The sequence below is a fragment of the Orcinus orca genome, chromosome 1 (assembly GCF_937001465.1).
Source record: "Orcinus orca chromosome 1, mOrcOrc1.1, whole genome shotgun sequence".
In the NCBI taxonomy this organism is placed as follows: domain Eukaryota; kingdom Metazoa; phylum Chordata; class Mammalia; order Artiodactyla; family Delphinidae; genus Orcinus; species Orcinus orca.
This window is the reverse complement of record NC_064559.1, coordinates 157,828,953-157,973,131: the sequence shown is the minus strand read 5'-3', so window position 1 is coordinate 157,973,131 and position 144,179 is coordinate 157,828,953. Positions and strand designations below refer to the sequence as shown.

At 42.5% G+C, this 144,179-nt stretch overlaps 1 protein-coding gene across 1 annotated transcript; it reads left to right on the top strand.

Annotated features, from left to right (window-relative positions):
- Positions 1-50,929: 50,929 nt before the first annotated feature.
- Positions 50,930-143,263, top strand: LOC101274376 (inactive tyrosine-protein kinase transmembrane receptor ROR1). The gene is made up of 5 exons (XM_004281614.4): positions 50,930-51,217; positions 51,874-51,904; positions 138,480-138,607; positions 140,708-141,025; positions 142,286-143,263. Exons 1-5 carry the CDS (start codon positions 50,956-50,958, stop codon positions 142,552-142,554), a joined length of 1,008 nt encoding a protein of 335 aa, XP_004281662.2. The 5' UTR covers positions 50,930-50,955; the 3' UTR covers positions 142,555-143,263.
- Positions 143,264-144,179: the final 916 nt, after the last annotated feature.

Sequence of the window (144,179 nt, the reverse complement as noted above, 5' to 3'; positions counted from 1 at the left end):
ATGGGTAAATGAGTGAGTGAATCTCCAGAGTTCCATGGTAAGGAGCCCAACTATGGTGGCTTTTAAGTAAGATAGTTTTCAAGAATATTTCTATTCATTTTAAAGAAGATATGTGTCATTATATGCTTAAAGAAGATATGTGTCATTAGGTGCCTTGTGTAACATAATTCCTTTAAATACAAGAACTGTGTGTGATCCATAATATTAATTCAACAGATTTAAAGAAGGAAATAATATTTCCAAAGGAAAAAAGACATTTAAGTGTGTTTCAAGAAGTATTTCCTCTCCTCCCTTTGTGTCTCTCACCATCTTTTGGGGGTTTTAGAATTAGGGAACCAAGCATTGATGGGAGAGGAGTGTGGCCTCTGGTACTGGTTCTCGAGCGATGTTTTGCTGAACTTAGGGTTCACTGGGGTCCTCTGGGGCTGAAGGGGGCTTAAGCTGGAGAGCAGTGGGTACGTCTTTTGGCATTGCCTCCCTTCCACTCCCATTTTGGCACAATTGGAGACGCTGGCTCTGCTGTCAGATCTCCTGGGTTTGACCATAATTCCCATCCCCCCCTAACAAGCTGAGTAGGCAAGTGCCTTAATATCTCTGCCTCAGGCTGTCCAATCTTAGAATGGAGTTAATAATGGTACCTACCTTATGGAATTGTTGAGAAGATCTCTGAGTGTTATCCTCTCAGACATTGGGAAAACCTGGACAGATTTTGTTTTTTGTTTTTGTTTTTTTTGCAATTCTCTATAAAAATATGAATAATACCACAAATTTTGGTATATTTTAAATTTCTCTTCAACAAATTAGTGGCTTTGTCACATGAACAGTAATGGTGCTACTTACAAAGTCATTATAGGTTTTATAAAAAGATATCATTTCATAGTGCGGTGTAGGTGGTGTGATTGGGTATTTGAACAGTTTAAGGTTGCAGGACTGTGCTGTCTTCTTTCTTGGTGATTGTACTGAAAACTTATTTTGAAGATTACATCAGACATCCAAATCTGAGGTCACTGAGGATTAGGTCGTTGTAGACACTGAGCATAGTAATTCTCCACTCCTGATTTTCCCACAGAGGGTAAGGGAGGCTCTCACTTCCCTCTCCTCAGTAAATAAACTGAGTCCCAGAGTGGAGGGGCCCCCTCATTCAGGACCCTAGATGTGGGGTGATTGTGAACCCAGGGCCAGAGCAATGCCCAGGCTGACTAACCCCTGGCGCTGTTGGGGAATGTGGCCTGCCTGCCCTTTTAAGGAGAGCAGGCTCTGACTTTCCCAAACAGGTGCTTTTGGTGAAGGTGTCGTACCTGGCTATGGGCTTCTCCTCCACCGAGGCGCTGGGGAGAGGAAGGAACCAAGTCTGAGATCCTTGTGTCTAAAGTAACGCTGCCTACCAGAGAACTTGAAGCCATTGCACCCTCGCCTCCTTCCCACCCTCTTTCCCCAGATGATCACGAGCAGAGACCTTCTTTTACCACAGAAGAAAGTGTGCCCCTTTTGTGTGACCGACGCCAGCTGTTTAGATATTCCCTGTGCGTCTCTCTGAACTCAGCTTCTAAGGAGACATATCATCTCTTACGGGCACAGACAGAGGAAGATTAAAGGCAATGAGAAGGCAGCATGCATTTATTTCTTTTCTTTTAAATTTATTTTATTGGAGCATGCATTTATTTCTAAGCCGTCTCTAAGGCCTGGCTCTGTCTTAGGACTGTGATTTTGGCCAAGTCACTTGACTGCTGTGGGCCTCACTTTCTTCATCTGTCAGATGAGGAGACTGTACCAGATAAGAGGCTTAAAATTTTTTTGTTTAAAGCGTCGGCGCATTTTTCCACGACACCTGAATATGTAACACAGAGGAATGTAGAGTTGTTCCTGTTGAAGGAGGAGCTATAGCCTGGGCCCCTTGTCCTCTGTACCCCCAGATCCTCCAAGGTCCCCTATAAGGACACCTCCAGAAATCCTTAGGCTTGAGTCATGAGCTACTTGAACTTGTAAGAAATTAAAATACTGCATATAACATCACATGACACTTCTACTTTATATCTAAGGAGAGAAGGATCCACATACGATTGCCACATTAAAACATGCACCCCTTTTTAAAAAGTTATAAATTTGTTAACTCTGTGGGGAAAACGCCCCACAGTGGTTATTAAAATTTGACTCACAAGCAGCAAAAAAAACCCACTAACAAACAACATAGTTTGCTAAATAAGTCCTGGGCCTCTACGGCCCACTCAGATATAACACTGCAGTACTCAGTGTCACTGGTCATGAAGGGCATTGGGGCAGCCACTTGTCCCTCACCCTTGGCCTTTGTGACCACTGGGCTGGCCACCAGTCTCGTGAGAATGCTGGTTTGTGCCTATGTAACCTCAGCTTGTTACTGGATGAGAATACGGGACGTGGCATGGCCAGGGGCTTCTTGGAAGAGCCTCTGCATCCTGTGAACATGGGGTTGTTCCCTGCCAACTGCTGAGACAAACCAGTGATCCTCGTGGAGAGCACAGGCTTTTATCAATGAGGAGGATTCAAGGCTTATTATTTTTTCCCCTCCCTCCAAGTGACACTCCCACTGTTCAGGCTTAAATACCAAAACCTTATATTTGCAGAATCAGTGCCAAAAAGTCACTCATCAGTGAAACTGCAAAGATAATAGCTCCTATTGATCAACTTGGGAGAAGAATGTCTTGCCCTCCTGCGGAGGTCAGGAAAGATAAGAGCTGGAGTTTTCTCAAACATGCTGGATTTGCTTAAATTGGATAAAACCACATAAAAACACTGATGTTCTGAGAGAACTGGTGACCGATTCAGGAAAACCTCACAAAATGAAAAGATTGGCTTGGATTAGTAAGGCATGCAAAATAGGGTCTTTCTAAAAGCACAGCAAATGCGTCATTTCAAACCTAGACAGTGACATAGCTGCTAACTGGAGTATGTCCACACGGCATATGCCCATTTGCCTTGCTAGACAGAAGGGGAGGCATGAAAGATCTTGAGTATCCACTCTATGCTGGGCACCCTTTTGGTGCAGGACCCTTTTGGTCCATAATGTGATTTAGTCCTTACCACATTCCTGTGAGATGGCTTTTATTGTCCCCATTTTACAGATGAGAAAATAGTGGTCAAAGGATGTTAAGTAACTTGGTCCTGATCACAAAATTAGTAAGTGGCAGAAATTAATATCTTAATGTAGGTGTGTATTTCCATTAAATATTCTACTGTCTCCCAGTTGGCACATACAAATTTGCCATTACCACAATAAATTTTACACACAGAGAGGCTGCTAGTCTGGTATTAAATATCTCATCCTTTTGCCACGGTGAAGAAAATAAGAGAGGAGCTGAATCCATTAGTGGAGATCCTGCAGGGTCAAGACTGGCAGTCGCATCTCTCTAAAGCTGCTGCTGACCCTGGAATCGAGGGCTCTCAAATTGAGATGTGCTCAATTTTTCTTGCTTAAAATTCAGCCTGCTTTTCGGGAGGTGAGGGGGGAACCTTATTAAACATCATTTTTGTGAGGGGCTACATTAAACTACTAACATTAAACTTTTCACATTAAATAATCAGCCTTTCTTTCAAAAAAAAGTGGCCTCAGAAGACAATATTTTTCAGGGAGATTATTCATATTTTAAGATATTTTATCTATTTTATCTGTTTTTATTATCATTTTATCTGAAAAGTTGAACATGTGGTTATCTCGAGGAATAGATCTGGAGTCTGAGAACAAAATTCCTCAGAAGCATCACAATCACTTAATGAGCTTGTGAATTGAAATTATCTTTGCTGTAGCCTAAGAACCCAGTGGTAATTAGTGTCCAGGGACACATGGGGAACAATTTCAACTGTTAACAGTGCCAAGAATCCATTCATTTGTCATCAGTCTCAAATTATATTCAATCAGCAATTCAAATTCAGGCTAGAAAAACCAAGTGACATGTAGCTAACTTTCTATAAAATTAACACTGTAAAGTGAAACCTATGTTTCTGGCAATTTAGCTGTGAGCAGCAGTAAGACGAAGCTATGAAAATATTGAATGTAAATGCTGTCAAAATCTGTCTTAATCCCACCACTTCCCCACTCTTTGCTTCCTTGCCTGAATTGCTGCCGTGGCTGCCATGCTTCTATTCCCAAGCTCCCCGAAGTTCTGAGTATTGGAGTGCTTGATGAGCCTTTTTATAAGGGGAACCACAGCAATCCAAAATACTGCCGACAAGGGGCCTTTATTCAAAGAGCCAAAGTGGGTGGCAGCAGGATGGGGGTCAGCGTGGAGCTGCAGTTGGAATCACACATGGAAGGCTCCAAAACGTAGACAATTAGCACTTCCTGGTGAAATCACCTGCATGAAATACCCGTTCCGAGGACAAGTGGTTGATGACAGAAGCACTGTCTTCCACTGTGGTTTTGCGCTAAGCATTTTTCTTACCTGGGCAGATTTTCCTTTTTGGCTTCATAGTTTGGAATTCTCTGTGCTGTAAGGTCCCTGCCATACTGCCCATCTGACTTCAGTTCCCCTTAAAAGAGTCTATGCTGTTGTCGGCTCAGGATGGAGCAGGTGACTGGGGCTGTTTGGGGTGGGAAGGGTACGTGTGGCTTGTGTACTTTCTTTCCCACCTGCTTTCTTTTCCCACCTGAACAGGGGAAGCGACAAGCCAAGGAGGCCTGCACAGACCAAACAACCTTTTGTCTCTGCTGTACGTGGCAGGTTGATTGGAGACCCAGTAGACAAGCTAGAAGTGGCCTCTGCAGGGTTTCAGTGGGTAAACATCCTGTCCTCGGCAAAGCTCACTGCTGATGGGTTGTGGCTTCTATGGCCACGTGGCAGACGGTCCCCATCAGTAAATAAGGAAATGTAGAGAGTGTGCTTATCTAGGTGAAAAGGTGAAGCCAGAGAGAGGTAAGGTGAAAAACAAGTCAGGTTTCACAGACTTGAGGACTGGGCAGCATGGGCTGCCAGGAGGTATGTGCCTGGTGGAGTCAAGCGGACCTGGATGTGAATCCAGTTCTTCCACTTACTAAAGTTTATCTTGCATTCTGACACAGATCCATTTTCAGTGGCTACCTAGAGTACTGTGTTGAAAAGGCTGTAAGGCAGACCCCAGGTTTAATAAGCAAAAAGGGCCATAATTGACTAATGATGTCTGAAGGAAGGGGAAGTGATGGCATGGGTGCCACAGATCTAACGACCCAGGCTCTGGGCTCTCTGAGATCCTGCCTAGCACTAAAGTTCTGTAATGCAGTGAGTGTGTGTGTGCGCGCGTGTGTGTGTGTGCGCGCGTGTGTGTATGTGTGTAACCTAACAATTGGTTAGTGCAGTCCTATTTGAATGTGCTAGTAGGATGGTGTCATGGGTTAAATTTTCAAAAACAAAGACATCATTTGTATATTACAGTATATCACTGAAGAGTTTTAAAATTTTAATAGTGTATCATGTCCCTTAGACTATTGATTTGCACGTTTGCTTTAATTTATAGTGGTTTTGAAAATTATCTTTGAATTTAGGTTACCATGAATGACTCTCCATATTCAAATACTTAGCTTTCATTTGTCTTGACTTAAGGTTTCAATATAGAGAAATCGATTTCTCTATTAATAGAAATGCTATCAATTCACAAACACAAATGAAGCCAGCAGCAGGAACAATGCTGTTCTCATGTTTCATGGGAAGACTATTGACTGTATTAATCTAAGACTTGTCTTCTAACAAGAAAAGGAAGAGTTTGTGTTGGATGGTATTTGGTCATTTCTGTAGGTTTGGTTTTTCATCAATGAAATATTTGTATTTTAATTTTCAAGCCTGTGCTTTAAAGAAAAACAACTTGGAATCTGGCCTCCAGTGTGTTTGTCTGGATGGCCTCTATGGTGCAGGCACCCCTGCCAGGCAAGTAGAGCAGACATTCAAGTTTACTAAGCTGTGGGACCGCGTGGTTTCTCTTGGAAGGCAGGGCCTTTGGAAATCTCCTGTGATGCTTCTAACAGCCCATACGTTACTATATTTAATATTGCCCTCGTCTTTTTCCCCTCCCTTCTTTGTCTTTTCAGAAACAGAGTTGTCAGTCACTGCTGACTTAGTGCCTACCTCATCGTGGAACATTTCAAGTGAGCTCGACAGAGGTACACAGTGGGGACACGTAGGGGTGGAGGTGGAAGAGGGGAGGCATGAAATGCCAGGTTTACTCCTGGCATGGCTGTCTTTGAAATCAACTGCTTTTTAGATCACTAGAAGGAGGCGGGGGCCAAAATAAATTCCCTGCTTACTGTGATCATTTAACATTTAATTACTTGGAATTCTATTATTTCTGGAAAGGTTTGTTGTTGTTGTTTTTTCCTCTCTCTCTCTCTCTCTCTCTCTCTGTCTCTCTCTCTCTCTTTCCTTTCCCTTCTTCCCCTAAAATGTTCCACATGCTAAAAATGCTTCAAGATGTGGAAAAGGGTAGTTTCTGACCTTCCTGACACTGCATCTAGTGGATCTTATTTAGAGGATTTGATTCTGCCTGAGCCAGGACTGATCAGAGCTGTTTGCTGGGTGACCTTTTACAGTGAGTATTTGATGTGCTTGCAGGGTTCAGGGCAGAGTATTTGGAATGTTTGTAATTGCCTGTGTGTACAGATGGCAGCTTCCTGTGTGCACGTGGAGGACAGGTTCCTGCTATGAGTCTGTTGTAGTATTAATTAAGTCCTGCCGTATGCTAAGCACTGGCTACTCTGTAGAGATCCTATGTCCTGGAAGATAAATCAGGACACATTCAGAATCCCTGAAATTGGCTCATCCTACCCTTCAGGCTTATTTCTCTTTAGTCCCTTTATGCCCTTTTATGCATCTCCAGCCCGATTTCTAGTTCATCTTATATGTCCTGTGCTTTTTTGCTTCTCTACTTTTGTCTTAGCTGTTCTTTCCATCTGAACTGCCCTTCCTTCCTTGCCAGTCTCCATTCTCTCCCCTCTACAGGGCAACAAATTACTTCTCCTTTAAGTCTGAGCATATAGTCTATATTAGCCACAGTCTTATCTAATCCCTCAGCAGGAAGTGGCCTTTCTGTATTTGGAACCCCCATAGTCTTTTTCTCTGTTCTTCCCTTAGCATTTTCTATGTTATATAATGGTGATTTACATACTTGTCTATCTCGCCCTTAAACCTGGAAGTTCCTTGTAGGTAGGATATCTATTTTGTTCTTTTTTTTTTTTTTTTTTTCCTGTCTCTATTAAAAAATCTAGTAGAGACTCTCATTCATAGGAAATCCTCAATAAATATGTATGGAATGACAGGTGAGTCACACTGTAGTCATATAGATGGATGGGCCACATCCATATATATATATATATATATATATATATATATACAGATACCTTCAACAATCTTACTGAGTTTCTACTTTAGTTCAGGCATGATTTTAGGTTCTGGGATTATAGTGATAAAAGGAGCTCAAAAATCATTGTCAAAAATTGCCTTTTATGATCCGCTGTCTTTTGTCTGCTCATGTATTCACTGGGAGTTAGATTTCCTCTCAGAGGAATGAGAATGTTACTTTATAAAACAGGAATGGGAAGATTTACTTTGTTGGTTATGCTCTTCAGGCATTTTAGGGTGGCGGGATGAGGTGAGATGTCTTTTCACCTTAAATCAAAGGACATTTAGGATCATTTGTTATCGTCAAATTTGATCTGGACATTCTTTTTCTAATTAAGGATTAAAACAGGGACTGCACGTTATGCCTCTGCATCTCCAGCACCAAGCACAATGCTGCGGAGGCAGTAGTTTCTCAACAAATATTCGTGGATTTTTTTTTTAACGGAAAAGAAGAAATAAAGCATACTAAATGTTAAAGCAGTGCCTACTCTGTGCCATGCAGTGTGCCAGGGGCTTTCAAGTATGTGAACTTACTTGGCAAGCTCCTTATAGCACCAACAGAAAAAAATATATCATTGCACACTACCTGTTACTGATCAAGTTCCAGTTACGGCTCTAGAAGGACATCAGTATGTGCTGAAAAGGCAGCAGAGCCACCAGTCAACTACCTCGCCTGCCAGACTTTGAATTTCTAGCAGACCAGCACTGTAATTAGCAGCTGTTGCCCTTCAAGAAAGTAGTGTCAAGTAGTAGAACCTACTGGCCAAAGGGTAGAACCTACTGGCCAAAGGGTGGAACTAAGGCAGTCCCCAAACTCCTTTGATTGTTTAGCATGGCCTTCCAGAGAGCATGGATGGCTTTCCAGGGGTTCTTGGTGTCTTCTTTCTCTAGAAGGTAATTAGTATGTGGTCTTTACTTACCAATTAGAATGAAAGCGAAAGCTGATTGATTCATTTATTCACTCATTTTGATCAATTCTTTATTGCTTCCGACTCTGATCTGGGCACAGTCTGAAGACTCAGAATCAAAAGATGAATCAGGGACTTCCCTGGTGGCGCAGTGGTAATCCACCTGTCAATGCAGGGGACACGGGTTCAAGCCCTGGTCCGGGAAGATCCCACATGCCGCAGAGCAACTAAGCCCATAAGCTACAACTACTGAGCCCACATGCCACAACTATTGAAGCCCACACGCCTAGAGCCCATGCTCCGCAACAAGAAAAGCCACCACAACGAGAAGCCCACGCACCGCAACCAAGCGTAACCGCTGCTCGCCGCAACTAGAGAGAAAGCCCGCGTGCAGTAATGAAGACCCAACGCAGCCAAGAAAACAAAACAAAAAAAGATGAGTCAGACCAGGGTCTCTGTCCTCCTTGAACTCAGAGCCAAGAGAGAAGGACTGATATCTAAAGGCATAAGAAAAACTTTCTGGTCAGATTGAGTTGTCAAGGGACATTCCTCCCAATCACAGAGAGATGCTAGTGTAAATACACAAGGGAAAAAAAAATCCATCACCAGTCTGGTATGCAGAAAGGAGAAATCTCCAGGTGCCCGAATTGAAGAACAAGCAGTGTTCAGTGGGAAGGAATGAAACAAAAGGTCCTATGAAAACATGGGAAGTATGTATGGTTCTTAGGGGCTGGAGTTTCAGAATCCTATAGGGATGAGAGCTGAGGCCATAGGAAACAAACTCCTTTCCAAGGCTGTCAATGAGGAATGACAGACCTGAGCATGAAATAAGGAAAATTCTGCCAAGGATCTGGTATGGAAGTCTATCAACCACCCTGGGCCACTGGGATCACCCACAAGAAATCAAAACCCCAACCTGTGTTCTCCATGGGTATGGGGTTGGTATACTTCTCTTATAGTGCACAAGCCACAAACCAAGAAGATAATGTAAAAACTTGGTCTGGAATTGATTAAACTATGAGATCCTGACAGGGGACAGCCTAAAGCCAAAAATCATCGTCAAAAAACGTCTCAACAGCCCAGCACGTATGGGTCTCCCACCAAAAACAAAATTTAAAAACTCAAAACCACAAAACAACAGAACTCCTGATGTTAAGTAATTTTAAATATTATAGGGTGTTCAAGAGAGGGAAAAAAAGCCACCATTAGTGAGAGTCAGACAAAACACATGGAGAAGTTCATATCTTAGGAACTAAAAGCAATAGACCAATTTGAGAGAGTAGATATGTTTAAAATGTTTCCTGGTGAAAGAGGAAATAGAAACCATAGGCCAAGTACAGGATAATATGACCAAAAAGTAGACATTTTACAAGAACTAAATAGAAATTCTATAATTGAAAAATAGAATTATAGAAATTAAAAATTCATCAAGTGGGTTAAACGGTGGCTGCACTCAGCTGAAGAGAGAAATGGCAAACTAGAAGACAGATTGAAGATAATATGGTAGTTCAGAGAATGGACCCTGGAGCCAAGGTGATTAAGTTTGAATCCTGACTCTGCTACCTGCATGCTGTGTGACTTTGGGCAAGCCACTCCACCTCTCAGTGCTTTGGTCTTCTCATTTGTAAGATGAGATAATAACAGTACCTACCTCACATGGTGGTTGTGAACATTGATCTGGCTAACAAATCTGATAAACTCATTAGTTAAGAAGTAACAGCTGTTTTTGGTTAATACAGTTATTACTTTGGGCTTGGTAGTTAAAAAAAAAAAATCATTGGTATTTTGGCAGGCTTGTAAGGAAAGCGTATATTAGGGTTGGAGTGAATGTTTCAGATCCTGTTAAATCAGCCCATGTCAGCAGCCACCCACTCTGGCCTCCCCCACATGGCTGTTCACCCACACCAGCACCATATTTAGTTTGGTAAACAAGGTTCTCTATGGTCTTACCCTTGCCAGGTCCTCTCACCTCACCCCTACACTTCATACTTTGTACTCTTTGTTTCAACAACCTGCCTCTCTAATTCCCTAAGTATATCCTTCTATACTTCCAGTCTCTCTGCCTTTGTTCCTACAGTTCCTTTTGATTGTATTGTCCTTAACCTTATTCTTCACTTGGCTGACTCCTTTATTTAAGCATCACCTTAACCATTGCCTCACCCCCTTCTCCCCGCAGTGCTTCTAATGAGCATAGTGCTGAATAAGACCACCAGGGTTCCCGTTTTGGTGGACCTTGCATTCTGGAGGGAGAGGCAGATAATTACGAATCCTTTCATCAACCCCATTGACCATGCCATCCACAGTGCCCCGAAACATTTAATATGTGGGGTACCATATGACCCCATGTCTGTCTTGCTCAGAATCCTTACCAGACTGTATTGACATCATCGATTCTGTGCCCGTCTCTTTAAAGTCAGGTCTCTCTTATCCATTGGCAGCTCTTATTGCCCAACCGAGTGCCTGGTGTGTAGTGGAAAACGTGTTAAATGGTAGGGGTTCCAATGCCATCTGTGCCAACTAGTGTGAATTCCTGCTAGGTGTGAGGCACCTGCTGAGCATGTGAAGGCATCATTTGAATTCGCACCACCGTGGGCAGCAGAACAGATAGGCAGCTGAGGCTCATGAGGGTTAAAGGAAGGGCATAGCTGGTGAGTGGCGGTGCCAGGATTCCCACCAAGGCCTCCACACCAAGTCCAGGGATCCATGTCCAACATGGCAGTTGACTGCACTGTCTCCCCTGCATTCACATCCCTCCTCCGGTGGGACCATTCCCCTCACATGGAGAAACAGTAAAATAAAAGTCCGTCACTTGGTATTCTTTAATGCCTTTCTCTTCACCGACCTGCTCTGTTCCACCCATCAATCCCATTCTGGCTCCCCAGCCTCACGCTGGTGCTGGTTTTCTGTTAAATGAGTCCAGTCAGTGGCATTAAACAGTTACCTGTTTATCCTTTCCAACAGGAAATGAAATTTAAAAGAGACAAGGCCACCCGGGAAGAGCCGTTGAAAGCTACTATTGACAGGGCATGGGGGTAATTTCTGAAACAAATGCTTCAGAAGCAAGAGCCTCCTAAAATAAATCGATCTACAGGGGCCCAACCTCAGCTTCCCTGTGGAGGTTTCGGGGTGGGGCATGATGAGGGCCTCTTTCCCCCTCTTCCATTTTCAGTCACATGAGGTCTCAGAGGTTCTCTATAGAAAGCCAAATGTTTCTTTTGGAGAAAGCACTGGAAATTGCACCCGTAGGTAGCAGAAAGGGAGGGAGCCTACAACTTAAAAAAATACTGAGGCCTCATTCCAACTGCAAACAGTTCTCTGTGCTGACAGGCTAGATTTGGGGGTATTTTCGTCCTGCTCTGCTTTTCTAAGAGCTGGCTTTCTCTACCAGCTCAGAGCTTTACACATGGTAGGGAAGCGTGTAGCAAGGTTCTTATGAGCATAAACTCTGGAGTTACTATAACTCTGAGCTTCCTTTCGCTCACCTGTGGAGCAGAGGCCTTCATCTCTATCACTAAGATTGTTTCCCTGGCCAACAAACACATCTGTGGGTTCCATTTGTGCTGTGCCCTAGGACAGCTGCTTGCGTGGTCGCAATAGACAGATACGTGCTGGCCTCTACCCCTTAGCTCACCATCAAGGGTTGTGACCAGGTTTTCTAGTTCAGGAGTGGTTGCTTCCTCTTGTCCCCCCTCTCTGTTACTTGATTTGTCTTTGGTACATAAAGAGGCTATTTAAATAGCATTGACTGGTCTATACCTTGGAGCTTGGGTCACAGCTAGTCCTCATGGGACAGCTGAGTCCTTTCTTTGTACTCCTAATAGTATGTATCAGGAGCAGGGACAGTGGGTGTAGGGGTAAGAGGGGGATGGACTAGATCAGGAGACTTGGTACTTGGCAAGCTAAAGAGTAGTCCTCCTGGGACTGGTAGCTGGTTGGAGGAATTTCTGGGGGGAATTGCTGGGGGTAGTTTTGTGGTGTTTGAAACAGCCCAAGTTCAGCAGCCTTTGGCCTTTTGCAATGTCTTCTTAATATTGATAGCATCATTTTCTTTAAAGGACTGATATCATACTGCCACTATTAATTGCAAAAGCACTTGGAGCCTCTGTAACCTTATATGGAAAATGGGAGAAGTGGTATCACTCCAAAGCATAAAATAGAGTCTAAAGTCCCACCACAGTCTCTAGAACAGATAGTTGCTCATTTCAGGTAATTCTCTTACCCCCACCCCTTCTTATTCCCAAGGGGAGGGTAGTATGGTCCAGTGAATGAGCACTTGACAAAGAACCTAGATTCTAGTCCCAGCTCAAGTGCACAACCAGGTCAGTGACCTGTCATTTAAGCTCTGGGCCTCAGTGTTCTCATCTGTAAAAAGGGAGTTATCGATTCTTGTTCTGTGAGGCTTCAGTGCTGCAGGTCCGTTATGGTAGCCACCTGTAGCTGTTGAGTACTTAAAATGTGGCCAGTCCAAAATGAGATTAGTGTGACTGTAAAACCCAAACCAGATTTCAATGGCTTATTCCATTGAAAAAGGACTTAAAATATCTTATTAGTAATTTTTATATGGATTATATGTTAAAAGATAATTTTTCATATATTGAATTAAGTGAAATATATTATTAAAATTAATTTTACTTGATCCTTTTAATGTGGCTACTAAACAATTAAAAATTACACATGTCACTTGCATTATAATTCTATTCAAAGGTACTTCTCTAATGAAATAACAGCTAGAACTTCAGGTAAACCTAACCTGTGTTTCCTACTTGCAACATGAGGCCATGTTCTCATATCTATGCGAGGTTTAACATTCTAGGAACTGCTTTTTATTGAAAGAAATTTTTTGAAAACTGATTTTTTGTGTGTGTGTGATGCTCAAAAATATATCAATACTTGATGTGTAAGGGATAAACATTATTGATTCTAAGCTGATCATTAACTCTCAGAGAAAGGCAATATCTCAAGTAATCTCCCTCCTTTGGAGAAAAACTTTGTAGGTTAGAAGTCCAAAGCACAGAAGGTTTATACTTCGATAATGGTTACATAAATGACAGCAATGGGACCCCAGAACAAGTCAGGAAACCCCAGCTTCGGGGCCGTAGTTGGGTATATTCAAACAGGGCCCTGATGATCCAGTGTTGCCTCTGTCTCTCAGACTTCACCTTGCACTATTCTTTCCTGCTGGCTATGCGCCACCAGCCACACTGGCTTCCTTTATGTTCCTCTAGCAAGCCAAGTGCTTTCCTGACCAAGGGCACTACCCAGAATCCCCTTCTCTTGCTTTTCCCCTCCTTCAGATCTTGATGTAATGGTCATCTCCTCAGAGAAGCTTTTCCTGATCATCCAAAGTTAGTTTCCTTTTCCTTTCTAGTGATTTTAAAAAGAAAGAAAAAAATCTGGTCTAGGCCTGGAAGCAGTGAGAAAAATCCCTTCTTGATAAGAAAGCGGGGAAGCTTCTTGCCAGCTCTGCTGTGTCCACTTTATCCCTCACTAACTCACAAGTTTTCAGTCCCTTTGCCTGGAACCCAGCGTGGAAGCACGTGACATGGAAATCATTTTCTCTTCAACCAAGCTGCTCTCTCCAGGACTCCTGTTAATCCTCTTTACCTGACAAGTCCATTCACTTTAGGGAAGGGAACCGCCAAGATGAGAACTACGCAATTTTGTCATAAAATGGAGGGGAAACGAACCTTTATGGTCAATCTTGATCCTTCAAAGCCTGCTCCAAGGGGAGGAGTTGGCCATTGCGCACCACCACTGGGGCAGAGAGGGTCAGCCTCCCCACTCAGTACTCCATCCAGCCCATCATTCCAGCTCTAGCTCCAGCTCTTGGTACCACCAGTCCCTCCCAGCAGCCCTCCCTCCCCTCCCCTGTGTGCTGCTGTCAGTGGGGCCTTCAGCGTAGAGGCCTGGGGCCCAAGGGTGTTCTGCAAATGGCCAAGCTTAGCTGAGTGGGGAGCACAGAGCTCCCCCTTCCCGACAAGCACCACCCAGTTGAGACAGAGGGGCAATTGAACAAGCTTGGAAATGTTTACGCTCCTGTTTTTACCATTTAGAATCAGGATAGAGATTTATCTACCTCCCATCATGGGTCTCAGATTCCTTACTCCCTTGGTACCATCTTCACTAATTCCTGGCAAGACAAGGCACAATCTTGGACTCATAAATAATCAGGAAGCAGCAGAAAGGGCATTTCTTGATGCTCCCAGGCAAGCTTTGTCCTTGCCTGGTATCTTAGTTTCGATTTAAACCTGCCTGCCGAGAGAACCTCCCTGAGTACCCACTTCAGAAATAGCTTTGGAGTTTGGCCTCAAGGTGCTTCTAGAAACTTGTGGAGTGAAGTCCTGCTCACAGGGATTATAGGAGGTCTTTGTAGTCCTGGGCCTATGGCTCTGGTCAACCCTTGCTCAAAGACTCACAGGGACTTTTGGACATAGAGGCCTCTTGACAAGGGAGGGAGAAGAGATTATACCAAGTGCCCTCTGGCTCCTGCCTTACGTCCACCACTCTGCCCCCTCCACTCTTGCTTGCCGTGCACGAGAACCAGCTGCTCATTGTTCCCCATCCTATTTCAGGCCGCTCTGCAAACTCTGCTGTTTGCTATGATGAGAGTACCCTCCCCACCCTTTTGTCATCCTTAAAGGCCCTGTACAGATTGATCACTTGGAGGAAACCTTTCCTGACCCCACCTGCCCCTATAGGAAATCACATCTTACTCTGTGGAGGAAGTGGTTCTGCCCACCACACTGCTAGGGGATGCTGATTTCTGTGTATATTTTCTTTCTCTCTCCCCTTCTTCTTCTCTCTTGCAAGAAATATGCATTAAGCATCTTCTTCATGTCAAGCAAAGCCCTCACGGCTCACCCACTCTAGCAGGAGCGTCAACCTGGAAGGGCACTGTGGAGAGTGCTTTGAGAGCCACGAGAACAGCTTGCCAGGCTGTGAACGTCTTGAGATCAGGAATTAGGTCTTTTTTCTGCATCCCTGTAGCTCTAGTAACAGGTATTTGAATAAATAAATAAATGAGTGAGTGGTAAAAATCAGAACATCAGAGTTGAAAGGTACTTTAGAGTCACAGTCCTCTAACACTGCTGGTCTCAGAATCACCTGAAGAGACCCAGGCTCGTTGAAGCAGACTAGACTCTAAGCCTCTGTATTTTTACTGACTTCCCAGATGATTCCGATTCTCACCAAAGTTTGAGACCCACTGATAGAGCAGTAGGTCTTAACCTCAGCTGTGATTGGAATCACCTGTGGAGTTTTAAAAATTACTAATGCCTGGGTCTATTCCCCATTCCGCGCCCCCCCCAACCCCCCGCCCATTCTCATGTCACTGTTCTTCTATACAATCTGGGATTTGAGGGCTTTAAAAGCTCTCCAGGTGATTCTAATGTGCAGCAAAGTTTGAGAGCCACTATTACAGAGTTCTAGGCTAATCTACCCTGTAGTCTTACCATGGTGTTCTAACAAGTGATTTATCCAGGTACAGATGGTTGGAACTTTCTCCATTTCTGTCCTTAATTTTCTGAGGTAATATAGAAAAAAGAATGGGGGTTGGAGTCCTTGGTTTATATTTGAGCGCTGTGGCTAACTCCGGTTCTTAAAAATTGAGCTTTACTTTTTTGGGGTTTTTTTTTGTTTTTTTTTCATCTGCCCGGGTTGTCATGAATATGAATGTAATGACATAGGTAAGAGGGCTGAGCTAGGTCCCATTCTGAAAATGTCTGAATGAGTTGGTGTAACTCCATCATTTTTTTTATGCGGCCATGAGGAGTAATACTTTCCTGCCTTATGAAGTGATATCAGCTATTACCAGTTGCCAACTATTGAGAGTTTTTTAATGTGCCATGAACACATAAAGTGATTTACATGCGTTGTCGTATTTAATCCTCATAACAATTCTAAGAGGTAGTACATCTATTTTATGGATGAAAAGACCAAGCCTTAGACAAATGTAATGGGCTGTCCGTGTCCTAATCCCCAGATGCTGTGAACTTTATCTTATTTAGAAAAAGGTTGTTTGCACGTGTAATTAAATGACGGTAAGGATCTTGAGATGAGATCACCCTACATATCCGGGTGGACCCTAACTGTCTACAGGTATCCTTAGAAGATAGTGGCAGAGGGAGATTTCATACAGACCCACAGAGGAGCCAGTGATGTGAAGATGGAGACAGAGATGGGAGTGATGGAGCCACAAGCCCAGCAATGCCAGGGCAGCCCCCAGAAAGTGGAAGAGGCAGGGAATGGATTCTTGCCTAGAGTCCCCAGAGGGAGCAGGGTTCTGCCTGCTCTTGGACTGTAGCCTCCAGAATTGGGTCAAAATAAATTTCTGTTGTTTTAAGCCACCAAGTTTGTAGTAATTTGCTACAGCAACACCAGGAAACTAATAAAAGCAGTTTCAACAATTTGCCCAAAGTCACGAAGCTGTGAAACCAGAATTCAAACACATGTCCTTACCCAACATGGTCTATGGCCTCCAAACGGAATTGAAATTCGTAATAAAATATCTCAGATTCATTTACTCAACAAATGTATATTGCATCCTACCATGGACAAGGCCTCTTCTAGGATCTGAAGATGTAATAGTGAACAAAACAGAAACAGTCCTGCCTTCAGATACCCTAAATTCAGTGGAAGAGAGAGACTTTAACAATTAATTTTACACAGGCACATATACTAAAAATCATTTAATTGCAGCAGTGATAGGTGCTTTAAAGGAGAAGTATGACAACATAGCTGTATAAAAACAGACAGTTACCCTAGAACAACAGGTTCTCACACCCTCCCTCACTAGGCCCAGCTAATAGCCACCTGAAGTAGGGGTCAGCACTGCAGTTTTTTCTGGCCAGTTTCTTGGGAGGTTACATGTCTACAACTCCATTTGAGCCCTCCTGCACTTTAGGAGAAGTCAGTCTAGAAACAGGGCAAATCCCTTGCTTGGGATAAGGACCCACAATAGGAGGAGGGCAATAAGGCCTTCAGCAGGCAGTGAGCTCTGCAACCTATTACGAACATCATTCTGAGGCAGTGGCGTGTGGGGAAACTGCTCTTAGACAAGGTTGGAAATTTGTGCATTCCTGTGCCAGACAAGATTTCCTGTAGGGCCCTGAGAAGCTCACTAATCATCTCCTTAGTTCCAAGCGATATTACTTCAGGGCAGTTCCTGTCAGGGCCCCATGCTTAAATATCTCTTTGCTTGGGTTTATTCCATCAAATGCTTCATTTGCTTTGAAAAACTGCTCTGACCCTTAGCTGGGTCCAGCCGCTTAGGAAGTTCAACTCACCACACGCCTCAGAGGGCTCCTAGCTTTGACCCCAGTTGCTGCAACTAAGACTAACTTATTTTCTGCAAATGATTTCATTTTGGGGGCCCTAAGTCAGTCCTGATCCACTCCAGTCATTGGAATATGGTTGTGTAGAATTCCAGCTGAGTCGCAAGAATTCTCTCTATCCATGGCCTTTACTTGTCTTCTGAACTCAGAAAGCTGTGTTTTCCTGGAGATCCTTCCCAGGTCTCTAATCCTTTTCCCATCACCTATATACACTGATTCATTCAACAGGTTCTTATAGAGTACCAACTGTGCACCAGGCACTGTGCTAAAGACGGAGTGGTGAAAACACGAAGCTCCTCTCTCACGAGCCTCGCTTCCTGGTGGTATTAGCAGATCCCTGTGTGGGAAGTACTATTCCGGCCAATCCTTCCTGATGCCTGTTCTGTTCTAGGCATTGTAGGAGACATTTTGCTCACAATGCCATCCCATTTAATGTACCATCAAAACCCTGTGAGGTAGGTACTATTATGCCCATTTTCCAGCCATGAAAACAAGCTGAGAGACGTAAAGTGACTCAGCTAGTAAATGGCAGAACTAGGATTCAGATCCAGATTTTTCTGACTACAAAGTCCATATTCTCAAAGTCCATATTCACTGCCTGCTGAAGGCCTTATTGCCTAGCTCTAAACTAATAATCCATGTTTATCGGGAGGAAAGAAAAAATTGGGTTATAAGTTTATAGAATATCCTTTCTGGAGGAGGAGATTTTTAATTACCCTTAGGCGATTTTTCTTATTTGTGTTTTTCCTTTAATTTCCACATTTTCTTCAATAAATATCCTGTACTCTTGTAGTTAGATATAAGTAAAATATGTAAGAAAATAAGGAAATTCATGTATACCCCCAAAGAATTGAAAACAGGTACTCAAACAAATATTTATATGTACTTGCATGTTCTTTATTTTTTTATTTTTTTTTTATTTTTGGCTGTGTTGGGTCTTCGTTTCTGTGCGAGGGCTTTCTCTAGTTGCGGCAAGCGGGGGCCACTCTTCATCGCGGTGCGCGGGCCTCTCACTGTCGCGGCCTCTCTTGTTGCGGAGCACAAGCTCCAGACGCGCAGGCTCCGTAGTTGTGGCTCACGGGCCCAGTTGCTCTGTGGCATGTGGGATCTTCCCGGACCAGGGCTCCGTGTCCCCTGCATTGGCAGGCGGATTCTCAACCACTGCGCCACCAGGGAAGCCCTACTTGCATGTTCTTAGTAGCAGTATTTATGATAGCCAGAAGGTGGAAACAGCCCAAATGTCCATTAGTGGATGACTACACTGACATATTGTGGTGTACACATACAGTGGAATATTATTCAGCCGTAAGAAGGAATGGAATACGGATACATGCGACAACGTGGATGAACCTCGAAAATGTTATACTAAGTGAAAGAAGTTAGATACAAAAAGTCCCATGTTGCATTCATGTAAAAAAATCCAGCATAGTTCAGTGCCTAGAGATAGAAAGCGAATAGGTGATTGCCAGGGGCTGGCATGAGGGGGAATAAGGAGCAACTGCTTAGCGAGTCTGGGGTTCTCTTTGGGATGGGGTGCATATTTTGAAACTAGATAGAAGTGGTGGTTGTGTAACATTGTGAATGTACTAAATGACACTGAATTTTGTAATTCACTTTAAAATGGTTCATTTCACATTATGTGAATTTCACCTAAATAAAAGTAAGAAGACTCAAAATAAATAAAATAGGCACATTGATAAGCTTTTATCCTGCTACTCTTCTTTACTGCTAGTGATGTGAGGACTATAAAAATGGATTTGACATCTCCACGCCAGGACTATTTTTACTTAGTGCCTCAGCCCCTAACCCAAGTAAGAGCCCTGGCCTGGCCACTAACTAAAATAACCTTGGGCCGGTCACTTAATGTCTTAGAACTTCAGTGCTCTCAGCTGTCACACAGAATTAATAATGTCCACTGAGGTCATTATCAGATCCTAATATGATAATGTGGTGCTCTGTAAACTATAAAGTGACTTGCATATATTTTTCCAGTCTTTATTTTTATATCAAGAACCACTAAGTAATCAGAAGTCATCTCCAGCTGCTTACCAAGTGTGTGTGTTAAAAGAACCATTAAAAGTAAGTGGTGAAATCTTGATAATGTGTGTATTCAAAGACCATGCTTTTTGTTGTTGCTGACGTTGTTTTTTTTATTTGCGGGTGTTTTGTTTTTGCCTTTATGACAAAGTCTATTCCGATAACAAAGGATGTTTGGGCTGGGGATGGGGAGGAGAATAGGTTGGGATAATGAGATACATGGACCCCAGTGTTCATAGCAGCACTATTTACAATAACCAAGACATGGAAGCAACCTAAACGTCCACCAACAGAGGATGTGGTACATATATACCATGGAATATTACTCAGCCATAAAAAAGAATGAAATAATGCCATTTACAGCAACAAGGATGGACCTAGAAATTATCATACTAAGTGAAGTAAGTCAGAGAAAGGCAAATATATGATATCACTTATATGTGGAATCTAAAAAACTGATACAAATGAACTTACGTACAAAACAGAAACAGACTCACAGACATAGAAAACAAATTTATGGTTACCAAAGGGGAAAGGGGTGGGGGAGATATAAATTAGGAGTTTGGGATTAACATATACATACTGCTATGTATAAAATAGATAATGAACAAGGACCTACTGTATATCACAAGGCACTATACTCAATACTTTGTAATAGCCTATAAGGGAAAAGAATCTGAAAAAGAATGTGTGTGTGTGTGTGTGTGTGTGTGTGTGTGTGTGTGTAGCTGAATCACTTTGCTCTACACCTGAAACTAACTCAACATTGTAAATCAACTATACTTCAATTTAAAGAAATCCATCTGCATGTTTACGGTCCCTAGCAACAGTGTAGGAGAAGGCGCCATTCTACTTATTTTCACTAGTACTAAGTATTATCATTTTCTTAGTCATTGTCAATTTTAAAAGCAAAAATGGTATGTCATTTTTATTTTAACTTTCATTTCTTTGATAACTAAGTAAGGCTGAATTTTTTTCTATGTTCAGTGGCCATTTTTTTCTCTGATGAATATTCATTCTTTATTCTCATTCAATTAGTGTATATATCTTTTTTTACTGCTTTGAAATCCGCATTTTTAAAACTAGCTTAGCTTTTAACTTTGCTTATGGAATGTGTATGTTTTCATATAGATAACTTTTAATTTTACGAAATCAAATCTATCAATCATTTTCTTTTATGATTTTGTACTTTGGTGTCATGGTTAGGAAAGCCTTCCCTTCCCCAGGATGATAGAAGCACTTATATTTTCTTGAAGATATTATTAAGTAAAGACTTCCTTTTCAAAATCTGGATCAAGTTGAGCAGTATTTCCAGCCCTAGAGAGGGCAGCAAATTAATCTGATGCCAGAGTCAGCTATATCTCCACAACCTATACGCAGAGTATCTCCCAGATGAATGACCCTTAGAAGGTAATATAATCCAACCTTCTAGCTGATTCGTGACTCTCTCCTTCTAAAAGCCTCATATGTCATTCTACACTAACCTTTTATATGAACGGTTTCTCTCTGATTAGAAAGCTTTTACATGAACACTTTCTTTAGTGACATTATAGAAGTCTACCCTACTCTTCCTTTTGAGAATCCTAAGGTTAGGATGGTCTTTCTTATGCTGAGCCAATTGGTCTTTGTTTTCACTCTTTCTGCCATGTCTACTCCTTCTCAGAAAGTGGATGAAAGCTGTTCTTGGGACTTCGTAGTCATATTGGCCTGGTTCCTGACCTGGTGTTCAGGAGCTGTATGGTCTTCAGTAAATTACTTAACCTCTTTGAGCCCCAGTTTCATCATCTATAAAATGAGGATTCAAAAATTCGTATTATTACACATTCTAACTTTGAGACAGAGTTAAATGCTGGAGCACTTAACAAGCTTAGCAGCTGTGTACCGTCATTTCAGACTTGATTATGACTCAAGGTTTTCTTTAGTTCTAAGCTTCTAAGATGTGTATGCAGTGTTTGAAGCAGTGTTTTATAGCCTATGATTAATAAAGAAAGCCAAAATACATCTCCAGGTAAATTTGTAAGTACATTGAAAAGAGGCAAGAGTCAGAATCAATGTCATAATATATTAATGCCAGTAATCTGTTATGAAACTTATTGTTACATAGATGTCTTCATTACTTTCAGTATTGCTTTGAACTTTGGAATAAAATGACAGATAGCCTCTGGGAGTCTTTTCTGTTCTTAGATAGAGGACCTGGCATATGGACACCTGGACCTCATGAGATGATCTTAAGGATTAGGGGAGTTCATACATGACTGTGGTAGTACATTATCATTATCATATTATTGACCACAGAATCTTCCCTTTCTTGGGATAAACAGTTACCATTCTTTTCATTATTTTTCCTCCTAACTTGTTTTCTAGATCCTTCCCCCATAAGAGGTAGCCTTCTGGAGTGAGCACACAATACTCCAGGTAGACCTGGACCACATAAGATGCAGCAGGACCATCTCCTGCTTCTTTTGCATTTTTATTCTTGCAACCAAAATTCTAAGTCTCTGGGTAGCATCATCTTGTTGTTAACTTTTGAAAAACTTGCAGTTAGCTAAATCTCCTATGAGTTTCTCATAATTTTTGCCATTTACCTGCATCTCTCCTTTCTCGTACTTGTATGGTCAGTATTTTACATCCCAGTACTTGCTATAAGCTATTCCTATTATATTTCAACATGTTTAATTTATCATATTATTTGATGCTATCACTTAGCATACTTAAAACCTTCCAACTTTGTATCTTATTAATTTGGTCCTCATCTAAGACATTGATATGACTGTTGGCTGGGAAAGGATATAGACAGAGTCCCCATTATGATTATATCTTGTCTTGTTGCCAGTATAGAGAACCGTCTCTCTTACAAGTGTATATAATTCAGGTCTTGTTTTTGAGAGTCTACAGACTTATTTTAGCATCTTTCTGTTTCTCTGAACTTTTTAAAGTCAGCATTCCTATTTTGTCCCATTAATGCCTTTCAAAAGCATTTGTTGAACTATGTACCAGACACTGTGGCAAGTAGTATGTGCCTGTCTTCAAGATGCTCACAGTCTCATGGGGGAAACAGACTGAAAGGAGAGGGTGTATAATAGAAGAAATGGGGGAGTTGTAGATAAAGATTTATGGAGGCAGTGACATTTGAGCTGGGTATTACACAATATATAGAAGTTTGCATAGCAGAAAGTAGATCAAGGACACATCTGGCCGTGCCCCAAATCCCCTTTCCTTAGACCACATGAATGCCAAAATTGCATGTTCATTTTCTCTCATGGTTCCTGCTGTTCTTCTGCAAACAGTATTTCCTTGTTCAGAATTAGATTTCTATTACTGGCATTCTAGGAGATGCAACTGCTCTCCAGGATTGCTAAGAATAGAGAATATGTACCATCTTTTAGCTGGTGGATACTTTTAAGAAGTATTCAGATCATTGAACATCCTATATCTCTCTAATGTCTTACCTCAGTACCAGTGTTGTGATCAGCAATTATTACAATAATGTAATGATAATTGCTAACATTTATAAAGTACCTGCCATATGCCAGGCATGTTCAGTGGTACTTACATATATTATCTCTTTCTGCCTTTAACAAAGAAGAGTTTTAAGCTCAGAGAGGTTGAGTAACTAGCCTAAGGTCACACAACTAATAAAGCAGCAAAACTGAGACTTGAACATTGGTCTCTCTGTCTCCAAAGCCTGACCATTTACATTTCCTCATTCTGGTCATTTGGCCAATATACCCATCCACTCTCCCCTTAGGTCTTTACTCATTGATTTTTCTTCTCTCCTGCCCTTTGTTTAAGTCTACTATAGGGCTGCTATAACAAATTCCATAGACTGTGTGCTTGAACAAAAGAAAGTTATTTCCTCACAGTTCTAGAGGCTGGAAAGTCTAAGAGCAAGGTCCGAGAGGGATCAGCTCCCGGTGACAGTGCTCCTCTTGGTTTGCAGATGGTAGCCTTCTCACCCTGCCATCAAATGTCAGAGAGAGGGAAAGAGAATGAGAGAGAGGGAGAGGGAGAAGGAGGGAGACAGAGGACAGAGGTTCCTCTTCTTATAAGTTCGCCAGTCCTTTTTGATGAAGGCCCCATCCTTAAGACTTCATTTAACCTTAATTACTTCCTAAAAGCCCTATCTCTAAATACAGTCACACTGGGAGTTAAAGCTTCAACATATGAATTTTAGGAGGACCCAAGTCATTCCATAGCACCCTTCTTTAAACATTTTATACATTTTTAATTCTCCATGCTTTTGTTTATGCTATTCCCCAGCATAAGCTTTCTGCCTTTCAAAATCCTTCTAGTTTTTGAGTATCCAACTCAAATATCACTTCCCATGAAGGCTTCTCTGGTTTCCCCATTAAATTTAGTTGCTTCTTCTTCTACACAATAATAGTAATACATTGATTTAGCCCCTGTTTTACCCAGATTATGTTATATATTCAGGCTCCTTAAAAGCAGTGACCCTGCCTTAATATGCTCCCAATTGACCTGACATGCTCCCAATTGACCTGCCCCTAATTCTATTGGTACTCCCTAAAGGTATGACTTACGTTATTCATCAGTTCTACGGAATGGCAGAGACCATCAGGTAGGTTTAGGCTGGAGAAGAGAAGACTGCAGGAAGCCTCATGACTGTCTTCAGATGTTGGAGTGATGTCTTACAGTGGAGAGAGGAAATGGTTTTATGTTCCCTGAGAGGTTTGAATTGAGGCTACCAGGTGAAAGTTACAAAGAAACAGATTTCAGCCTAATACATGGAAGACCTTTTTAGTAATAAATGGAAAGGGGAAGAAAGCTAACATTAACTGATAACCAAGAGCTAAACTGTTGCTCTACACACATTATTCCTCCTCCCCCACAGCCTTATAAAATAGTTCCCTTCTTTTATACATGATAAAACCAAAGTTCCAATAGGCTAAAGTCCTAGTGTAATTTCATGTAATTAGTCTATCTCCTTTACCGATTCTTCATGAAGAATCGGTCTCCCTCCACCTAAAGGTATTGAAGCAGACTGTGACCATTTTTTTCAGGAATGTTGTATCAGAAATGCTCTGGGGGAATTGATATAATTAATATTTCAGTTTTCTTCCATCCCTGAAATCCTATGACTCAGGAATTCTCAGTCTCTGACATTGGTTTAATGGGAATAGACCCATAAAACCTATCTTGTTTCATACTTTTTTGGAAAAGGTACATTATAAAACTCTCATTAAGATTATTACAAATTATCATTTCAGTATTGCATGTGTCTTTGGTCCCATTAGTTCATATTTATGAAGCTGTTTGGAGGACACAGATTTGGAAATATCCATGCTAATAAAATTGACTTGATCCAAGCCATTAGTGGCTACAGTTTCAAACAAGGTCTGTTCCATCGAGGAAAGAATGATACTATACATAAGTTGTCACCTGACTCTAGAAGTCAGATGCATGAGGTACTTAGTTTTGCTCTCGTGATTACATTCCATGCTGAAGGTGGGTTCCTGTAGGCTGAACCCCTCCATAGTCAGCTTCTGGGGCAGGCAGCCAATGTTCTGAAGCAGCTGCCACTTTTGCAGGGTGATTCATGTGTGAAAGTGTCTCCTCCATAAGTATTTGGGTCATCTTGTTCTTCCCAGAACCAGGCTCTTATCAGACCAGAAGTGTCTCCTCATACAAACACATCCAAGTTGGGAAGTTTACAAATGATAAGGATAGTCGTTCACTCCAAATATGTAGCTCTTTTGGTCTATGACATCTTATATTTGGCTACACTGTTTCTGTAGTCAACAATATTAGGTCTTAGAATCCTGGTGATGGTGTACATTTTGTTGTGACGTTAGAGATAATTTTTAAATGATCATATATCTCTACCTTCTCAATTCAGATGGTTTAACTCAGTGTTTCTCTTTCCTGTATGAAGTCATCGTCTTGAATTTGAGCAAAGGCTTTGCTCCTGTGTGTGTATGTGTATGTATGCATGTTTTAAATAATATTTTGGCATGTGCTATGAAAATCCTCTCTACTCTGTTTTTTTTCCCCAACCCCTCCATCTCACCCTGGTCAGAGGAGGAATGACAACACTGAATGAACTGCCAGGAACATCTAAAAGCAGTTCAATTTTTTGTTGTTGTTTATTTAGTTTTTCTTTGCCCCTGCTTTATTTTCCCAGGAAAAATATCACAGGTATCCTCCTCTTCTTCCACTTTATTATACAAAATATGGTGTTCCTTGATGGAGGTGGAGAGAGAGAATGATATTTTGTAGTAACTGGCAAGGCAAGAATGTCATCAAAACATTTAAATATGAGGTTTACACTACTTTGGAATCATTTAACCCAGTCAGCCTCAAGTTAAACAGATATGACTCAGAGAGGAGTATGATTCAATCAATATCAAACAGTACTTTTGTGGTGGAAGTGGGACCAGACCCCATTCCCTGGTCCTCATTGCGTAGCCTTAAAATATCATAGCTTCCAAGAAGTCTCCCAAAATTGCAGTTGAGACCAGACTGAGTCATCAGCCCCATCAGGCTTGAAGGATGCTATCTGGGCAGTGTGTCTTTGTTCCTAAATCACAGTTGGGTTGCAAATCTCAAGGATTTGGAACCCACAAAATGAAATCCTCAATTAACTGCCATTGTTCTCTGCATGCAACGTTTAAAGACAAAGATGGAAAAGGTAAGAAAATAGATAAGGGATTTATTGAAAAGGCAATATCCTGTTATGTCTCCACTTATATGAGGGACCTTGAGTAGTCAAATTGATAGCAACAGAAAGTAGAATGGGGGTTGCCAGAGACTGGGAGGAAGGGAGAATGGGGAACTGTTGTATAATGGGTACTAACTCTTAGTTGGGGAATATGAAAAAAGTTCTGTGGGTGGATGGGAGTGATGGCTGCACATACTATGAATGTACTTAATGTCACTGAAATGTACACTTAAAATGGTCAATTTTATGTTACATATATTTTACCACAATTAAAACAACAGCAACATCCTTGGTACAATCTAGAATCTTTTTTTTTTAATTTATTTTTATTTATTTTTGGCCGTGTTGGGCCTATGTTTCTGTGCGAGGGCTTTCTCTAGTTGCAGCAAGAGGGGGCCACTCTTCATCGCGGTGTGCGGCCCTTTCACTATCGCGGCCTCTCTTGTTGCGGAGCACAGGCTCCAGACGGGCAGGCTCAGTAGTTGTGGCTCATGGGCCTAGTTGCTCCACGGCATGTGGGATCTTCCCGGACCAGGGCTCGAACCCGTGTCCCCTGCATTGGCAGGCAGATTCTCAACCACTGCGCCACCAGGGAAGCCCCAATCTAGAATCTTTATACGCTGTGTGTATGCATCCCCAGAAACAGGCTATGGTGTCCTAAAGAACAGTAATAACAAATTTATACTATCTTTATTGGCCTTGCATTTTTTGTTTTCAAAGTAATTTTACTTAATTAAATTTTATAGTCACCAAAACTATCATGGGAAAAGCATGACAGGTATCCTCATCCTTATTTACAGATGAGTAAACTGAGGCCCAAAGTTACACAGCTGACAGACATAAGAGTTGGTATTAGAATCCAGGGCTTCTGATGTGTGTTCCTGGAGTCATGCAAGGTCCAGTGTAAAAAGTTTTAAATTGATACTTTACCTATTATACTCACTAACCCTGGAAAGTAGCTTAATATATTTTAAAAGGATTTTCAACAACTTGGAACACTGAAGAGGTTTGGAGGAGGGTTTTAAGATGAGAATAAATTAACTTCGTCACCCCATTGTCTAAACATTCTGATTAACTGAAGTTTTACTGTATACTAATAATATTGACACTTACATAGATTTTACTATGTACCAGGTACTATTCTAAGTGCTTTAACTATACAAATGCATGGAACAAAGTGTATTATTTATAATTTATAACAGAATTTATTGAGACTAACTTGTGCTGAACACCCTTCCAAGTGCTTTATATACTTTATATCATTTAATCCACAGAGCAATCTGAGGCAGCAGGTATTACTAGAGCCTGGAGGTGTTAAATAATTTGCCCGAGGGCACCTGATAGCAATTGACACAGGCAGGACTCAAACCCAGGTCTGCCTACCTCTTTACTGCCACTCAAACCCATGGTGTGGTGTGCATCTTTCCAATCACTGTCATCTCCAAATATTAATTATGTCACTCAGGCATGCTGGGGCAATGTCTGAGTGGGGATGCTGGCTGGCTCATCATTTGCTTCTTGAGGGACTTCTAAGTTTAACCCTGAAATTCTGGCTGGAAATTTGATTCCGTTCCTGAAAGTGTAAGAAATACAGCTTTCATGTTCATGCACAATTTGCTTTTTCATTTTCCATTATTATCCTGAGACTTACTGTAAATCACACTTTCCCATCAGTCCTGGAGGTTCTGATTATATTCATGGGGTCCAGCTAAGAGCAAGGGCAGTAAATTACTGCCACTTTGTTTGAAAATTTTTTTAGCCACAGTACATTAGCTGCTTTTGTTTGCTTTTCCACTGGTGGTGTGTACGTTTTTATTTCAGAATTGGTGTCTCTTGAATGTCTCATTTGTGAATAATGTAGCTTGCAAAGTGGAAGGATTGGAGAAAAACTATGCAAGAGGGCGTCCTGTTGGCATCTGTAAGATTTTAAAGCATTTATAGCTAAAATGTGTTATCGAGTTCTCTTTTTCTCTCTTTCACACACACACACACACGTGCGCGCGTGTGCGCGCGCACACATACATACACTCATAGACACTCATTCTCTGCCTTCTCCTGTTCTCTCCACTCTACATTTCACCCAAAGCAATTGTGAGGTTATGACCAATATAGTGACTAATATCAGGTAACTACCAAGAAATGCCTTCTTCCAGGCTTCTCTAAATATTTTTGTTTATATAAAAGATCGATAGATCAGAGGGCCAGTAGACATGTTTTATTGTCAGTTTCTGTTCTAAATTTCCTGATATTTTCAGTAAGGAAAAAAAAAAAGAAAGAAAAAAGAGAAGAAAACCTTTTAAAGGCAAAAATGGGGCTAATAAGAACCAGACCTGAAAGTGATTGTCAAAAATAACTGCTTTTCCTTTTTGCAATAGCATTAATCTTCAGGTACCTACCTTTCCGTAGACTCTCGCTAATGGTTTGACTTAATTCTCTTGCTGGGCCATCCACAAATAGAGTGGTTTCTAAAGTGATACTCTAGGTATTTTTAAATTTCTTCTTTGATTTCTTGGTTATTTAGCAGCACACTGTTTAGCCTCCATGTATTTGTGTTTTTTGTGGGTTTTTTCCTGTAACTGATTTCTAATCTCATAGCATTGTGGTCGGAAAAGATGCTTGATACGATTTCAATTTTCTTAAATTTTCCAAGGCTTGATTTGTGACACAAGATGTTATCTATTCTGGAGAATGTTCCATGTGCACTTGAGAAGAAAGTGTATTCTTCACTTTTGGGTGGAATGTCCTAAAAATATCAATTAAGTCTATCTGGTCTATTGTGTCATTTAAAGCTTGTGTTTCCTTATTTATTTTCTGTCTAGATGATCTGTCTATTGGTATAAGTGGGGTGTTACAGTCCCCCACTATTATTGTATTACTGTCGATTTCTCCTTTCATGGCTGTTAGCATTTGCCTATGTATTGAGGTGCTCCTATGTTGGGTGCATAAATATTTATAATTGCTATGTTTTCTTCTTTGACTGATCCCTTGATCATTATGTAGTGTCCTTCCTTATCTCTTGTAACATTCTTTATTTTAAAGTGTATTTTATCTGATACGAGTACTGCTACTCCAGCATTTTTGTGATTTCCATTTGCATGGAATATCTTTTTCCATCCCCTCACTTTCAGTCTGTATGTGTCCCTAGGTCTGAAGTGGGTTTCTTGTAGATGGCATATATATGGGTCTTCTTTTTGTATCCATTCAGCCAGTCTGTGTCTTTTGGTTGGAGCATTTAATCCATTTACATTCAAGGTGATTATCAATATGTATATTCCTATTACCATTTTCTTAATTGATTTGGGTTTGTTTTTGTGGGTCTTTTTCTTCTCTTGTGTTTCCTGCTTAGAGAAGTTCCTTTAGCATTTGTTGTAAAGCTGGTTTGGTGGTGCTGAATTCTCTTAGCTTTTGCTTGTCTGTAAAGCTTTTGATTTCTCTGGGAATCTGAATGAGATCCTTGTTGGGTAGAGTAATCTTGGTTGTAGGTTTTTCCCTTTCATCACTTTAAATATATCCTGCCACTCCCTTCTGACCTGTAGAGTTTCTGCTGAGAAATCAGCTGATAACCTTATGGGGATTCCCTTGCTTGTTATTTTTTGCTTTTCCCTTGCTGCTTTTAATATTTTTTCTTTGAATTTAATTTTTGATAGTTTGATTAATGTGTGTCTTGGAGTGTTTCTCCTAGGGTTTATCCTGTATGGGACTCTCTGTGCTTCCTGGACTTGAGTGGCTATTTCCTTTCCCATGTTAGGGAAGCTTTCAACTATAATCTCTTCAAATATTTTCTCAGAACTTTTCTCTTTCTCTTCTTCTTCTGGGGCCCCTATAAGTTGAATGTTGGTGCATTTAATGTTGTTCCAGAGGTCTCTGAGACTGTCCTGTCCTCAATTCTTTTCATTCTTTTTTCTTTATTCTGCTCTGTGGTAGTTATTTCCACTATTTTATCTTCCAGGTCAATTATCCATTCTTCTGCCTCAGTTATTCTGATATTGATTCCTTCTAGAGAATTCTTAATTTCATTTATTGTGTTGTTCATCATTGTTTGTTTGCTCTTTAGTTCTTCTAGGTCCTTGTTAAATGTTTTTTGTATTTTCTCCATTCTATTTCCAAGATTTTGGTTCATCTTTACTAACATTACTCTGAATTCTTTTTCAGGTAGGTTGCCTAGTTCATCTTCATTTATTTGGTCTTATAGGTTTTTACCTTGCTCCTTCATCTGTAACATATTTTTTTGTCGTTTCTTTTTTTTTTTGATGGTTGGGGCGGTATTTGTATTCCTGTCTTACTGGTTGTTTGGACTGAGACTACTGGAATTTGCATGTGGTTGGGTTGATCTGGGTCTTGGTGCTGAGATGAGGACCTCCAGGGGGCCTCACCAGGGGTCTGAGGTTCTCTGTTAGTCCAGCAGTTTGGACTCGGCGCTCCCACTACAGGAGCTTAGTCCTGACCTCCAGCCTGGGAATCAAAATCTTGCAAGCTGTGCAGTGTGGTAAAAACAAGAAAAAAAGGATCAGTACAATAACAAAGAATAAAAAATAAAATAAAGTAAAATTAGAAAGATAAAAAATATATTAGGAAAAATAAAAATATAATTGAAACAATTGCAACAAGGTAAAACAAAACCACAACAGAAAAAAGAAAAAAAAGGGGGGGGGGAACAAGTCAAAAGGAGCAGAACAATAACAAAGTATAAAGAATAAAATGAAATTAGAAAAATAAAAGATTTATTAGAAAAATATATATAAATGAATCAACAAGGTAAAACAGAGCCCCAACCTAAAAGAAGAAAAAAAAGAAAAAGAAAAAAAAGGCCAGAAAAGGCCTTGGCTATGGGGCGCAGAGCTTGGGGGGCGTGAGACTTAGGCAGGGGCGGGGTTTAGTGTGGGGCAGGGTCTAGGGGTGACATTTAAGCATGGGGCGGGGCCTAGGCACAGGACCCAGGCAACCAGAAGAGTCCTTGGGGGTGGGATCTAGGCGGGGTGAGGTTCAAGTGTGGGGCATAGCCTGGGCTTAGGACCTGCAAGGGGAGAGGCAGTACGTCCAGAGGGGGGCCTCTGAGGGTGTGGAGTTCCAGGAGTTTGGAGGTAGGGCCCTGGGTGAGGGTGTGTGGGTGGGGTTTAGGCCCATCGCGGTTGCAGGGGGTCTCAGAGGGGGTCTCCGAGTGTAGAGGTGGGGCCCTGGGTTGGGGTTTAGGGGTGGGGCTTGAGCTCTGCACAGCAGGAGGGAGGCTCTGAGGGCAGAGGATTAGGCCTGGGAGCCCAACAGGCTCCCTGGTGCCCAAGTGGGCAGGGAAAGCGCTGGCTGCGTTCCCTTCTGTTCCTCCGCAACCCCCCCGGGGGTCTCCCCCCCTTGCCACTGGACCCTTAACCGTGGGTGGGTCCTGCTGGGTGTAGGAACTCCTCCCCTCCCCCAACCGCCCCTCAGGGGTGCTAGTTCCATAAGTCCGGCCTTTACTTTTGCTCCCCCATCCCACCCTCCCACTCCCTGAGGCCCCACGCAGCTAGAGGGGCCTCAGTGGGCAGAGGATCAGGCCCAGGATGTCAGCAGGTTCCTGGGGGCCCAAGTGGGCACGGGAAACCTGGCCACACTCCCTTTTGATCCTCTGCCCTCCCAGTGGTCCCCCCCTTTCCGCCTCGGGGCGCAGGATCCCTTCCCCTCCCCCAGCCGCCCCTCAGGGGCGCCGGTCCTTTCCTGCCTCCACTTCTCCTCCCCCCTCACTCCCCCCACACCCCATGTCCTACCAGTCACTGGGGGTTACTCCCATCCCCTTAGGTGTCCGTGGTACCCCACTGGTGCCTGGTAGGTGCACTAGTTGTGCGGAGGTGCGAATTCCGTGTCCTCCTAGTCCGCCATCTTGACTCCACCCCTAAAGTGATACTCAGATCCTCAGTAGCTTGCAGTAATTGGCGTGGAAGTTCAGAGGAGATATTTGTTTATGTTGTTCAAATCACATCTTTTGATAAAATGGTGAGAAAGGAGGCCCTGGCAACCCCGAGTCTGAAGGTCTCATGAGCTGGCATTGCCATAATGTTCACAGGATCATCCTAAAGGCGCTAGAAAATAATGATAATTATGCAGGGCCTAGGTGAGGGTGAAAAGTAACTGTTTATTCATGAAATTTGTCAGAGTTTCTGAAGTGGCTTTGGAAAGGATTTCAGTGCATATGATGAGGGAGCTTAAGTTAGAGAATTTTCATCCTTATTGATAATCTATACAATGGTTCTTTCATTTTTTTGGACTTTGTAATAGACACCTCTGAAGGAGGCTGCCTGCTTTACAATAACTCCCCCATTGTGTGAAAACTGCCCCCTGGACCCACTGTGATGGGCCTTTGGCAGCCATGTTTATATTATGTAACCCACCTCTCTGGGGAGAGTTGATTGGATCAGGGAGAAGACACTTGACCCAGGTTAGGCCAACAGAGTCTCTTTCCAGAGAGTTTGGAATTGGGATTCAGAGACAACCAGTCAACGTTTATGAGTTGCTGGTAGTAGGGCCATGAGATTAACTTGGGGGCCGTGAAATGACCTTCTGCTCTGTGTGTAGAGAAGCCAAGAAAGCCAGTTTGCAAAAGAGAGGAGATTTAAGCAGGTTCATAGAGAAAACCAGAGACTGGTGGTGGGAGGGAGAGTGTTCACCTGGTTCCCAGCAGCTTTCCAGTCCTGGTTCCTGTTCCTCTGGACTCCTTGTCATAATTCCACAAAAAACCCTTGCATCCTATGTTAAATTCCCTGTCCACCTCACCAGTCCCTCCTCACCCTCTTAAACTAGCTTGAGCTAGCTTCTGCTACATGCAGAGTCTTAACAAAGATGGTTTGACTCTCTCAAGCATGTGTTTGTTTGATTACAGAGATGGCCAAGTGAACAACTAGGTGAATGTTCATACTTTCTCTTTCATGACCTTGAAGGTTTGAATTGGAAATGAATCTCAGAGATCTCTCAGTCCTATCCTCTCATTAGACAGATGGGGAAGCTGAAGACTATAGATGGGAAGTGATTTACCCAGGATCACACAGCCAAGACTGGAGCCTGGACCTCCAGTTCTCAGATAGGCCAGTGCTCTTTCTAGGCTGGTCCCCCGGTGCCATCCGTCTATCCATCCAACAAATACATAATGCACAAGCTCCTACTATATGGCAGGTCATGGGATCATGCTTTCTGTGTTCAACGAACTGACTGTGTGGTAGGATCAAAATTCTATACACTTATTTTCACTTCATTCCATGGGGTTTCCCATCTGAAGGGCACCTGGCTACCTTTGCTAGCCTATCATCAGAGCAAATTCATCCAGGACTCTCTCAGAGTATACTCCTGCCATGTATTCTCTGCCTCTCTTTTTAAATATCTGTAATAATCTGTGTTCATCTCCTGTCTCCCTTGGAAGCCCCTTGAAAGCAGGAGCTGTGTATGAATCATTACCTTCACTTCCTAGCACAGACTCTGTCACAAGGCATGTCTACAACAGACATCTGCTATCCTGGAGAATTTATTTCACTCCTTAGAATCTCAAGTGGGGACTGTGTATCAGTTATCTATTGCTGGGTAAAAAAACGATCTAAAATTGATGCCTTCCACAGCCATCACTTATTTTTAATATCTCTCATGGTTCTGGGAGTTGACTGGGCTCCGTAGCTGGTTCTTGTTCAGGGTCTCTCTAGTGGTCACAGTCAGATGGTACCTGGGGCTGGGGTTACCTTGAAGGCTTTGTCATTCTCATATCTGGTGTCTGGACTGAGAGGATTTAAACAGCTGGTGGTTGGAACAGCTGGGGCTCCAAGGGGCTCTTTCTCTCTCTCCACGGACTCTCCACATGGTGGCCTCAGAGTAACTGGACTTCTTAAATGGCAGCTGAAGGCTCCCAGAGGAACTACCCCAAGAGAGACTAGCAGAAACTAAGTAGCCTTTTCTAACCTGGCCTCAGAAGTCACTCACACGTGTCACGTCTACAACATTCTATTCATCAAAACAGCCACAGAGGCCCCACCAGGGACAAGGAATGGAGACACAGACTCTACCTTTTGATGAGAGGAGTGTCAGTGGATTTGCAGACGTTTCTGCATCTCTGCTTCTACTTCTTCACATATTGGAGATGTGAAAGGATGCTTTATCCCTGGCCTCAAGGAGCTTGCATTTGAGTCTGGAGCCATGGTTTTCTGGCAACTGCTAGTTTCTGACCCCACTGACAGCTACATCCTTTCCAACTATTTTCCCACTCCTAGCCACAGTCACTCACAAGGTTTGCTAATCATGGACTGGTGGCCTAGGAGTTAGTCTAAGTCGGCAGGGAGGGTCAGGGTGTCATTTTGTCATGACATTTTTATGTGCTGGGAAATATGTTAGGCACTCTGGAAGAATAGACAAAAGGCTCACATTTGGGCCCTGCCAAGAAAGAGTGTACATTTATAGAAGTGTAACTTATGGAAATCGTACAAAGGGGGAAAAGATTTAAACATAAAGGTGTACACTGAAGCATTATTTTTTAAAAGCAAAGAAATAGAAGGGGGAGCTAAATACTCATCTTTTGGGGTAATCCTTTCATTGTGATTTCTACAGCTGGATGTGCTCACCTCCCTCCGGAGCAGATCACAGCATTTTTTCTGGCATCTTCCCTTGTTCCACTTATTTTTATCAGTCTCTTTGCCATCAATACTCTGTGAAGTCCAGGAGAGGTGGGACGGGTACCTCCCTAGTACCTACACAGGTGTTTCATAAGTATTTGCTTATTTTTCTTCTGTTTTCCCCTTCTCTGGACTCCTTCCCTCCCCCAAATGCTTGCAGATTCCCAGCAAGAGGACAGGAAATCTGGGGTTTCTCTCCCCATCCACTGTGCTCTGGCTCTTGCCCATTCTGCCTGACAAAACACAGGGGACCATCGTGCCCCTCTGCCACAGTCACACAGTTCCCACAGCCAGCCCATTTTAAACTCACCTCCCTTCTCCCGAACGCCTTCAACGCCACTGTCTTGACCACACACTTAGCTTTTTTTTTTTTTTTTTTGCGGTACGCGGGCCCCCGACTGCTGTGGGCTCTCCCGCTGCGGAGCACAGGCTCCGGACGCGCAGGCTCAGCGGCCATGGCTCACGGGCCCAGCCGCTCCGCGGCACGCGGGATCCTCCCAGACCGGGGCACGAACCCGCGTCCCCTGCACCGGCAGGCGGACTCCCAACCACTGCGCCACCAGGGAAGCCCCACACACTTAGCTTTTACGCTCACTCTGACTTGTACTTTCAAATTAGATCCCTCTTCCTTCCTTCAGGATCTTAGGGGCTCCTGAAGGACAGGGACCATATCTCTTCCTTTTAAAAAATCTTACCTATTACTAAGCATCACCTCCTTTGGAAACTCTTCTCTGACACCTCTGTCCCAGAAAGCAGGTTAAGTTTCCCTCTCTTGTGGTCCTCTGTCACGCTAAATGTACTCGGATCACACTGGATCATGATTGTTACTTTCACTGTTTGATTCTATAGCCGGGCGGAGACATATTTGAGCATAGGCGCTTAAATCCATTGGTTCATTTAGTCATCAAACATTTTCTACATCTCTCCAGAGCAAACCTGTGCTTGATTTAAGGTGCTTATAACAATGAAAAAAGCCTGATCTGATCCCCAGTGTTCAGTCTTGTGTGTTTGATTGTTGCCACTTGCTACTAAGAAAATATTACCCACTTCAGTTTTCATTCCAGATGGCTTAGTACTTTTCTGGTTTCTGGAAAAAGCCAGAGAGCCAATAATCTCTAATGTTTGAGGAATTTGGTTCCAAATTTGAGGGCGAAACCACTCCATTCAGAATAGAGGACATTCGGGTGACAAGAACTTCTCTGAGGCACTGCCCTACTAACAGGAGATCTGAGATGTGGTTAGGTCAGCAGATGCTTTCAAAATTTGAAACATAAATCCTGGACAGTGAATGGAGATGAGAGGAAAGAGTGGTTTGTGTGCCCTTTCATGTTCCCCGAAGTTTATTTTCTGGGGAAACCTGAGACTGGGATATTGGCCTTTGTGGAATGGAGTTGGAAGGCTGACTGGCACACAAAGGGACTCGGGTCCTGTTCCGTCAAGATGTGACTTTAGGAACCTGAGAGGGTATAGCTGTGTGGTCCCCATAGGAAGAGAAATTCCTTGGCCAGAATGGCAACCTTTTTTTTGGAAAACCACTCAGGCTCTACTTAGAGCCATTGAATGCTTGAGCATTTGTTCTGACTGGCCAAGCTGCTCTTCACAGCACGACAGTGGACATACACAGTGACTCGGTCTCGGAAGGCCCTGAATGTGGCTTGGTTCTTCCTCACACAGGGCTCCCTAGCAGGGCTGAAAGTGCATCTGTTGCCTTTGCAACGGGCCCGAGCCCAAGAGTCAAAAGTTTTTCTTTTTGTTGTTTTTAAGTTAGAGCCTTACTAAGTTATAGTGAAATGAGGTAATAGCTGGTGGTTTTGCTGGTATTATTTGGTTTGGTTTTGGAGGGCTGGGAGAAGCTGCTAGGGATGCCTTGGGATGTAGATCTATCCTGTACCTGAAGAATTCTTAGGCCTGTGAATTACTTACCGTTGTAGCATTCAGCTGAAAATGGGTGGTGGGGGAGGAAGGACAGGAGAGGCGGGTGAGTTAAAAAAAAATGGCCATGTTACAGTTGAAATGGATGAAGACCTAGGGAGTCAGAAACAAGATTGGGACTATTTCTCTAAGATGCAGGGACCAGTTCTCAAGCCAGAAACCTTGTATCCTTGTGAATTTCAGTTAGAAGAGGATAATCATATCAAAATCAAGTCATTGTTCTTATGGTTAAGTGTGTTTCTGCTCATCATTTCTAAGTATTCGTATTATTTCCAAATTTAAATGAAATATGCACACAGGATCAACATGAAGTAATAAAGTGATACCCCCAAATAATAAAAATGGTTCAAACATCACGGTCAAGAAGAATGGATACTCAAATGAACCACCAAAGTCCACAAAAGTTTATAACCAAAAAAAAAAGTCACTAGAGTAACTTCGTTGGCAGTTGCCAATGATCCCATCAGATAACCTGCTCCAGGAGTAAAAATGAGGGAAGGTAATGATCACAGCATCTTTGCATGACAAGGAGGTATCATCCAGATGGATTCTGGTGAGTTGATGGTGGAAGAAGTTCTTACTGATACTAGGGTATAAAACAGTAAATTGAGATGGGACAAGTTGGGAGTGGGAACAGAAGGAGGATGTTGGGGAGAACGGGGTCCAATCCCAGCCCTGACCTAGTTATGTTAAAACCTCTATAAGCCTTGGTATCTTCCTTAGGCGAGGCTAGAAAAACCTACAGACATGACAGGGTTTTGGAAAGGATAAAATACAGTAATATATGTAAAGTGCCTGATAGAATCAGTGTTCAGCACATGTTTATTCCCCTCTCCTCCTACCTTTATTAATTATAGCTGAGACACAAAGTAATCTAAAGCCTGGAGGCCAGCCACTCTCATTCTTTGTAAATCTTAACTACTTAAGAGGAAAATGTAGTTTCCCTGAGCTTTTAAGGATCTATTTACATACAATTGACCTACTTGTAAAAATGACCTATTCTTTAAAACAAGCCTCTAAATAGTAGGTGTAGTTTCTGTGCTTCCTAAGGAAGAACCTATAAAGGTGGCTCTCTTTTCCGTTAGTCCAGATTTACAGGTTTGCTCTAAGTGCACATTTGCAGAACCATTTCTGATGTATGTGAGTTTCCTCCCCCAGAAGGAGCTGCTTCATTGACCATTTGTTGTCTTTGGTGCTATGGACATGCTTTTTGTTTGTCATAAGCTTAATTTATTCCCCTTAGAGTCCTCTTCTTTATTCTGAGATAATGCCCCCACCTACTGCTTTTGCTTTTTAAAGGTACCTGGTTCACTGTAGCTGTGGACACTCTTTAAACCTGCCCTTGTTACTCAGAGGTCACAAGGCTGAGCTCAGCTTGATGCTTTAGTACTTGAACTTTTAAGAAAATGTGAGTGTTGGCTTTGCTGGGTTTTATTTTATTTTATTTTTTTTGACTTTTAACCATCATGCCCCCTGGTCTACAGCAGCTTTGTTCAGCCAGAAAATGTTTATCTTCATCGAGCCATCTCTTTCCCTGACTGAAGACGTAGGCTTGAAGACTGGCCAGTTCAAGGCAAAAGTCTCGGTTGGAGATGTGGTTTCACTCTTGATCAGTCATGTGACCTTAGGCAACGTGCTTAATGTCTCAGCGCTGGTTTCTTCTTCTGGACAATGAGGAATGTAGTAGAGAATCTTCCTGGAGGTTTTGAGCAGTAAAAACAGGGCTTAGCAGGAAGCCAGGTAAGAATCAGTGGTCAGAAAGTGGTAGCTATAATTGCTCTAGCCAAGTGTTCTACATTGACATTGCCTGCTGAGGAGAATCATTTGGGGAGCATCTAAGAAAATGCTAATACCTGAACTCCACCCAGGATCAATTAAATGTGAATTTCTAGGGGTCAGACCCAGGTGTCAGTGGAGTTTTTTTTATTATTATTCCTTAGGTGATAGCGATGTTCCATGAGGGTTGAGAATCTCTGGCTCTAGCTCCCTGTAGTGAATGTTTTTGATGTTTCGGAGAAGGATGATCTCATTTAACCTCCACAGCAACACTTTAGGGTAACTAGAGAGTTATTAGCCCCATTTTACAGTTGAGGAAACTGAGGCTAAGGGAGGTTAAAAAAACAGCAAGTGAGAGGTGGTACTCAGATGTGGGGCCAAGCAGTCCAACTCCAGAGCCATGTTCTTAATTACCATGCCGCATTTCATTGTCACGAATAGCGCCTCGAGTGAAGCTCATCAGTGGAAATTAAGATCCACCAAGTGGGGTCATCCGGTGGTCTCTGGCTCTCTCCATACCTTCAGCTTACCGACCTCCTGCTCTCCGTGTGTTCAGAACTTCCCGGCAGCCTCATGTCAGATAACGAACTGCGGTTATTCAGAAGTCCCCTGCTATTTCCACTGATTTTTATTAAATGCAGCTTGTGGCTGTGAGTCAAGAATGTGCAAGCCGATTTAGATTATGTTTTGCATTGAGTTTATTAAGATAAAAAATATTTCCTGAGATAGTGAGTCAGAAATATTTATGGTGAAGTGTGCTGAAAGTGAATGCAGGTTGATAGCATGAACAGAATGTTCTCTCAAAGTCAAATGCGATGACCTAACCATGTTTGGCAGCCTTCCTTTATGTTTAGCTAAGCATTTTATTTCATGTCGGGAACCCCCTCCCTCTTCTGAATAGGATCGGTCCTGAAGGGGACTAGAATTTGGCATGTGCCTCTTTGATACTGAGATGCAGGCCCTGAGCCTAATTGTGACTGGCTCCCTGGCTGACTGGCTGGGTTGCCATGGCAAAGGACTGTTAAACTTTTTATATCTGGGTCTCTCTCACCTGTCAGAATGGCAATATAACTCTTGGCCCCGCCTCCCTCCCGGGGAGTGGGGGGGAAGGGGAGGGCACTTTGAAAATTAAGTAATAAATGGTGGGAGGGATTTGTGAATGTGACGTCTTGTCAGATGGGTGAGTAATAAATGGGGTGTCTCCAAAGCTCATTTGCCTGAAATACACTTGAGCCTTCCATTTACTTAATCAACCAGCATTTATTAAATGCCTACGAAGTTCACCATCTAACACGTGGAGTGCTGGGGGGACTACGAAAAGGAGGAAATAGAGTCTCAATTCCCAGAGAGCTCATAAACTAACTTCTTTTTTCTCGCAGTTCACTTCTTAAGTTGATTAAGCGTCAGGATGAACAATGCCTGTGGTGTATGTAAAAAGCTCCTTCTCCGTGATGGCTTCCACTTACAACATAAGAAACTGGTAGTGATTAGTTGTTCTCAGTACCAGTGGGTATTGTCTCCTGCTGGATGGACTCATTAAAAAGGGCAAGACTATTCCATAGTCCTGGTCAGGGGTAATAGGAAACAATGAAAGACTAAAGTGTGGGTTTACTGGGAAACGGTGCATTGGCTAATATTACGGTCTCTTGTGTCCAAAGGTCTGGGTTTGGGTCCTGGCTCTGCCACTTTCTAACTGCATGACTTTGGGCAATTACTTAACCTCTCTGTGTCTCATTTCCTTATCTCTGAAAAAAGGGTAAGAATAGTGTCTACCTCAGGATTGTTTTCAAGATTAAATAAGTTAATGTGTACAAGGTGCTTAAAATGGTGCCTGGAACCTTGTAAGTGCTCAGAAAAATGTTAGCTATGATCATCACTTTCTGTGGGTAATGGAGGAAATGGTGGTACTGAAAGAATCCTGGCATTTTCTTTTGATACATTTTAAAAAGCATAAATATCTTTTTTTTTAATTCAGAGTCCCAAACTTTTGCCCAGACCTACAAAAATCACTTAGGATTGCCCCCAAATCCCAAGTTGCTTATTCAGAAATAGAAAACAGACCATGCAAGCCTAGCTTATGGTATTCAGGACTTGAGCTAAATCATTTTGTTCTGAGAACCTCACACTGGTCCAGTACCCATAGGGGTGGCAGAGGGCAGCTGTGGAGTGTGAAGGAAAGAGCACTGAGCTTGGAGTCCAAATCCTGGATTTAGCTTTGATTAGTTGGGACAGGTCTAGGATAGGTCTTTAAGTTCTCTGAACTGCAGTTTACCCATCCTGATTGTGTAAAAGCAATGATAGGTAAAAATTCTGGGGCCTAAGCATGAGTCAAAACAGTGGTAACAAACTGTACTAAACTGTACTAGAAATTACTGTATTCTCCACCACCACACACTTATAGTTTAGAAAAAAAAAGCCAAAATTGTGAATCACTGTATTGTACATCTGTAACCTATATAATGTTGTACATCAACTATACTTCAATTTAAAAAAAAGAAAAGCCAATTGCACTTAAGAATATCTTTGATGAAGCAGCAAAAATTATTAACTAAATCTTGACCCATGAGGTACCTGTCTTTTTTAATATTTTGTATGGCAAAATGGGAAGTATACATAAGCAGTCGTGCTGATTGGTGAAACACTATGGTTGTCACAAAGAAAAGCATTTTATTACTTGAAAGAATGATTGACAATCAAACTATGGTTAATTATTCTTGAAAATAAACAAAACGAGCCTGACACTTGAAGGAAACAGGAGATAGTATTAGTTGCCAATAATAAAATTTGAGCTTTCCAGCAAAAATTTAAAATTTGGAAAACTTTCAGCCACCACCAAGAGCTTGACAGTTTCCCAATCTTTACTAATGAGATAGATGGTGATACTAATGAATGTGATTTTTCTATATTACATGATTAAATGTGTTCATATCTGGAAGATCTATGTAACTCTGAACCAATGTTTTCTAAATGAACAGGGCATGGTGTTAAAAAATCATACATGGATAAAAGATCTGTTCAATGTGCAAGATAAATCAATCCATTTTAATATAACAGATTATGAAAAATTCACTAGTATGGTTTCAGATTTCACATCACAACTATTCTTTAAGAAACTACCATTTGTCTGCTGGAGAGGGTGTGGAGAAAAGGGAACCCTCCTGCACTGTTGTTGGGAATGTATTGGTTGGTGCAGCCGCTATGGAAAACAGTGTGGAAGTTCCTTAAAAAACAAAAAATAGAGTTACCATATGATCCAGCAATCCCACTCCTGGGCCTATATCCGGAAAAGATACATGCACCTCAGTGTTCATAGCAGCACTGTTTACAATAACCAAGACATGGAAGCAACCTAAATATACACTGACAGATGATGGATAAAGATGTGGAATATATGTACAATGGAATATTACTCAGCCATTAAAAAAGAAAGAAATAATGCCATCTGCAACAACATGGATGAATCTAGAGATTATCATACTAAGTGACGTAAACCAAACAGAGAAAGATAAATATCATATGATGTCACTTATATGTGGAATCTAAAAAAATGATACAAATGAACTTATTTACAAAACAGAAATAGACTCACAAACATAGAAAACAAACTTATGGTTACCAAAAGGGAAGGGGGGGAGGGATAAATTAGGAGTTTGGGATTAACATATACACACTACTGTATATAAAATAAACAACAAGGACTTACTGTATAACACAGCATACTATATTCAATATTTTGTAATAACCTATAATGGAAAAAACTGAAAAAGAATATATATATATAACTGAATCACTTTGCTGTACACCTGAAACATTGTAAATCAACTATACTTCAATTTAAAAATGTCAAAAAAAAAAAAAGAAACTACCATTTGTCAAATTTTGGTTTAGTATCAAAGAATACTATCCTAAATTATCTGAGAAGGCTATAAAAATACCCCTCTCTTTTCCAACTGTATGAAGCCAGATTTTCTTCGTATACTTCAACCAAAACAACATATCTCAAAAGATTGAATGCAGAAAGAGGAGAGTCCAGCTGTCTAGTCTTAAGCCAAATGATAGATCAATGACAATAGAAAACAGTGCCACTCTTCTCACTATTTGCATGTGTATCAGGAGGTGCAGGGGGGAATATAGTTATTTTTCATGACAATATTTGTTAACAAGTAATGAGATTATTTTCAAATAAATTAGTAAACAAATATTTTAAAATTTTCTCTTGGGGGTCCTCAATATTTTAAAGAGTGTATAGGGGGTTCTGAAACCAAGGGGTTTGAGAACTTCTGTCCTGGAACAAGGACTCTGGAGCCAAAATAATTTTTTAAAGATTTTTTTTTTTAAAGAATTACTGTTTTTTAAATTAATTAAGTAATTAAAATTTATTTTGGGCTGCATTAGGTTTTCATTACTGCACGTGGGCTTTCTTTTAGCTGCATTGAGCGGGGGCTGCTCTTCGTTGCGGTGCACGGGCTTCTCATTGCGGTGGCTTCTCTTGTTGCGGAGCACGGGCTCTAGGCGTGTGGGCTTCAGTATTTGTGGCATGTGGACTCCGTAGTTGTGGCACACGGGATCTAGAGCGCAGGCTCAGTAGTTGTGGAAACCGTGTCCCCTGCGTTGGCAGATGGATTCTTAACCACTGCGCCACCAGGGAAGCCCTAAAGATTTTCTTTTAGAGAAGTTTTAGGTTCACAGCAAAATTGAAGGGAAGATACAGAGATTTTTTTGTATACACCCTGCCCCTTTACATGCATAATCTCTCCCGTTATCAACATTCCCCACCAGAGTCGTACATCGTTAAAACTGGTGAAATTACATTGACACATCATAATCACCCAAAGTTCATAGTTTACATTATAGCTCACTCTTGTGTTGTACGTTCCATGGATTTATACAAATGTATAATGACATGTATCCACCATTATAGAATCAGAGAGAGTATTTTCACTGCCCTAAAAATCCTCTGTGCTCTGCCCATTCATTCCCCCCACCCCAGTCTCTGGTAACCACTGATATTTCTACTGTCTAAAGTTTTACCTTTTCCAGAATGTCCTATAATTGGAATCATGCCATATGTAGCCTTTTAAGATTGGCTTCTTTCACTTAGTAATATGTATTTATGCTTCCTTTATGTGTTTTCATGGCTTGATAGCTCATTTCCTTTTAGCACTGAATAATATTCCATAGTCTAGATGTACTACAGTTTATCCATTTACCTACTGAAGGACAGCTTGTTTGCTTCCAGCTTTTGGCAGTTGTGAATAAAGCTACAAACATCCATGTGCAGGGTTTTGTGTGGACATGTTTTCAACTACTTTGGGTAAATACCAAGGAGTGAGATTGCTGGATCATACGGTAAGAGTATTTTTATTTTTGTAAGAAACTGCCAAACTATCTTCCAAAGTAGCTGTAACATTTTGCATTCCCACCAGCAATGAGAGAGAGTTCCTGTTGCTCCATGTCTTCATCAGCATTTGGTAATGTCAATGTTCTGGATTTTGATCATTCTAATGGGTGTTTAGTGTAACTCATTGTTTTAATTTGCGTTTCCCTGATGACATGTGATGTGGAACATCTTTTCATATGTCTCTTTGCCATTTTTCTTCTTTGGTGAGGTATCTGTTAAAGTATTGGCCCATTTTTTATTGGGGTTGCTTTCTTATGGTTGAGTTTTAAGAGTTCTTTGTATATTTTGGTACTTTATCAGATGTGTCTTTTGCAAATGTTTTCTCCCAGTCTGTGGCTTGTCTTCTCATTCTGTTGATATTGTCTTTTGCAGAACAGACATTTTAAATTTTAATAAAGTCCAGTTTATCATTTATTTATTTCATAGATCATGTCTTTGTTGTCATATCTAAAAAGTCATTTCCATACTCAAGATCATCTGGGTTTTCTCCTATGTTGTCTTCCAGGAATTTTGTAATTTTGCATCTTATGTTTAGGTCCGTGATCCATTTTGAGTTAATTTTTGTGAAGGGTGTAAGGGCTGTGTCTAGATTCGTTTTTGCATGTGGATGTACAGTTGTTTCAGCACTATTTGTTGAAAAGACTGTCTTTGCTCCTTTGTGGTGACTTTGCTTCTTTGTCAAAGATCAGTTGATTATATATAGGTAGTCCACTGGACTCTATTTCTGGGCTGTCTATTCTCTTTCATCGGTCTATTTGTCTATTCTTTCACCAGTATCACACTGTCTTGATTACTGTAGCTTTATAGCAAGTCTTGAAGTTGGGTAGTGTCAGTCCTCCAGCTTTGTTCTTCTCCTTCAGTATTATGTTGGCTATTCTGGGTCTTTTGCCTCTCATATAAACTTTAGAATCGGTTTGTCAATATTCACAAAATAATTTGCTGGGATTTAGACTGAAATCTAAATCAATCTAAATCTGAATCAATAATTGTTTTGTCTCACTTCTACTTACTATGTGATCTTGGATGGCTTTTTTACCATCTCATGTATTTTTTTATCTCATGTATAAAATGAGGACAATAATAATGGTTTGTAACAACAACCTGCCGTGGTAATAAGTACCCTTTAGATGTTAACTATAATCATCATTATATTGTATCATCATCATTGTCATTGTCACCATCATCATTATTACTAGTACCCCCACTGGGAGACATAGTTCATTCAGAGACACAGAGCTAGAGGTGGAGTCAGCAGAATTGGAATTTTTTCTCTCTCCAGCCAGATTATATCCCACCTCCCACTCACCAGTCTGCCATCTCAACATTTGTGGTCCACAAAAGCAGGGAAAGAAGGATGAGAAAGCTTCCACAGCTCAAGCACACATTGTCAGAGGTATTGAATAAAGCCACTGAAAAAAATATTGTTAAAAAACAAAATTCAAGGGAACAAATTTTTTAAATCTTATTGGTTTTATTCAACAATTCATGAATCAGGCAGCATCCCATCTAGCAGATAGAAAGGAGTTCTGAAGAGCTGTACAAAATGAAAGACTTGTATAGGCAGAAAGGGGCAGAACAGGGTTGTTCCTAGCAAAGAGTAGATTGTTTGTGGCAAGGTCACTTTTAGGGCACAGCAGGGGTCTGTCAGGCAGATCACCTCACTAGTGCTGACTAGGTAATTCCAGATTGATTGGTTTAAGAGTCCATTCCTGGGAGAGGTTGAAAGTGTAATTAAGTTAGGTATTAAGTCCCGGTTTGGTGATGTGGACTTAGCACAAGTGACTCCACTTTGGGCCTTTTTTTTTTTTTTTTTTTCCTTGCTGTACGCGGGCCTCTCACTGTTGTGGCCTCTCCCGTTGCAGAGCACAGGCTGTGGATGCGCAGGCTCAGCGGCATGTGGGATCTTCCCAGACCGGGGCATGAACCCGTGTCCCCTGCATCGGCAGGCGGACTCTCAACCACTGCACCACCAGGGGAGCCCTGGGCCTTTTTTAACAGTATGAATAGCCAGGCTTAAACGTACAGGCCAAAATGCTTTTTCTGGCATTCAGACTCAGTCAGTACCTGCTGTCTGCTGTCGACTGAAAAAACTGCACAACCTAAAAGCTGACAATTGTTTTATTTGGCAGACTTACTGAAGACTTAAGCCCGGGATACAGCCTCTTAGGTAGCTCTCAGGGACAGTTTCAGAGGTATGGGAGGAGCCAGGACATATAGGAACTTTCCCAAAAAAAAAAAAAAAAAAAAAAAAGCCCCCCAAAGCCAAATGAACAACAACAACAAAACCAGGTAGTCAGAACATCGAAAGATTACTGCTAATTAAAGAAAAACCAGATATCTCAAGTTAATGAATGAATTTAGTGCTTTTCTATAGGGGAAGATGCAAGAGCCTGGACTTAATGAAATTATTCCTTTGCTATGCAGCTTAACTATCTAGGGCCAGTAATCTCTTTTTTTCTCCATCCTGAGTCCTTTCAGGATGTACCATTGGGGTTGCGGGGGTGGTAGAGGAATTCAGCTGTAGTGGCTGATGGCTCAATGGCCGCCACATCTTGTTTACTGATATGGCAGGCGGCATTCTTAGTCCACACTGCCATCCAGTGCTTCTGTAGCTGAGGCCCATATGGAAATTTACACTATTTCAGGAGGTGCAGACCGCACAGGCCCATGTAATAGATCATGACTCCAAAGCCCAGTTGCAGCTAGGTGGTGGCAAACTGGTATCAGGTCCAGTTTACAGATTTCCTCTGCCCTGGGCTGCTTCGCTGGAATGCCCAGGTGTTCTCTGAAAGAAATGACTAGTCCATAACCTGCAATGGTCACGCCAATGCTGGGTGTAGAACAGAGAGTGGGTCCCCTAGTGTGGCCCATGAGGCTGCTCCAGGAGGATCCAGATAGTTCTGGGAAGAGAATGGATCACGGCCAGAGGCTTGTTAACAGCAAGGCTGATAGCAATGATTCAGACATGCGTTTTTATTTTATTTTATTCCAGTCACAAAATGCTTTCGTGTTGTTTAGGCCAAATGTGTTTCTGATGCTTCCAGTCTTTGCCAAACTGAGGACCAGATCATTTGCTTGTTTTACTTATTAAGTGAGCAGCTACAGATGGCAAATAAATTGAACATTATTCTTTATCACTAAAAAGTTAGAACCAAATTCCCTGTGTTTATGGCAAGGCTCCTTTGTTCAGTAGACACAAAGATTTGTTTACATTTCCTTTGTTCTCCCTGGAAACATACTGCCTGAGCCAGCTATTACACTGATTTCAAGATGCCCTGTAACCCTTGTTTTTTTTTTGTTTTTTTTTTTTGCGGTATGCGGGCCTCTCACTGTTGTGGCCTCTCCCGTTGCAGAGCACAGGCTCCGGATGTGCAGGTTCAGTGGCCATGGCTCACGGGCCTAGCCGCTCTGCAGCATGTGGGATCTTCCCGGACCGGGGCATGAAGCCATGTCCCCTGCATCGGCAGACGGACTCGCAACCACTGCGCCACCAGGGAAGCCTCCTTGTTTTTGTTTTAGGTAGATATGATATAGAACTTCACGGACAAATTAACCACTCTGTCCTGCAGTGTGTTAGTTATGTGATCTTGGGCAGGTGGCCTCATCCCTCGGATCTGTTCTGTAAAGTCAGGACTGGACATGGCCAGGAAACCAATCAGTTCGATGGATAATCATTCCCTATTTTTAGGCATAAGTTATTTGTGAGGAAAAAGAAAAGAAAAAAATAGCTAATATAATAGCAGAAACTTTCACATGCTGTTTGCTCCGTGCCAGACCCTATTCAAAGTACTTTCCATGTATTAATTAATATAATCCTCACAGTAGCCCTATGAGGGAGATATAATTATTGTACTAATTTCACAGGTAACAAAATTTGAGACACAGAGAGGTTGAATAACTTGCCCAAGGTCACACAGCTGATAAGTAGCAGAACCAGGATGCGAATTCAGACATTCTAGCTTCAGAGTTTGTGAGGGTTGATTTCATCTGGTGGATCAACCCGTACTAATTTGTTTTCAAGAAATTTGAGTACACCTTCAGAGAATACTTGAAATACTCCACCCAGTTATAGAGCTCTCTGTCTCTGGGCTAATTTATGTTCCTAGAAGAAAAAATTTGAAGAACTGTGTGTCTGTGATTGTAGTATCATGCAAAGTAACTGGGGTTTGGAGGCAAAAGAAACAGTTTAAAGTTCCAGCTCATCCTTTTATATTTTACGCTATGAGGGCTTGGCCAAAAAGCTTGCTGGGATTTCAGTAGCAACTTCCTATGGGGGAAGAACCAAAGAAATAAAGTAGAATTGACTTTTGTTTTCTTGACGAAAACTCAACAGTCATGTCAACCCCTGAGATGCACAGGTAGACACTGTCATCCTGGCCTCTGGGGAGTGTGGTTGATGTTGGCTGGCTTTGATATTTAAAGGAGGTAGAAATCTGGGAGAGGGAGCCAGGCTGTGGGAGTACCTGAGTGACGGCACCTCTTGCCACTGTGGAGACCTCTCTGAAACCGTGCAACTCAAATTGGGACTCGAACCCACACACCAGGACTCGAACCCTGCCAAACCCAGGTTAGGACTTGAAACACAGTCTTTTAATTGAGATCACACACCTGGTCCCAGGACTTAATGACGCTCAGGTTCTTGATGTCTTGTCGCAGAAAGACTTCAGTGAGAGACAAAGTGATAGGTGAGAAGTGGATTTATTTAGAGAGAAACAGACTTCACAGACAGAGTGTGGGCCATCTCAGAAGGTGAGAGGACCCGATACATGGGGTGGTTAGTTTTTATGGGCTGGGTAATTTTATATGCTAATGAGCGGGAGGATTAGTCCAACTATTTTCGGAGAAGGGGCAGGGATTTCCAGGAATTGGGCCACCGCCCATTTTTTGGCCTTTTACGGTTAGCCTCAGAACTGTCATGGCACTGGTGGGTGTGTCATTTAGATGGTAATATATTACAACGAGCGTATAATGAGGCTCTAGGTCCACTGGAAGTCGAATCTTCTGCCATCTTGGACCTAGTTGTTTCTAACCAGTTTTTGTCATGTCCTATGGCTATGTCATTCTTTTAAAGGCTGTGCCCTGCCCCCTTCCCTCCTGTTTCACCTCCAACTCAAAGCTGGACCCATGCTACAGAAAGGACAGGAAACAGGAGGTAGCCTCAAGGAGAAGGGCCTATCAGAGGATATCAGGTCAGTGAGGTACCTGGCTTCTGGAGGGAAACCATAACACCAGCCAGAACACATAGCTAAAGGTTAGACCCATGAACCAGACAATCCTGGCTGGAGTTAGGGGAAGATCACAGCCCTGTGGGTGTGTGGATATGTGTAAACCCCAGCTCTTCTTTAAGGAAGAAGTTTGAATTCTGTCTCCCCTCCTCAGTGTGACTCAGGCTACCAAAGCAATCGGATGGGGTGGAAAGAGCTAGGTTTTTGAGCCAGAGAGAGCTGAACCAGCCCTTGGCTCAGCTGTGTGGCCTTGGGCAAGTCACTTAACCTCTCTGATCCTAGGTCTCCTCATTGTTGAGCAGCGATGACAATTCCTCTTCCCTTGTGGGGTTATAGGGCAGGTAAATACTAAAGTAAAGCCCCTGGCATATGGCAGGACTTAGAGTCTATCTGTTCTTACTACTGTACTAACCAGCTTGGCTCAGTTGAACTTTGTTTAGGTGCTAGGCTGAGCCTGAGGACACAAAGTCGTTAGTGCTAGAAGCTTTGGGCACAATGTACATCTTACTGTGTGACCACAGGGCAAGTCAGCTAATCTCTGAGACATCTCCCCTGCAGCTGGGCATCATGATACTTCCTGTGCCTTTCCTACCTCACGGGGTTATTAGAGGATAACAGGAGACAGAGTAAAAGGCATTGCACAGAAGTTGTTATTATTATAAAAATAATAGAACACTGATTAATATATATGAGTGCTTACTTTTCGCCATATACTAGTTTAAATGCTTCCCATGCCTTGCCTGATTTAATTTTAATTTTTTTTTTTTTTTTTGCTTTTCATCTGATTTAATTTTAATCCTCTCACAGTTTTGCCAGGTAGAGGGGGTGGAGCAGGGATTCACTACTAAGGATCTTGGGGGTACTTTCTGGGATACTGATGATGTTCTGTTGTTCTATATCTTGATAGGGGCATCGGTTACATGGGTACATGCATTTGTCAAGGCTCGTGCGGCTGTGCAATTAAGACTGATACATTTCATAGAATATAAATTATATCTCAATTAAAAATTGAATGCATAGAATAATATATTGTAATGTGTTGCGGTTGACATGAGTAACATTATGGAAATAATTTCATTGCCTCTCACCACTTTGTCTGCCAGCAGCCTGGCCTTCATAACCCTTATTATATCATCACTGACAGGAAGATTTTCAGCATCCTTCCCAGTCTTGGGCCATGTGGATATAAATATATTGCTCCTACCTTTCCAGTTTTTCATACTTTCTCTCTTATCAAAAGTGGACAAACTGGTAGGATCTTTGCCAGAATGTTAAGAGGGATGTCATTTCGGGATGATGTAAATTTTACTTCTTTTTCTTTTTCACTGTATTGTTTGAGTTTGTAACAAGAAGCATGTATTTTTTTTTTTTATACTCCGAAACACAAAAGTTCATCTTGTCTTGGCCGAGAAATTTATCCATGGGACCACATTGTCATTTGAAAACTTTGGGTTTTATACCATGGTTAGTAACAAATTTCCTTCCAAGCAGCAGACTCTGTGGGTGATTGTTTAGTAGTCACAGGGTCTCGGTAAAGGGATGATTTCAACCATCCCTTGTCTGTCTCCACCATGCCGCTCCTGTTCAGTCTCTCTGTGGTCTGGGGCACACAGAGTGAGTTTGGGTTGCTTGGAGGTACTCTCCAGCAGTCTGCCCCTCTCACCTGCCTGCTTCTCCCTGTGCACAGAGTCTTACCTGGCCCTCGATGAACCGATGAATAACATCACCACGTCCCTGGGGCAGACGGCAGAACTGCACTGCAAAGTCTCTGGGAATCCGCCTCCCACTATCCGCTGGTTCAAAAATGATGCACCTGTGGTCCAGGAGCCCCGGAGGATCTCCTTTCGGGCAACCAACTACGGCTCTCGGCTACGGATTAGAAACCTCGACACCACAGACACGGGCTACTTCCAGTGCGTGGCGACGAATGGCAAGAAGGTGGTTTCTACCACTGGAGTCTTGTTTGTCAAGTTCGGTAAGCGGCTTCCTACTGGGGATGGCCTTTGGCCCTCAGCCTCCGCGGGGGTGAGGAGGTCCTGGGTGTGCCCAGCAACACAGAAGCTGGTCCTCTTGTACCCATTTTAGAAATAAGTAAACCAAGGCCCAGCAGTTAAGTACTATGATCACGGTCACCCAGCCAGTAAACTGCAGAGCAGCAGGGTCCAGATAGGTCTGACCTCAGCCCCAATTCTAAGTCACCGCATCAGTGAATTCTTCTCAACGAGAATGTTCCCTGTCCAGAGAAGTTGGGAAGATTTCCAGCACGCAGGCCCCTTTTCTGTCCAGCTGCCATCACAGACCCCCGCCTGCTGTTGCAATGAACGTCCGCATGCTCATTCAGCCTCCCACTGAAACTCACTGCATCTCGTGAGGATGCCTACTCTGACTCATTTTTTAGCCCTTGTCTTAGCATTTTTCAGGCTCTGAACTGTGGGATATAGACACAGTCTCACTGGTATGTTTTTTCATAGAGGTGGTTGGGGGAGCTGGAGCAAAATAATAAATTCCAGAAAAATAAATATCACCTCGGGGTGGCTGAGAACTTTAGTCCGTAATGGTTTGACTGTCCTGATGTTCACCCTCCTATAACCCAGACTGACTGTTTCTTTTGTTTTTCTTTCATTTCTTCAGGCCCCCCTCCCACTGCAAGTCCAGGGTCCTCGTAAGTACTTAGATCTTCTTTCTTGTCTTTTTTAAGCGCTTCTCCAGAGTTGCTAGGGCAAAGGCAATGTTGTCCTCTGCTTGGGTCAAAACACTGTGTTTCCAGATTTCATTCCATTTTGCCCTGCCCTCATTCCATTTTGCTTTTTCTTTGATATGAAGATTCATAGGAGACCAGCACTGGCAGTAATCTCAAGCATGGTAATGTTGATTCTGAGCAATCAAAGCAAAAAGTCTACTTACATGTACTATTTTAAAATTAAGCTAACATTTAGTTACAATGGGTTTGGTAAAATCAAACAAAAAAAATGAAACACTGCTGGCTTAGGAACCTATACTCTAGTCTTTGCTTAAAAGGCTCTGTTCTCCGTTTCTGCAAATATTTCTGATGCTTTAGTTATTGAACAGGTCATCTGTTGGGTGATCACTTTATTTTTATTCCCTTTAAAAAACTCAGGCAGAAGTTCTGACTCACCTAGGAGAAGAAAGCCCTGTGTCTGGATGAGAGTTACATGGAAGTTTGATTCATTTTGAGTCCCTTATTAATAGAGTCTCAAGATTCAGTTTCTTTAACTGACACTATTGTTGATACATTTTTCCTTTTCTGGCTAAGGGAATCTCTTCTTTCATTGTAGGAGCATTCACTTGGGATATTTTTATTTATGTATAATTTTTATTTGGGGGGGAGACCCATTTATTAAAACCCTTGCTCTGCAAGAAAATATATTCCATATTTTGTAGATTTCTGAAGTAAAACTTGCCGGGTTCTGCCATGAGAGCATCAAAATGCCTGGCCTTGACTAAACCAATGGCAAGTACAACAGCCGCTTAATTTGCTCTAATCCTCTCTGCACCTCTTAATTACAGTGTGGGATATTTAAATATATTTGTGTGTTCCTGGAGGCCCAGTGGCCCACAATCCCATTAATAAAACAGGTAACGGGTAAAAATAAACATTGGCTTTCAGCCACACTGTTCTGCTATTTCATCAGCCAATTAAAGGCAACTGTTAAAGAGTCTTTAAAATCACCCAAGTGCTAACTGCATTCTACTTGCTCAGGTAGAAAATGCTGAGTCATCTTAAAACAGATCAGAAGTGTGGTCACTGTGCCTTGCATTTCTTTCTCCTTTTTTTAAAATAAATTTATTTATTTATTTTTGGCTGCGTTGGGTCTTCGTTGCTGTGCGCGGGCTTTCTTTTTAGTCGCGGCGAGCGGGGGCTACTCTTCGTTGCGGTGCACAGTCCTCTCATTACGGTGGCTTCTCTTGTTGCGGAGCACAGGCTCTAGTTTCGCGGGCTTCAGTAGTTGTGGCACGTGGGCTCAGTAGTTGTGGCTCGTGGGCTCTAGAGCGCAAGCTCAGTAGTCGTGGCACAAGGGCCCAGTTGCTCCGCGGCATGTGGGATCTTCCCGGACCAGGGCTCGAAACCGTGTCCCCTGCCTTGGCAGGCAGACTCCTAACCACTGTTCCACCAGGGAAGCCCTGCCTTGCATTTCTTAAAGTTAATCTTTTTTTTTTTTTTTTTTGGTGAACTCACTTATTGGTTGATATGTGGAATCCTTTTGAAGTCTTATTTAAGCAAAGATGAAAACTTTTGTTACTGGCTGTAAAAATGCTTCCCACTCCGGTACCTTATTTGTTCCTGTTAATCTGAGTTTCAAATGTTGTTGATAATCTGTGTCCTAGGTTGATTAATGTGGTTCACTAGTCTGCCTTTGCTATTAAGCACTGGGCTGTTGACTTTCCACCTGTTGTATTTGTATCAGAGTTCCTTTTTTTAGTATCAGAATTATTTTTAAACCCTTTTATGTCCTTACTTGAAGTTTTCATTCTTTCTTTGCTGCTACCTTTCTGATGAACCCAGTCTATCTTCCATGGTTTTTAATTTCATACAAAGATAGCATTCTGCTTTTCTGAGCTGCTATCTATGGAAAGGGTATTGAAGTTCCTTAAGGATGCTCAACCGTAGCTAAAAGTATCCTTTGATGTCAGGAACTCTGTTTTATGTTAGCTGTCCATTTATCCATCATGTTAATCGGCAATAGCATGAAATGTACAGTTGCCATGTTTTCTTGGAGGGAGCTGCAAAAAAAATACAATCAAAGTTGGAAATCCTGCAGGGCCTTCTGCAGCTCAATCTTTATCCTCAGTTTGGCATTTTGATACCCTTTTCTCTCATTCCCTTAGAAACTGGCGATGTATCCTGCTTTTTTCTCCTTTCTCAGCTGCCACCACTTACCCTATCTCTAAGAGTTCCTTTCTTCCTAAGGCTTACTCCCAGATGGAATGCTAGTTCCCTTCTGTATCCTCATAGCCCTCAACCAGCAGCCAAACCTCCCTACAAGGGGACAGGCAGGACGTAACAACATAATAGCCATGGGGAGTATCACCGCATTGAGGAGTGCTCTGAAAGCCTTTCGTCAAACTGCACAGTCCTTTCCCAATGCAGGAGTGAAGTGCAGTTATAAGATTGCTCTGTTTACTTAAAGGCGGCACCGCAAGAGTTACTGCAAGGAAACCAAATGCAAGTTCATGACGCACCCTGACATTTGGAACAGTGAACTATATTAGGTGTATGAAACCTGGTGAGAGCTGAGTGCCCACTGAGGCCACAGGGCTATATACCCCTGGACTGGGATGGGCTTGTAGGGCCCTGGGGACTATGGCCCAGGAAGGCAAAGTATGTGAGGCACTCACCACTCCCTCTAGGGACTGCATCAGGTCCTCACATGAAGCTTCCAGGATGGCATTTTAGTTTGTAGTAGGAGCAAGTTAGAGCTGTTGGTTTGGCTTCTGTTCATAGCTGCAGGCTAACTTTCTTCTGTCATTGCTGGGTCCTGCCCACCTCTAACAATGATCGGACCTGGGGCATGAGCACAAGTGGAGGCCCACATACCACACATGTACATATTTAAATGTTGTAAATCAAGCTAGCAAACTGCTCAGTGAAATATGTTCTGTCCTCCCACATTGACACATATGCCTTCATAATGACAAAAGTTAAAAATACATGCAAAATTATGGTTTGTATATGACTGGAAGCCAGGTGCTATCAAAAATGACTACGTAAATCATTCTTCTTCATGCCTGGATATTCTGTAAAGGGGGCCAGAGATATTATATGTAATTCATAGATTGTTATATATTCGTTCCATTAAAACATTTTTATTGCCTTCATTTCAGCAGAATGAATACCTAATGTTGTTCTAAACGAGATTTTCACACAGTGTGTATTCTTTTGACATTCTGTGGCTTGTAGGTGCATCACCGCATTTTCTGCTTTGATACTCGCGTGGCATTCTCCCTGTGTGTGTCTCCAAATTTCCTCTTTCCATAAGGACACCAGTCATATTGTATTCGGACCCATCCCAATGACCCCTTTTAAGCATGATTACGGGGGTAACAGATTACCTCTGTAATCAAGTTACCCTGTTTCCAAATAAGATCACATTCTGAGCTGTTGGGGATTATGACTTCAACATGTGAATTTAAGGGCACACAATTTGACTCATAACATGTAATATTACAAAATTTTTCTTAGCCATGTGAAACTGTTGCAAATATACTCTCATGTGTGAGAACTTTCAGAAGCGCTGATTGGAGTACAAAGCAAAACAGGCAAATGGATGCTCGGTTATACTGGGAATGATAGTTTGTTGTACAAGAATCTATTGCATTCAGACTGGGAAGAAGAATTTGACAAGTTGATTAATTTATCTTTTTTCTTACTGAAGTGCTTTTTTTTTTCGTTTAAGCTACTATTTTTTTTAACATCTTTATTGGAGTATAATTGCTTTACAATGGTGTGTTAGTTTCTGCTTTATAACAAAGTGTATCAGTTATACATATACATATGTCCCCATATCCCCCCCCTCTTGCATGCCCCTCCCTCCCACCCTCCCTATCCCACCCCTCTAGGTGGTCACAAAGCACCGAGCTGATCTCCCTGTGCTATGCGGCTGCTTCCCACTAGCTATCTATTTTATGTTTGGTAGTGTATACATGTCCATGCCACTCTCTCACTTTGTCCCAGCTTACCCTTCCCCCTTCCCCCTCCCCATATCCTCAAGTCCATTCTCTAGTAGATCTGTGTCTTTATTCCCGTCTTGCCCCTAGTTTCTTCATGACCTTTTTTTTTTCTTAGATTCCATATATATGTGTTAGCATATGGTATTTGTTTTTCTCTTTCTGACTTACTTCACTCTGTATGACAGATTCTAGGTCCATCCACCTCACTACAAATAACTCAATTTCGTTTCTTTTAATGGTTGAATAATATTCCATTGTATATATGTGCCACATCGTCTTTATCCATTCATCCGATGATGGACACTTAGGTTGCTTCCATGTCCTGGCTATTGTAAATAGTGCTGCAATGAACATTGTGATACATGACTCTTTTTGAATTATGGTTTTCTCAGGGTATATGCCCAGTAGTGGGATTGCTGGATCATATGGTAGTTCTATTTGTAGTTTGTTAAGGAACCTCCATACTGTTCTCCACAGTGGCTGTATCAATTTACATTCCCACCAACAGTGCAAGAGGGTTCCCTTTTCTCCACACCCTCTCCAGAATTTATTGTTTCTAGATTTTTTGATGATGGCCATTCTGACCGGTGTGAGATGATATCTCATTGTAGTTTTGATTTGCATTTCTCTAATGAGTAGTGATGTTGAGCATCCTTTCATGTGTTTGTTGGCAATCTGCATATCTGCTGTGGAGAAATGTCTATTTAGGTCTTCAGCCCATTTTTGGATTGGGTTGTTTGTTTTTTTGTTATTGAGCTGCATGAGCTGCTTGTAAATTTTGGATATTAATCCTTTGTCAGTTGCTTCATTTGCAAATATTTTCTCCCATTCTGAGGGTTGTCTTTTGGTCTTGTTTATGGTTTCCTTTGCTGTGCAAAAGCTTTTAAGTTTCATTAGGTCCCATTTGTTTATTTTTGGGTTTATTTCCATTTCTCTAGGAGGTGGGTCAAAAAGGATCTTGCTGTGATTTATGTCATAGAGCATTCTGCCTATGTTTTCCTCTAAGAGTTTGATAGTGTCTGGCCTTACATTTAGGTCTTTAATCCATTTTGAGTTCATTTTTGTGTATGGTGTTAGGGAGTGTTCTAATTTCATACTTTTATATGTACCTGTCCAGTTTTCCCAGCACCACTTATTGAAGAGGCTGTCTTTTCTCCACTGTATATTCTTGCCTCCTTTATCAAAGATAAGGTGACCTGAAGTGCTTTTGCCACCGCAACCCTTCCTGCTCTCCAAGCAGTGTCCATCACTTCCACTGGCAGTGGCACAACTCACAAACCTTCACAGTATACAATCATGGTTGTCTTCTGTTTCGAGGACATAGGGTAAGAGATGTTAGAGAAGGGATCCCTAGGACCAGAACAGTGTTAGTCGGTCACGGGAGTGGATGTTTAAGGCTTGGATCACTGTGCCAGCACTTAGTGCCAGATCCCAGAGAGTCCCATGTGTACTCTACACTTATTCAGTTTATTTTCTATGTACTTCTGGTATGTGGGCCCGGGACAGGGGCCTTCTTCTTCTTTTTCTGTTTTTTTTAATAACAATTTTACTGAGATATAGTTCACATGCTATAAAATTCACAATTTTAAACTATAAAATTCAGTGTTTCTAATATATTCACAGTGTGGTGTAACCTTCACTACTATCTTATTTTAGGATATTTTCACCATCTCATAAAGAATCTCCTCCCAGTCCCTGGTAACCTCTAGTCTGCTTTCTGTCTCTATGAATTTACCTGGTCTAGAAAGTTCATATAAGTAGAATCATACAATATTTGTCCCTTTGTGTCTGGCTTCTTTTATCTAGCATACTGGTTCCAGAGTTCATCCACATTATAGCATGTGTCGGTACTCCATCCTTTTTTATGGCTGAATAATGTTCCATTGTATTCCACGTTTTGTTTATCCATTCATCTCTTGCTGGACTTTGGGGTTACTGCCACTTTTTGCCTATTCTGAGTAATGCTGCAATGTTTATGTACAAGTTTTTGTGGGGTGTGTGTTTTCTGTTCTCTTGAATGTATATCTAGGAATGGAATTCCAGGGGCATATGGTATTTCTATGTTTAACTTTCTGAAGAACTACAAAACTCTTTTTTAAAGGGCTGTACCATTTTATGTACCCTTTTATACTCCTACAAAGAATGTATGAAGGTTCCAATTTCTCCTATGTTCCTTCTATTTATTTTAATTATTATAACCATCCTAGTGGATGTGCAGCTGTTATTTTTTTCATTGTGATTTTGATTTGCATTTTTGTAATGCCTAATGATGTTGATCATCTTTTTATATGCTCATTAGCCATTTGTATGACTTCTTTCGAGAAATGGCTGTTCAGAGTCTTTGCCCATTTTTAAATTGGGTTTTTTGCCTTTTTATTCTTGAGTTGTAAGAGTTCTTCACATATTGTGGATACTGTACCCTTATCAGATATATGACTTGCCAGTATTTTCTCCCACTCTGTGGGTGTCTTTTCATTTTCTTAATAGTGTTCTTTGAAACAGAAAAGTTTTAAATTTTGATGAAGTTCAATTTATTATTATTTTTATTTGGTTGCTTGTGCTTTTGAGAAACCATTGCCTGATACAAGAGCACAAAGATTTATTCCTATCTTTTCTTCTTACTTTTATAGTTTTATTCTTATATTTAGGCTTTTGGTTCACTTTGAGTTAAATTTTGTCTATGGTATGAGGTAGGAATCCAGATTCATTCTTTTGCACATGGAAATCCAGTCTTCTCAACACCATTTGTGGAAAAGACAATTCTTTACCTATTGAGTTGTCTTGGCACCCTGTTAAGAACCAACTGACCATAAATGTATGTGTTTACTTCTGGACTCTCAATTCTACTCCATTGATCAATGTCAATATTCTTTATGCCAGTTCCACACAGTCTTGATTACTGCAGTTTTGTAGTAGGTTTTGAAATCAGGAAATGTGAGTCCTCTCTTTCAGTCAGTGTTCTACTGGAAAAACAGAGCCAGAGATTTATTGCAAGGAGTTGGCTTGTGATTGTGTGGGCTTGCTAGCCAGGTCTGAAATCCATAGGGTAGGGTAGGGTGTCAGGAGGAGCAGGCTAGACTCTCCTCGCCAGGTACTCATGCTGCAATCTATAGATATAATTTCCTCTTCATCAAGGAAGCCTTACTTCTGTGCTAAAGGCCTTTCAACTGATTGGCTCGAGCTCACTCATTTATGGAGGATGATTTCCTACAGTTAGTCAGCTGTCTGTAGATGTTAATCACATCTACCAAGTACCTTCACAGCAACACCTAGACTAGTGTTTGAATAACTGGGAACTGTACCTTGCCAAGTTGACACATAAAACTGACCATCACATCCTCCAAAATTGTTCTTCTTTTTGAAGATTTTTTTCCCCTATTCTGAGTTCCTTTGCATTTCCATATGAATTTTAGGGACAGCTTGTTAATTTCTGCCAAGAGGCCAGCTGGGTTTTTGATACAGATAGCATTGACTCTATAGATCAATTCGGAGAGTATTGTCATCTAAAGAATATTGAATCTTCCAGTGCATGAACATGAGGTGTCTTTCTACTTAATTTCTTTCAATAATGTTTTGTAGATTTCAGTGTACAAGTTTTACTCTTTTATGTTAAATTTATTCCTAAATATTTTATTATTTTTCTTGCTATTGTATATGGAATTGTTTTCTTAATTTAGTTTTCAGATTATTCATTGCTACTCTGTAAAGATACAACTGATTTTTGTAAGTCGATTTTATATCTTATACCCTTACTAAACTCATTTATTAGCTCTCTGTGTATATGTGTGTGTGTGTGTGTGTGTGTGTGTGTGTGTGTGTAGCTTCCTTAGTATTTTCTATCATACGATCATGTCATCTGCAAATAGAAACTGTTTTAGTTCTTTCTTTTCAATCTAGATGCCTTTTATTTCTTTTTCTTGTCTAATTGCTGTGACTAGAGCCTCCTGTACGATGTTAAATAGAATTCGTGAGAACAGATATTGTCTTTTCCCTGATCTTAAGGGAAAATCTTTCATGATGCTAGCAGTGGGTTTTTTGTAGATACCTTTTATGAGGCTGAGGAAGTTCTGTCCTTTTCCTATTTTGTTGACTATTTTTTATTATGAAAGGGTGTTGGATTTTGTCAAATGCTTTTTCTGTGTCTATTGAGATGATCACAATTTTTTTGTCCTTTATTATATATTAGTGTGGTGTACTACATCGATTAATTTTTAATGTTAAACCAAGCTTACATTCCTGGAATAATTTCCAGTTAGTCATGATGTATAATTCCTTTTTATATGTTGCTGGATTGAGTTTGCTAGTAATGTTTTTGAGAATATTTGCATCTATGTTTATAAAAGGTATTGGTCTGTAGTTTTCTTTTTGTATGATGTCTTTGTCTAATTCTGATGTCAGGATAATACTGACCTCTTAGAATGAGAAGTATTCTCTTCTATTTTTGAGGAAGAGTTTGTGAAAATTCTTCCTTAAGTGTTTGGTTAAAATTTACCAGTAAAACCATTTGGGCCTGAACTTTTCTTTGTGGGAAGTTTCAAAATTACTGATTCGACTTCTTTACTTGTTATAGGTCTATTCAGGTTTTCTATTTCTTTATGAGTCAGTTTTAGTGGTTTGTGTCTTTCTAGGAATTTGTCCATTTCATCTAGATTATCTAAGTTGTTGGCATATAGTTGTTTATAGTTTCTCTTATGTTTTTTAAAATTTCTGTTGTGATTTTTGCTCCTTTCATACCTAATTTTAGTAACTTGTATTTTCTTTTTCTTTATTTTCTTGGTGAAACTAGCTAGTCTAGCTAAAGGTTTGTCAATGTTATCAATCTTTTCAAAGAACTGCCTTTTGTTGAAAGCTGGGCATTTAAATAATGTAATGTGGCAACTCTAGAAATCAGATCACCTCCCTTCTGATGTTGCTGTGTGTTGTTGTTGTTCCTGTTTGTTTAGTGACTTTCCTGGAATAATTCTGAATAGTCTATATTACCCCATCATGTGTGGCTACTGAAGTCTCTGCTCAGTTAGCTCAGTGATCAGCTAACAATTGGACAGAGATTTCTTTAAACCCATGTCTCCCATCCTTTGCCGAGGGGTCCCATATGTGTTTGGGGGGATTACCCTTAGCACTCCAGCAGTTTATAATTCTGCCTTTGCTTTCATTTCCTTCTTGAGCATGGCCTCAAAGTTAGCCAGGGCTTTCTCAGGTCTTTCCTGGGCATGCACACAACCCCTCACATGAGTGCATCCTTCTACATCCCCAGGAGTATGTCAGAGGTTTTCAAAGCCTGCCTATAAACATCTCATTCCTTAGATCCTCCCTTTGAGCTTTTGAGCTTTTTGGCCAGGCTCTTCTTTTCCCCAACTGGTATTGTTACCCCAGACAACTATGAGTTTTTTTCAGCAAATGTCCTGGAGCTAGGGCTTTTCCACCGAGAAGCTCTGAGTCCAGTCAAAAGAAATAATCAAGCCCTGTGAATGGGGCTTTTCCACAATGCTGCTGGACAAGGCAAGTCATGCCGGTTCTCTGGAGATGTGGCTTTTGAGGCGCTCCAACCCGTCTGCCTCCTCCAGTGATCGCTAGGCTGCTGGCATTCACAGCTGCTGTTGGGGGGAAGCTGCTGCTTTTCAAGGCTACTGCAGAACTCAGAAGAGGGAGATGAGAATAGGGCAAGTTAAAATTCCATAGGGCTCTGATCTTACCAAATTTAAGTGTTTTTTCTTGAATAAATGCTCCTCAGAGTATTACAAGCCTTTGGCTAATTTCCAGAGTTATGAAAATGTTGATTTTCACAATTTTTTTTGCCACTATTGATGCTTTTATGGAGGAACAGAGTTTTGGAGGTCCTTACTCTGTCATTCCATATTTCTGCCTTCACCTGGGCATCTTATTGATGTCACAGACAGTACAGGGTGGGTGCTGTCTCAGGAGGCCAGTGAGGCCCCAGGGTATGTTCCATTTGATGACAGCTTCCCTTTGTTGAATTTCTTCCCCCAGTAAGGCAACGGATGGGATTTTTTTACATGCATCACCTCTCTGCCCCAAAACAGCTCTCCAGGGAACATGTTTTGAGCCCCGTATTATTGAAAAGACTCAAAAAAGTAAAATGACTTTATTTCGACTTAGTTCATATTCGACTTCTTCAGTTTTAATCTTTTGGGATCATTATATTTATTAGTTGACCCCAGTGAGGCCTGGGGAGCACCAATCCTGTATCACTCATGTTTGCCTGAGGTCTCCTGGTATATATCTTGAGCCTTCTAACAGGCAAACAGATCCAATACAGCAAACACTAAGCATCAGTTCAGTCCAACAAATAGTTATCAGTCACCCACAAAATGCCAGGCTCTTGTCCAAGCTCTGTGGAAACTACAAAGACCAAGCTTTTCCCTGCAACTGCTTAGCCAGTGTGCTGGGGCCTTCCGCTGCCTCAGCAAGTGCTTCTGACCCCTCCAACCCCTCTTCCCCATCTCCCCTGCCACCCTCCTCTCCGCCACTCTCATATCCCATTTGAATTTCGTACTAAGGCCGCTTAACCTTCTTCCGCCCTTGTCTCCTACAGGCGATTTCTCATCACAGAAACCAGAGTAGCTTTTAAAAATAACTTCTGCCCTGTTAGGCCCCTCACCCCCCAGGACTCCCCATTTGGATTGATTCCCAACTTCTTGCCCTGATGTGTAAGGCTCCCTGCCTCCCTCTGTGGCCTCCCACCTCTGACATTCAACTCCAGCCACGCTGGCTGTGGTTCTGTTCCTTGGACTCTCCAGGTGTGTTCTGCAGGCCTTAGGATTTCTGTGTTACCCCTTCTCTCTACCTGGAAGGCTTTGTTCCAAGATCTTGGCGTGACTCGCTCCTTCTCGTCATTCAGTGCTCATCTAAAATGTCACCTCCTCAGAAATGACCCCTGAATCTGAAGTAGCCCCCGGCATTTTCTATCATATAACCCTGCTTCATTTATATCAGAGTTTTTATCACTACCTAACATTTTCCTTTTTTATTTATTTGTTTGTCTACAGACTAAGCTTCATGAGGTCAGGGCACTGGCTGCTTCATGTACCAGTCTATCCCAGTCCTAGAACATAGCCAGCATTCAGTAAATAGTCACTAAAAAAAAAAAGGGGGGGGTGGGGAGAAAAACAGGATGTAAGCATCCTTTTCTACAAGGTGGCGATAACAGTACCTATCCTATAGGATTATCATTGGCAGTAATGAGACTATGACTATGGAGTACTTAACACCTAGTAGAACTCAGTAAGTATTCCTCCAATGAGTGAGATAATATTTGTTGACTGACTGACTATACTGTTCCACTATCTTCTGACACATGAAAAATCCCAGCATGGGGCCTGGTAGATAATTAAAGTGCAATGAATTTAAGTTGTATTTCTTTTCTTTAATCCTGTCAGGTCTCCTGCAGAATAAGTCTGTAGAAAGATCATGATTTTAAAAAAAGTATCTCATAGAGTTGTTGTAAAGGTTAAATAATAAGATGATGTGTGTAACGTAGGTAGCACTGTACCTGGCGCATATTAGAAGCTTCATAATATTGACTGATGTCACCATCATCATCACTGCTGTTTTAGCAAAGAGGCTATGCCTTCTTTCCAGCTAGAGTCCCTCTGGACGGTATATCTTGCTGTGAACACCAGCCAGGTACCTTGAAACCTTTATCCCCTTTCCTCTCGCTGGCCTTTGGCTTAAGTCCCTTTCTGCAGAAAGACAAAGTGACCAGCTTTTGATGAATTTTTTCCTTCTCTTATCTCAGCCACAGTGAAGAAGTGTAGCTGGGTGCCGGCCCAGCCCAGGAAGTGTTAATGTAATTTTCAATTCAAGATAAACTTAAGGCTAACTTTCAACACAGTTACTCAGGCAGTTCAAAGGTGGAGGTGCCCTGCAGAGGGGAGACAGGGAAGTCCCTCAGCAGCTGGCCCAGGACACAGGGGGCCATGGCTCCAAGTGAAGTAGCTAACCTCCATCTCTTCATCAAACCGCTTGAGACACAGTGCTCTGCAGAGAAGGGCCAGAGGGAGGGAATGTGGAGAGATTAGATAAGAAGGATTTACCGATCCCACTGGGGGATGGATCCAAAAGTACAGGAGGTTGAGAAGCCAAGCTCTTACATCCCAATCCACCCCCATCACTCAACAATTCCACTGTATGACTAAGGTGTGGAAAGCTTCCAATTAGAACGATACTTGTGAACATTGGCAAAGTGTATCTGTGTGTGCAGGGCACATTTAAAGGGAGAAGAGGGAAGATAAGTCCTTGCTTTCTAGGAGCACATGCTCTGAAATGAGCTTCTCAGTCTATGTGTTAGTCATAAGTGTATCCCCACACCTAACACAGCACCTAGCACATAGTAGGTGCTCAACAAATGTGTATTAAATTGAATATCTAAGAGTCTCTGTTCTGAAATACTTTCTCCACATATGGCAAGGTTTTATTAATTTGCTTGACACATTTTTATCTAGTTCCTTCTATGTTCCAGTCTTCTGATTCTTAGAAGCTGTTTTTAAGTCATACAAGTGGATGCCAGGCAACAAAACCAATCTAAAAGTCCTCATTCAACATGATTTATACTTTCCTTTCCTGTATTTATGAGCTCTAATATCAGCTTCTGCTATAAGTTACAGAGCAAGTACTTTTCTCAAGAAATAGTAAACATTTCTACCCCAATTCTGGCTGTGGGTGAACAGGAAGCCCCAGAGGAATCAGAGTGTGGTTTCGAGCACTACTTCTTAAATTAATGTACTTTAATTTAATGTAAATTCTTAAATTAATTTACTTCTTAAATTAATGTAATGTAGATGTAAGTCACCTGGGGTCTTGTTAAAATGTAGATTCAAAAGGTGTAGGTCCAGGGGCTTCCCTGGTGGCGCAGTGGTTGAGAGTCCGCCTGCTGATGCAGGGGACAAGGGTTCGTGCCCCGGTCTGGGAAGATCCCACATGCCGTGGAGCGGCTGGGCCTGTGAGCCATGGCTGCTGAGCCTGCGCGTCCGGAGCCTGTGCTCCGCAACGGTAGAGGCCACAACAGTGAGAGGCCCGCGTACTGCAAAAAATAAAAAAGGTGTAGGTCTGGGGTGGGGCCTGAGGTTCTGCATTGCTAGCAGGCTCCTAGCAGGTACAGGTTCTGGTGCTGCTGGTCCACAAACTTTGAGAAGCAAGGGTCTAGAGAAAAGGCCGCTGTCTGGATTCTAGTCCTTTCTGTGTCATTCACTAACCAGTGACCCTAGAAAGAATGCTTACCTCCTTTGGGCCTCAGTTTCTTTATTTGCAAACTGAAGAACCTGAGTTCAATGTGATCCAAGAGTTCTTCTAACTCTTAATTTTATGGCTCATTGGCTCTATTTGCTGTTTCCTTTATTATAGTAAGATCTCTTCGAGTTCTGAATGTCATGCAGTTTGCTCTTGCGTTCTCTTTCTCTGCTCTGAGGTGTTAATTGTCCTCTTTTTATCTGACATGTACATCCATCCTGCCCATTCCAAGCATGATGGTGTATAGTTAGATCAATCGGTGAGAATGATTTTGCAGAGAACTTCCACACAGGAACCCTCACCATCACCACCACCAGATTCTGCAGTGGTGTGATATTGTGCCCTTCTGGGTGAAGAGGAAATAACTATTCGTTCTGCTGGTCAGTAGCAGGCTCTGCTCGCCTCGGTTAAATAGAGCAGCATTTTCCTGCCATATTTCTTCACTAGGCTCCTGCCTTGAGGGCTGAGTTCCTCTGCTTAAAGTTAAGCAAGGGGATCACAGCAGGAAACAGTGTGATGTAGTATTGGAGACAGCCCTCTGGTGTCTTCACTTGGGCATTTTTTTTTTTTTTTTTTTTTTGCGGTACGCGGGCCTCTCACTGTTGAGACCTCTCCCGTTGCGGAGCACAGGCTCCGGACGCGCAGGCTCAGCGGCCATGGCTCACGGGCCCAGCCGCTCCGTGGCATGTGGGATCTTCCCGGACCGGGGCACGAATCCGTGTCCTCTGCATCGGCAGGCGGATTCTCAACCACTGCGTCACCAGGGAAGCCCCACGTGGGCATTTTTAAAGCACTGATCAGATGACCTTGTTGCCTGACTGGCAGGCCCTGAAGGCTCATAGGAAAATAAGGACACTGGTTTGCATGTGTGACTTGTGAATACAGGGTCATTACTGATTCATATACTCATAGAGCTTTACAAGAGAAACAACCAAATCTTACAACAAACACAATAAATGAAATGTGATGAATAATCTTGACTCTGCTAAAGGTTGATGATGCTACTCAAAGATCAGCAACAGATAGAAGCTGCAGCCGTGCCTAGACTGGCAGGACAAAGGGTAGAGGCAGTTTTACCGGAGCCCGGGAATAGCGTCATCTGTGAAGGTCGGGATATTGGCAAGCCTGTCCCGTGGGCACTGGGGCTCCCCCTGATCTCCCAGGGCAGAAAGAAGGGGGAAGGCAACTTGGCTTCTCCCTTCCTCCCCACTTCCAAATGCCAGCCAGTGCCTCCCATTAGGGGAACTCTACAAGAAGCCAGCTGACACAGAAAGCCTGAGAATTGCAGCCTGCAGAGGTTGCCTCCCTTGTGCATGCTGAGCTGAGCAGGGGAAGGGCGAGGAATGAATCTGAGGGCACATAGCACCAACATTAATACCCCAGATTGATTTCTATGCCACTGGAAAGCTGGGGTGGAGGCAGGCTAGGAGGCAACTCTGAGTCAAAGATAGCATATTCAAAGTTGCTGTCCCTGCCTGATCTTTGGGTGGAACCATCCAGTGGACAGTTTGGGTTGTGGAACTGGGACCTGGGATAGAAATCAGTACTGAAGGGGTAGGCATGGTAGTCATTTTGCCTATGCTGATGGGCAAAGCTTTGCAGGAGGTGAAATTCCCAAGAGAGATTGTAAAAACGAGCAAGAATAAGAAGACACCTTACATTTGTATGACTGTAATTTTCAGAACCTTTTTTCCTATGTCTTTTGACCTTACAGCCATCCAATAGCTTTGACAGCATAGCCTGGTGCTCTACTTTCCTGCCTAGAAATATAGACAAATTGAAAAATGATCATGTCTGTGCTTTTTCTTATCATAGTAAGTTCTTTTAAATTGTGTAGAGAGGTGCTCAGAGTCTAGACCTCAATGTTTATGAACTCTTGGAGGCTAAAAACAGAGAAAGAAAACTTCTAGAAATTTGCTTCTTGGGACTCTACAGACAGAATTTGCTAATAACTGGGGTAAACATGTAGTGAGTGCTATTCTGTTGAAGAAAATATTGCTCTGACTGAACTTTCTCTGAACTTACAACATCCTTCTCATGATTTACTGACTTCTGAACATTGACACTTAGGTCTCTGAAGAGGGTATAAAGAATTGTTTTCAGTTAAACAAAAACAAAACAAAACTAACCACAGCAAAAAAAAAAAGAGTGCTATTCTGTGCCAGGCATCTTTCTAAAACCTTGCATGAGGATGCGCTCATCAAATCCTTTGGTGTAGGCATTATTAGTTCCCCATTATACAGATTAAGTAATTCACTGTGTCTTAGTCAGTCCAGGCTGATGTAACAAAGTACCATAGACTGGGTGGTCTTTAAGCAACAGAAGTCTATTTCTTACAGCTCTGGAGGCTGGAAGTCCGAGATCTATTGATAGTTGCTAACATGGTCGGGTTCCGGTGAGAGCTCTTTTGCAGGTTGAAGACTGCTGTCTTCTGTTGTATCCTCCTATGGTGGAAAGAGAGCAAGAGAGCTCTCTGGAGTCCCTTTTGTAAGGGCACTAATTCTATTCATGAGGGCTTCACTCTCATGGCTTAATTACCTCCCCAAAGCCTTACCTTCTAATAACATCCCTTTGGAGGTTAGATTCCAACACATGAATTTTGCCAGGACGCAAACATTTAGGCAATGCACTCACTCAAGGAGACACAGCTAGCACAGGATGAAGCCTCACTCTGAGCCCAGGCAAGTGGACCCCAGGGCTCAGGCTTTAGCCAGTCAACTATATGCCTCCTCTGTGGGGAGACAATCCGTTGATGAACTCTTACATGAATCACACATTAGCTACCTGACGTGTCTGACTGCTAAAAGGACTCCCGGCACTCAGTTTACCCTCATGAAACAGTCTTATTACAGGCAAGGGATACAGCACAACAACAGCAGGACGTGGATGTGCAATGCAGGGGGTCCAGAGATCTCAGGCGTAAGTTTTGTCTTACAACTGGTTGCACAGGACACCCTTTGTCTCAAGGTCTCAAACCTCTACTGGCCTGCATGTGAAGCACCTGGGTACCAAGAAGCCCAAAGTCAGCTCATCGTAGAGGTCCTTTCTTAGTGAGCTGGCCACATAGGCACATTCCAGCCACGTGACACAACTCAACCGATGAAACCCCAAGACTCCACTGAAACCAGGTGCAAATCATAAATCCAATTATTTATACTAAATGATGCTGACAGGGCAATATACCCTGCCCTAAGTTGAACTCATGGTTACAGACCATCATTTATCTTTAGTAAATACATTCCATAGTGATTGCCAGTGGTTGGTAGCTTTAGAAGATTAGCCGAGATCAATTCAGACCAGCTGAGATTAACCCATGCTCTTCAACCCTCTTGGCTTTGCTTAGTGCATAAGTCAGGAACCTACTGCTACAACTTGGACAATGGTGAAGTAACCTAAATGTGAATGCTTGCCATTGGGATGGGAATTATTCTATAGAGAATGGAAAAGCCATCATTGGTCAGTTCTTACAAACATCTGTTACTTCAGCAGATGGCCTAGTATTTCTGTAGCCAACTTCTAATGTCCCTACCCTTTGCTGAGTATTCCAAGACTGTACCAGGTAGCCGTTCTGTGTGCTTGCATGAAACCCTAGCTTTGTCTCAAGGCCATTAGAATATAATATGATGAGTGCTGTGATACTTATCTGTGTCTCTAGAGCAATGCTGCCCATCAGAAACGTAATGCAAGTTATATATGTAATTTTAAACTTACTAGTAGCCACATTTTAAAAAATGTTTAAAAGAAACAAATGAAATTAAATTGAATAAGTAAGTTATTCATCCAACATGTCCAAAATATTGTAATTTCAACATGAAATCAGTATAAAAATCATTAATGAAACATTTTGCATTCTTTTTTCTAAATTTTCAAAATCTAGTGTGTAACTTATATTTGCAACCCATCTTAATTTGGATACTAAATTTTCATCAGAAATACTTGATCTGGGGAATTCCCTGCCGTCCAGTGGTTAGGACTCCACGCTTTCACTGCCAGGGGCACGGGTTCAATCCCTGGTTGAGGAACTAAGATCCTGCAAGTTTATGCTTTATAAAATTAACAATTAAAACCATAGATTCACATTCCGAAGTTGTTCCAAATATGCTTAGTTTTCCAATAACCAATAACCAAATCAAATCCAATAACCAAAAAAATCATTTTTCCTTAATATTCACATCCACATTAAAAAACTGGTTTATCATTTTTAGAAGAAATGATTTGACTTTGAACCATAAGGATATCAGTTTCTAAACTATGTCTATCCACATTAAGTAAATTCACTAAATCTTATATCAGCTCAGTATTAATAATATTGAATTCAAAGGTGTAGTTATGCAACTCTAAATTTATCAATACCAACAAAGCATTCTTCAAATTTTTCTTGTAGTCTTTGCAGTAAATTTATAAAACTCTCTCAATTACAATTAAAATCTTCTGCATATCAATTCATGTTAAATATATAAAAATCATGACTGTTGACTTGTATTATGAAAAGTCTCGTTTATAACATGCATTCTCATACTTGACTACTTAGGTTGCAATAAGCTTTTCCTTTCCTTGGAGATGCAAGTTTAGCTTGTTCACATCCAATGGGGCATCGGCAAAAAATGTAAATCATTCTGCCATTTTCTTGTCTTTGATTATTGAGTATTTGGCAAGCATCCCTTAAATTTCAAGAAAGTCTTGAATTGGAGTTAACAGCAAAGTAAATCTTTGTAAAACTCTTCCAAAATTCAATCAACAAGCACTGGCAATGAACACAAGATCATTACATTGATTGCCTTTAACTTCTTTCACCATTTCTGTAAACTGGCAATGATTCCATTTGCATGTATATATGAAACAATTTTAACAATTGTATGATTATGCTTTTCATAGAGTCTGCTTAACAAAACTGAGCACAGATATTTTCAGTATGTTTCAAACAGAACTAAGCAATAAGGAAACCATCAGTCATTTTAAGATTCCACTAAGTCTAAATTTTTGACCTAACAGCTGGAATACCATCCATCGTGGGAGAAACTAATTTCTTCATACATAGCTAAAATTCTTTGACAAATGTAAAGGATTAAAAACTACCTGCTCCAGGAGTTCCATTTTATGGGCTACAAATTGACATTTCTTTGTGAATATGGAAGTCATTTAAAGTAAAATGCACCCGAAGTATTAATTGGCCAGTTTTATAACTTTCGACTCATCTAAAGCAAAAGAAAAGTTCCTACCATTTTCCAAGTTATGAGTCAATTTGTCTTTGACTTTGTTAGAAAAGTTTTACATTCTACAGCCTACCCATAACTAAAGCAAAGTGGTTTTATACTCTCGCCACCTCAAAGTGGTTTCATAATTTGGCCAAAGTCACAACTCAGATTCTGTTAAAACTGTGTAAAAGGGCTTCCCTGGTGGCGTAGTGGTTGAGAGTCTGCCTGCCGATGCAGGGGACACGGGTTCGTGCCCCGGTCCGCGAAGATCCACATGCCGCGGAGCGGCTGGGCCCGTGAGCCCTGGCTGCTGAGCCTGCGCGTCCGGAGCCTGTGCTCCGCAACGGGAGAGGCCACAACAGTGAGAGGCCCGCGTACCGCAAAAAAAAAAAAAAAAAAAAAAAAGTGTAAAAAAAACTTTTGTACAACATTTAATTCTGACTTCAGGTGACCAGTTTCATTGATTCTTTTTTGACGGTTGAGAGGGACCTATTTTAAAATCAAAATCACTGTGTAATTGCTGAAAATGCCTCATAATATTGTCTACTTTATTATCTTTAATTTTTTAACACAATAAACAACTTTTTTTATTTGGCTTTGCACAGTTGGCATGCATCATGAAATTTGCAACATACTTTATTCCAGTCTCTTTTCCCCATTACTGTTCTGGTCTTAGTCCTATCTTCCAAATCACTACTCAATTCTGCATCAGTAGTATGCCTTCATTTTAAACTTCAAAATTTGTCTGTAGTTATTTTTTAACTAGAAAAAGAAATTAACTATATTATAATGAAAATAATAGTATTTGAAATTAGTCACCAACTATGATTTACATAGGTTTCACCATAATTCATGCTCTCTGCATAAAATACTCAAAACAAGCAAATTACATTGTTACATAGTGTACAGAAAAAAATCATCTGAAATTACTCTGTTTTTAGCTTATAGATTGGTGATGTGTTAATATGGAATGTTGGAAGCAATGTACTTGCTTGACACATGAAACATAGTAAAAGAATAAAATCTTAGGGGATACAGCAGTTAAAGTAAAATGTAGTCCTACCAGAACAAATAAAGTTGTGTTTAACAGAAAAATATTTTACACTGCTTCAGTTTTTAATTAAAATTAATTAAAATTGAATGCAATTAAAATTCCATTTTCTCAACTGCATTAGCCATATTTTAACTGTTCAATGGCCACATGTGTTTTGTGGCCACCATCTTGGACAGGGCAGCTCTAGAGTCTACACAGATCATCACCTCTGGCAGCAGCGAACTTGTTTACCTTGTTCACTCTTTATTCCCAGTGCACAGTAGGAGTTGAGTAATAACTTGTTCCATTAAAATGAAATAATGGGTTTAGCACAGTGACTGGCACTTAGTAGGCATTTGTTGAAGTGCTGATTGAATAAATGATGTGCCCTTTACTCATTCATTTACCAGTGACCTGGACCCAGGCAGTCTCTCTAAGCCTACTCTGCCCAGGTGACCCAAAAAGGCAGTGAACAGTCACACCGTGGCCTCATTCCAAACAGAAAACACCATCTTACTAGTGTTGTCCAGCCTATTTATTTCATTGAATTCAGGGGGAAAACCAAGAAGTTAGCATTTCTAACCCTGATAAACCACTCTGATGGTTAGAGCATGGGGAGATTTGATATTTGGGAGCAAAATGAGAAGCGTTCAGTTAAACTTGGGGACTGGATAATGTTCCAGCCTTGGGGTTAGAAAGATGTTTCAGGCATCTTCCAGCACGGAGCACCACCCCAGTCCCCACTGCATCCCCTCTCATTTCTGTTTGAGAGAGACTTTCCTTGGTAAAAACACTACAGAACTCACCACTTCTCCAGAATAATATTTGTTTGAGTCAGTTTTCTGTTTAGGGCTAAAAATAGAAACTCAAATATTGAGAGCGGCAGTCGGACAGGATTTCAGATCAGCATTCGGCAGGCTACATTGTCTCTTGGATTAAAAACAAATTATATGTATATATGATTGTTTGGGTGATCATCCTGATTAAAGAGAAAGGGTAAATTACAAAGAGAAGCACTACGAAGTCGCAGAGTAAAATGTTATTCTTTTAGATTAGGGTTAATTGTGAAACAGTCCACCTCGCTGTCAGGCAGATCCTGCAGAAGGTCAGGACAATGACATCTGCAGCCAGCACCACGTGGGGGTCGAGGGGACCACGGCTTGGAGTGGGTTCCTGGCTCAACTTCCAAATGGCTGTGGGTACCTGGCTCTCCTGGGGAATCTTCCTTGTTTTTGTTTTTGTTTTTTTGCGGTACTCGGACATCTCACTGTTGTGGCCTCTCCCGTTGCGGAGCACGGGCTCTGGACACGCAGGCTCAGCGGCCATGGCTCACAGGCCCAGCCACTCCGCGGCATGTGGGATCTTCTCAGACCGGGGCACGAACCCGCGTTCCCTGCATCGGCAGGCGGACTCTCAACCACTGCGCCACCAGAGAAGCCCATTCCTTGCTTTTATTATTATTACCATTACAAAATATACGTAACACTAAATTTACCATTTTAACCATTTTTAAGTGTACAGTTCAGTGGCACTTAGTATATTCACAGTGTTGCGCAATCATCGCTGCTATCTAATTGCAGAACATTTTCATCACCCCAAAGGGAAACTCTGTACCCATTAAGCACTCACTCTCCGTCTCCCCCTGCCCTCAGCCTCTGACAACCACTGGTCCGCTTTCTGTCTCCCTGGGTTTGCCTCTTCTGGACATTTTATATAAATGGAATCATGCAGGATGAAGCCTTTTCTGTCTGTCTTCTTTCATTTAAGCATGTTTTCAAGGTTCATCCATGGTGTAGCCTGCCTCTTGTATTTTAATGGCCTTGGGAGACTACCTGGCATAGTTACGAGAGGCCTGGCATAGGAGCTGTGCAGACCTGGGTTTGAATCCCAGGCCTGCCCTAAGCTTCGGTTTCTTGAGCTACAGAATAAGAATGTCCTGAGATGTCCGCCTTGGGAGTCCTTGGGAGGGTTCGTTTGTTAATATTGCTAATTCAGCAAATATTAATGGGGCAACTACGGTGTGCCAGGCCAAGGCTTTGGGAACACATTGGCAAGCAGTACCAGGCAAGTTCTTTGTCCAAATGAAGCTTGGTTCTAGTAGAAGACTGACAACAAACACAGAAACAAATAAGTTAAATAGGAAGAATATTGAGTGATGTGCAATTTTCTGGGGGTAGGAAAGGGGCTGCTTTCACAGCTTGGTGAGCAAAAGTTTTCCCCCAAGGAGTTGGCATTTGAGCTGACATCTAATGAATGGGACGAGCCAGCCTTGAGAAGAGCTGGGGAAAGAGAGACTATCCTAAGCAAAAGCACAGCAAGAGGAAAGGCCCTGGAGCGGGAAAGGATTTGGCACAATCATGGAACGGAAAGAAGGTCAATGTGGCTGAAATTGGGTGAGTAGGGGTGGAAGGAGTGACGTGAGGTTGGAAAGGTAAGTAGGAGCTGAGTCTTGCGGTGCGACGTGGACATCTAAATCCAAGAGTGACTGAAGCCGTGGGAGGCTTTAGCTGAAGGAGTGGCATGTTCTAACTTATAACCAGAGGAGTACCCTGGCAGCTGTGTGGAGGCTGAGGCAGTACGAGCAGGAGCTGGAAGGCTAGTAAGGAGGCTGCTGTATTAGTCCCTATGGGAAAAATCGGTGGTTTGGTGACTTGGTCTAGGATGGCAGTAGATAGGTTGTAAAGAACTAAAAAGATCTGAGATGGCCTAGAGAAGAGGGAAGTGTAAAAGATTAAGTTCAATAAATAAAAGTAAACTGAATGAAATCAAATGAGAAAATGCATGCAAAATGCCAAACAGTGCCTAGGACAGAGCTGGTATTTAACTCATGCCCCCTTCCCCACCCCACCCCACCCCACCCCACCTTCACACCCCCCATGCACATACTCATAAACTTTGGTGGCTTTTTAAAATTTATTTATTTATTTTTGGCTGCATTGAGTCTTCGATGCTGCATGCGGGCTTTCTCTACTTGTGGCAAGCCGGGGCTACTCTTCGTTGAGGTGTACAGGCTTCTCATTGCGGTGGCTTCTCTTGTTGCGGAGCACGGGCTCTAAGTGCGCGGGCTTCAGTAGTTGTGACAAGCAGGCTCTAGAGCACAGGCTCAGTAGTTGTGGCACACGGCCTTAGTTGTTCCACAGCACGTGGGATCTTCCCGCACCAGGGCTCGAACCCATATCCCCTGCATTGGCAGGCGGATTCTTAACAACTGCGCCACCAGGGAAACCCAACCTTGGTGGCTCTTTGATGAAGTATACTATGGGCCTCATCCTCACCTGGATTTTTCCGTCATCAGTGATGAGTGGTGACTGCAGGGAGAGTGGCATGGATGTGTCTCTGGCTTTCATGGGAAAATCATCTTCGTGTCCTCTACCACTGGCACAGAGAGGGCATTTGATGAATATCTAAACAATCAACTGGGGAGTCACGGACACTCCGACACTGCCTGGCTCAGAGCAGAGAAACTTCTGGGGATGCAGACTAACCTGTGAGGTTTTCTCTTCCGTAAAAATGGGGATCGTCATAGCATCTACTCAAGGGATTTTGCAGATTAAGTGTGATAATGTGTGTGAATCATTGCACACAGTGCTTGGCCCGTAACAAACCCTCAATGGAAGTTTGCTATTATCCCAGTTATTAAGGGTTTGCTTCCTGTGGATTCTTCATTAGGGTTGTTGAATGTAAATGGCCCATGGAGACTCTCTTTGGGGCCCTGGATTAAGTGGGGAATATGAGCCAGTCTCTAGGAAAGCAGGGCTCTGGTGCAGGAGTCTGACCGTGCTCTCCTATGCTCACTGGCCCCGGGAGGCGTGAAAGTGGAATTAATAAAGTGCCGTAGGTTTACTGCCGGTTCCTTTACAGCCTGACTTCCTGCGTGTTGTCTACCAGATGAGACATAAGGGATTGCAAATGCAAATGGAAAGTGGGATATTTTTAGCTGGGGCCAATATAAATATATTTGTGGGGGAGGGCAGAACAAAGGCCTGAGGGCCTGATGTTGACAGAGACCATTGTTGTTAATTGTTATTGTTAATATGTTGTTAATTGTTATTGTTAATATGACTTCATCCTAGTAAAAATGATAGCTCCCCCAGGCCTGCCAGGGAATGGGAGAGCTGGGTTATCTGTACCTACACATGCCAGGAACCTTGGAGGGGGGGGTGCGGCAACCTGCATGTGACCCTGACCCATCCCCCCAGCAACCCTCTTGGCATGTCTGGGGCAGGGGCTCAGCAAATGGTACTCACCTTGGAATCAGAAGTCTGGATCCCAGCTCTGCAGGGCACCAGCTACAGCCAAGGCTTCAGCTGGGAGCCTCGGTTCACCCTGATAGAAATTCAGAGAACGGTTGAACCCTCACAGAGTAGTTGTGATGAATAAACAAGATAAATAAGGTCCACAAAGTTTAAGAGAAATGCTAAATTAAAGAGAGCCTCTGGTATTTGCGTTAACCTCACCGGCCCTGTCTGCCTGTCTCCCGCCACCACAGGAAGCATCGCAATTCCAGGCTCTGTCTCCAGCCTTCCCTCCCCACCCTTCCCCCACTCTGCTTAGCTTATCTCCTCTCCATAAATCTGTTTTATTTCATTAGACCCGTTGCAAGATGTATAAATGTTGCCGGGCTAAGAAAGCAGAAGGCCTGGGAAACCTCTAAGAAAAGATTGGCCACTTGGGGTCCTTATTCTTGCCCAGCCGGTGGGAAGATGCCAGCTACTGCTCTGCCTGCCCCTTTATTCCTGCCCCGTTTCCTCCATCATAAATGGAAGCGTGAGGCTTTGACGCCACAAGGGGAACCTCCGTGAGTGGAAATTCTTAGGCTGTCAGTTGAGGAATCTCTTCAATTTTAGGAACACTAGGGCCCAAGAAGTGGACTTGAAGCTCCCCACTTGGCCACTCTGTACCTTCCATTTTCTTCCCCTGAAAGTTTCCACCGGACATTCCCCAGCTTTGGTTTGAGTACTTGGCTCTGTAATCTTGGAGACATTCAGCATACACCCCGCAATTAAGACTTTGCAACTCCGTGCAGCGTTTCTTAAGAGAAAGTTAGAGTCAATTAGATCATCTGAAGATGGATTAGCCTGCCGTCTGCACAATATTAAGAAAAATCACGTTGGCAAATGACGGAGCCTCTTTGAAGAGCTCTGAAGGAAAGCCACTAATGAGCTCTACACAGGGTTTCCCCCCTGTTCCCGAAGGGTTAACACAATTTGTGGGAAAGGAAAAAAATCCCCTGTGGTATTAAAATGCTGTGTCAGAGATTTGTAAGCTCTCCTTTGTAGCTCTGCCCCTAGGCCTGGCTCACTTCAGTTGAGATCAGGTTAATAAGACCTCTGTCGCTGCCTAGCAGTTCCAAATGGGGTTCCAGTCTGGTGCCTGACCAGAGAAGAACAGTTATTATTATTGGTATTAAAGTGCCGAGGAATTTGATTCAATAAGGTAAGGGACATCTGCTGTTCTTGCCTGCCCAGTATGCATTCATCCTTTTTGACAAGAGCAGCTTGCTTTTCCTTTGGGGAAGACTGTCTCATGTCCACTATCCGTCTGGATGGGGCTGGCCCAGTCTCCAAGTGGGGTAGCCACGTGCCCAAGCCAGATCAATTGGTATATTGGAGAACCCAGCCGTGCACCAAGCCGTGGGACTTGTCAGTTACATGAACCTAGAAACACCTCTTCCCTCTACCCTCACTTTTTTTGTTTTTAGCTTCTGCCAAGTGGAGTTAAGTTTTCTGTTATTTGCAACTGAGAGTCCTGAGTAATACAAATACTAAAGGAACTTGTACTATACTAGGCACTCTGAAGGGACAGAAAAAGAAACATATATAAAACTGTCTTACTCTTAGGAACCACCAACTTCAAAGAGTCAAGTCTTAGATACATTAACTATTTAAAGGATTGAACTGCGTGGAATATAATTAAATGACCAAAAAATATGTTCTGTGGGAAGTCAAGAGAGGGAGAAATTGATGTGGGCATGTGGGCTTCCTGGCAGAGGCTGAATTTGAACTGGGTCCTAAAGGATGGAGAGGATTAGGTGAGACCATGAGAATGCAGTGCTCTGCAGGAGGTGCTGGGAGAACTCAGAAGGAAGTTCCTTTGCGGATAAGAAATGGAAATGGATTTTGACACAGCATCAGGGCAGATACCAGAGGACTTGGAATCCCTGGATATTTCTCCGTTGTGGACTTATGTACAAGTAGGGGGATCCACATGGGTTTGGGCTTCCGGTTTAGGCAAGTGTATGGCACCATATGTTTCACCTGTGCTGGAGAGAAGCTGGTACAGGGGAGGGGAAGCACCACTGGGCTTGGCTCTACCACTTAGTAACTGAGGAACAATGGGTGAGTTCCTTAACCTTTCTGAATCTCAGTTTCCTCATCTGCAAAATGGAGATAATAATAACTAAACACTCAGGGTGTTTGTGAGGGGCACTTAGGACAGTACCTGGCACATGATAATAACAGCAGGTAATATCTGTTGAGTGTTTACTATTGTCCCCCCGACACTATGCTAAGCACCTGCTTTATTTCACATACTCCTCTCTATAGCCAGGGCTCAAAGAATGTCTGCTGAATCTGATTCGGGGTAACATTTTCATTTCTGTGCTTCATCAAACAATAAGCCTTATCAGAGTTCAAATTCACTGTCCAATGGGAAATGAGTATATTATCTAAACATTCTCGGAAGTTATGGGTTCTAATTTAATACACATTTTTAAATGTTTTAAATTTAATATAATCACACTACAGAACATTTGGAAAATAGGTTAAAAGAAAAAAATGTATACATAGCTCCCGTACCTACAATAAAACCGTAATTTCCTAATAGAGAGAGGTTGAGTATCTGCTTCCAACAATTAACCGCAGTGAGATCTTAGGCGAGTTACTTTAACTTCTCTCAGCCTGTTTTCTCATCCTATCAAGAAGCATCTTGATAGAAGCTTCCTCATAGAATTTTTTGGTAAGGATGAAATGAGATTATTCATGCTTTATTGGACACCTGGCACATAATACACACTCAATCAATGTTATCAGTACCTTTGGGTCATTTTCCCCATATGTCTTTCATATGATTGCAATAGCCACGTATGTACAATTGCTTCCATCTTTTTTTTCCCACTTAACATTGTACCTTAGATACTTTCCACGTAGTGACTTGATCTCCCTATCTCTCATCACTAATGTGTATGTTCTTCTAACTAAAATCACTGCCATTTGTCAACTTGTTCCCCTTTTTAAACATTTATTTATAAATAATGCTGCACCTCACATCTTTACACAAGTGGCGATTGTAAAGGTTTAAGTCTCAATCCACTGTTTCTTTGAGCTCAGACCATGAGTCCATACCTTTTCAGAAAGTGGTGAGTAAGTGTCACACCCATGTTAGCAACGACCTTTGACAAATTGTGGATTATGCTGGTTTGATGGACTGCCACCAGAAGATAGGATTGTCATTATTTTTCCAGCAGTGAATTCCCTGCAGTGTGATATTCTGTGCCTCATCTTTAAGGAGGTTTTATTATGGGTCTGAGTGTCAGCTCAGTCTCTGCCTTTCTTGCTGACAGAGCAAAAGGAATCCCAGCATCTTTTAGCTGGAAGTTATTACCCTGGTCTCTCTGAATCTTGTTTCTTGGAGTAGAATGGACTCTGCAAAACAATTCAAAGCTGTCTTTCTGTTGCAAATCAAAGCCTCAACCCCTTATTTGGGTCCTGGAGTAAGAATTTCCTAAGGACTTTGAAATCGGACCCTCCTGCTTACACCTGGAGTCACCAGTAAGCCTGGCCCCCAGATCCCCTGGCTGATGGACACACAAAGTTAAGGGCAAAGGTGAGCTTTTCATTTCTTCCCCAGGTCCTAAAATTCCTTTGAAATCTTTATGATCTGTACCTCCAGGGATCATGCAAACAGCTTGAGGAAATCCTAAAATTGTGTTTTCTCCAGATAAGCATTGAGGTCAAAGGAAAGACCTTTGCATGCCTTCCCGTTGGACAGAATCTTGCCTAAGTTTAGAAAAGGCCACCAAGAACAAAAATGGCATTCAGCATTTATGCAGTACATTGAGAAATCGTTTTCAAAGGGCAAGCAGCAGAGAATAATACCCTAGAGCAGTGACACCTAGAAGTGACATCCTAGAAGTCTCAGACCCCACAGACAATTGGAGTGAGTAGTAAAACTCCAAGAACTATTTGTGAAATTTCAAAAGTCCTACTGTTGTGTATTATTATTATTACTTTTTTAAACAGCACAGGATAACTAGAGCCAGAAGTTTATTCGTCTCAAATTAGATCAATTAAATGAAAAAACATCTGCATTCTCATGCTAATTAGAGGCTTTAATTGGAAGTAGTATTTTTATATACTTACTGTATTTATATGTTGTATTTTAATACATTTTGGTTAATTATTTTTGTATTTTACAAAGATAATTATTTTAGTAACAGTAAGGGGAACAGTTACTTTTTTACTTAATTGAGATCCTTTAAAAAACTGTGTGTCCTTAGACAAACTGACTACAAATAAGATCTTTTATAAGGTGTGTGGCCCTGAACAAGTTACTTAAACTACCTGAGCCTCAGTTTCCTCATTTATAAAATAGAAATAATAGACTCTCCCCATAGGGTTATTATAAGGAATAAAAGACAATATGCACATAGTACAGAGGCAAAGTACCTGGCACACACTAAGGGTTCAATATATAAATATTTTCCCCATAAAAACTTCAAATTTTTATATTCGACAAAAATATGTAAAGCATAGGTCTTTGGGGGCAGGCGGATGTAAGACTCCTTTTTATGATGGTGAAAAAGTTAGAGGGCAGCTCCTTCGCTCTGACTGGTGTATACTTAAAACAACTAGCCACACCATGACCAGAATGAAACGTCCAGAAAAATTCATCTCCACTTGGTAGCTACCAAGCAACATTCCTTCAAGCGCTTTCACACCTGGCATAAACACCTTTTCTCCCTGTACTTGGTGGCTGCCATTACCCCAGTTCTTGAAGGCAGAGGTGGAACCGAGTGCTGTGTCTGGAAGAGAGAAGCTGACAAACAAGTCCTCTGATCGTTGCCCGAGAGCCCGCTTTGAGCAGTGGCGACAATGCCACTTTTTTTTTTTTTAACATCTTTATTGGAGTATAATTGCTTTACAATGTTGTGTTAGTTTCTGCTTTATAACAAAGTGAATCAGTTATACATATACATATATCCCCATATATCCGCCCTCTTGCGCCTCCCTCCCACCCTCCCTATCCCACCCGTCTAGGCGGTCACAAAGCACCGAGCTGATCTCCCTGTGCTATGCGGCTGCTTCCCACTAGCTATCTATTTTACGTTTGGTAGTGTATATATGTCCATGCCACTCTCTCACTTTGTCCCAGCAATGCCACTTTTGTTCCGCCTTCAGTGTTTTGCCCACAGCTGAACCTGGAGAGGCTGGCTGTTAGGGCAACCATGACTCTCCAAGGGCAGACAGCGCCAGCCAGGACCAAGAATTCATTCGGCCCCCAAGATCCAGCACGGTGGTTCCCCCCACTAGGGAATCAGTCTCAGGGAACGCTGACCTGCTCTTTGGCATTCAAATCCATTCCAAGCTTCATGGACGTAAATTGGAGTTTTGAAATGTGATATCACTGCTGAAAAGGCCAGAACCATTAGCCCAGAACCGGTATACCCTTGTTAATCATAAGACATGATAATTGCCTTGTACTCATGCAAGTGAATTGTCATTCACTCATTCATCAGATATGAGTTCCTACCAGGTACTAAGCATTATGCTCAGTGTTAGGTACATATAGATGAAAAAATGGTGTCCCTGCCCTTAGATTTGCAGACTGGTGGAGAATTTGTCACCTGCTTAGACAAATACAACATAATGTCCTGGAGAAGATAAGGGATACCTAGAGAAAAAGAAACGGAACCTGCCTAAGAGGCTAATAATAATAGCTGCAATTTATCAAGCATGTATCCTGTGCCAATCACTGCACCAAGCACTTGGTATATATTATTTTAATTCTTTTTTTTAAATTTATTTATTTTTGGCTGCATTGGGTCTTCGTTGCTGTGCACGGGCTTTCTCTAGTTGTGGTGAGTGGGGGCTACTCTTCATTGTGGTACGTGGGCTTCTCATTACAGTGGCTTCTCTTGTTGCTGAACACGGGCTCTAGGCACACGGGCTTCAGTAGTTGTGGCTCGTGGGCTCTAGAGCACAGGCTTAGTAGTTGTGGCACACAGGCTTAGTTTCTCCGCGGCGTGTGGGATCTTCCCAGACCAGGGATCGAACCCATGTCCCCTGCATTGGCAGGCGTATTCTTAACCACTGCACCACCAGGGAAGCTCTATTTTATTTAATTCTTAAAACACACCTATAAAACTGACTATGTGGTGGTCTGATTATCTTTCTACCTCTCTAGGGAAGGCCATGCAAAGGAGATGGCATCTGAGGGTCTTAAAAAAAAAATGAGTTTGCTAACTGGACAAGGGAGATATCATTCCAGGCACAGAAAACAAAATGGTTTTCAGATCCCTTGGTATGTGTGGAGCAAAGGGAGTATTCTGATATGAGGATGCTAATTGTAGTGAAGTAAGAAATAAATGAGATAAGGCTTCAGATATGGATGACCCTTAGCAGAGCCAAGATGTAGAGGGAGGTGGCTCTGTACTGTGGTGCTCTAGTTACAGGGAGGAATGGCCATGTTTGTTGGTTGGTTTTGAAAGGGAAAGCCTCCACATATAGGTAGGCTGTGAGAAGGGGAGAATGAGAGGGAAAAACTAAAAACACAGAATAGGAAGAATGATGGGTGGAGACAGATCTTTATCCTCAGATTGGAGGAGAAATAAGAAGAGACCTAAAGACATAGGTAAGTTGGTAAGAATAAGTCTGGGGGGGAGGACCCAGGTAGGAGGCAGAAGGAAAGGATATATGATCTTGAGACTTGTATCCATACGATGCCTGTTCTGTCTGTGAGACCAAAGACAAGTCTTCTGAGGGGAATGAGAGGTAAAGGAGTATGTTAGGGCCTTGATGACGGGAGTGAGAGTTTAGCATCATTGTTGACTGCAATTATGAGGTGCTGGTGAGACCCCTTTGGATCCTGAGGAAGGAATCAGTGGTCAGAGGAGGAAGAAGAGAGTGACTGGTGGTGAGACAGGTGATGATGGCATGTGAAAAACAGTTGAACGTCCTGGGAATGGTTGACTGCAGTGGAGAAGAGACTTTGAAGAAAAGACCTAATAGGTGACTTCAGGGTCTACTTTCAAACATCTAAATGAGGGAGTGGACTTATTGCAACAAATGGTCATTTCTCAGAGGCAGATTGTAACCCCCAACATGAAAAGTGGTAAGTAAGTAGTGCTGTCCAATGATGGAATAACCTACCTTGTGAAAGGTTTCCATCATCTGTCAAGGATCTTGTGCAGGAAATTTGGTAAGCTTAATTAAATTGCTTCTTAGATACTTTCAATACTACGATTTTATGGTTACGTAGCAAGTAAAGTATTAAAATAGAGGGAAGCCAGTCTAGCATCCTTGCAGGTTGTCTCACTTTCTGAGCATGAGAATCTTGATTGTGATGTTCAATAGGGTTTATGCAGTTCAATAATTATAGAAACAATCTTGGAACTTTGGTTAATTCCAGGAGGATTTTTGTTAAGATTGGCAGAAGCCATGCTCTGGAGAAGACCCTTAGCTGGGGTGACTAAAGGAGGACCTTCTGTTCTTATCTGATTTGAAGTCCTCTGCTCAAAAGATGTTTTGTATATCTTCCATGTCAAATAACTTTCTTTTTATTTGCCCCCCACATTGGGATTGGCTGCTTTCTTTTTTGGAAACTATTAGTTTATTTCAGTGATTCTCAGCAGGGGTGATTTTGACCCTCAGAAGACATTGACATTATCCGGAGACAGTTTTGATTGTGATGACTGGAGAGGGGTGCTAGTGGCATCTGGTGGGTAGAGTGCAGGAATGCTGCTAAACCACTACAATGCACAGGACAGCCCCACAATAAAGAATTGTCCAGCTCAAAATGTCAGTAGTGCGGAGGCTGAGAAACCCTGGTCTATTTTTAAATTTTCTTCTAAATCACTTGCTATCATCACCTTCTGTAAAACCCTAGATGCCTCCTTTTATCTTCTAATTTAAGAATTGTTGCATGGCTGAATGTTCTGTCTCTGTGAACTGCACACCCCACCCATTCCTTTCTTCATGTTGTAGCAAAAAGAGGGGCATTTTTAACTCTCTTTGGCCGGAAAAGTCACTTCTTGGTTAGGGTCCAAACAAGAAACAGATCTCACCCTGGATAAAGGCAGGGATGCCATGACTTTTGGGGTAAGAGCATCAGGTATCTCCTAACTGCAGCAGCTCTGGGCCAAGGGTACGGATGGAGGACAAGCTACAGATACAGCTGCATGGCACCATTTGTTTGACTTTAAGTAAGAGCTCATATCCTTTTTAGAAGACTGGGTATTAGAGCTCAGTCATGAAGGACCCCTGCAGCCTTTCCAAGCCCGGACAAGACCAAGACAGCAATACTGATACAAATGTAACTACAGCACAAATACACCCTGAGAAAATAGTAGATTACTCCTAATCTTCTGATTCTCATGCTACCTGTACCTACACATCTGAATCCCAGATCACGCTGAAGCTTTAAGGGAATTAGATTGTAAGTTATCCCTTTGTAGCTCCCAGACCTTCTACCCCCTAAAGAATCCTAGGACAGTATCCCTTCATGACCCTGCAGGGGTAGCCTGACCCAATACAAATAACTTAGGGCTGAGATTTCCCTTTTCATCCCTTACCTTTTACAGGCTGGATGGCCTTGGGGAAATTATTCAAATTCCTAGAACCTAGGTTTTCTCATCATTGAAATGAAGATATATATACTTTCCCATTTCTGGAAATCCATTCTGAGGAAATACTCTTTAATTTGGATGAAACTTTATGTACAGAGTGATTTATTGCTTTATTATTTAACATTAGACATCATTATAAAATAGATTAATTGTGACACATCTACAGAATGAAATGTGCCAATGAAAAAATAATGTGCATGAAGAGTTTTATTGACTAAGAAAATGCTTGTGCTCTAATGTCAAGAATCAGAAACAAGACACAATATACACATAGGCACATATAATATGATCTCAGCCATGTAAAATATGTGTAGAAAAAAGTCTGGAAGGAAACCAAACTATTACCAAAAGTTTATACTTAGTTTTATGTTAGCACATATATCACATGTTTAATAAAATTTAATGCTAGGGTATACAATAATTTTTTTTTCCTTTTGAATGCGAGCGTATAACACTCGAGTCTGAGAAACATTGATTTAGAGTTCTGGACAGAACTGGGCCTGGAGATAAAAAATTTTGGCGTCATGGGTATTTCAGTAGAGGTTGATAAGTCATCGAGGATGAGCCTGTTGTGTGATAGGAGACAAGAGTTAAGGACTGAATCCTGGGAAACCACAACATTTAGGGAGTGAGTGAGAAAGATGAGCCAGGGAGAGCAATAAGCAAGTTTAATCAATATGCAATGTGCAGTCTTTACGGAATAGTGGCACTGAGAAGAAAGATGGAATGGTAATGCTGAGAACTGCAGAGTTCCAAATTGGATATAAGCAATAAGGGTATTGGAGAACCCAAAGATCACTTGAAGTTATCTGGTTTGGAAGATGGAAGAACGCTGATACCAAAGGCAGAGATGGGATCATTTGAAAGCGTATAAGGTGGGAGAGGAGGAAGGAAAAGCTTAGTTTTGCATGGATTGTGTTTGAGATCTCCTTTTGAGAGAGATCCTGCTGTAAGAAATGCAGAACCTGCTGTAAGAACTGCAGTTAGCTGACAGCCTCCGGCTCTAGCGCCTTGGGCATCTGCTATAGCACGCAAGCAAGGTCACACTCTCCCCAGGCAGCTCACAGTCAACCAGTGACTAAGCTCCGAAGGGGTGATAGAGCTGAGCCTTTCTGTCCCACGTTGGCCTCCTCCCATAGGCAGTCAGTGCTCTGGGGCTCTCCACTGGGCTGGCCCAGACTCTGAGCTGCACCTTCCTAAATCCTCCTTCCCTCCCCCTCTCTTTACTAAGATGTCAGGACTGCATCACAGTCTGAAGCCTCTCTCTGTGTGTTTTACTCTTTTCCCCTTTTTCATCCACAAACAACACCCCCAATAAATCTCTTGTACTTTTAACTCCATCTTAGCATCTGCTTCCTGAGGACTGGAACTGAACCACGTGATGGTTTGTACATCCAAATGCAATTATGCTGGAGGGAGAATAGGATGGGTCTTGAAGACAATCAGATTGGAGAGATAAGTGAATTCCAAGGGCCTTCCCAACAGCATGACCAGAAGGAGGAACGGAAAAGCAAGGTTTGAGCGTTAAGTGACACTCACCTTTGGGAGGGGGTATAGGAGATCATTATGGGAGGGGAAAAGTTATTAGAGATTTAGAAGAAAAACCAGGAAGTACAAGATCATAGAAACCATGGAGGAGAGAGAGAGCTTTTGGGGAGTAGGGGATAAACAGAGTGTTTCAAAGGAAAATGAGTGGGGCCTAAGATTGTGCATTTAGAAGCCAAAATTATGGTTGGCCATCGAGAGATCACTTCAGAGAAAGAATGGTGCCTTATGTACAGTGATCAGGAAGAAACACCGGGAGTACCTTGGTGGTCTAGTGGTTAGGACTCAGCGCTTTCACTGCCGTAGCCCGGGTTCAATCCCTGATGGGAGCTGAGATCCTGCAAACTGTGTGATGTGGCCAAAATTAAAATAAAAGAAAAAGAAAGAAAGAAACACAGCGAGAAGTTACTAGAGGTAATGACAGTAGACCTCACATTTAAGATGTTTGTGAGTGAAAGGAGGAGCTCAGGAGAAGTAAGACTGTGTGTGTCTTTAGGAAGATCTGACCATTTCGGGAAGAGGTCTTTGAAGACACTAAGGGGGAAAAACAACCATTGTGGGGTTAAAAATCCTGGAGGTAATGGGAAGAGAAAAGCTACCCAGGACAGGTAGAGGGGTTAGATGTCAATAGGGAGAGAGAAGCTTCTTCTCTGGAACTTAGAGGGAAGAAAGAGAACATGGCTGGAATGACAGAGAGACGGATGAGAATAATGGGTGAGAATGAGGAACGTCATACTCACTATGTCTTCCAATAACTGAAATGACCAGGAAAGCCTCTGAAATTAAGGGAATCGGTTGGGGAAACTATTTAAAGGTGGGAAAAGTCAGGAACAGCTAATGTGCACACTCACTAAGTTATCCCTCGAGAAATGTGATGGGGTGAAGAAAATTCTTGTTTTTTGGCCGCCCCACACGGCTTGTAGAATCTTAGCTCCCTGACCAGGGATCGAACCTGTGCCCTTGGCAGTGAAAGCACAGAGTCCTAACCCCTGGACCGCCAGGGAATTCCCAAGGAAAATTCTTGCCTTAGATGCATGAAGCTTGGTCTCTGTAAAAGTACTGGACCAAAGGACTGTGACTCTAATTGGCAAGAAAGGACAAAGAAGTACTGACATTTCTCTTAGAGTTTGAGTGTTCCCAGCTCAGATGGAACTTGAGTGTTCAGGGAAAGGGACTCACACTGTGAGATCTACTATTGTCATTATCGACATGCGTAGAAAAAGAACTGGTCCGTAGATACCCATTTGCTTTGTTTGGGTGGCATTGTACTTTATGCTTCATAACAATGGATGATAGAGATGATGAGAGTGACTGAGAATCACTGTGCTCTATGTGAGACCTAGTATGATCAGAGAAGAAATGTTGGTGTCCTGAGCAAAAGCTGTATATCATCAGTCTGGATTTGCATGGTGTTTAGGCTTTATAGCTTTATCCTGGTCCCTCAACTCCTTGGGCTATAAAGGAAACCTTTATTATTGACGTTCCTACAAGGAAAAAAGTCACTGTTGTTAAGTGTGAAAGTGCCTAACTCCCAAGTATTTTTTCTATTGAAATAATTGTTTCAATAACATAATATCTGCGAACTTGTGATATCTTAGGAACATGACTGTACATTTAGAGCAGAGCAGAGCCCAGAACAGTAGCCTGAAATCATCTGAGTGGCAGCATCCACAGCAACTGTCATTCGTATGAGCCAGATGTGGCTCTAAGAGCCAGTTCATGGGGAGGCCTTTACGCTGTTCTTACGAAGAGAAAAGCAATGCAAAACAAAGAAACGAGCCAGGCATGTCAGTTTCTCCAAAGCTGCCAACTGGTATGTCTGCAAGGATGACTTATGCTCGCTAATTACCCCCAAAGCCCCGCACCAAGACAAAGCTCTTTATTCGTCTGACTTTGAAGCCAAAGTTGGAGACACCTTGAGAAGGTCAAATGATAGGCCAGCGTTTGCCTTGTAGTGGGCTGTGCAGGTGCTGCCTGTTGGCTTCCAAGCCTATTTTAGTCCCAGCCTGGCAAAGTTTACAGGAATGTCATGTGAAGAGATTTATAATACTTTCTGATTCCACCCAGCTCCAAATCACTATATGAATAATCTTTCTCAGAGCATATGAGTAATTCTTTGAACAGTCTTAGCCAAAATCAGCGGAATGAGCAAGCTTAAGGAAATACTTTCTTTTTCCTTTTAAAGGAATTGTTTTGCTGAAGTTTTACAAACCTCATAAAAATTAAGGGTTCGTTTGAATTTGGGGAAGACTCACTTTATCTAGGTTCATTTGCCAAAAATATTTAAATGAGCACATGCTGGATATAAAATCGCCAAAGAAATAGTATCAGTTATGCATTCTCAACCTTCCAGACTCTCCAGAGCCCTTAAAGCGCAGCGTTTTCCTACAGGTGTTAATGGGATCCTGCAAAAAGGAAGGCGATTTCCGGTAGGGTTGTGACACAGACGCTCATGCGGTGGGTGCTCTGGAACCCGCTGAGGGCTCCTGACCGCCATCCCATTCAAAGCTGACAATAGCACCCGTTGTTACAAGCAAGTGTCAGTCACAAAAGAGCCGCCATTACGGAGTGGAGCCCAGGTTTCCATATTCCCAACATGGCCAGAGGTTTCATTCCTCGAGAATGTGTTTATTCAGCCTAGTAAAAACATTAAAAAAGAGAATAAATCTCTGCTGACCCCAGAATGCTTTTCACCACAGCTGTAAACCATAAAACATTTAGAAAGGTAAGCAGGACCAAAGATAATATAGCTCCCCCAAGCAGCATGGACGTGGAGGTGGCCCTTGCAAAGACAGCTGCAGTGCACAAGCTTCCCTGCAAAATCATTAAGAGAGGGACAGGTTCTATAAGGTGTTAAATTATTAGTAGTCATTTTGTTTCTTTTTAAGGTGGGGAGGGCAATAATAAAAACCACGTGCTCAGCAGCCTGCTTAGCCATATAAAATAGAGAGGCCTGTGACTTTAAGTGTTGTTGTAAAAGTGGTTAATTGTCGATTTCTGAATGTGCCAAGTTTATTGATCTTGTTAACAGCAATGAAGCATGTGCTGTTGGTTACCATGGAGGGAAAGAAAAACAGTCTTCCATCCTGTTATTCTGTGGACACCCTTACTGGTTTTGGAGCCCAAGTTAAGGGACATAGGGGTAAATGCAGCATTAAAATTGCTTTCTTTCTACCTATCCGAATTTGTGCCCCATCTTTATAGTTCCAGTTCCTCCTTACAACTACATTTGTACTGCCATTTGTCAAGTGCTCTCTGTGGATCAGTGCCTTTCACAGAAAATGTGTTATTTATCTGTATGACAAACGCACATAGTGGATGGGGATTAGATAGCCATTTTACAGATAAGGCAACTGAGGTTCAGAGAGGTTAAGGAAGTTCTCCAGTAATACAGAGCTATTGAGCAGGGATCCCAATCAAGTCTTCGTATTCCAAGTCCAGAGCGTTCCCACTAATTATTTAAACAATTCATTCATCTATTCACTAGATAGGTATTTATTGACCACCCACTAAGAGCCAGGCACTGATCTAGGTACTATGGATAGAACAATGGACAAGACTGACAGCATCTGTGCCATTGCAGTGTCTATATTTTCGAAGCCATTAATCCCAGCTTTCAAGACCCACCCTCTGTTCTAAACTACTTTCATATGCACAGTCAGCATCTGTAATTTTATATTTTTTGCCGTTGAGTATTGTTCTGTTGTTATTTCATGTGTGTGTATTCCCTTTGGCTCCCCTCCAGCTAGACAATAAACCGTCTGAGGGCAGGGCTATTATCTAATGCTTCTCTTTTTCACACTCCATCCTGTACAGCCCATTAGATAAAGGGCATGTGGCTTGTTCTCTGCTGCAGAAAATCCTTATTACTCTGATCTTAATATCATTTAGGGCTTTATTTAGGGCTTAACTATTGCCACTTCGGTGATTGAGCACTTTGCTAAATGTGATACTTACATTGTCATATTAATGCTGGAACAATCCAACTATAAGTACCATTTTCAACTGAGGAAATTGTGGCTTATGAAGGCTAAGAAACTTACTCAAGATTTCACTATCAATAAGAAGCAGACCTGGGATCTCCGGTGGCTCCAGCTGGGTTCTGTTTCATAGCAGTTGGCTCATGCCCTGGCTTTGTCCCATCATCTTTTCTCCGAATGGATGTCGACTGCTGATGTACTATGGTGGTTCAGACCCCATTCGTTGTGCTAATGCTACTGGGATCCTGGACACTACGTGAAGGCTGACCCTTGCTTTTCAGTTTTGATGGCATAGTTTCCACCTTAAGTAATGTGGGCTTAATGTTCATTTACATTCTCTGATCTGCACAGAAATGTATTCGTTATTGTTTTGTGATAAGCAGTAATGATGTAAAGCAGGGCTCCCTGAAACTGCCTGCAGTTTCCAGGATCTGGACATAAAGACACAAAAATGTAGTGAGGAGAGAGCCCTGCTGCATGACAGAGTTTATTAAAATAAAAACAAAACAAAACAACCTGAAAGAAATGAATGCTAATCCTTTTGGAACTTTTATCAATCAGTCTGTCAACAAGTAACTGATAATTGCTGAATGTGAAGATTTGGATAACAAATGAGTTACATGTGTAACTAGGTTTTGTTTGGTTTTTGCATGCGGATAATGACTCCATTGGTGAGGACAGTCAGAGATCGGCAGGCTAGGAGACTGGGTCTCCTGTGAATTCTGTGTTTATTTAATGAAAGGCTACTGTTTACACTGGGGCTTGCTGCAAGAGTGATACCTGGCCAAGCTGCATTTTTGCTAGTTGTGGTTTTGAGATAATGATTTAAAATTGTGCGCTCAACTTAAAATCCACGGTCTTTTTCATGTAGACACAATTCAATTCAGTCTCCTTAAAAGAATATGACAGTAATTATTGCTTCTCAATATTATTGAGCATAAGATAATATAAGGAATGATGCAGAAAGGAGTGATCTCTTAGTAGTATGCCCTCGCATGAAAGGATCATGGGCATGCATTGTTTTGTATGTCCAAAATCACTCCTCTTAATTTGGAGGAAATATGTCCCTTCTCACTAACTATATGAGTCTTATGAGCATGCTCACCAGAGTGCTTCACACTCAGACCACAGAGACTGGTCCAAGGATGGGCAGATGACACGAGCCAGGCCGATCCTCATCCTTCCACAAAACTTTTCTAATATGGAGCAGACAAAAATAGCTCTCTTGTGTTTCTAGATGTGTTACTGCAGTATAAATCTGGATTTGCCTGTGGCTATAAAACCAGAAAGTTAAGATGAGAGACAGGTAGGAGTATCTGATTCCTTGGATCCAGTGTTTCCTGAGCCAGCTGCACCCCTGCTCTTCCTAGACATTGGCTAGTGAGCCAATAAATATTCTTTTATTGCTTAAAGTAGATCAGGTTGGGCTTCTGTCATTTTCAACCAAGAGTCCTGAGAGATACAAATGACTAGAAAGATCAGCCCCAGAGAAATATGATCTTTAGTAACCTGATAATTGGGAAAAGCATTCAGGCAAGCCTTACATTAAATGAAATAAGGAGAATGCATATGCAAAAGACAGTACACTTTAAGACATTAAGGGCAGTTTGAAACCTTTGAGGAGACATACAGGCTGCAGAATATATATCTTGTCAAGAGAACCAATCTCTACAATGTTTTCTGTAGAACTGAGAGAACAGAGCTTAAAAATGACAGATCTCAAAAAAAAAAAAAGTGACAGATCTCATTTGTTCTGGATACAGGTTTTCAAGAACATTTTTTACTGTCTTAAAATATATTTCCATTGTGACTAAATACTGTTACTGGTATTTTTCAGGAGGATTACTCCATAAGTGAAAAGAAATTATTGTACTCAAAATTATGATACAGGGCTTCCCTGGTAGCGCAGTGGTTGAGAATCCGCCTGCCAATGCAGGGGACACGGGTTCGTGCCCCGGTCCGGGAAGATCCCACATGCCCGCGGAGCGGGTAGGCCCGTGAGCCATGGCCGCTGAGCCTGCGCGTCCGGAGCCTGTGCTCCGCAACGGGAGAGGCCACAACAGTGAGAGGCCCGCGTACAGAAAAAAAAAAAAAAAAAAAATTATGATACCTTTCACCTTTGGTACACTGTTTTATTTCCCAAGTTAATGCTTACCATTTTAGCTGGCCTTGATAATAATAACTAAACAATCAAACCAGTAGGTTAAGAAGTATGAGTATGGACAGGCTCTGTTGAGGGATATTAACCAGAGAATAAACAGACTGGAATGTACACATCAAACTCATTTTTCTTCTTTGAAAATGTTAACAATGAGGGGTACATTTCTATGTCTATAGCTATACTTTTCATAAATGAGAAAAAAATATGTGAAAATCTGGCCACAACTTATAGTTTTTGGAGGCAGGAAAATATTTGATATTCACAGTGGAATAAGGGAAATGTAACAACTCTTCTGCACATTGAAGAGAAAGCGCTTGTTGTATTCTCCACGTCCAGATCAATTGCATTTATCCCACATTTAGGTATGTCTCATGGCTCATTCAAGGAACACCCATGGTGGGTCACGTTACAGGCCTTTGGGGAGAAACAGAACCATGTTCATAAGTATCTATTCAAAAGAGCAGAGGATCTCAGAAGTCACATTTGGATGAACTTTAGTTGATTCATTGAAACATTAATTATGTCAAATATCTCATGCACCTTAAGCTGCCTTAGTAAAAACTCTCTGATGTTCTGTTTAGTCAGTACATAAGTACCTCCAATAGTTGTTGAATGTACATAGAGCAATAATTAAAGATGAATAAATAAACAAGTTGGGATATGATGTCATCAGAGTGCAAGGAAATGACCCAAAAGCTCGATGTTCTAGAATTGTTTTCCAAGAGGAAATCAGTTCCTACCCCATATGGCGATTGTTACAGACTAGAATCTGGATTTTGTTTGCACTTGACTACACAGAGGAGGAAGGAAAAAATATGTTGTCCTGGTGAGAAGCAAACAGTTGGATGGTTTTCCTCAGTGAAAATCAACGTGAAATCTTACTCCCAGGCCTAGAAAAAGGTGAGGGAGTGGGAGAAGGCATGCTATTTAGCTCACCAATATCATTAAAGTTCTGTTTTTTCCCTGCTGAACATCCTTTTTCTGATTGCATAGCTTAGTTCTATCCAGGGGCTCTAACATGAATTTCTCACTTATATGGGCCTGTTGTAATAATGGCCATTTCACGTATTCAAGCAATTTTCAGAGCAACCCTATTAGTTTGATACATTTGTTCTCATCCCCACTGGGACTCAGAAAAGTTAAATACTTGTCCAGAGATCCTGTAGATGGTTAGAGGCAGCTAGGATTTGAATACCCGTCTGTCTGAGTCTGAAGCCCATGTCTTAACACTAAACCTATTGAAACATGCAGTTCACTCCCATGTATGCAGGGTTGCTGCTTCTGACTCATGAATGCTTCAAAAGTTATCAAGGATGAGCTAGGGGGTGCTTCCTCCACACGCCAGACAGGCACACATTAGCACAGTGGTATAAGTTTGTGCAAGGTCTGACTAGAGTATGAAATACAGGCTGGGCCCTGCCACCAAACAAACCCGGAAGCGTGTTTCTTTCACATTTTGCGTTAGCACACCTAGACAGCTGACCAGAGACCATAATACTAGCATTATAGACTGAAGAGATCAATAAACTCCTTTTAATGTATTAAATTTCAGCATATTTATAATCGCATTTTATAGATGAGGTCACTGGGAGGAAAGGAAAATGACAAACTTTGATCCCTTTGTGTCCTGGGATGCGGTACGCGGGCCTCTCACTGTTGTGGCCTCTCCCATTGCGGAGCACAGGCTCCGGACGCGCAGGCTCAGTGGACATGGCTCACGGGCCCAGCCGCTCCGCGGCATGTGGGATCCTCCCGGACCGGGGCACGAACCCGTGTCCCCTGCATCGGCAGGCGGACTCTCAACCACTGCACCACCAGGGAAGCCCCAGAAATACTCTCTTTTAAGCTCTGTCCTCCCACATGCAATGCCTACCTGGGATTCTTCCTTCTCATCCCCAACCACTGACCACCATAATATTCTTGCCTCTCCTCTTCTCTCTTCCCCTGCCTCTCTCTCCCTTCCTCTCTGTCTCTTTCTTTTCCCCATCCTATTCCCATCATAAGATTTAGCATCAAGCCATGCCTTTTCTCCTCAAAACTGAGTTTCTTGAAGTCTGGGGTCATTCACTCCCCGTATCCCAGCTGCAAGTGATATCTCTGTAAAGAGTCTATGAGTTGGATGGATGAGACGATGGAGGGATGGAGCCTTGGACCATTTAGTTCCTTCAAGGCTCATTGAAGTCATTGAATTTAGTAAGCAAAGAATCATTTTGATATCATATTTTCTCCCCTTGCAAATTACTTATCCATAGTTTTGATTGGGACTCTAGGAAGGGTGGGGTAGTTGCCCATGCTTTTAATGTTGAAATTTAATTCTCTCTTCCCTCCCTTCCTCTTTCCCTACCTCCCTCCTTTCCTCTCTCCCTTCTTTCCTGCCAAGTATCCTTTAGACAAGCGAAGAAAAAAAACTTCATTGAGAATTTAAACAGTTTGTATCTGACTGTGTGACTCCTATGAAGTGAACTGCAGATGGTTTCAGACACCTTGTTAGAATGACTCCATGTTATATAATGGCAAGAACACTGGGCTGGATATCAAGAGGCCTGGATTTAGCCCTGGTCTTCCCTTTCATTATGCCCTGAATTCTGAGCAAGTCACTTGGCCTCTCTGTGCCTAGTTTCGTCATCGATAAATAGGGAAGGTAGGACTAGTGAGTGATTTTCAAACTGTTCCTGGGAGCCCTCAGGTATTCACGGAGGTGCCTTGGGGTCTGACTCAAGAGGGATACTGGCATAGAGAAGCAGAAGGTTGTAGAGAATAGGCAGGCTTATCCCTCCCTACCCCTCATCTCTACTTCAATCAGAATAAACCTTCTTGTTTTCAACTCCATTACTTTTTTTTTTTTTTCTTCTCGGTACGCGGGCCTCTCACCGTTGTGGCCTCTCCCGTCGCGGAGCACAGGCTCTGGACGCGCAGGCTTAGCAGCCATGGCTCACGGGCCCAGCTGCTCCGCGGCATGTGGGATCTTCCCGGACCAGGGCACGAACCCGTGTCCCCTGCATCGGCAGGCAGACTCTCAACCACTGCGCCACCAGGGAAGCCCACTCCATCACATTTTTGAGCTTCTGCTAGAAAATCTATTCCAAAAGAGTTTGAAAACTACTGCCATAGATTAATATCTGATTTCAATATATAAATTATCTGCTTATGGTCTTCATTTACAGAAAGAATGGAAACTTTTCCTCCTGTGATTGTTGCTCTAAGAATGAATTTCTTATCACAAGAATAATCTCCTTTTCATCCTGCTTCCTACCTGGCTCAATACAGCACAAAATGCACCAGCTAGATCCATTATCCCCTGTGGAATACCTTCTATGTAGACACATTTATCAATGGTGGCTTTGTGAAACACGTGTTTTCACAGTTGCCACACGGGGCCAACTGTTTAGGTAAGAATGACCACGTAGGACAGCTTTGCACTCTTGAGCTGTCCTCTGTTAGCTGGGAAGTCACAAGCCATCATCAAAGCAGAGCCCAGGTTGTTCATCCACTTTGAAAGAGACATCTTTATGGTCCTGCTGACATTTCCTTTACTATATTAATAATGCGTTTTGAGAGGGGGTGTTTGGTTTGTTTTCTGGACAAGTTGGATGAGTGTCTCTCTATTTCAGCCATGGCCCTTTGTACGGTTTGTTTTTCCTGCTGTCCCAAGACAGACACCTTAATGGGTTGCTGAAAATGTCCAGGCTGCTTCTGGCTCTGGAGGTAGCTGGGCTCCAACAGTGGAAGGCATTTAGCAGAGCCTCTATGTTTTCGAACAGGAAAGACTCCAGAGGGCATGTCATCTGGTGTTTTTCAAGATGCTTTTAAATTTTTTAAGCAGCTCACTTTTCCCCCCCTAAACAAATCTGATGCAAAACCTCAATTTATAAAACAGATAAAAGAAGGGGATGGAAGTAGGGGAGTTCTACCAAACTGCACTTCCCTTTCTATTTGCCCTCTCCCACACTCAGCAACACCTAAGCACTTGGGGAACCCTCCGACTTCTAGAAGCAGTTATAACTTCACTGATACAGCCCTGTCCTAAACCCCTTTTTCATTTGTCAAGAAAATGAGACCCAGTGAGTTTTAGTGACTTGTCTAAGACCCCACAGCTATAGATGCCAGAGTCAGATTACAATGCTTCTGATTCTAGTTCAATCTCCCCACCCCAATTCCTACCAGTGCCTCGACTTTACTATATGCCACCTGACCTTTAACACTGGAAAAGAGTGGGGAAAAAGATGTAGGGACCAGGCAGCGTGCTTGATACTTATACATCTGTCTTTAATTCTCAGAGTAACTTTATGAGGTGGGCATTATTATTATTCCCATTTTACCAACGGGGGACACGGACAAATAGAGGTTAAGTAACTTATCCAATGAAACTCAGCCAGAAGTGGTGAACTTGGATTGAAGCTAGTCCTATCTGATTTCGAAAGCTGCTCTTTCTCCTACACCACAGGACAAAGAATGCAGACTAGGGCTTGGCCGGAATAAAGCCCTTTCTTAGTATGGCAAGTTTAGGTAATAAAGCCGGACTCAATTTCATGAGCTACTTTGTAGCTCTTCTTTTTTATTTTTTTTGATGTGGACCATTTTTAAAGTTTTTATTGAATTTGTTACAATATTTCTTCTGTTTTTTGTTTTGGCTTTTTGCCCTCGAGACCTGTGGGACCTTAGCTCCCCGACCAGGGATCCAACCCACAACCCCTGCATTGGAAGGCGAAGGTCCCAACCACTGGGCCTCCAGGGAAGTCCCTGTAGCTCTTCTTAAATAACTACTGTCGGCTGCCCCTCTCCAAAGTTTGTGTGTCTATTGTTAGCACCTTGGAGGGTGTTTTCCCAAACCTTAGCCAACAACACCCCTACTCTAGGAACCATTCCCTGTCATTCCTCGAACTCACACCATCCAGAAATTGGGGCTTCCAGAAGCCATAATTTTAACGTTTGATTCAAGTCAGGTCCTGAGTGGGCCAAGCTAGGAACGAGGACCAAGAGAGAGTCAGCATGGAAAATCAAGAGGCTTACTTGCCATGTGTATTGAACGTTGGAAAGAAAACCAGAGATAGAAATGGAAAGACATCCTGTGGTGGCTTATATCTTGGTTCTATTTCTGTCCTTCAGTTCAGTGAGACACCCTTCTCACCATGTAATGCAGTCTGTCATTCCTTTCTGAAGCTGCGGTTTCTATTACACAAAACAAAACAGTCCTATTGACTATATCAAATCCAGGGGTCTGAAAATTCTTCAGGTGGGTTCAGACTACCTTCCTATTGCAGTCATGCTTATTGTACATGCAAACCATCCAGTGCTGGCATTATTAGAGGCCTCGGCAATCAGCTGTTTCATTCCTCTTTGTCTACAGAGAATCAAGTGAGTCTGTAAAAATCCCTTTTCAGAGAGATAAGGTGTAATATGCAGAGAAAGTTGACCTTGCTCTGGCCCAGTTGACTTTGTCTCTTAGAGGTCTCTCTGCCGGACGGAACATGGAAAATATATATGTTCAAAATAAATTAAAAGTAGAATAAAATGCTTTCTATTTTACAAACAGATTAACTTGAGAAGCAAAATCAAAGTTATTATAGTGTCCAAATGGAAATAGCCCAAATTTTCATGAACAATAGAATAGATAAATAAATTATGGTATGATATAGTCATAGCATATTGGATAACAGCACAAAGAAAATTACTGCGTAGCAGCAAGACATAATGAGTTACAGCTACAGGCACCAACATGGATGAATCCCACAGACATGTTGAAAGAAAGTCGAGTGCAAAGAAGTAGAAATTATATAATTAAGTTGCTCTAAAGTTCAAAAAGATGAAAAACTAACATAAGGTGATAGAAGTCAGAACAATGGTTACTTTTGTGGGAAATGACCAAGAGAGCCGTAGGGGAAGTTTCTGGTTTCTGTAAAGTTCTATATCTTACTTAGATGGTAGTTATGTGGGTGTATTCACTTTGTGAAAATTCACTAGTCTCTGTATTTATGATTTGTGTAGATTTCTGTATGTATATTATACTTCAATTTTAAAAGCTTATTCCCCCAAAAGTCTGAATTATTAGAATTCAGGCACAAAACTTACTTCTATTGGGTCTTGGGCTCACATTATATAAAACAGAAATTAGACTCAGCATTCTTAAACCTGGAAGAGCTCTAAGAAAGAGTTATCTAGTTCACTCATCAAGTATTTTACCAGAAGAGAGACCAGGGCCAAAGAAGTGAAGTGATGTGCTATAAATTTTACAGCTTATAATTCTCAGAGCTAAATTTAAGGCTTAGATCTTTTAGCTATGTTAACAAAGATATTCCAGATAAACTTCTTAAAGAATAATATGCTAAAATCAATTCACTCTGAAGTGTACTTTTGTATTGGCAACAAAGTGTTTGTAAAATAAATAAATAATGTGAAAAATGCTATCAGTGTTTGCATAGAAACAATACGATAGCATTCCTAAAGATAAAATCCTTCTGCAACCCCCTCATGAGAGAGCCATCTGGTTTCGTTTCTGAGAACTTTGCCAAAATTATATATTGCTAGAAATCTCATTCCCAGGCTCATACTTGAAATAAAGCCTTGATGATGACAATGTCAACAATGATCCGTTTTCTAATTTGCTCACTTTCCTAATTGCTGCTGTGACAAATGACCACAAACTTGTTGGCTTAAAACAACATAAATGTATTACCTTGCAGTTCTGGAGGTCAGAAGTCTGAAGTAAGTCTCATCGGGCTAAAATCAGGGTTGCTTCTAGAGGCTCCAAAGGAGAATGCATTTCTTTGCCTTTTCCAGCTTTTAGAGGCTGCCTGCCTTCCTTGGCTCCTGGCCCCTTGTATCTCCAAACCCAGCAACAGGCAGTAGAATCTTTCTTACACTGCATTACCCTGACACTGACTTTTCTGCCTCCTTCTCACACATTTAAAGGATGCTTCTGATTACATTGGACCCACCCAGATAATCCAGGATAATCTCTTTAAGGTCAGTTGATTACTGATCTTAATTCCATCTGCAACCTTAGTTTCCCCTTGCCATGTAATGTAATGTATTCAAAAGTTCTGGGGATTAGGATATGAATATTTGACAAGGTGGGGCTGGGGGGAGAGGAGGGCATTATTCTGTCTACCACAGGTAGGATTGTATTTGTGCATTTTCCAAACACTTTTACATCTTTTTTCTTTTTTAAGCCTCAAAACAGTGCCTTGCCTACAACAAAGTTATTCTGCTCTGGGTACAATTATTCTCTTTTTCTTCTCCTTTATTTTTGGGTGCGTTGGGTCTTCGTTGCTGCGCGGGGGCTTTTTTTTTTTTCTCTCTAGTTGCGGTGAGCGGGGGCTACTCCTCGTTGCGGTGAGCGGGCTTCTCGTTGCGGTGGCTTCTCTTGTTGCAGAGCACGGGCTCTAGGTGCACAGGCTTCAGTAGTTATGGCACGCAGGCTCAGTAGTTGTGGCTCACGGGCTGTAGAACGCAGGCTCAGTCGTTGTGGCGCACGGGCTTAGTTGCTCCGCGGCATGTGGGATCTTCCCGGACCAGGGATTGAGCCCGTGTCCCCTGCATTGGCAGGTGGATTCTTAACCACTGCACCACCAGGGAAGTCCCCGATTATCCTGATTTTACCAAGAAAAAAAAGAGAGAGAGAGAGAATCGAAGTGAATTGCCTACATTTCTGCAGCTGGTTAAGGCAAAATCAGTACTAGAAGAAGCCAGATTCCCAAACTCCTTACCTGTGTCCTTATTCAGTGACAAGTGGTACTCTGAATCCACCTCTTGGTTCCTTCAAGCTCCAGAACCTCTTGAGCCATGGCGGACAGTTTGAAGCATTTGAGTTGTGAAGGCTGCATAGTAATTGCTACTTGATGGACAAATTTTTGGAAAAATAGGGCATTCTCGTTCAATCTATACACAATTGCTACTCATCTACAAGGCTTAACATCTGCCTCACTGTTTCTTATATTTAACTCTCAGCCCAAGTCACGTGCTGATCCCAAAGCAATATTTCTCTGGCTCTAGGAAAACTTCAGCCCTTGCAGGTTTGTTCCAGGTAATTGGGGGAGGCCCCAAGGCAGTGTTGAAATTGAGTGAAAGCTGCCAATTGACTAGACCCAAAGGCATGCACGGTGGGTGAGAAGTCCACACAGTGTGGTCAGGGAGAAAGACGCTTATCACAAGCATTTAGGTTTTTAGATGTGCTGTGCTTCTGTGCAGAGGCAGCCACCCTGCAAGCTCATTCCCCAGACCCCCTCTGAAATGGTGGGAGAAGGGGTCCGGTTGTGCAATTCAAGCAGCTCAACGTCTTCACTCTCTCAGGGGTAAATAGAAAAGTGATGTTCCTGACCCTTCTCTTAGCTCGAGGTCTCTTACAGCGATGCGGCTGGCTCACCTCTACCATTCCTCCTCAGGCCAGTATTCTCAGGTGTGCCCAGCCGTGGGACAAACTGGGACTCCAGGCTAAATAAAAACAGCACAACTGGAAGTGAAAACACTTTATTAGTGCAGGCCTGGCTTTATCATCACTCTCTGTAACTTGTTCAGGTTTCTTCCCAGTGATCGCCCCTCAATGTTTTTGATGATGCGATCTCAGTTTCCGTGATCCTTCAGCACCCCTCCTGCAGGGTCCAGCCAGAGGGGATCTCTGTTCACAAATGTGCTATGTGCCTGATTCTTTCATCCCAGCTGTATGTGGGGCAGAATAAGTTTTGTAAGGTTGTTACAGAGCTAAAGCAGACCCCGTTTGACTTCAGGATTTCATCAGCCTAGAATAGTTTTCTCTTAGTCGTAAGTAAATCATTTCCTCAAGAACCATGAGAAATAAATATTAGGGCTCTGGGTGAAATAGGTTGCGGAAGAGAATTAACGTTATAAATAATAATAAAGGAATCTTGCATGTTTTACCGTTCCTAAAGCACTTTCACATATATTATCCACTTACTCAAGAAATGTTTATGGGTGGGGCCCCAGGGCTATGGATACATCAGGAAGTGAGGCATAGTTTATGCTCACAGGAGACTTATACACTTCTGGAATTATCCGGTGAGTTTGCTGAGGAATGGACCTATGATCCTGAATATCAGAGTATACCTCCAGCCTTAAGCTATAATTCCATGAGGCAGGCAGAGTCTTTTACATCCATCACAAGGATGAAGAAACTAAATCTCAGTGTGGTTAAGAGTCTTGCCAGAGCCCCACACATTTGTGTGTTAGATCTGCCTTAAACTCCAGTGGTCCTTCCAGTGCATTGGTTTGTTGTGACGCACAGTGCTTGGCCCTTAGGAAGCTCTCTGTAAATGTTCATGGCTACTAAGTGCTCAATGTCAGTGGCCATTATAGTTGTTATTGTAGCATGAGAAGGATGAGGAAACTCATTTGAGCATCTGAACTCATCAGAGGCCACTGAAGGAACATTCTGCCCTGGAGCATTTGCATTCTAACCGAAAACTGTAAAAGCAGAAATAAAGTGTTTATATTTTCTAGTGGATCGGAAATCGAGAAATAATGATTAAAAACAAACTAATTGCCTGACCCAATGTTTTAAAGTTTGCATATAGGCTAATATTTTTTCCCTGAATTAAATAATTAAGATAATTAGAATTTCAAGCAACACATGCTCATTTTTGCTAAAAAAAGTTTGTGGGTTTATTGTTGCAAATAAATTAGGTGTTTACTGAACCGAATATTTTAAAAATTGGAAAAAGATTTCTGAAAAAAGTTTTAAAATGTTACCACAGTAGATACTTGATAACTGTATCTTGAACTAAATTGAATTCGATTGAATCTTTTGATTTTTAAAAATAATTAAAAGTGATTTTTTAAAATGTCTATCAGTAGTGTCCCCAAATACTAACATCGATACCTTGATTTAGAGATAGCTGCCTTCCAGTGATTTCATATCAGCATCACTTAATTTTAATAAATAAATACTCCAAACATCCATTCTGTTTTTAAGTCCAGTTGTAAAATAAAGCTGGACAAATATCAAAACCCCTGCTGGTGCATGCCCTCCAGTGATCAACGCTACACATATCTGAGTCAAAACAAATCTGTTTTAAGGGTATCATGAACACTAGTGATCCACCCTCCACAAGAAAACATCTAATTCTGTGGAGTCCAGAGTTAGCCCAGAGTCAAAATCCAGACACCCTGGGGCCTGTAATTCAACCTAGGTAGGTGCCCTCTCTGTGTCTGGACCGTGGAATAGATCGCTTCATAAGATTGCCACATCTCAAGAGACAAGTCTTTTCAGGGGCGCTCAGTGATTAGGCCAAGTTATTTGGGAAAACCAGTCGCTGTATTTATTTTTACAAGCCAGATGCCTGCACATAGTGCATTCTTTTACAAAAATAAAAGGGGATTGAAAAAAAGAAAGGTTTGGGGTCACAGATGAAACCATGAGAGTGTTTTACAGTTTTATGGGTAGAAAGTCTCCTTTATTTTTACCTTCTATGGTGGTTCTGAGAAAAACAGTTCAGCTGAACTTTATGAAAAGTAAAGTAGGAAAGAGTTTTAAGTTATGCCCAGAGTATGATAAAGACCTTAAAACCAGGACTTCAAGGGACTCTGTGCCTGAGGGTGTGGAGAGTGTGTCAGTGCCATGGGGGGGGGGAGGGACAGGGGATAGGGAGTCTCTGCTCACCGTGAGCCTGTCTCCTTCCTAAGGAGTCTTCGGGAGCCCTTAGTTAAGCTGTTTTGATAAAAACTAAATAATAACCAGCTGGAGTGTGTGGAATTGATTTAGAGACGAGGGTTTAACTAATGCACTAAATAACCCCTCACATGCTGGTGGAGTGGGGGAAAGGTGGAAGTGGTCATGGCCAGGAGACTTTCCCATACTCCACAGATACTCACTGAGCAGCTGTAAGAGCCAGTGACTGCTCTAAGAACTACGGATAAAACAGCGGAAGAAATAGGCAGAGATTCTGCTCTTTCTCTTATGGAGCGTGCTTACATTCTTGACGGGGGAGCCAACGACGCGAGGAAGGAATGACTGCTTAAGAAGAAATAGAGGGCTTCCCTGGTGGTGCAGTGATTGAGAGTCCGCCTGCCGATGCAGGGGACGCGGGTTCGTGCCCCGGTCTGGGAAGATCCCACATGCCGCGGAGCGGCTGGGCCCGTGAGCCATGGCCACTGAGCCTGCGCGTCCGGAGCCTGTGCTCTGCAACGGGAGAGGCCACAACAGTGAGAGGGCCGCGTACTGAAAAGAAAAAATAAAAAGAAGAAGAAATCGAAAGCAGAGTAGAGGAAATCAAGTGATGTGGTCGAGGGCTGCTACCTTACTTAGGTTGGCTAGCGAAGGCCTTTCTAATCAGGTGACATTTGGGCAAATGCCTGAATGAAGGAGTGAGCCACTAGCCTATCTGAAAGAAGAGTATTCCAGACAAAGGGGACAGCCGGTGTAAAGGCTTCTTGACAGAAGTGTGCTTGGCCTAATCAAGAAGTAGCAAAGAACCTTAGAAGTTGATTGAATACAACTTGAAGATCAACTGTCATCTTTTTATCAACCTTTTGGAAACTTCTGTATGCTGCATAGTTATCGGTCAGACATGAAAAGCTGGAGCCCATCCATAACTGTAGCACCTCCGATATTCAGGCAATGAGGAGAAGAAGACAGTGCCCTCGAGAAGCGCAGAGTGGGGCTGCGGAGAGGTTGGGGAGAATGGGAGGCTGAGGCATAAATGGCTAACAAGACTTCAAGTAGCAGAGCCCTGACTCCCACATTCCTCCTGTTTGTTTTAACAGCTCTACTTAGCAGCACCACACGAAGGAGTGTGGAAAGTGTGGAATCAGATCTGTTTGTTCAGTTTTTACATTTCAGACGATTAAGTGAAATGTTAAATGAAACCAAATCTATATTCCTGTCAGTGTGAGGCAGAGAAGGAAAATAAATTCCAACTCCTGGTGTAGACAAGGGAAGAGTGACACAAGCAAACCCAGCTCCTTTACACCCTCTCCCCCTTCGTGTTACCAAGAGCAGCCCCTCAGAGGCTCTCAGAGCTTACAGTAGATGTGTCCAGAGGGGATGTCAGGTGAACTCTGAGAGCCCCAAGAACTCAAGGACCCATTGTTGGATCCCATAGCTGTGCATTTATGCAACCATCTTTTATTACATGTCCACCATCAGCCAGCATTGTGCTAAGTGCTATGATGGGGGATGTACACAGGCCCATGGTGTCCAGAGGGGGGACTTCCAAATATCAGATTAGAAAAGGCTCCCTGAAGAAGGCAACATGTATCTCAAAGCCAGACAATCAGGATTTGATTGACTTTGTTTCTTTTTTTGTTAACAGTTTATTCATTGTTCATCTGCTAAAATCATCTCAGAGCTGTGGTATAGAATGGGATTTCTCAGCCTCGACACTACTGACATTTGGGGCTAGATAGCTCTTTGCTGTGGGTTGGCTGCCCTGGACATTGTAGGATGTTTAGCAGTGACTCTGGCCTCTGTCCACTAGATACCAGTAGCCCCTTAGCCCCCAGTTGCAACGAAAACCAAAAATATCTCCAGACATTGCCAGATGTCCCCCGGGGTGCAAACTTGGCCCCTGTTGAGAAACACGGGTCCGGAAGTGGAAGTCCCAGGCCAGGCCTGAAGTTACTTAGAATCTCCAGGTATAAAGGAATGAATCTCTTCTGATAAACAGCTGGTCTCATGTTCCACTGAAGCTTGAACAATGGAAAACAGGCTTAAAGAGGCAGCAGGAAGATGTTAGGTTAGCTATGCAAAAGAATTCCCTGCTTTAAAAGTCAGTAAGAACTTAGAAAACCTCAATGGAATAGTTATAAAATATCCTTGACTTTAGGTATGTGAGTGAAACAAAACATCATTAACCTGCTTATTAAAAGGGAAGATTAATCTGCATTAGAGGACAGTCAGAAAACAAGTTGTTTTAAAAAATATTCCCATTTCAGTTCTTTTAAGTGTAGTTATCAGTTTAAATTTGCTTGAAAATTGTTGGCAGTAGATGTGGGGTTTTTTGATAAATGTTTAAGAATTGCTTGTATTTAATATAGAAATTGAATGTAAATGACTTTCCCGTGAGTGTTTATAAACAGTATGTTTTCATGAGTGAATTCAGTGTCCTCTGGATTATTATGGACACTGCTAACTTTTTTCATGTTACTGAAACTATGGGCTTCATTTCTGCCATTATTTAAATGAACACAGCTTCCAAATTAGTTGGGTCTCATCTCACCAAAAAATTATGAGGCTTTATCCAAAAGGAGGGAAAGAATTAACATTTATTGAGCACCTATTATATTCCAGGCACTGGACCAGGCCGGTGGTTCTCAACCAGGGGCGATTTTTGCCCTCCAGGGAACATTTGTCAATGTCTAGAGATATTTTTGGTTATCACACCTGGAGGGGTACTGCAGGCATCCAGTGGGCAGAGGCCAGGGATGCCACTTAACATCTCACAATGCACAGGGCAGCCCCCGACAGCAAAGAATTATCCAGCCCAGAATATCAATAGCGCTGACATTGAGAAATCCTGGACTAGTTATCTATGTTATCTCATATCATCCTTCTAACATTCCTTACAACATCCTTTGAATTATTAACCTGGATGAAGAAACGGAGGCTCAGAGGGGTGATATAACTTGGTCAAGATCCTAAAACTAGTAAATGCAGGGGTCAGGGTTCATCTCCACCTGGATCCTGTGGTCAGTCATCTCTACTATAGCCAGCTGCCCTCCTTAAGGTAGGTTTTAATTTATTATGGTTCTTATTTTTACTTAAAGCCACGTGTGGTGGGACTTTGCAAGGAGGATGCTGATAAGTCAGAAAAGAAAAATCACAGATCTTGTGCCCAGTGCTGTACTAGGCAGCATAGCTCCATATGTCTTATTCCCTCCCAGATAATCAGTTCTTGGTGCACAGTTGTGGTCCTTTGTTCCACTCTGTTTTCTTCTGTTTCCTAAATGTGCCGTTTTTGTTCTGCCTCTTGCCTTTGTGCATGTGCCAAAAGTCTGGAAGGCTTTGCCCTCCATCAGTCCATCTTCCCAGAGCCTCCCCGCTGCCACGGAGGTGGAGCAGGCAGGTGACAAATCATGCTGCCTAATGAACTCCAGTTTTCTCATTTGAAACAGGGACAATGACACTTTTCTCATGCGGTCGTTGAAATGATGTGAGAATAATAATAGAGGAGCCATTTATTACATGCGTGTATGTACTCGATATTATATTAGGTGCTTTACATGTATTATCTCATTTAATTTTTAGAATAACCTTTACAAGTAGAGCTGAAGCACAGAGAGGTTATGTAGTTTGCTCGAGCACACACCGTGAGTCAATAGCACAGCCAGCATTTGAACTTGGGATGTCTAGTTGTAAGGCCCAGGCTCTCTTAACCACAAAGCCCTCTGTCGAGGATTACACAGATGTGAGAATCATTAGGGGTAATGATAACTAGTTTAGGTGATTAGAAAGCCGTTGTGGGTGCCAGAGCCTCTCCACGGAGCAATCATAACCAATTCCTCTTCTAGTTTTATCACTGAGATGATCTTTGTAAGGTGCCTATTATATTTCACTTTTGTGTTTTCCCAACTTTAAATAGGGAAACTAGGGGCCTTTTTAAAAAACAAATCTGGCTTTGTTAATAAGTTTTCAAAGCACATTTTAAAGTGCCAGCAAATTAAATGCTGTTCTTGATTTGTACAAATTTTTTTTCATCAGTTCACTTTTTAGATTTCTATTTTAAGCCCTCCACTTAGAGCTGATTACAATAACCCTTATTCATAAATGTAATTGTACTGGGCCTCACCTCTGATGTATTTTCAAATTTGGTCTCACTCACTATATTACTAAGTAAAATAATCATTCATCAAGTGGAGGTAGGGTAGAGAAAAAGCATATTTCTGTAGCCCCCTCTGTGTCCTGAGGGAGCCAGCCATAAATATTCAGCATCGGTGGCCAAAGTTTGGCCCTGTGCTAAATCATAATCATTTTAATGGCAAATAAATGACATGTTTCATTGTATTATACAGTTGTATAAATTGGGGGTTTGATTTGAGCATCACAATTTTGCCATCTGTTTTTCTTTTTTAACCGCTTTTTAGTTCTAAGCCATAAAACATGAGGTCACTGCAGGCTAGCAAAATCTCAAATAACCGGAACTTTCAAATAACCCCATGTTTGTAGCTCTCCGCTTCTAAGCTAAAGAGGTAAGCGACGTGGGCAGAAGCTGGCAATGGGAATTGCTATGGGGCTCCTGAACCCTGGGCAAGTTATGTTGTGTGAGCCTCCACTGTACCCACCACACACACACACACACACACACACACACACACACACCCCAATATAACATTTTAAAATAAAAAAGTGAATATTAGCGATATTAGTGATGCTGATCACTAATGACAGTTTTGAAGGAAAGAACCAGGAAGAAGTCTCCCAGGGATGTCCTGTGTCCCGGGGTTTATGCACAGAGAAGCATGGGAGGAAGTTGTTTGGCAACTACTTTCAATAAGCTTCTGTTATACGGGTCACCATTACGAGATCATGAGTACCCCTTGGGGGAGCTGTTAAAAATAATGTTTAGGAGTCATACTAAATCCAAATCTCTAGAAGAACTAGGGGAAATGAATTTTTTAAAGGGCCTCAGGAATCTGGGACCCACTCCAGACCTACTGAATCAGACTCTAAGGCTGAGGCCAGGGTACAGGACTGTGGATGAAGCTCCGCGGATGGTTCTGATATAAACCCCTGCTTTACAGCAACCTCGGGGTCCCTCTCTTCCTGAACTCTGTGTGGGAGGGTGGCACCTTCCTCCCTAATGTTTCTCAAGGTCTGGTGGGCAGTCCACATGCAGTTTGTTAAAAGTGTACATTCCTGGATCTCTTTTGAATCAGACCTCCGGGGGTGGCTCCTGGCCGTCTGCATCTTTAGCGTATCCTCTTAGGTGAATCTTATGGACACCCCAGTTTTAGTAGCACTGCACCAAGGATTGTTCTGACTTTTATCAGAACAGGGGCAGCCTAAACTCCTACACTTTGTAGGTCGGCTCCAATGAACAGCATTGATGTGAAAACAGCCTTTATTACAGTCTTTATTACACAGCACTTACACAGTTCCTTTTTTTTTTTTTGTGGTACGCGGGCCTCTCACTGTTGTGGCCTCTCCCATTGCAGAGCACAGGCTCTGGACGCACGGGCTCAGTGGCCATGGCTCACGGGCCCAGCCGCTCTGCGGCATGTGGGATCTTCCCGGACCAGGGCACGAACCCATGTCCCCTGCATCAGCAGGCGGACTCTCAACCACTGCGCCACCAGGGAAGCCCCACATCTCCTATTTCTTTTGGTACTCAAAGTCCGAACGGGCTGCTGTACCTGGAATTATACGAAGAAAATGAGGTTCAGAGAAGATAAGTGACTTCTCCAGGCTCATCATCACACGCTCTGAGCAGTGGCCCTATACATCTTTTTGACTCAAGTCCTAAGCTCCATTCCCTACATTAATGATTTTGTACACCGTGCTTATAACTGTACTTTCACACACAAGACCTCCTTTGAGCTATAGAAGACCCCTGCAAGATAGGCAAAGCAGGTATTATCTCCACTTAAAATAGTAAAGTGCTATCACTAAGAGATTAAGTTCTTTATTCAGGGTTGTATGGTGCACCATTGATAAATCTGATATTGGCACTGACATCTGGTTCTTACTTCCCATGCAGAAACACACTCATAGGTTGTATAAGGTCCACAGCTAGCAAAGATGATTCTGTTATTTTCAATGACCCTATTACCAAAGCAAGAAGAAAAGCCCATTGATAGAGAAACAAATTTCATTCTTCACTTTATGCCACTCATTGTACTACAGCCCAGTGGGAAGAAGAGGTTCAGGAAGGGTCCCAACATTGATGAAAAGACATTATTTCCTTTCCTCAAGGAGGTCACAGTCAAGTGGAAAGTAAACTTAAACATTTTAGAAAAAATTCAACCTAAAGGGTTCAATATAACTTTCACTTCCTACTAGCAAATATAATAAACTAGAATATTCCATTCAGTTGACAACCAATAGTTTGCAACACCCCCTGTGTGCCAAGCACTGTAGTAAACCCCAGGCATACAAAGGTCACTAGAACTGTCACTACACCCAAGAAGAGACCAACTGTTTAAGCTTTGGGGTTGTGTGGTACCTAATGAAAGTAATTTCTAAAGAGGGAAACTTCTTCCCATCCAGAATCTCTGCAGCTGATCCCAGATTTCCCAGTAGACAAAGTACTTCCTTAGGGAAATAGCAGTACAGGAGGAGCATTAAAGATAATCATTGGGAAAGAATGTGATATTTTTAAAACATTGCAGTGATCATCATGGGAGAAAGTAGACTTTTGTGGAACTTGCTGGCATTTCTCCCTCCCTCTCTCCCTCCCTCCCTCCCTCCCTCCCTTCCTTCCTTCCTTCCTTCCTTCCTTCCTTCCTTCCTTCCTTTATTCCTCCCTCCCTTTCATTCATTCATTCATTCATTCATTCTATAGTGGGGTGGGATGGGCAAGGAATACATTGTCTTTTTTGGGCTTCTGACATCCAAGGGTCTTACTCTGGCCTTTGAGCCAATATAACTCAGACCAGAGATAACCCAACAGATCTCTCACATGTACATACTTGAAACATGTTTCCATCTGCTACCACTAAATAATATCTCTGAATGGCATTTAGAATATGGGCTGCAGTTAGCAAATCATTAGTGCCTTTGAGCTGGGTAGGGCCAAAGGCTCAAAAGGATTTGTTCAATTTTAAACACTGGAAGTAATTATCGTAAGCACTTACTTATCACTTGTAGGTGTGAGGCATACTGTACTAAGACACCTATTTCCCTCATGTTATTGGATCATAAGATTGAATCATAATCATTACAGACCTGCATTCTATGGGTTGCCCTTGTGTTAAGAGGAGAGACCAAACCAGTTGCCATGAGCTCTAGACCTTAAAGTCACTCCCAGCTGCAAAATGATCGTGTTTAAAATCTTTCTGTGTTTTTCTTTTGCACTCAGGATGAAGTACAGACTCCTTTCCTTGATTTAGAAAGCCATTCCTAATCTGTTCTGTCCTCCACCACTCTATCCTCTTCTGCCCTAATCCCCAACCCTAATCTCTCTCTACACTAATCCTGAACTACTCTAGCTCTTTCTCGCTCAACAGTGTTTGCATGTGCTGTTCTTTCCATGGGGAACTTTCTCACTCCTGCTCTTTCCCTTCAGCTCTGTTTAGACATCAATTCCTCTGGGGAGCCTTCCCTACAGCCCCCAGTCCAAGGTCACATGCCCTTCTCTGTACTCCCCAGGCTCCCTGTCTTTATGTCCTCCATATGGGACTGTCTGACTGTCTTCTGAGGCTAAGTATTCTCCATATATACAACAGGCACCCACAAACACTTAACTAAGTATTTGTGGAATGAAAGAATGACTGAGTAAGTGTAATTAGAACCAGTGGGTAAATCCTTCTAATGTCCAAAATCATGAAGGCAACTCACTTTCCTCCTATGCCTGTTCTAAAATCCAACCATCCTTCTCTTATCCATATTGTCAGATTTTGTGTGCGTAAATACATGGTAATGTGGGAAGAGAGACTACTAGAGGTAAGTACTACTTCCTGCATTTGACATTGAGGAAACTGAAGGTCAGAGACAGCAAGTGACTTTCCCAAGGTCACACAGCCTATCAGGTATAGAGCTGGGATTTGAATCCAAATCTGTCTCATTTCAAACCACCCCAAGGACAGATAACTAGTATCACAGCTGGGATTAGAACTCAGGTCTTCTGATTCCCATTCTCTTTATTCTACTTGATTCCTGCATGAAAAAAATAATAACTAATGAGGGTTGTTTTTGTTTTAATAATTTCTAGGTTAGTACTCAATATAGTTCAAGAATATCTTAATGGAAAATCATATGGTACTCATTGGCTACATATTCCTTCATCTCCTTGCAAGGGTTAAGCTCTGGTCCCCCTTATTTTACCAGATGAGAAATGAAGGCAAGGAAGTTTAACACTCTCACAAGCTCCTCAGAGGCTTATGTATCTTGAAAGCAGAATACAGAGTAGCATTAGAGGGACCAAGAGTAGATAAGGATTAAGGGAATATGTGAGGAGAAGTGGGATAAAGACCTTTAACTTGACACCATTAAATATATATATACTTTCACACCATATGTGTATAAGCCCAGGTAGTATCTGAGTCTCTGATCCAAATCCTTTTCCACAAAATGAGTGCTAGGAAACTCGAGGTGGGGACTCGGTGGCGGGGGTGGGGGGGCGGGGAGAAAGAAAAGAAAGGACAATGATGCCATTCAGAAACTTGTTCCAAATCCTTGTCTCTTTCTTCTATCAGAAATCCTCTGTTGTTAGTCCCTGGCATTCCCAGGAGATTTCCTTCACAGTGGCATTCTTGTGTTCTTACTAAACTCCTCCTATAAGAGAATGTTTTGCTTTTAAGAGCCAGACTTAAGAAAGCAAATCGGTGTAAAAATACATTTGGTTGTAATTTTTGTCAGTGCTGCCATCTGACAGGATTTGAGGATGCTTCCATCTCTGCCGGGATAATAGCTTTGTTATCTGCTGAGATCTGCAAGAGCTCTACAGCACGGGAAATCTGTGTCTTGGCCCCCTGCTCCAAATTTAGCTCATGCATTACCCTAAAATTGGGTTTACACAAGGAAAATTACTTTAGTGCTAATCCAGTTGACTTGTAAGTAAATTTAGCCTCCCCGGATTCCTATTTCCACCATCTAAACTGATTGCAAAGGCAGCTTTAGTAGTCTTCCCACATTTCTCAAGAACACACAGGAGCACAGGTCCCCAGCATGCCGGCCACTGTCTCCTGGTCCGTTGCGAAGCCTTGGGGAGATGTTCTTTAAGCTGGTGACACTCACAGCCGTGGCACACATCCATGACCCCACAATTACACACTGCAGGGTGGGCCTGGGAGTGGGCTGAGAGAAGATAGCTTTCAGCTTAGTCATTTCACATTTCTGTGAAACACTGGTGACAGATGAGGTGCCACACAGAAGGGAAAAAGCAGATCACATTCTTTGAACCCATTAACAGGAAACCTATGGAATAAAAACCTATGATTAAAAGTAACAAAATCGGGCTTCCCTGGTGGCGCAGTGGTTGAGAGTCCGCTTGCCGATGCAGGGGACACCGGTTCGTGCCCCGGTCTGGGAGGATCCCACATGCCGTGGAGGGGCTGGGCCCGTGAGCCACGGCCGCTGAGCCTGCGCGTCCGGAGTCTGTGCTCCGCAATGGGAGAGGCCGCAGCGGTTAGAGGCCCGCGTACCCCCCCCAAAAAAAAGTAACAAAATCTCCCTATTTTTTTTTCCTTGTTACCACGTGTTAGATCTGGGTTCACTTTCCACAACTTACAAGCCAGTCAAATGTGATGGTTTTTCAGACTTGTTTACAGTGGTTTACCCAAAGCTCATCCATAGAAAGTCTTCACATTTCCAAATCCTGGTCAGCTTGACAGCAACAGTCCCAGAAAACGGCATAGTTAACATAATGTGCCTTCCCAAGAATTCCACCCCAGAGCCTTGGGTTCCATCACAAAGCAGTGTGTGTCCTGCATGAGTGGGGGCCTACCAGGGGGATGGAGAGGTTGATCCGATCTGTGATCTCTCAATTCAGAAGCCATGAGCTTTTGAGAAATGGGCCTCTCTAGGTGGATTGGCCTGTGTGTAGTAGCAAACACCCACTGATGGCTTACCGTGTGGCAAGAATTGTTCTAAACGCTATTGTGTTTATTGAGTCCTCATAATAATCACAGGAATCGAGGAAAGGTGTTGGCCCCAACCCAGGCACAGAAAGAAAGATTAAGTTGTCCAAATCACACAGGTAATAAGTGGCAGAGCTGGGATTCAAATCCAGGCACTCCATCGTGGTTGCTAGTGGCCAGGAATCAGATGATTACAGTAACTTGTCCTGGACGTGGGAGACCTGTGTGCTGACCCAGGGGCACCAAAAATCTCCTAATTGAAAAGTCCAGTGGTTCCGTCTCAGTTGCCAACGTACATCATCTTCGTGGAACGGTCTGCGGCTGCGGCTGATTCCGCTTTCTTCTCTAGTATTTTTTTCACCCTCCTCTCCACTCTCCGAGACTGTCTTTTTAGTCAGCTCTGCTAATTCCTCTTTTCCTTTCAACCCCGTATTTGTGGACCATCACCCAAGTTTCTCTCCCTGCCCTTCCTCCTTCCTCCACCATCTAATCTCACCTGTATACCTGGATGAGCTCACCAGTTCCTACAGCTTCAGTTGCCAGCTCTAGAAGGATGACTGAAGTTTGTCAATCAACCCCGACTCTGCTGAACTGAAGACCTGCATTTCCAACTTCCCATTGGACGTTTCCCCATAGACAGCCTGCCAGCATTTCTCATTCAGCCTGTCTACGTTGCCCCAGTAACTTCCATGGTAACCAGCACACGATAAGCATGTGCTAAATGTTTAGTGGATGAATAAATGCATAAGTTAATGAGACGCGTTTCATAGATTTTATCTCCCAGATTGCTCTTAATATGCTGGCTTCTTCCATTTTCCTAAAGCCCCCTCGAGTATCCTTCTCTCAGGCTCCTAGCATCTTATGTTTCTCTTTGTTCTGGTGCCTATTTTTTTCCCCTACATTCTGTTATAGTTATTCATGTAAACATCTTTTCAAGAATGTACATACTTTAAGGGCAGAAATCATATTTTATTCATTTGTATCCACCAAATAGCCTGACAATGTGCTTTTCACAAAGAAGCACTTAATATTTATCGAAAGAATGAATCAGTTAGTAAAAGTGGATCTAGCCCTTTGCAGTTGACAGAGGGCTTTCATATATACCTTTTTGAAAATTCCACAGTATGTTAAGAAGGTAGGTGGTTGAGTCACAGGCCCCATTTTACAGATGAAGACGCTAAAGGTCAATGTAGTATTACTGGCCCAGGAGCTCACTGGTCAGAAGGCACCAAGCTGGTCTAAACTGGAAGACGGATTAACCCCTCATCATGACTTTCTCCTCCATGTAATCAGGAAAAATGAGGGACAAGGAAAAGAGAAGTTGGGGGGGAAAACATGCACTGCGGACAAATTTGGACTTACACATTTGTCCAGCTTGGTACCTGAGATGTCACAGCCACTTACCCAAGTTCCATATGTCTTTCAAGAACCCCCATTTAAAGCTCCTAAGAGTAGCTCACTTCAGAGGAGACCCAAGTACAAGTAATTCTGGGGAGTTCCAGGATTTAGTCTCTGATAAGAAAAGCATGAAGTTAAAAATATCCAAGGATTTTTCTTTTGAAATCAGACAGATCTGGATTGGAGATCCAGCTTGAACATTTAACAACTTTCTCTTCATCCTTACCCTCCCCCACCCATCTATAAAATGAAGATAATGACACTCTGGCTCGTGGGACATGTGCAGATTCAAAGGGGGAAGTTTTAAAGTGCTTGGCATGGCTCCTGGCATGGGGAACCCAACCCATCCTCTTCTTCGTTCCCCGAATTATGCCTCTGTGCCTTTAATTCTTTCTACATGTGCGACCCTAACCAGTGAACTTGGGCCCAAGATGAGTCTCACCTACTGGGAGGAAAGAGAAGAAAAGAACAAACTAAGGACTGAAGCACAAGATGGAACTGGGAAATGTCAGCTGCTTCTTGCTCGCTCATTTGTCACAGTGTTTTAGCAGCTCGAGACCATCTGCAACTTGCAAATGACTGACACACAGCTGAGTCAGACCAGCAGAATTCCTCAGCCTAGTAGTCCACTTGTTAAGACAGTTAGCGCCCGTTGGATACTGCCTATGAAACGTTGAGAAGCAAAAGGGGAGAGAGTGGTTTCCAGAGGAGGGACTGAAGTGGGGAGGGGCCCAGCCATTGAGAGAGCAAAGGTGCCTGTGGCAGGTGTGAACACAAAGCTGGCTTCCTTGGGAGGTTAGTACTGAAAGAAAGCCTGGCCCCATGGCCTTGCAACTCCTTTAAAGAAAGGGTGGGAGAGACAAGCTTGGGTTGTCTTTTCTGCTGTACAACAAGGGCCCAGGGTATCAACGGTGTTGACAGATCAACTGAGAAGTGGTTTAAGGTGGCATTAACAACACTGGCACATTGCCTTTTCTGAATGACAAGATTCAAAAAGGCATCAACTACCTTTCAGTCCCATTGAGAAGTGGTGAGCGATGAGGGGATCGGAGAGCCATTCCAGGGAATTCCTGGCTGGGACCGTGAACCATCTTTATTTAGATCCATCTCTTTGCACGAGTGAGACATCATTAGATAAGTGATAAACTCTCCATTCACAGGAACATTTCAGCAAAAAGCTAAACGAATTTTTAAAAAGAATTGTTTGCCTTTTATTTTGTGATGGTCCAGCTTTTGTTAAGTAAGGGTAAATTAGGCAAAAATAAGATGGTTGGGATTTTTTTTTTTTTTTTGAGAAAAGTAATTTTAAGTAATGTACAGTTTCCTGTCTGGGGCTTTGCGCCACTACTTACTAACTAGGTGACCTTGGATAAGTTTCTTAAATTCTTGAATCTGTCTCATTTTACTCATCTGTGTGAGGGGATAAATAGAACTGACCTCTTAAGAGTTGTAATGATAATTAGAAGAGATAGAGCCTGATCACTTACAAAGTGCACATACTTGATAAATATTAGCTAGTTTTAATAATACTGCTTTTGTTCTCTGCTTTTGCTATCTCTCTATTCCCACCTGATACACACATCAAGGTTGAGTGGCCTTGTAAACAGAGGCTGGTATCGTGTGGGCCTGGCTATGAACTTGGCCAGCCTGCTTCATTTCCCTAAGCCTCAGTCTCCTGTCTATTAAATGAGAGTAGTAATATCTGCCTCTCTTGTTTGTTATATGGTGCGAATAAGGTCATCTTTCTAAAGTGCTGAGCCGTCCACGTGCCTGCAAATGGTCAATGTGATGATGTTTTTAACAAGGACTCTCAAAGCGCTATAAAGTACAAAATCATCCAAGAAAGCATCTCTTCATCCATTCACCATTTATTTCTTACGTACTTACTCTGTGCCAAACACAGAGTTTGGCACTGGGGACACAGATTTACAATGTGTCGGAACAAGTAGGGAGTTTCTCGTGAACTCTCGGTCACTAAGGAAACAAGGCCATCCCATTCCCCTCGCACTTTCAAGCTAATCCACACTCTTCTGCAGAATCCTTACATTCCAGCTACGGGATGGCTGGGTTTCATATCTCCTCAGATCAAAAAGTATTTCTATGAGCAGTGATGTCTAATATTAAAACTGGCTACATCAAACTTGATAGTGCAGCCATTTCGTGTTTTGTGTCACAATTTTTTAAATGCCATGCCTGGTGGATCTGCACGTGGTAGTTATAAAGGAGGTTTCAAAGAGGGAAGCTTTACTACTTGGGCTTTTACATTGCCAGGCTGCATTTTTGCGAAAGCCACAGGAAAGAATGCATTTTTTTTTTTTTTAATGAGTATTACCTCGGAAGGTATAGCTCTTTCACAAAAGCAGTATGCCATTCTGAGCACTGCCCTCAATTGATTTTACTGATATTGTGATGGTCATTTCGACTAACATATGAATCAACATCTTAGACCGCAAACATTCACAAATAGATGATCTGCTTGCCACAGCTTATGTCCCCCAAACAAGTAACACATGAGTGTGTTTGCATATGTGTGTGTGTTTAAAGTCAAAGGGCACTTTTAATGTAAGATCTAAAAAAAAAGTAAGATCTACTCTTCCCTTTGGTGCCAGTCTTCATAGTAGGAAGAATACTTGTCTGAGACTCAGGATCTGGCCTCTAGCCTCCATTCTGCCATGACTACGAGAAGAAGCTCAAGTTCTACCTACTCCAGGAAGTCTTCCCTGACCACCCAGCTTCTGGGGGCATTTTCCTGCACTGAAACTATTACACTTAGATTCTGTACTATAAGATTTAATACACTTTCTCCCTAGTTGTTTCAACATTTGATATCTTATCTGTCTAGAAAGTTTACGTGCTCCCTGAGGGTAGAGGCCACGTCTTTTGAACTCTCTGAGATAAAGGACAGTGCTGGAAAGTAAATATTCTCCTCAACTAACACCTGATTAACCAAGACCAGTGACTGATCAGTGAGGTTAAATTCTATTCTGCTAAACATTTCTTGGCAGGGAATAGAGGGAGGCAGTAGGATGGAGGTTGGGCTCAGAGGATACTGAATGAAGAAGAAAGGGCATTCGATTCAACATCAAGACCTGGTATCAAGTCCCATCTTGCCAGTTAATAACCAAGGATCAGACAGAAGCTACTCGATCTCTTCAATCTCATATTCCTCAACTTTAAAACATCCACCTCATAGAGTCACTTTGATGATCAAACAAGACAATGCATGGAAAATGCTTTGTAAGCAGGAACCCACTTTGCAATGTTATTTTTTAATTCAATTTACAATTTGGTTTGGGTTTTTTAAAATGGATAACTTTCTTTCCTCAAACCAATGAGGGAGGGAAGAAGTGATAAAAATCACATTTTCCGAAATTACAGAGAAGTCTTACAGAAAAGTCAGATCTCCCTAATCTTTGCCTTTGTGTCACACCAAGCCACCCACTGCATCCATTGATTAGTCTGGTACATTCTTGTAGGGTTTTGTAGCTCACAAAAGCATTTTCACATGCATTGTCATACAAAAATCCTGTGATCCAGGCCATTCGGAGGTAAGTCATCCCGTTTAATAAGCAAAGTGAGACTCCAGGAGCCTTACAAAATTCCCCCACGTCACCGGAGGGGTCTTGAAGCCTTGCCTTCCTCCCAGTTCTGCCCTCTTCCCATGATACCACCTCGGCTCTGCGGTGCACACATCCTACCCAAGGCCTTTTCAATCACCAGCATGGTTACGTGTGCATCGTAGCCAGGGAGACTGGTTCCCTAGCATTTGTCTCCATAAAAATAATTAAGGGGCTTCCGTAGTGGTCCAGTGGTAAAGAATCCACCTTCCAACGCAGTGGACGCAGGTTCCATCCCTGGTCGGGGGAGCTGGGATCCCACATGCCGCGGGGCAACTAAGCCCGTGTGCCACAACTAGAGAGAAGCCCAAGCGCCGCAACGAAGAGCCCACACCACGGTGAAAGATCCCGCACGCCTCAACGAAGATTCTGCGTGCCGCAACTAAGACCCGACGCAGCTAAAAAAATAGATAAATAAAACAAAATAATTAAGACATTCAAGCTAAAATTCCATCCAATTTATAAGTCTTTGATATTGCATAATGAATGTACACATCGTGCTCCTGGCCTTTCTGTATTGGTAGCAGCATGGCAGCCTTGTTAAGAATTAGCTGGAGCTGATTCTAGCGCTCGTTCTGGTACTCGCCGGATCAGGGGGACATTGAGAAGCCTGTCTGGACATCGGTGAATTCGGGTTAATACCCAGCTCCCAGCGTTGCGGTGAGGACACACATAAAGCCCTTACTCCCCTGTGTGACTCAGGGAGGAAAGCCGCTGGGATTTCAGCTGCTCCCAGCTCTGTGAAGTAGGGTCAGGTTTATGTCTGAGCAACACGCGAAAGGCGCAGCATTTGAACCCGTAAATGCTGTCATGCTTTGACAGTGTTAATGAAACACTTCATCGTGCATCAGGCAGCATCACCTTGACAGGCAATCTCTGGCTGACGTAACCTGGGGGCCAATGTGAAAAGGACATTTCACCAAGGACAAACCAGGTTGCTTTGTTTTTCTTCCTTCTTTAAGAACTATTTCAATTAATTTTTTTCATGCATAGGCCCGACCCCTTAGCCTCCAGGTAGAACCCTGTAGTGCATGATGGGAATTTTGGCGTATATTGTGTGCACTCAGTGGGAACGTGGTTCTCCTTTACTGCCTTTCCCAGCCGTCTCCCCAATGGCAGAATTTTTCCGTGAGGCAATGAAGCAAAGGTGATTCATACCCCTGTAGTCATATTTTTTTTTACCTTTCTTCCTAATTCTGAACAGCTCCTTAAAAGGGATGGCTGGGGGGCTGGGGTCTATCACCCATGAGTTGGCCGGCATCCATGGCACGTGTGTTATAGGTGGAACCATGGTGTGAGGTGTGGGTAATGGTATCCTGGCTTCAGAGATGAAGAAATGGATGCGTGAAATGGTTCAATAATTATTCAAAGGCCACACGGCTAGGGAAGGGCAGAGCTAGGATGTGAACCTGGTTTATCTGACTCCAAAGCCCTTGCTCTTGTATATTACAGCTTTAGAGTTTTTCAAATGCCACTTTTTTAACAAGGGCCTTCTAGAAACAAACACTTTGAACATCAAGGCCAGCCTTTCACGGGGGAAGTTTGTGTACTCTGGCAGTCCAGTTGGGAAAGGGTGTGTTCTTTTGAAAGGCAAAAGAAAGCCTTTTGGGCCTTCTCGACTGCTCTCCAAAGAGGATGCTGGGTACTCTGCCCACATGTAGGGTCCTCCATTCCTGGGTCTTTAAAGGATCCCACTGAATAATCACGATAATTCTTGATAAATCCTAACACCCAGAGAGCAGGACTCTCCCCCATGAACAGGACCCTGGAGAGCTGGGACTGGGGGGCCTGGGGAAGCAATGACACGGCAGAGTCAGCAGGCCAGGGGAGAGCTGGGTGGGAGGAATATGAGGGGTAACTGGTAGGTGGTAAAACAGCACCAGCCAGTAGAAATATCACGTAAGCCACGACTACGAGCCACACGTGTAATTTTAAATTTGCCAGGGGCCACATTTTAAAAAGAAAGAACACCGAAATTAATTTCAACTGTTTACATTTTAGTATATTATACTTTAACGATATGTTTTATTTAACCCAGTAGATCTAAAATATTATCACTTTGACATGTAATCAATATACAAATATTAATGAGATATTTTACATGCATTTTTGTTTAAGTCTTTGAAACCCAGAGTATATTTTACACATCTCAGCTGTCCACATTCGAGTGCTCAAAACAAGCACGTGTGGCTAGTGACAGTTGTCTTGGAGCATGGGGGTCTTAACAGCAACACTGACATTGCAGTCTCCCTCACCTGCCAGGCCTCACTCTCCCCCACCCCTGCTTTATTTTTCTGCGTACCAGTTATCACTGGACAGACTATGCATTCCCTTTCTTTGTTTATAGTCTATCTCTCGGTATTCATTAGGATACAGTCTAGGCTGGTGTAATAAATGAATAGATAGATAGCTGAAGATACAGTGGCTTAGACAAGATAGAAACTGATTTCTCCTCAGTCCTGCGGAGGCTGCTGAGAGCTGGAAAGGTAGCTCTGTTCCCCATGCTCACCCTGAGACCCAGGCTCAGTCTGTATTACTCTCCTGCCAGCCCCAACATGTGTCATCTGTCTTGTTCTAGATGGCTTCTTCAGCATCTTCACGGCCACACTCCAGTCAGGAACACATTCTTTCTTTTTTTTTTTTTAATCTGAAGAAACAACAATCTTTATTTTTTTTTTTTTACTTTTTATTTTATATTGGAGTATAGCCAATTAACAATGTTGTGATAGTTTCAGGTGCACAGCAAAGCAACTCAGCCATACATATACATGTATCCACTCTCCCCCAGACTCCCCTCCCATCCAAACTGCCGCATAACATTGAGCAGAGTTCCCTGTGCTATACAGTAGGTCCTTGTTGGTTATTCTTTTTAAATATAGCAAGCACATTCTATCTTTTCTTTTATAAGGACAGAGCCCTCTCTTCTTCCTTTCTTCATCCCTTCCTTCCTCCTTTCCTCCCTTCCTTCCTTCCTTCCTTCTTTCCTTCTGCCTTCTCTCCCTCCCTCTCTGTCCCTTTCTTTCTCTCTGCAGGGCCTGACCCAGAGGTAGTACACTTCACTTCTGCTCACATCTCTTTAGCCGGAACATAGCCACATGCCACCTCTAGCTGAGGTCTCCTGCTAAGTGAGCCGGTGGCCAGCTGATATGGGCACAGCTCTATTACTAAAGGAGAGAGGAGCCATCACCCTCCCCTACTGGCATGTCAGCTCCATGAGGGCAGTGACTGGGGGAAGTTTTGTTCACGATTGTAGCCCCAGCAATGGTGTACGAAGGGCAGGGCAGTGGGAGCATCTCCCTGGTGGATAGGAGTGTTTCATAGGAGGTTGTGTGAATCGCAGACACAATATGGTAATCACAGCAGACTAACAGAGAGTTGGTTTCATGATTGTTTTAAAATTCTCCGCAGACCCTAAACCCTGTATTGGCCGCACCGAGTAGACTGCTCCCCTGCCCTGCCCTTGGTTCACCACTGAGCCCTGGCACCTAGAATAGTGGCGGGCATGCAGCGGACACTCAGTATCTGCAGAATGAATGAATAGAAGAAGTACTGCTGCCTCCATTCCTGCCATTTCCTCCTCACCAGGTCGTAGCCCTTATGACGTGTCGCCACAGTTTCTTTACACTGTGAGCTCCTCGAGCACCAGGACCTGCACCCACTGCCACACCGTGGCTGACGCTCAGCTGGTGCTGGTTGGTTGAAGGAACCGATAACGTTCATTGAAGGCTGCCCCCCTGGGCTGCCCTAGCCTGCACTCAGCCACTTGCACGTCCCTCCCTGATTTCAGAGAGCATGCTCCTAGTCACAAGTGCCCCTACCATCAACCAGCTTTTTTGGTAGCTACCTTCCCTCCCTCCTGTGACCAGTGGCATAGACCATCAACCAGTACACCATCCCCATACACACCATACACACCAATACACTGTCACCTTCCTCAGCATCTCTCCTCACATCTCTGCCTACAGGTTTACTTTAAGTCTACCAATCTGGAGGGAAGAGCTCATTCAAATAAAACACATTAGAAACATGGTTCTTAGGCTATTGCCATTTCTCTGCAAATATTCTAATAAGCACACAACTCAGTGACTGTAATTAAAGACCAAAGAGATATTCGATACTCCTCATGAGGGGCTCTGCACCTTGTGTACTATTGTGGATTTTCTTGATTTTATTTATTGTGGTTTCAGTGGATTTTGTTTTGCTGTGTTAGACTTAGGATATTATCATCCTTGGGATTTATAAAAGAACACTGTGCCTAGCATGACATGAAGCAGACTTAAAAACCAAATTTGCCACTTTACTATGTGATCTTGAACAAATTGTCTCTCAAAATCTCAATCTCTTCATCTAATAAGAATACTAATACCAACAGTAGAATGGACAGAGAAAATGCATAAAACATGTGAGCCTATGAAAAATATGTTTAACTTCACTATGGATAAAAATGAGGTATGATCTTAAAAAGCGATAATACCTCGTAGGTACCTTAGCAGGTATTTGTTAGCAGCAAGTGCAGAGAAATAGACACCATTCTGTACTGATGGTAGAAATATTGATTAGAATAATTTTCTTAGAAGATTATTTGGAAATATATGTAAAAAGCCTTAAAGAGCTGCATACCTTTGACTTAGAAAATAATTCCACTCATTGTTTGTAGCCTAGAGCAATATCATAGATGTGTGTGAAGATTCATACGCAAGGATATTCATCTCAACATTTTATAAATAACAGAAAGTTGGATACAACCTGAATGTTTCACTGCAACCACTAAAAACCATGTTTTAGAAGAATAATGATGGGGAAAATACATATTCCATTCAAAACAAGAAATTATGTCTAGTATAATTCCAAGTTGTAAAAAGAATTCCTTCGTGTGTTTATATGTATGCATGCATATATTTGTTAAGAGTGATTATCGGTAGGTCCTGGATGTATGGTGATTTTAATTTTCTTCTTCGTGCTTCTATTTTTCAAAATTTCCACAACAGCCATTGCTTTTTCAAGGGTAGATTAAGAATGCCCTTACATATCTTACAAGAATGTGATCAGACTCTAAACTTAAGTTATGTGTGTTGAAAGGTCATGTGAATTTATTTCATCATCATGAGATGTTGTATTAATCCCCTATTTTGCATTTCTTTCACACTTCTTTTTTGTCCTCCGTCCATCTCTCTGCCAAAGCCTTTACTTTCCTTCCCTTTCACTCTCTCCCTTCTCTCTAGGCTCTGCCTTACTCACTTTCCTGTCTCGTGGGCATTGCTCCACTGCCTCTAGGAGCAAGGGTCAAACACTTGCTGACCCTGATCTGAAGCTCAGTTGATCCAAACCGAGCAAGAAGTGAACACATTTCTTGCATTTCCTTTCAGAACTCTAGTAGCCCTGACACACATCCTGGACTAATTGAGACTGTATGAAACGGACGTCTCTCAGTTCAGAGTTGAGCTCTTGTCATCTAGGACTGAATTACCAACTTCTCAAACACTGCTGGGAAGGTTGGGGGCAGGGTTGCTCTTTTCTTCTCCATCCCAAATGTTGGATGCCCCTGCCTTCCAACACGACTCGAAAATAGCTTTGTCAAGCAAAGCATGAACACGAGGAGTTTCCTGACATTTTCATAACTACGAGCATATGATTGGCAGTTCATATTGAATAACGATGTAAGAAATCTGCCAAGAAATCTCCCAATACTATTTCCAGTACTGGTTCATAACCAGTTCCAGCTGCCTCACCACAGAGTGGGAGCACAGTAGACTACCAGGTTCCATGGTTCGCCCATTTGCAAAGTTTGTGTTGAGTTACTGGGAGTCATGCTAATGGGGGGAGTCACTCTCCCGGAAAGCATTTAAGATGAATAAAGCTGAGGGTTTAACGTACTAATGAAAAAATTTGTCAATATTTAAATCAACCGTGTGAACACTAAGTGTTTTTACATATGTTTGCCGCAGAGGTTTCAAGGCAGTCTTTGGCCTTCCAGACACGAATAAAGTAGATAGATGCACTGTTAGACTTTTGAACAATGACAAAGAAAAACAGGGAGTAATTGCTTCACTCGAAGCCTGCCAGGAAATTAATTGCCTAAGAGATGTATTTTATGCAGTGTCTAGAAAACTGCAGAGTCTACGGGAGTGGCTTGCCTTCACTAGGAGAAAACATATGTCACCTCTCACCAAAGATGTTTATGTCTTCTCACAAACCTGTCTTTTTTCAGCCTAAAGACATTCCAACTGGAAGTGACTACAAAGCCAGGAGTTGATAGGTTAGGGGTGTTTAGTAATGCTTAAAATAATACCCTCATGGCAGCAGATACGATTCTGTCCTGTGAGCCCTGTGGAACAGCAACCCGGATGCCTGGTACCTGGACGTCTTTTTGTTTCTGCTTAGAGAAATTGGTGGGGGTGGGTGGGGAATGGTGAGCCTGCCTTTGACTGCCAACTCTGAAACTCACGGATCTGGGCAGGGCTCTAGAGGAGCTATAGCTAAATGCACTTAAGAAATAGGGATGGAACCTGCCTTGGTCCCCCTTTGGGATTGTATTCCAAGGAGTGCTTGTGGGAGGCTGCTTGTTGAAGGCTGAAGGAAGTCTCTGCAATTCCGTAAACATTTCTTGGGCACCTTCTGCAAACCAGGTTAAATGGACTGGGCTCTGCTGGGAGTGAGATTGGGGACCTCACTCAGAGACTACAAAGAAAACTAAGAAAAGCTGCTGCACTTTAGGAACCTTCTGCCTGGTAGAGGAACAGATATCTCAATAAAGAATCCTAGACTAATGAAGTAAGTGCAGGAGGGTGGAGAGAGCAAACCTACTCATGGACTAATCTGGGGGTTTCAGGAAAGCATCTTAATAGAGCTAAGACTGAACTAGAACTGGAAGGATAAAGGACGGTGAGCCAGGTGGAGAAAGGTAAGAATGGATTTCTTGGAAGGAAATAGCCAAGGCATAAATGTCAGTAATAGTGTGGTGTGTTCAGAAACTACCAGCCGTTCTTTATTACTAGGGCCTGGAGTTCGAGAAGGGCAATGGTAGGAGATGGGGCTGAAGAGATGTATGGGGCTGGACATTCAGGGGCCTTGTGACCTCTGTTAATGTGATAGGACTGTCACCAGGAGACTTTATGCAGTGGAGAGTAACTGCAGTTGTAAGAAAGAGATGATCTGATCTAGCTATCAGATAGCTCATTCTGCAGCAGTGTGAAATATCAATTTACAGCATCAAGAATGGAGGTCAAGAGACCAGTTAGGAGGATACTGCAATCGTCTTGGTGGGACAGGATGAGAGCTAAGACTAGAACAACCATAAAAGGTTAGAATTGGAAAGAACATATCAGATAGTTCAACTTCTATATTATACAAATGGAATAACTGAGGAAAAAAGAGGGTAAGTGACCTCTCCAAGTTACATAGAAATAAGCTTGTTGGCAGCCAAATCAGCACCAAGGACCCTGGTCCTCTGATTTCCAGCCCAGTGACTTTTCCACTCAGCAGTGCCAAGACCAGTCCCAGCATCCTGCTTGTTAGGTAATGCCCTAGAGAAATTTGAAACTTACTTGGCCAGCATTTTTCCTATCAATTTCTGGGAAGTGGGAACAGTCCTTGCTGAAGAGAGATAACCTGTGTCAAGCCAGAGCACCTGGGAGGGATCTTTTCTGTTCATCTTCCTCCTCTCTGGCTTTAGACATCTCCTTAATATTTGCCTCCTTCCTCTCCTCCTCCAGAAAACCGAATACTGCTGATGAAATTCTCTCGCTTCTGCTAAGTCTAGGAAGTATACACACAATTGAGCACTTTTTCTCGAGCTTGTTTTCTCAGTGTTACTCTAACTACTATATCACTGCTAAGCACTGGGACAATTTGGAGGACACGTGGTTCAATAAAATCAAGACTGACTATTTCCATCTAAACTCCTTCCTTGTCTATGTACATATAACCATTTTACAGAGCAGCATCATTTTACATAACCCTAACCCCACATAGCAGCGTCATAAGTGCAAATACTCTTCGGTGTTTCTTTTTCATTAAATCATGTGTGTACATATTTTCATATATTTATATTAGCTTTATAATATTTCTTATAAGCAGCAGGAAATTTGGAGTGAGGCCCAAGGCTTTGGGCAAGAGACTTAGTCTCTGAACCTCAGTTTCTTCAACTAGAAAATGCAGGTAATTCTACTAACTTGACGGTTCCTGGCACATAGTCAGTGTACAGAAAGCATCCATCCTCCCTTCCTGCCTTTTTGGGGGTTGTTTCTGGGGCAATATACTATTTTCATAAACATCTGGGTATGGTTACAAATCATACCCATAGCTAAAAGTCAAAGGTCATGCTTCTTTTTTTAATCTACCTCAATGCTGAGAATCTTGTTGAGGAAAGAGTACAATCTTGATAACTTGTGAAGGTAAGTGGAAGAAATGAGGAAGAGAAGAGGAAACCACTTGAACTTGAAAATTAAATTAACGAAAGTTTGTGGCCTTCTCATCTTATAAACATTGAAGGAACCAGTATTTCTTGTGCACCTGACGATGGCAGCGTGGCTTATGGAACGCGCCAGCCACAGCGATGACACAGATGTCCATTTTAGATGGCCCTTTGGCAGCTTCACGAAGGGTGGGTTTGGAAGAAAAGAAGACTGGAGGCTGGTCTCCCAGTTAGGGGAGTCATCAGCTGAGGGGGGTGATGGGCTGAGCCTGGAGGGAGGAGAGGGGTCAAATTCAAGCAGTGCTTTGGAAGCCAATTTAGTTTTCAAGTTAAACTGTTGCTCCCCTTAAAGGTCGCCCCTTCTCCTCTCCTTCCCATCTTCATTTCTTCCATTCAGTGGAACTAAGTGCATGGGGAGCTTGAGTGTCTGGGCTGAGCAAGGGGAGAAATTGTAAATTTCAGGCTGTGAGATGAACTCAGTTTCCCTCTTTGCTGCCACCACACAGAAGTTAAAGTAAAAAGTGGGAGAGATTTAATTCACTCATTAAACATGTATGTATGTATGTACTAAGTGTCAACAGCTTGATACTCACTAGGCACTGTTCTAGGCAATGGGGACACAGCTGTGACCAAACTAAAGTTCCTGTCCCCATGAAGTTTGTATATAAACAATAAACAATTAAATGTATCAATACAGAGTATATATCTGATGATACTAAATGGAATAGGTAATAATCAGTTAGATAAGGGCAAGGGAACAGTGGTAGGCATGAGGTCAAAGAGGTGGTGGGAGCAGCAGAAGACTATGTAGGGACATTGTAAGGACTCCAGTGTTTCCTTAACACAAGAAGGGAAGGCTTTGGAGGAGTTTGAGCAGGGGAGGGACATAAACAAGGATTCTTCCAGCTGCTGCGCTGAGAATAGACTGGGAAAGGTGGCCAAGAGTGGGAGTGGCAAGACCAGTTGTGAGGCTACTGGAAAAAAAATCATGCAGAGATAATGGCGGCCTGAACCAGAGGGTAGCAGTAAAGGTAGGTTTGGGATCGGTTTTGAAGGAGGAGGTGGAAGCATGGGTTGCTGGTTTGCATATGGTTGTGAGAGAAAGTGTAAAATCAAGGAGAACACAAAGTTTTCGTTGTGAGCAGATGAAGGAATCGGTATTTACTGGGATGGTGGAAGAGTTCCAGAGTGGTCTTGGAGGGAAATAAAGATTTCAGTTTTAGACATGTTGAGTTTGAATTCCTTTTACATACCCAAGTGGAGATAGGAAGGCTGAAGTTCAGAGAGTTGTCTCAGCTGGAGATAAGAGTGTGGGAGTCTTCAGTACAGAAATGGTCATTTAAAGCTTAGGAGGCAGGAAGATCAGGTAGGGAGAGAGAGTACAAGGAAGAGGTCTGAGGACTGAGACTTAGGGCTCTCAGTGACTAAAATTTTCAACTAGCACGGGAGACTAAGAAAGCACAGCCAAAGATGTAAAAGGAAAACCAAGAGAGAAACCCTGTCCTGGAAGCTGAGTGAAAAAAGGTATTTCAGGAGCTGTGTCAGATGCTGCTGCTAGGTCAATAATGATAAAGACTGGACGTTCACTGTTGGATTTAGTAATGGAGACCACTGACCTTGACATGAGCTCTTTCAATGGAATGGCAAGGCAAAGACCTGATTAGGGTGGGTCCAAGAGCCAATGAGGGAACTGGAGAAAGCAGGTACAGACATCCTTGAGAGGAGTATTCCTATAAAAGAGAGTACAGAAACGTGGAGGTAGCTGAATGGGGACACAGTCTGAAGAGAATTTACAGTGGGAGGTATTATAGTACATTGATGTATTGATGGGAATGATCCAGTAGAGATGGGGGGAAATGGCAATATAGAAGAGAAAAGGGACAATTACCAGAGCAATATCCATGGATAGGTGAGAGGGGGTGGGTTCCATGCGCTCAATGGTTGTTGGGCCTTAAAGTGGAGCACAGAGCGTCTACCCACAGTAATGGGAAAGGAGGCAGAGTCTATGGAGCAGACCAAGGAGGGGTGGTTTAATCAAACTTCTCTTCTTAAAGGCTAACGCCTAAGTCTTGCACTTTCTGATTCATAAGCCATACCTACTTCTGTCCCCAACATGTTCAGAGTTCACACACATGCATGACTTTATGTATGACTTATCTTTGGTCCAATGAGAAGGAACTACAAGATGCAAATTATAAAAAAAGGGAGTGAGAGAAAGAGCTTCCAGCTAGAAATCTAAGCGAATGTCAGCACTACAAGGGTGGGGATTTTTGTGTGCTTTCTTCTCTCCAGTGCCTACAATAGTACCTGGTAAATTGGTACACCTATTTCTAGAATAAATAGAGCAAAAAAGGAACTTATACTTCATAAACAGCTACCATGATTGAATAGTTTGTATACACGATCTTATTTAACACACCAGTTTTGCAGATGAGGAGATTACACACCTAGCCCCAGGCCACGCACAGCTGGAACGCAGCTGTCAGGACTGCACCCAGTTCTGTGGGTCTCCAAAGCCCAGGTCTTGCCCGGACACTGCACTTTGACCATCCAACTACTTGGTGAACTTGGTCAAGTCATATAGCCACTCACTCTTGGTTCTTTCAGCCTTAGAAGGGGTTGGACCAGAGGTCGGAAAAGTCCCGTTCCAAAGGAATGACTCCATTAGACAATAAACAGACCCAGGGGACAGCCACGAGGCTTGGTGCCTGCCCTGAGTTCACAGTCCCCCTCCACACACACCAGTTCTGCCAGCGGGCCCCTTACCATTTTCTGCCGGCTCTGACATAGACTCAGCTCTCTCCATGAAACAGCTGGATGTTCTGTACTCTGTGTCTTGCATGTATTGCCCTTGGGCCAGGTTGTAGACAAGTTGAACCTGCCATCTTGGGCCCTAATCCCCAGCCTTAGCTCTCCAGCCATTTGCCAGACTGTCACTAATCACATCACTTTCTGGTGTCCCCTTGTCTTCACTATAAAATCCCTTCCCATTTTTTCCTACTCTTATAATTTTGAGGTAGCAGATTGAAATAACACTACGTTAAAAAGACTTTAAAGGAACATGAAAGTAGGATTTGAGTCCACAGAGAAGTCCCCTTGGGCCTGTCCCGCCCCACTCCCCCCACTACTCCATGAACCCTCACTCTGTCTTCGACTCCACTTATCTTGGTAGCATCCCATTGAATCCACGATCTGTGGAATTATTCCTTTTTGAAGCTGTCACCTCCTCCAGAAGCCTTCCCAGCCTCGGTTGGATGTGCTTTCTTTTATTCTCAGCACAAGGTTTCAGCAAACTTGGTTGAAAAGAAAGAGGAATGGGAAGAAGAGAGGAGGAGGGAAAGGGTAACAGAGGTGATGTTTATCACACTCACGTTTCTCCCCCATAGAATGTAAAGTCCTAGCGAACGGGGATCATATCGTTGGTATCCCAACGCCGAGAACATAAGGCCTCCCCTTTCTCTGCTCTGCACTTTCCCATTCTAGTTAAAGCAGCCCCACAAATCCACCCTCATTCCTCATTTCTCCTTAAAGAGTCCACCGGATTTCACAGCTCTGTCCCAGAGACCCCCTTGTCTAACAGATACCGCTTGTCCAGTTACAATATTCCCATTTGGTGCCTTGCAAATCAAACCTTATTTTACTGGGAATTTCTGCCTCTTTACATTTTTTTTTGAATGTGGACATCTTTTTGATGTTTGACATGGGCACCTCTGTGTTGCCTTATTTGGGGCTGGGGGTTGGGAGAGGCATCGTACTCATCACTGCTCTTTATGGAGGCTAGTCGTCTTTCCTAACTGCCCTCAGCAGAAGGAATGGGAAACAAAGCTGAGATGAAACAGAAGAGCAAAATGGGGAGTTGGGTTTCACCCCATTTCTGAGTAGTAAGATGAAATCAAAACCCTCCTAAGAAGTCCCTAAGTTCCCTTTACCACTCTTTCCACAAACCCCCTTTTTTCAATCCACGGCCATAGGCATAAAAGGAAAGTGAAAACAATATCAAAGCAATCCTAGTAACACTTCTGGTAAAAAATCTGACCAGATTGGTATGTGTGCATGTCATATTATTCTAAACTTCCATTATTCTCAATGGACAAATTGAGGGGGTAATTGGAATGCCTGATATTTGAAGAACTGCCAAAGAACATCCAAAGGGTTTCTAATGAGAACTCGGGGCCCCAAACGTGGGGGCTCCAAGACCCATCTGTACATTCCCAGTGACAGCCTAAGCTTAGGAGCAGAGTAGGCCCTTCATAGGAGGAAAAGTCAAAACACCCCAGGGCTTCTCAGAAGGTACAAGGCTACTCCACCACGGAAACCTCAGTAAATAGGAGGGAGCAAAAGTCACTCATCCTTTTTATTAGTGACCTTCCATATTCTTACAAATACTGTCGTGTACAGTCCTATCATTCCAAATGCATGTCTGAATAGGAATAAAATCTATCACCCACGTAATTTCCCCTTAAGTTACATTTGTGAGATACAAGCCTGCGTAATTCTCCTTTTCCAAAGTGAAATAAAACCCTTGTGTTCCTAAACATCGCTATGAAGCAAAGCCAATACCTTCTCATTTCTAAGTTAGACACAAGTAACTATTACGTGCTGCTCTGGAAACTATGACAGAACGTTATTCATCTGTTTGTTTTAATGGTTCACAGCCAAGGGGAAAAAAAAACTTTAAAATTTTAATTTAATTTTTCAAAGCAAAAAAGTGGTGTGAGAGAGCGGACTCTTTTGCTGAGGAAATAAAAGTTAACAATTGTCAGGGTCCAGGTGTGGGAAACAGCACGTGGTACTTGACACAGTTGCCTCACAATTGCTCGTGCTCACAAAGGCATTCCAGGAAGAGAAGGGCTATTAGGATGGGCTGATTTCTCAGCCTTGTAGATTGAAGTCTTCTCTGGGAGTCATCACCTCTCTGGGTTGATGTACCTTGATTGGGTCACTTTGAAAGCTGCTCTTAAAGGTCAAGTGTGTTTACACGTTACCCTCTTTGATGCTCACTTTCAGGTTGGTCTTTAAAAACAGAGTTTGGACGATAACGTTGGGATCCCGCATTTGACCTGTAATCTCTCCACCGCAGGCAGCCTGAGGCAAAGTATACTTTCGGTGCCCCCGACAGCTCTCCTTCCAAGATGCCCACCTTCTCTCTTTCACTCCAGCCAGCTCTTTCCATGTCTCCACCTATGTTTATCCTGATACCTCTTCTCCAAGGCCCTTTTCTTCCAAGCTGGTATGACTTAAACTATTTTCCCTCCTCCTGGTTGGCAATTAACCAAGGATGCTTCAAGGCTCAAAGCTGTTTCAGGAAAAGGAAGGAGGTGGCTTTGAAGAAGTGGTGACTTTTTTAGACCACACCAGATTATATTCTGTTCTTAAAATTTCTGTGTCTCTGAGTGTTTATCCCTATTGGGTAATTCTGCATCCTTTATGCAAATTCTCAATTTTATCAGGTATCCCCCTTTTTAATGAAAAGACAGAGCTGATTTTCACCTTTAAGAGATCTGACTGCACCTCCCAAGGGAGAACCTGCCTATGAGGTGGGGAGCTTTGCACCCAGCCCCAAGCTTACTAGTGCCAGCCCTGGGAAGCACCGTGGGTGTGGATCTGACATGGCTGTGCTCTAACCAGATCAGGGTAATATGTGGCCTGATTTGCAAATTTAAAAAGGGATACCTTCCGTCATTTATGTCCATGATGGTCTTTGGGGAAGCAAATGTAACTTACCAGTTATATTTGCATTGGTAAAGTGAAATTACCTCCCACATGAGAGGAAATAACCCGAACTTTGCTAAATTGCTAACTGGAGCACACCTAGGGATACTACAGCTCTTTGAACTGCATGATGGATTTCCTTCAAACCAAGATTCAGGGCTCTGGGGACAGGCATCTTGATGGGATTCCATCTCCATGGCTCAAAATGGGGCTTGTAAGAGGCACCGAGTGGGGTAAATTCAGAAGTGTTGGAAGATGCCACTCAAGGCGGTCAGTCCCCCATGAGGCTGTCAGGTTGTGGGCTTGCGGAGCACTGTCTCTGGCATTCCAGCTGAAGAACCATGAGAATCAGAACAAAAAAACCTGCTGGGACTGTGTAAAATGCCAGCACTTTTGGCCAGTGAGTGTGCTTGGAAACACACCCCAAGATCCCTCCCCAGCTCTGAAGCTTGAAATTCCCACTTACTGCTCCTCTCTGTTGCTCCCTCTACCTTGTCCCTTGTGTATAAATGAGATTTTTCATACAAATTGAGGTGACATTCACATAACTTAAAATTAACTATTTAAAAGCGAGCGATCCCATAGCAGTTAATACATTTACAGTGCTGTGCAACCACCATCTCTCTCTATTTGCGAAACATTTTTATCACAACGAAATAAAACTCTATACCCATGGAGTAGTTATTCCCTATTCCTTCCTTCCTACAGCTCCTGGTTACCACCAGTCTGCTTCCTGTCTTCATGGATTTACTCATTCATGTCAATGGAATCGTATACTATGTGGCCTTTCTCATCTGGTTCATTTCATTTACCATAAAGGTTTGGAGATTCTTCCACAGTGTAGCGTGTTTCAGTACTTCGTCCCTTTTTCGTGGTGAATAATACTCCACCGTCTGGATCTACCACATTTTGTCTATCCATTCAACTGTTGGTGAGCCTTTGGGGTTGTTTCTACTATTGTGAATAGTGCTGCTATGAACATTTGTGTACAAGTATTTGTTTGAGTCTCTTGAGATCCTTTTGTTTGAGATTTTATAGTTAGCAAAGTCCCTTTATGTCCATTCTCTTCCTAGTAAGGAGGAGCATGCGTTTTGACTAGTCGTATTACCCCAAAGGGGAACATGTGAGGGCCTCACTCTTCAGTAAGAATCACTTGGGCTTGACTAAGCCTATCAGGCCCCAGTGTAAAATCTGGTGCAGAAGAAAGTGGTTTCCAGTTTGGAGGGTCCTCCTGGTATGGAGAGGGTCCATGTCTGAGAGCTAGCCTAGGTCACCTCCATGTCTGTTATGTCTATTACAGTTCTGTTGGTCAGTCTGTGCACAGTGGGGTGGGGGTAGAAACAGCTCTCAGCAGCAACCTCTCCCTCGTTCAGCTCTTATTTACTGAGCTGTGCACTGTGCCAGGCCCTGCATTTACGAAGCCAAATCAGACATCGTCCTTGCCTTAGAGTAGTGGTGAAGTGGGCACTACATAACATGAAGTCAGAAATGTGTAGGAGTGGTGTGATAAAGGTGCTGGATGGGGTGGGGGGGGGGGGGAATGGAGTGGGTGGTGACTAACTTTCCTGGGGGAGTTGGAGCACTGGGTTCTTAAAGACATAAAGGCAACCACAAGGTGAGAAAGAGGATGGAGGGAGCGCTGGGTCCCAGGAAGAGAACAGTCAAAGCCAGGAGAGCAGCAAAGTGCATTCCTTGTTTGGAGACTACCAAGGTCAATAGCATGGCTAGTCTCATTAAGTTCACAGGCTCATCAGGCCAGGAACCAGGCTGGAAAAATGGGCAGGAACTAGGGAAAGGCCTTGTGTACTACAGTCAAGAAACTGTGGTGAGTCAGGAACTAGGATGAATTTTAGGCAGGAAATGACCTGATCAAGTCTGTGTTTTGAAAAGATCCCTTTGTAACAAGTGACTGATGAACCAGTCTCCCATACCCTCCCTCCTGGTCTGCCTTCTCTGTCATCTCACTGGCCGTAGGCTGGCCCTGGACTGAAGTGCAAGGCCAGGAAGATTGCCTTCCTCTTCACACACGGACCTCTCATCAATTGCCCCACCCTCCTTGTATACAACTTTCAACAAAGATGAAAGTACCAACAGCAGTTAATAAAAAATCCATCTATACTGAGCTCTTCCTGACAAGTATGTCCTCTCTCCTGGAAGTATTTGAATTTCGAAGTAGGCCAAGCTCAAACAAATGAGTGAACTGTTCATGACGGGAATTCAGCCACGCAGGGATAGGCCCAGATAGATTCTGATAAAGTTGTTTGGAAGATTAAATGAGGTCATTCGAGGGCCTTCCCGATACCCTCATGCCATAGCCCCTCCTGCTCATCTGTATACAGTAAGGTTGCCACCCCCACCCCCTGCCATCCTGTAACACTTTCTTTCTTTTTCTTTTTTTACTTTTTCTTTTGAAATATTTATATTTAAGAAAAGTGGCACAAGTAGTCCAGAGTTTCCCTATGCTCTTATCCCGTTACCCCTAATGTTAATGTCTTGCATCAACATCGTACTGTTATCAAGAGTAATAAATTAATATTGGTACAACGCTACTAACTAATCGACAGACTTCATTCCGTTTTCACCAGTTTTTCTACGAATATTAAGGGTTTCTTTGGAAATCCTGTGTCTAAGACAACCGTTGAGTTTGCTCTCTTGTCTGCCTTAAATTGAGGCACGCTTCAGAAACCCTGCTCTCCCTGGAAACACTAAAGGGAGCGCCAGCAGGCCTCTGGTGATCCAAACTTGGCACATCTCCATTTTGGCATCCATTTGGGATATTCTGCGTCCTTTTACTCCCCATACCCCAGCTACCCACCCATCCTTTCTCCTCCTTTCCTGCTCCCCACTCTCAAAAAACTACATCGTGGGCTTCCCAGACCCCACACTACACAATGCGTTGTTTTCATTTTCGGAGAGCTCTCGAGAGCCTTGTTCCAGACCCGAGAGGTTTGTCAAGGAATGTGTAGCTATTGACTCCCACTGTCACTGTCAAACTCCCGTGGGCAGTGTTTCCCAATTCTCGATCTGTGGTGCTTCCTGAGTAGATACTCCTACTGCTGCCACATTGGTCATCATTGCTGTCAGCTCGCGTGACCATCCCTCATAAGCTCCTTGCTCTGGGGAAGGGGGAGACCCCAGAGGTGGAGGGCAAACTGTGTTTGCTTTTCCCTATCACATGACAGAGACTTCGGAAGGTTGAAGGGCTGGTAACACAGTCACTAAATTACCTTTATGAAAAGCAGAAGTGCCCATCACAAAGCTCCCGGGCATCCTGACATCACGATGAGATAGCTGGCACATGTCTGTGCCAGCTGCTGTGATAAATGGCCAGGATTCCGTGTGCCCTCTCCTAGTGCGCTTTTCTTCTCCCTAGAACGCAGCCTCGGGCACGCTCGCAGCAAGTGCCCTTGCACTCTTTCTGCCTTGCTGCTTCATGTTTTCAATTTGCTGAGCATGGAGGGCATCAGCGATGAAAGAAGAGAAAAGCATAAAGCTGATTAATGTTGGAGGAGCGTTTGTTCCCCTCCAGCCACAGCCAGCAGGGAAAATGGAAAGGATGAAAGGTGATTGCGACTTGATGTTTAAAAGAAAATCTTTTTGCTACCCAGCAGATACCAAAACATCTTCACAGTAGAAGGCCCCTGTAAGCAATGCAAAAATGTCTATAGCCAGCCATTTGAAAGGAAGCTGTATACCATGGTTACAAGTGACAGTCTGGGGCAAATCTCGTTCTTCTGCTTGCTGTGTCACATTAGACAAGTTCTTTGCTCTTTCTGACCCTATAGTTTTCTCATCTGTAAAATGAGAATAATTACACCTTCACCTTCTGTATAAGACTGTTGTCAGGATTAAATGACTTAATATTGATTTTATACATAAATGAAATTGAACAGTGCCTGGCACAGAGTAAAGGCTCATTACAAAGCCTCTTATTATTAGGCTGATTTAATTTAAAGTAGTATTGAAAAGTAGGACATCATTACAGATCCAACAGCCTGGTATTCAAGCTTCAGTTTGAATTTTGAGTTTAAATGCTAGCTCCACAACTTACTGGCTTTGTGAATCTGAGCCAGTTACTTAACTTCTCTGAACTTGAGTTTCTCCCTCTGATAAATAAGGATAATAACACTGCACAAGGGGCTACTTTGACGAAAGCACTTAGCATAGTACTCAGCACAAAGAGTGGCAGACACTTCATACATGTTTATTTTTCTAGTGCTGTGGTTCTCCACCACATTCAAATCACCTGAGACCTTTTTAGAACGCAGGAATACCTAAGCTGCATCCCCAGAGACTGACTTAATAGGTCCGAGGTGGGGTTTGGGCACTGGTATTTTCGAAAGCTTCCTAAGGAGATTGTATAAGCAAACAGGACTGAGAACTACTCCCTAGCAGGTGACATTACATACTGTTTTTTTTTTAATTTTGTTTGTTTTGTTTTTTATATCTGTCCCCAAGAGACTAGCCAGAATATCAAGAATTCTGGGCACAGTCAAAAATTTAATACACCTGCAGCTCTAAGCCCTTGATAAGAGATATGCCGCCAAGGAATTGCATTCCGTTTTATTCCGAGAAACTGTATTCAAAGGGTCTTCTTAGAATCTTGAACTGGAAAGGTGGTAAGAAGTTTAGCCTGAGCCTCACACATAAAATATGGAAACTCCCAGTAGGTCAGGGATTTATATCTGGGGGTAATTCCAGGGTTTTGTCCTCCCAAGAGATATAAATTGAGGCCTTGAGGGTTTAATGTGGGGGAGGAAGAAGTGTTCTCATAATGACACCTTAAAAATCCAGAGCTCTGCTAATGCCTAGGGATAGAAAAGCATCGTCTGTAATAGTGGGGATGGGAGTTGGGGGGTGCATTCTGGTCTCCGGACTTCAGTCTCCAAGATCCCAAGGCTGGGTCATCGAGAAACTTCTTTCTCCCCATAGGTTTATGATTAGCTACCCAATAAAAGTGGGGCTAATTTTACAACCCAAGTAAAATTTAAGCCAAAAAGGCTTCAACATTAGGATTTATGAAAGTAAACATTTAGAGTGCTTGCAGGATTTTGCAACATTAAAATTTCAGTGTCTTTATGTCAGGTATATGATATATTCATTTGTACGTGTGCTTAAAGATTATGATTTTAAGAGCTTTGCACTGCGAACTATTTGGAGGACTACACTGAAGATACTGCTCCCATCTCCACCTTCAGAATGACTGTTTTAGTGAATAGGGAGTAGAAAGCAACTGAAAACCAGTGTCTTTGAAGGATCAGCTCTATCAGATTTTTTCACCTGGTTTCCTATTCTAGTGGGCTTTCTAGACTCCCTCACTGAACCCTCAGGTGTGGAAGTCCAGGGTCACAGCACTGACCACAGTCGCTTTTACAAAGTAGAGGCTTAGTAAATAATTCTCCTTTAAATAAATGTCTTCTTCGGTTACTGTAAGTGCTTTAATAATAATTGTATGTTACCTCAGTGTAGCGCTTTTTAAAAGCTTTTACACAACTTGATAGGATCCTCATGACTGTGACTTACAGGGTCGGAGAGGTCAATTATTAGCTTCATCTTATAGATAAGAAAACCATAGCTCAGAGGACTTGGGAGGTTGCCTAAGGATATGCAAATGTTAAATGTAGAAGGAGAATTTTGTTCTCCTGATTTTTGCTCTAAAGTACTTTAACTTAGAAGCTAAAGAGGAAAAATGATGGTTTGTTCAGATGATGTGTTGATTCCAGCCAGGTTAACGGGGGAGGAGCATCCAGACTAGAAGTCCGCCCGTAAACCTGGCAGATAGCCTTCTGCTTGGCTGTGGTCTGCCTTTCAGAAGCAGATTGATATTCTGTACTCTGGTGTCTTGAGATTATCATAGGCCCTTGTGGGAGGTTTTGGCCTCTGTCCTTTCAAGCTGAACCTGCCATCTTGGGTCCTAATCTCCAGCCTTAGATCTCCAGCCATTTGCCAGACTGTCACTAATCACATCACTTTCTGGTATCCCCTTGTCTTCAGAATAAAATCTCTGCCCTCTCTTTTATTATTGTCATTTGAGGCAGCAAAAATTTTTTAAAGATTATTTTTTTTAAGTTTTAGGGGATTATGAAAGCAAGCATCCATTGGCATTTGCTCTGGATTTCCTGGGATTTAGTGACTCATTTGAAATTGTCCGGTCCATGGTTTGCCATGGACCTCTCTCTGCAGGGTGGAGAGAATAGGTCTCGAGCAGGAGCCACGTAACTGGACTGCCCTCTGGTTTCTTTCCAGCTGCCCCCAGCTTCTCACCCCGTGGAGTCTCCTAACTGACATATCAGTCCGAGTGTACCTTGGTGATAACGCGCCCACGCCTTTGTAGCAAATGAAGAGGAAATAATCTGTGCTTAAAAAACGAAAAACTGTAGAACATGTGCCCAGATTTCCAACTCATTCCCTCTTTACTCTTACAACTACATCATCTTCCAGCCCACCACCAGCTGCGAAAATAAAAGTGTTTTCTCCCATATTTAAGGATGATTTTGTGCTTCAGGATGATTTTTCTGGGGGTGAAGGAAACTTGACCGACGTGACCAACAGATGTTTTAAACGATGGAGGGAACTGAGGAAAAAGTCGGATTCCTTAGCCCACTCTTTAGGATACTGCGCCCGACTGCGCCCCCTAGTGACTGTCTGGGGCATCGCGCAGTCAGAGCCAACTGCAAGTGTGTACTGCACCCTCTAAATGTCTGTGCTCTGTTTTTAGAGATGAGTACGAAGAAGATGGATTCTGTCAGCCGTACAGAGGGATTGCGTGTGCAAGATTTATTGGCAACCGCACTGTCTATATGGAGTCTCTGCATATGCAAGGGGAAATAGAAAATCAGATCACAGGTAGGTAGCAATGAAATTATATTTATACTTTGCATAACAATTTTTCTCACCAGAAGTTTTACAGAGCTCTTCTCTTGACAAAGGATTAGGCTAAGCATAGGGGTTAGGAGCAGGGTCATAAAAAAGCAGGAGATGCAATCTCTGCTCTGGAATTTACATTAGAATAATTTATTGAGTTTGCCCTTAGAGGAAAAGGAGGCTTTGAGAAGTCTCACATTCATTCAAACACTCAATAAATATTATTGGGTGCCTTTGGCATACCAGGACCTGGGCTGGGCACTGGGGATGTGATGCTGTGGGGAATAAGCCAGGTACGTTTCTGCCCTCACAGAGCTTACTGTTTGGAAGCAACGTTGTGTCGACTGAAAGCAGATGAATTTAGAGTCCATAATTCTGGATGCTAATCCCAATATTGCCATTACTGTGACTTTGGGGAAAGTCTCTTACTCTCCATGGAAATCTCTTTCTTTCCCTGTGAAGTGAGCGAGGAGGCAGGATGATCATAGGTCTCTTCCTGCTCTAGCTTTCTCTATTTTACCCTTCACTTTCCTGAATTGAAAGTATCTGTTTCATGGAAATCTAATAGTGAGGCACTACCTAGCACACGTGAGGTACGTAGTGTCGGCCACCTTGCACGATTTCGTACACCTAGTCCTGGTGGTTGCGGCCACCTGTGCCTCTCCCATTAGTGTAGTTATTATGCCTCTGTGCCCCGTACCCTGGCAACACATTAAAATGGCCTTTCTGAAATTCTAATAAGGTTGCCAGCTTTAGCACTGAAAAATACAAGACACCCAGTTATATTTGATAATTTTTTAGTATATGTCCCAAATGTTTATCTGAAGTTCACGTGTAACTGGGTCCTTTGTAGTTTATCTGGCAACTCTAGGATCTAAGAGAGGCAAGAACAAACCCAAGGCAGGCACACAGAACAGCCAACAGTCCAGAAACTATGTCCCGTGAGGACTTTGAAGGAGCTGAGAGAGGGCCAGGGGAGCTATTTAACCCGAAGAAGCAGCTGTAGGAAGATGTATTTGCCCATTGCGAAAGCCCTCAGGCTTTCAAGCGGAAAGACTCTGTGAAATTCCAGAGCGGAAGCAGGACTGTTGGGGAGGGGCTATTGAAGAAACCTTTCAACCTAGTGAAAGAACATTTGAACATACTTTTTACTAAGTATTCACAAAAATAAATGGGAGTTCGGATATAAATATTTGGTCACCCAATTATATTAATCCTCTCTTGGACATTTTCAATGGATATCAGCTTACTGGAAAGTATTAACATTTTTTTTTAATCCATTTAACTTTTTTAACACAGCATTTCCCAAACTTGTTTGCTTATGGAACCCCAACTTCTCAAACACTTTTAACATTCTACAGAATTAATGTTCTGAGGAACATACTTTGGGAAACTGTACTAACAACCTCTTAGGCTGCCTTGTGAGTATAAGCTCCTTGTCAGTAGAGTTATGCAAAGGCTAGTGCCCTTTTTGTACAGGGATAAGAGGTTAGGCTAAGTGACCACTAATATTCTATAATACACACTGAAACAACTGAGTTGTGCTCTTCGAGAACTTCCAGATGAGTTGCCTCATTTTCAGAAGATGGAATAGAAAGTATTCAAGCCACAAAGAAATTAAACAAGTTACCCAGAGTCATCCAGCAACTCAGAGGCAAGACACAGAACTAAATCCTGTGATGGGGCTCAGTCACTGCATAAAGCAAGTTCTGCCCTGCAGCTGTCACATGTTTTAGAAGCCTCACAAAACTAATAAAAAGTACCGGATGAAACGCAAAGTTCTGTTGCTTTGTAGTAAAAATGAAAAATATATTGTACTTTAACCTAATTAATTCTTTTTATTAGGAAACGGTACATATGTAACTTAATCCTGTTTTTTTAACTTTGTAGTCAAAATTATTTTTTTCAAGCCAGTGAAAGTAAGCTGCTTAGACATCTGAAATGAATCTCCTTCTCTTGGCCTTGTCTGTTTGAGCACAGCAGATTCTTTCCAATGTGTGTTTACATCTGATATCTGTTGACTAGATAACCGGGAGAGATAAACCCTGCCCCTGGGAGTTAATAATTGTGTTTGTTTTCCAGCTGCCTTCACCATGATCGGCACCTCCAGTCACTTGTCTGATAAGTGTTCTCAGTTCGCCATTCCTTCCCTGTGCCACTACGCCTTCCCATACTGTGACGAAACCTCATCTGTCCCAAAGCCCCGGGACTTGTGTCGCGATGAATGTGAAATCCTGGAAAATGTCCTGTGTCAGACAGAATACATTTTTGCGAGATCAAATCCCATGATTCTGATGAGGCTGAAACTGCCGAACTGTGAAGATCTCCCCCAGCCAGAGAGCCCCGAAGCTGCAAATTGTATCCGGATTGGAATTCCCATGGCGGATCCTATAAATAAAAGTAAGTGGTAGCCCCTGACCTTCTGTGCTGCCTCGGGGGCCGGCAGCCGCCTGAAAACTGGATCTTGATCCCTAGTGATGGTTCGTGTTGATAGATTACCTTCCAATGGGCCAAATACCGTGTGGGGCTGAGCATTCAGCGGTGGATGAGAGGCAGTGCCTATCTTCAAGAAGTTGCATGACGATGATAATTTTAAAATATGGTTTCTGGTTCCTTAATAACTTAAAAATAGAATTGCCATACGTCCCAGCAATGCCACTCCTGGCTATATACCCGAAAGAATTGAAAACAGGTGTTCAAACAAAAACTTGTACAGAAAGGTTCATGGCAGCTCTATTCACCCCAGCTAAAAGGTGGAAACAGCCCAAATGTCCATCAGTAGGTGAGTAGATAGATACATTGTGGTATATCCACATAATGAAATAGTATTCATCCATGAAAAGGAGTAAAATCCTGTTACATGGTACAACATGGCATGAATCTTGAAGATACTGTCATAGAAAGAAGCCAGACACCATTGTATGAGTCCATTTATATGAAATATCCATAGCAGACAACTCCATAGAGATAGAAAGCAGATTAATGGTGGCCAGGGGCCGGGGGAAGGGGAGAGTGGGCAGTGACTGCTTAAGGAGCATAGAGTTTCTTTGGGGGATAATGTAAGTGTTCTAGGATGAGATAGAGGTGAAGGTTGCACAATATTTTGAATGTTCTAAATGCACTAATGGTAAATTGTATGATATGTGTATTGTACCACAATTTAAAAAATATGTATGTGGAGGCTTACCTCCATCCTCCTTCGTCTCACCTCCATGAAACAAAAGACTTTTCCTGTGCATTTCCCATGTGCACTGGCATGGCAATGGCCCTAACCCCTGTCAGAAACCCATAGTGCCCTGCCGCTAACTAACATTTTCTGAGAACTAGATTCTTTATTACAGGACTTATGTGCAGAAATGGAAGAAACAGTCCCTGCACCATTCACTAGGAAATGACTCCAGTGCCTCCAGGTCCCACCCCAGTTCTGATTCTTTTCTGTGTTCAATATCAAAAATACTTGTGGAGGACTGGTTCTCTTCCTGAAGCATAAGCTGTAAATCCTCCCAGGAATGTCACTGCAAGGTCCGCTCTGTGTCCCATCAGGGAAGCCTCGGCTGTGAGGGTAATCGCACGTCCTCCCTCCAGAAACTGCTGGCCGGGAGCTCCTGCGCCTCCTCTGCTTCTCTCTCACAGTTTGGGCTCTTCTTCTGTGTTTTTCAGATCACAAGTGCTATAACAGCACAGGTGTGGACTACCGGGGAACTGTCAGTGTGACCAAATCAGGGCGCCAGTGCCAGCCGTGGAATTCCCAGTACCCACACACACACACCTTCACCGCCCTCCGCTTCCCAGAGCTGAACGGAGGGCACTCCTACTGCCGCAACCCAGGGAATCAGAAGGAAGCTCCCTGGTGCTTCACCTTGGATGAAAACTATAAGTCTGACCTGTGCGACATCCCAGCATGTGGTAAATACCGTCATTGCCTTTAAAGGATTCAGTCACTTTAAAAGATCCGCACTCCATGCCCCTTCCCTTAGGAGAATCGTGTAAGGGGGCAAAGGAGACTGATAGTGTTTGTTTGATCTCAAACTGTTTCTAGGATAGATAAACTTGCTGCTTTGACATAAAACACGTTTTAGGGTACCAAAGCACACTCTCAAGGAGGAAACTGCTTTTATCCCTGCAGCCATTGTGTTAGTGAGTATAACAGGCACCGTCTCCCCAGAAGTACAGCTTCTCACCATCATTCATGTAGTGAAATGTGTTACCCACGATGGTCTGTGTCCAGGTGTACCTTTTTTAGCACAACAGGTGTATTGGAAGCAGAAAGAGAATTGTTTTCCCTGTGTCCTTGAGAACACCCACAAGGGAGGATGAATCTATAGCCATTACTCAGTGATCCAAGGCAACCTGTGGATAAACTGTGTCCTTCATCTCTTCCTTTTATACTGCAGAAGTATAGAAAGAAAATGAAGTTTCTGAATCAGTTTGTTCCTTTTTCTAGAAAATGTTTGGAAGGTAGGAGAAAGAGAGTGGAAATGCTGCTGATACCTGGAGTCTCAGACTTTTTTGGAACTGATTCAACTTCCTTATCCTAGTTCTACTGATAATGTCACCTGGGTTTCCCAGGCGTAGTGGGAGAGTCAGGATGTCACAGGAAAGCCACACCAAGTAAAATGGAGCTAATAATGATATACATCCAGGGTTTATTGAGAGAATAAATGAGTTGATACCTGGAAAACTCTACAATGTCTGGAAGATAATAAATGTTTAATAAATATTTTCTAATGTAATTATTATATAGTCAATATATAAAGAGGAATTTATTATAATTAGTATGTAGTCTTCACATATAGAGGAATGCTTGCTCTCAGTTTAGCAAATATTGTTTGAGCCCACTATGGAGTCAGGAGTGTGAAAAAGGAAGAAAATACGATTCATGTTACAATCGCAATGCAGTGTGTGATATAGAAGTTAGCACAAATGCTGTGGAGTAAAGAAGAGGAAGCTAAAACATACTACAGAGGTCATTAGGAAAAAGTAATAAAAATATTAAAAGAACCCTTAGTGATAAAAATTTGGGAAACTATTATACTACAGTTTCATTCTTGCATGTTACCTGTTACCACGGTATCTTTTCCTGCAAAATGATTTTATAAATGGTTAAACATACTCAGTTTGAGAAAGAGGTAAGCAGACCCTTTTTGTGTCGCTAGGCTTGAAAATGCCTTCATATGCAGCATAAAGAACAAATTATGAAGTTAACTCTTCCAGAGCCACCATTGGAAACATCAAAGCAAATTATCCTGTATTTTTTAAATGGTTTGCACTTAAAATTTATGACTTTTCCCAATGTTGCTATATTCAACATTAATAGGAAAGGAATAAAATAAAATGTAGATTTATAATCATTTACTTAGTTGCCTCATCCCTTCTCCTACACCAGGTAGGTGTGAAGATTTGCAAGAGAGCCAGGTATAAAAGCAATACTTACTGAGCATTTCCCATGTGCCAGGCGTCATTCTTAGAGTTTCAGAGGCTTTATTTAAGATAAGGGGGTTAAGAGGGTTAAGAATACCCTCACGCTGTGACAGGTATTCTTAACCCTATGCTG

What these genes read in the sequence shown, in the direction of transcription:
- LOC101274376 (XM_004281614.4), top strand. Translation starts at nt 50,956, where the DNA reads ATGAATAACATCACCACGTCCCTGGGGCAGACGGCAGAACTGCACTGC. An exon ending in AATAGAAAATCAGATCACAG is followed by an intron (nt 138,608 to 140,707) that starts GTAGGTAGCAAT and finishes TTTGTTTTCCAG; the next exon opens with CTGCCTTCACCATGATCGGC. An exon ending in GGCGGATCCTATAAATAAAA is followed by an intron (nt 141,026 to 142,285) that starts GTAAGTGGTAGC and finishes TGTGTTTTTCAG; the next exon opens with ATCACAAGTGCTATAACAGC.